A 137,248-nucleotide genomic window follows, 5' to 3' on the forward strand; every position below is an offset into this window, starting at 1 on the left:
AAGCCGGCAGGAGCACAGAAGAAGGTCACAGAGAGAAGGAAGCAGGAAAGATGTCCCAATAAAGTCGAGGGCTGAAGAGTGAATGGGGGTGGGGGTGGGGGTTGGGTCATTAAAGGCATTTACACATGCACAGTGCTTCAACTAGAGCCTGGCACCCCACCCCGCCCCAGGCGCTCAGTAACGTGGGCTGTTGAGTGGGATGGGAGAGGACTGTTGCAGGCAAAGCAAGAGTTTTATGCAAGGAGCTGAAAGTTTAGTGTGCCTGGAGCAAAATCTGCAAAGGAACTGTGGGCAGAGGAGCTGGAGCAGTCACTGGGGGGTGGACGAGGCACGCCAGGGCGGCAGCAGAGCACTGAGAAGGCAGGGTGCCCAGACAACTGCAGAAGGAGGAAGGCCCCTGAGAGAAGCTGCCGGCTGCTCTGCCCAGAGCTTCCATGCAGCCCCACTCAGGATACTGAAAAAATTGTCATCTTGGTGCCAGGAGGTGGAAGTAGATTACTTAGGGAGTGAGGTCAGTGGAAGGCTCCCCCAAGCACCCCACTGCTCAGGTCAAACACCCAGGACTCGTCAGCCAGTCCTGTTGCTCCATATATTAGGGTACTGCTAGCTGTGGTAATAGACTGACCCCCATATTTCAGTGGCTTAATGTAACAGAAGTTCAAAATGGGGTTTCTGAAGGGTGTGTGGCTTTGCAATGAGTCATTTAGGTACCCAGGCTCCTTTCACTTGCGGCAGTGTTGAAGGATGGGGTGTGGGTTGTATGGGCCAGGTCAGGAAGCGGCAGTCATTGCTTCTGCCCACATTCCATTGCTACAGCTTGGTCACATGGTCACTCCTAAGTACAAGGGAGGCTGGGAAATGTGGTCTAGCAGAGGCCCGGCTCCATCTCCGGGAAATATCTCAGATCCACCCAGCTATCTCCATCTCCAATGCGGTTCTCCTAGCCCAAGCCATCCTCAGCACTCATTAGATCACGACAGTTTCCTAACTGGCCTCCCACCTTTTCCACAAGAGAGCCAGATGTTCTTTTTTACAAAAAAGGAATCAAATCAATGTTGTTTTTTTTTTTTCTGCTTGCAACCTTTCCATGGTTTCCAATAGCACTGAAGAATAAAGCTCCTGGCCTGCAAGACACTGAGGTGTCCCTGCCTAACTCTCCATCTTCCTTCTACTTCCCCCACCCCAATTTTCTTGGCTCCAGCCACACGGGCTGTCTTGTTCCTGGCTGCCAAGCCAGGCTCGTTTCTGCTGAAAAGACTCGCACTTGCTGCCTGGAAGCTCTCTCCCCAATCACTCTTTGGAGAGGCCTTCCCTGTCTGCCCTCCTTAGCTGGCAGGACCCATCACACCCAAGAAACTATGTTTTCCTTCTTCATCACACTTGACATAAAGTCTCTTTTTGTTTGTTTGAACAGGTGTCACTGGCTCACCTTCTCTACACCAGAAGTCTTCTTTGCACCCATTGGTGCTTGGTAATGTTTGTTGGGAGACTGGCTCACAGAGTGAATGAATGACTTGCCCCAAGTCACAGGTCCAGTTAGTGGTGGAGACAGAAAGCAGACCTGGGCTTTGTGCTCTGCCCTCACCCCGCTGTCACTGCAGACACATTAGCCCCAGAGCGCCACCAGGTAAACAAAGGCAGATGTGTGGTAGGGGAAGGGTTTGTCAGGGAAGCAGCAGCTGGATAAACCCCCAACGAGCCCCTCCTGCCACCACTCTAAAACTGTTCCCCGCTGAGGCCCCGCCTCTGGGTCCCTGACAACCGCCGCAGCCCTCACGGTCCTTGCGCGTGGGTCCCGGTCGCTGGAGTGGGCGGAGCTGGCGGCCGCCGCGCGGGCTGCCGAGGGAGCGGGCGCTGGGCGCGCTGCACGGTCCCCGCGCTGGCCGTCGGGGCGCATGGACCCGGCTGGGGCCGCGGCGTCCCCCGCGGCCCGGAGCCCGCGAGAGGGGCCGGGGGCGCCGCCATGAGGAAGCAGAGCGTGCGCACGGCCGCGCTCATCCTGTGCATCCTGTCGTACCTGCTGGTGGGCGCCGCGGTCTTCGACGCGCTCGAGTCGGAGGAGGAGAGCGGCCGCAAGCGGCTGCTGGCCCAGAAGCGGAGCGAGTTCCGGAGGAAGTACGGCTTCTCGGCCGAGGACTACCGCGAGCTGGAGCGCCTGGCGCTGCAGGCCGAGCCGCACCGCGCCGGCCGCCAGTGGAAGTTCGCCGGCTCCTTCTACTTCGCCATCACGGTCATCACGACCATCGGTGAGCGGGCCCCGGGCGCCTCCCCACCGCGTCCGCTCCATCCGCCCGGCCCGGCCCGGGTGCCTCTGGGTTTGAATCCCACCTCTGCCCCTCCCTAGCCGAGTGACCTTGGACGAGTGTTTCAGCCCACCGAGCCTCCCTTGCATCTTCCTGTCGAATGGGGATCCCGGTCCATTCAGACAGGGCTGGGCGGAGACAGTAACTCGTTTCCCGAGAGGCTGGCAGGCAAGTGGCTGGAGCTGCTTCTTTGCCCAGCTGCATCACACTAGCTGTGTGACTTCAAACAAGTTGCTTAACGTTTCTGAGCTTCCGTTTTCTCCTCTGTGAAATAGGGGTGCTAATAGGCCCGATCTCAGGGCTGTGATGGGAACCCAGGAGATAATAGATGCAGAGGGTTTAGCACAGAGGCAGACACATAGAAAGCACTAAAAAAAAAAAGAAAAAAAAAGGATTTTTGCATTATTATAATTATTGTTCTATTGCTGTATGGAAGCTGGGACTTAATGTGTCTTAATGCTGTATGGCCAGTGCCTCAAGTATAGTAGATGCTGGGTAAATATTTGTTGAAGGAATGACTGATTACCACGAGCTTTGGACCTCACCCTCGGGGATCCAGAGCAATTCATCTGCAGCGTCTGGACCGCCAGCCGTTACCATGGCTACCGTCTGGCTGGTACCTATGGAGCCTAAGCCCTGGGAAGCAGGAAGCAGGAAGCAGGAGAAGCAGCTCTGCAGGCCTCTCAGCTGGGTGCCAGCCTCTCCCCAGGCCCCAGCTGCGAAGATCTAGGGGCCCCTTAGACTCAGACCACCACCCTTGAAGCCCGCGTCTTGGAGAAAGTTTCTCTTTCAGTGAACGTGAGCTGCGGGGTTAGCCTTGGAGTTAAAAGCACGATCCCGCAGTTACACAGACCTGAGTTCTGCTCTCACCTCTGCTGCCTCCTGCCTTCTCCTCTGATTGTTCCTCTCTGAGCCCTGGTTTCCCCAACTGCAAAATGCAATTGTTCCTACCCTACCGGGTGGTTGCCAGGTTTAAATGAGGTCAAGCATGTAAAATACCTGGCACAATGCCTGAGACTAAATAGGCACCATTATTAATATTGATTAGTAATAATGATAATTCATTATTTTCCAAATGTGAGTCCAACCCTTTTGCCCCCTCCTGCTTGCATCTAGCTTTATTTTCACAGACAGCCAATTCTGTGTGCCTAGGGCAAGAGGGAGAAGGAGCATTGGCATAGGGATGATTCCCAAATCCCAGGGAAAGGCATGGTCATGAATGGAATGTAATCTCCTTTCCACTCCCACTACATGGTGGGAGATTTGGGGAGAGTAGAACTTTTCAGAGGTATGCTGCCCCAAGAATGAGAGAGCTGGTTGCACAGAGAGCACAAATGGCTACCAGGTTTTCAAAAACAGACAGAACTTATGTGCAGTAAAGCCGGAGGTCCTGGAGTCATTCAGCCTGTAAGGGAACCCCCTTAGCAGGAAGCTCCATAGAGACAACCCCACTGGACTGTGTGCTCCAGAGAGCAGAGATGTGACTGTTTTTACTTTACCCCTACTATCAGAATCTGTCATGTGATGAGTACTCAGTATACACTCTACCTAATTTTGCAGAAGGATTTGCAGTTTGCTTCCTTGCTTCCCTCTCAACTCAGCCAGGACACCTTTGCTCTCTCCGGTTGAGTACCTTCCTGTCACTGTGCCAGTAGTGTGGGACCCATCCACCCCTTTTCCCTCCCACAACCCCACCCCCCAAATCTTTGGTGGCTTCCCAGCTAGGTTTGGCCTCCTCTCCTCTAGTATGCATCTGGGAGCTTGGGAAAGAGACTGAGTGAAAATAGGAGGAGTTTTGCATTTTCTGCCCACCCGGGGATACCAGACTTGCTGTGTGGTCCAGGCTGCGTAAACCAGTGTGGCAGCCAGCCAGGTGCCAGGACCCAGGTGCCCTGAGAGGCAATGGAGGATAGTGGTTAAAGCCCAGGCCCTGTGACCTTGGACAGCTTCCTCCCATTTGAACCTAATTTCCTCATGTGTAAAATAATAATAATTATTATCACATATAGTCACTGGGAGGGTTAAATAAAATAATCCATGCTTAGTTACCATTATTCATTTCAGTCTCTGCAAAACCTTGACATAGCCCCCAAAGAGCTGGAAACAGCACTTCCTGACCTCTCATTCCCAAAGAGGTTCCTCTCACACCCCACATCCCCTTCAGATTTAATTCAACAAACATTGGAGCCCATAGTCTGTGCCAGACTCCGTGCAAGGCACTCTTGCCCGGGGACACAGAGAAGTGACGAGCCTGGTCTCTGCCCTCGAGGAGCTTACAGTCTAGTGGTGGACAGAGCCCCCCAAATAATTGATAGAGGCAAACTGATAGGGCCATGCAATGGAAATGTGGAAGTGGAGCAATAAATCTTAAAAAAACTTTATTGTGAATACATTTTATATGCATACAGTAAACACTTCACAGGGTATGAAAGGGTATAGAGTGAAAAGAAAGTCTCCCTCTCAGGCTGCCCCCCACCAAAAAATTCCTCTCCTTGGATCAAATACAGTTACCAGTCTCTTGTGTATCCTTCTAGATACATTGTCTATATATTCCTTTAAAACATGCACACACACACAGTGTTATATATAGCATTACACATACTGTTTTGCCTCTGCCTCTTGCTTTTTGCACTTAATATATCTTGGAGATCTTTACATATCAGTCTCTAATGAGTTTTATCATCTTTTTCATGGCTGTATAGTAGGGTTTCTCCACACTTTGTGCTGACTGGATTACCCTCTATTGCAGGGGCTGGTCCTGGGCATTGTAGGATGTTTAGCAGCATTCCCAGCCCCTACCTCTCTAGATGCCAGTTGCAACCTCCCCAGCTGTGACAACCAAAAATGTCTCCACACCTTGCCACATGTCCCCTGGGGGATGAAATTGCCCCCAACTGAGACCCACTCCTGTGTAGTATTCCATTTTTGGATGTCTCCATCTAGCCCCACCAAATTCTATGCCCCGGTATTAACCCCTCCCCCAACCCCAGCACTTGCCAACCACGGATCTGTCTTCTGTCCCTATAGTTTCCAGAATGTCATATGAATGCAACCAGGCAGTGTGTTGAGTTGAGCGCCTTTCATTCCGAACAATGATTTGCGGTCCAGCCTTGCTGTGCACAACCACAGTTCCTTTCTATTGCTGAAAAGCATCCCACTGTTTATTCATTTCCCAGCTGAGGGACATTTAGGATGTTTAGAATTTGGGACGATTACTAATAGCCATGCAAGGTTGTAGAGCCGGCGTGGTTAGAACTAGGTTTTGGGAGTCTCTCGGGCTTTGGGGGCTGGAAGGCTGCCGGCGAGATTGTCATTAGCTGGAGCTGGGCGCTCACCCCCTCCTCTCCGCTCTCCCTGCACAGGGTACGGCCACGCCGCGCCGGGCACGGACTCGGGCAAGGTCTTCTGCATGTTCTATGCGCTCCTGGGCATCCCGCTGACGCTCGTCACCTTCCAGAGCCTGGGCGAGCGGCTGAACGCGCTGGTGCGGCGCCTCCTGCTGGCGGCCAAGCGCTGTCTGGGCCTGCGGCGGCCGCGCGTGTCCACGGAGAACATGGTCGTGGCCGGGCTGCTGGTGTGCACGGCCACCCTGGCCCTCGGGGCCGCCGCCTTCGCGCACTTCGAGGGTTGGACCTTCTTCCACGCCTACTACTATTGCTTCATCACCCTCACCACCATCGGCTTCGGCGACTTCGTGGCGCTGCAGAGCGACGAGGCGCTGCAAAGCAAGCCACCCTACGTGGCTTTCAGCTTCCTCTACATCCTGTTGGGGCTCACGGTCATCGGCGCCTTCCTCAACCTGGTAGTGCTGCGCTTCCTCGCGGCCAGCGCCGACGCGCCCCAGCGCGCTGCCCGCCGCGCCAGGCCGCTCCGCTTGGGGGCGCCGGAGAGCCGCGGCCGCGCCCCGCCCCGCCGCGCAGCCCGCCCCGGCTGCTCCACCTCCGTCTCCTACCGCATCCACCAGCTGGAGAGATGGGCCCGCGACAATCTGGGCTTCTCCCCTCCCTCCAGTCCTGCGGGCGTGGGCGACAGGGCAGGCAGGCTCCCAGCCCGGCGGAAGTCCATCTGAGAGCCCCACCCCGGCCAATGGGCGAGCCTGGAATGGAGGGTCTGGGTTCGGCTGCCAGTGCACTCTCCCCTGAGCGTGACGAGCTTGAGGGACTGTGGCCTCAGTGCAGTTTTCGGTTACCAGCCGTTTCTCATTCCCTTCTGTGGCTGCCCCCCTCCCCCTCTCCAAAAATATATTTAAGTGGCATCACAAGCACAAGCGAGACTCCAAAGTCACCCTGTAGGTGCAAATCCCAGTAGTCTGAATTGTTTTAGGAAAGCATGGCCACACCAGCCACCTAGAGGCCCTCCGCACACCCACACCACTGGCTGGCCCTCCAGAGTGGAAACAGATGGCTGCTGTGTGAAGAGGCTTGTTTTCCACGTTGTAGGGGAAGAGTCCTAGCAACGAGGCCAGATGCCCACACTGGGGGAAGTGTACAGAACACACAGGGACCGGAAGGGACAGTCTCCCGTCTGCCATGGACTGGTGGGCAAATCCTGCACTATGCCCGTGATCTCTCATTCTGTCTGGCATGTAGAGTGCAATCAATTGGCCAGTGTGTAAGCGAAGCAACACCCCTGCCCCCTCTTACAGCAGATGCTCTTTGTCCCCAGCCAGCCCTGCTACAGGATGAAGACAATCTTCTTGCCACCCACTTTGAGGTCTCTGGAGCTCAGCTGGATGCAGCCCGGGCAGTTGAATGAAACTTCTACTGGCAGCCGTGAGATCTGGGTAGCATCCCAGCCCTGCCCCTCACCAGCAGTGTGGCCCTGGAGAATCTCAGCCCCTCCCTGGCACTCAGTTCCCACACCTGTACAATGACTAGGGACTGCAGGTCCATCCAGAACTTACTCCCTCCTGTGCATCTCCAGCAGGGCTGTCTGGGGCATCCTGGCATTGCCGAGCACTCAGCTCCTTAAAACACCAACCGTCTTCGGCTTCCCAGGTAGAATTTTCTCAACACAAAGTAAGAGCAAGGCAGGTTGGAAAAGCCAAAAACTTTAATTTTCAACATGAGCTACATGGTCATGAACACAATGCAACGTGACCCACTCTAGCCCGGGGCCCCGGAAACCCACCCTCACCAAAGGCCCGGGCAGCTCCTGTTCCCAGAAAGGGAACGCAGAAAAGGTGGATGGATGGGGATCACTCCCCATGCTGCCTGTGAGCCCTGTTCCTGCCCTCCTGCTGCCCCCTCAGGAGGCAGTCAGAGTGCAAGGGCTCCAGATGTGATGCTGAGGCCCCGGGTTCAAGTCCCCACTCTGCCCTCACAGAAGCTGTGAATAAAATGGACACCCTTGGCCCACCTCAGGGGGTGTATGAGTCAGATGAGCTCATGGACATGGAAGCTTTCCATCCCCTCAGAGGTGCTGCTCTACAGACACGGGGCCCTCCCCAAGGACCTCGAGAGTCACTGCGGGAATTCTGGGAGTGGGGGGCTCAGTCCCCTGGGCCTGGCACAGTGCTGCTCTCAATAAATAAATGCAGGTGACCTTGCCTGACGCAACAGCTGTGCCTCCAAAGGGAGGGGGACCCAAGGCTGCTTCTGAACACTGAGCTGCGCCCCGGAGCTCCCTGGTTTACGGGACCGGATGGGGAGCCAGCTTGCAAAGTGCACAACCACCCCCTACGTTAGCCAGTTTACCTCCTGGTGCAGAAGAGCGAGCTCTGAAATGGGATGGAGGAGAACTGAGCTCTGGTCCTGCAAGCACCTTCCCCTCCAGAACCTCAGCTTCCATCTCTTTAAATGGGGGTGATAACACAGGCGCCCCACCTTGTGAAGGTCAAAGGGCACGCTCGAGGTAAAAAGCACTTTGAAAACACAAAGTTTGAAAAGCTCTACAGGAAGGCCAGGTGTTATTACATCCAAAGGTTTGGGTGTGGATTTCCTTAAGTTGGGGTGTACCACAGCTGCGCCCACTCCCTCACAGCCCAGGCAGGAAGTAGCACTTCTGCATTCTCTCTCCCATTGGTCCTGGAACCATGCTGCCCCCTCCATGGGCGTCCCCACCCAGCAGCAAGGGCTGGACCAGATCCCGCACACCCTCACGCAGCTGGGCCACATCCCCAGGTGAGCTGTCTCCATGGCAACGTTCTCCTCCAAACCCAGGCCTAGAACGTGAATTACTGGCTCTCACAGCAGGAACCAAGCAGGGCTGTGAGGCCCAGGGCTGTGCACAATAGATATTCCCAAGAAATGGTCTCCCAACCAGGAGAGAAGGAAGCCAGACAAAGCCCCCAGCGCTGCCTCCATCACTCATTTGCTAAGAGGTCTGGGGCAAGCCACTTCCTGTGTCTGGGCCTCAGTTTTCCTAACCTCTCAGATGGGCTACCATTTGCCCTCCCCATCTTTTGGGGAGGCTCCAAAGAGAGAATGGAGAAGGAAGTGCTGTGGGAAGTGGCAGCTCATGTTGCCTGGCTCCAGCTCAGCCTCTGCTGGGAGAGGGAGACCCAGGCTGAGGCGGGTACCACTGAACTCACAGGTGACCCCAGGGGCAGCTCTTCCCTCACGCCGGCCCTGGTCTGTAAAATGGGTCACTAAATGGTCCCAAAGGCCCTTTCCCTTTAGTATGAAAAGGGGATTCTGGAGAAGGAAAATGGAGATGGCACTTTTCCCAGTACCTGACGTGTGACCTCTGGCCAGAGACAGAAAGAATCACCCCCTGGAGACTCCAGCCCACCCCAAGGCCCTCAACCACCCTCCTCTCTGTTCTTGCCCCTCATGGTGGAATCTGAGCTGCTGGCAAAGGATCAGACAGCAGCAGAGACAGAAGGGGTCTGAAGGTTCCCCCAAAATAACGATGAAAATAGTCACCCCCTCCCCAAAGCCCCATCCCTGGTAAGGACAGACGGTGGTTTCCACGCCAAATGGTCAGAGCCCCTTTGAAGGGGGGCACGGTGCTCACAAAACAAGGATACAAATGAACAGGGCTCCAGCCCCCATCCCACCCCTCCAGGAGGTGAGCCGAGATTTCACAGAACAAACAAGAAAACCACTGGGGGGGCCCTCGCTGACCACCCCCAGGATGTTGTTATTGCTTTGGAGCTCACTCGCTCTCTGGCCCAGGCCAGAGGAGGGCCAAGCCTGTGCCCAGCCTCTCCCCCTCTGGTTGGGACAGCCAGGCTTTGGCCGCCTTTGAAAAGCTGCCCCTGAACAACCAGAGCAGGGAAGCTTGGAGAGGGAGGGTGCTCTCCTGGCTCAAAATATTCCCAATGGCGAGTAATAAATGAGCAGCAGAGAAATCACACTGGTTAAAAAAACATGGAGGAGGGGCCGGCTTGGCCTTAGAGGCGAGTCCACCCAGTGCCCTGCCCTCCCTGGGCTTCTCCGGCAGGTTCCCAGGACAGGACCTCCCATAACTGGTCTTCAGGCCTCAACCTGGGAAGGGCACACCCCAAGGCCCGGCCTCCCTGCATCCCAGACATCTGTGCTCCCTGCTTTACCCTCTGCACAGATCAAGGCCCCACAGCACCTCAGGCAGCCCTGAAGATTTGGATCCAGAGGCACCTCTATCTCCCTTTCCCACTGCAGCACAAGGCGGCTCCATGGTGGCGAGATAATGCGTCCAGAATGTTAAGGGACGCCCAGGCTCAGCCTGGCTGAGGGGGAGCGAGGGTTTCCAGGTGGCAGGAGCAGCCTGGACAATAGCCTGGAGTGGGACCTGGAGAAGAGCCAAGCACAGCCAAGCGTCCTCCAAGGACACCTACACCCTCTCATGGAGTCCAGGGCCCTCGCCCCCTATGCCCCCACTGAGGCCCAGCAACCCCCAGCAATGCTAAATAAACCCAGTCCCAAGGATAATAAATCAGAACATCTGAGTATAATGGCAGCCCCAGCTACAACCCTACAGGGGACAGGGGAGGGGTGGGGGGAGGCAGAGGGGCTGCCCCGGTCTGGGAGCAGGCCAGCAAGGAGACAGGGGCTCCTGGAATGTATTTTGTCTCCTCTCCACCCCCGACCTGGGACTTTGTAATGACTACGTATGAGCTAAGGTCAGGCCCCAGGGCTGGAAATGCTAACTACCCAGCTAGCCTGGACTACACCCTACACAGCAGGCACCGGGTAAGGAGGGGTAGTGGGCCGCTGGGGGCCTCCCAGGGGGGTGGCAGGAATGTGCTTCTATAAAGAGGGACCGGCCTACATCCTCTCCAGCATGCAAAAGGGCTCCTGCAGGCCCCAGGAAGGGCTGGGCCGGGAAGGCAGCGACCCAGGCCTGCTGGAGAAGGAATCCCCAATTCGTGCTTTCATACACCTCTCTCTCTCTCACGCCTACTACCATCTTTCCTTGAGCCAAGATAACTGAAGCAGTGGGTTCTGCCGTTGGTACAGGACGGTTTGTTAAAAAGACTAAAATAGGAGAGTTCTACCCCTCCCAGACCCTCTGACCTGAGGAGGCAGAAGAGTAGACAAGATGACCTTTGACCTCATCCAACAAGGTGCAATTCTTCTGTTTGGGAAACCCTCATCTTGGCACCACTAGTCCCAACCCCAGCTTTCTTCAACCTCCCCCTGTGACACAACATCCCCAAAATGCAGAGATGGTAAAGTAATCTGAGCTTGGGGTTCTAGAAAACCAGGGTCCCACAGTTCCTCCCCCACAACAGGTGACAAAGTTCTTTCCAGTCCACCAGCAGTTTAAACTGGCTTGCTGCAGCCCCATGGAGCAAGGCGCCCTGGGGGTCTGCAGTCCCTGCACCAGGCTCCAGACTTCCTTTCCTCCTTTCCTCTGATCCCTGCTGGACCCCGACTCCTACAGCCACCGGAAGAGGGGCAGGCAGGAGGGGATGGACAGATGGACTCAGACAGACTGCGGCAAAGCTCCTTCCACAGACATGCGGAGGGAGGCCTGAGCTCCTCTTCAAGTGGGGGGCTCTGGGCCCCCGGGAGCTGGCTCCGGATCCTTGCAAAGCTGCTCCGTCGGCTCTGGAGCAGGAGTAGCTGCCTGAACCCAGTGCCACAGGAAAGACACTTGCTGGTAATTGGCACCATGGAGATGGCCGGCTGGGTTCTGGACTTGGCTCCAGGCAGCAAGCTTCCAAGGAGGAGAAAAGGGGGGGAGAGGTTGGACAGTGTCTGAGACAGGAGAGTGATTCACTCTGCCACCTCCATTTTTCCTTTTTCCGAATTTCGGCCACATCCACCAGGTCAAGAACCAGCCAAGTCAAAAGCGCAGCCAATCCCACTGGGAGAGGGAAGTTCTCGGGGGTTAGGAGGCAAAGGGGTGAGGAGGGGCCCGAGGGGGGTAGGTCTCCCCTTTCTGCTTCCCCGCTGTGGGGGAGAACCCCGTCCTCCTCTGTCCAGTGTGCCCCTGGGCCTGGGGTCCCAGGTCAGAGCTGGGTGGTCTCCAGGCTGCCTTGGGTAGCCCCTCCCCATCCCTGGCACTAAGATCGCTCGCCGCAGGGCCCCACGGTGCTCTCGAGGGACAACTGGGATGCCTGCCGGAGCAGGGGGCCCGCAGCTGGGTCCACCATGGAGGAGGTGGGGAAGAGCTTGTACCAGCCCACGGCCAGAGTGGTCAAGTCCAGCTCCTCCAGCAGCACCCGGGCCACACCCATGAACTGCTTCCGCTCCATCCGCCCGTAGTTCCCCCACACGATCACCTGCAGGCAAGAGACAAAGCGGCTTGAATCCTGGAAATGCCACCCACACGCCACAAGCCAGAACCTGGGGTCGCCCCCACCCCCAATTCAGCTAGTCCTGTGGATGTGGGTTCTGTCTCCTTAGAATTGCTCAAGTCTGTCCATCTTTTCCTGTCTCTGGTGCCACCACTACTGCCTGCCTGGAAGACTGGCTTCCCTGCCTCCACTCCCGTCCTCTCCATTCTCTCCTCCACCCTGGCCCACTTTTGAATCCAGACCTCAAGGGCTGACTCTACATCCTAAGTCCCCTGACTGTTTGCCCCACAGCTCTCTGCTTTCAGACCCTGGGAAAGCCCTTTACATAAGACAAAGTTTTTTAAAAAGTGGCTGGTACAGTGCACAGTGCTAGCTTCCCTCCTTTTCCAAGACCCTTTTCTGCAGTGTCTTCCCCATTTCTCGGTCAGCACCCTGTCTTTGAGCTCCAGGTGGGCAGAATCTCTGACTGCAGGACCCTTGTCTGCTGTTCTAACTCCATTGCCCTCTAGGAGGGTGGGCTGGCTCACTCGCTCAGTAGAACCTGGTGGTTTAAAGCACAGTCTTTGGAGTCAGATGTACATACATTCAAATCCCAGCTCTGCCATTTACTGGCTGTGTGGCTTTGGGCAAGTCACCTATCCCCACTGAGCCTCAGTGTCCCTGTGTGTGAAAATGAAATCATCCCCACTTAACCAACTTCACAGATGAGGATCAAAGGACCTAAGAGATGTAAGAGCTCACTGTAGGCTGTGAACTGCTCAAGTGTTCAGGGTAAGAGAAAAACAACTTGAGCCAACAATGTTGTTTACTGTGTGCCAGGAACTGTTCTAAGGCTAAACAACTCTGTAGAGTAGGAAACATCATCTCTTTTTGCAGATGTGTAAACTGAGGCTCAGAGAAGTTAAATCACTTGCCCAACTGATCAGTCTTCAATATTCCGTAGGCGCTTCCAGGGCATGCTGGATCTCACCCGTGGTCTGTCCTGCTCTGACACGCGTCAGAGTGCTCAGTAGCAAGGAACCTGCCTTGGATTCCTCGTTCCCCACCCCCTCCACATCCCAGACGGGGACATGCACCGAGGCTTCCCCAAACATGCTCAGGCCAGAATGCATACAGCATTGCCCAGGGGCCATGGGTGGCCCCCAGGTGGCCTTCTGGTTGTTTTAAATTGTACTAGGATGTTGCTAGACTAGGGTTTTTAAATATCATTTTGATAGCGACACCCAGTAAGACTTTTACATCACCCAGCACTCACATGGAATATATAATTGAAGCAAATGCTTCATCAAATAATACCACGCATGGTAAATATTTCCTTTCTTATTCCATTCAATTTTTGTAAAAAATGCTTGTTGAGACCCACTAAATTGATTTCACAACTCACTAACGGATCTCAACTCACAGTCTGAAACACTCTGCTCCAGGCAGGACTTAGTTCTCCAGTTCGGCATGAGCCTCACCATCTCAGCTCCTTCGAACACCCTGGCCCTGCCCTCATTTGCTTTGCCTGCCTGGCTTAGAAGCAAGAAGTTGACGGACAAGACAGAGGTGCCCAAGAAGCAGCTCGGAGGGAGTGGGCGTGCGGCTCCTGCAGGCATTCCAACAGGCCCCCCGCCCACACTCCTGGTGGGCGGCATTTCTAGTTCCAGGCTGGAGTGACCACTAGGACCCTCCTAATGGCCAGGGAGCCAAACACCTCTCTGCGGCCCTCAAGAGCCCCCCAGTCTGTCATCACTGTTTTCCAGGCCAAGCCCTGGCTCCAGAGCTTGTTAGTAATAACAATTAACAATAACAATAAAATTAGTGGTGATGGTGATGGCAGCCATTTGTAGAACATTTACTACAGGCCAAACTTGCCACTGCTTTCCTTATGCAAAGCACACATTTCACCATCGCACTAACGTTACCAGGTCAGGACTTGTTATCATCCTGATTTTACAGATGAAGAAACAGGGTCAAAGCTACGCTATGAGTTGAGGAGCTCAGACCCACCCCAGTGCTCTACTTCCCCCAGGAGGGGCCCTGCAGGGACTTCCCCACCCCTGCCCCTCCAGTGCCCCTCACCTGCAGGACTTTGCCCTGGGGACTCTCGGGAAACAGCAGCACCTGGTTGTACAGCGGGTCCAGGGACTTGCGAGCAACTTTGGTCTTCTTTTTGGCAACGCAGATGCCGTTCTCTAGCAGGTAGGCCTTGATGTAGGCCGCTAGGGACAGAGGCCAGCGGGGGTGAGTTCTGGCTCTGGCCCCTCAGATGATGGCAAAGGGCACAGTAAGGAAAGGCCATCTGCCCACTGCGGAGGACCAAAGTGCCCCCTGGGGTCAGGGAGGTGGCAAAAGGGCAAGTGAGTGAGTGAGGGGTGGGGGAAAGCAGCTGGGTGGGGCCTACTCCACCTCCCCTGGGGTCCTGACCATCTTCCCCCAGCCCCTTGCTCACTCCTGCACTCACCTGTTTCCTCTCTTGGTCCCCAATTCGCTAGCTCCTTCCCTGGCTCACACATCCATTCATCTGCTGACCCCCCCACTCAACATGTTTGCTGGGCACTCTCTGCATGCCAAGTACCCGACTAGGCACTGGGGTGTAACCATAAGCAGGAGATGGCCCCTGCCCTCCAGGATCTCAGGCCAGTGGGGAAGACCAACAAGATCAACAGAAGATCTCACCTGGATCCCAGGACAGTTCCATGTAAGTCACTCGGGTTGGGACAGAGGGGACCCTCACAGTTGGGCCCAACTGTCTCTCTTCCAGACCCCAGACACCCCTCTGGATATTCCGGCCCAACCTCTACCCCAACTCGCAGAGGGGAGGGCAGTTCCCACACCTGGCAGTGTCTTTGAGCCTGGCTTGGCCGTCAGTCCCCGAGCCTGGATGATGTCCACTTCGAGCTGACCATTCCGCTCCTGCAGGCCAATCTCCACGTCCCCTGCAAGAAGCCCCAAGAGATGAGACTGGGGAAATGGCTTAGAAGCTCAATCCTGGACCCAGACCTCCTCTGCTTAGGGAAGACCCCCTCTTGCCCTGATTCCACCCAAAACAAGATCAGAACCAACCCACACACCAAGTGCTCAGGCCCTGCCAAGGTGTGGACTTGGCCCCAGGCAGGGCGCGCAGAGGCTGTAACCAAGGCAGAGGGGAGGGAGGCCTGCTGCCCTCTGGCCGCAGGCCTGCATATTTTGGCTGCTTCCACCTGGGTGGGAGGGGGAGGCGCTCCAAAAAGGGCTTCTGGTGGGAGCCCCCATCCATGTGGAACAGGCCTTGGGGCACTCACCCATTGGTGTGGTGGCCAGGGTCTGGCGGCCCACAAACTGCGCTGGCCCCATACTGCCCAGAAAGTCACTGAACTGGGCGTCAGATGCCAGGCAAACTCCTCCATAGTTGAGGCTGCAAGAAGAAAAGTAGACATAAAACAAACTTTTTCAGGGACCAGACTGGGAATTCTGATGGCTCAAGTGGTAGTCTCCAGAACGCCCCTCATCGCATGCTGATTTCTGTCCACATCCATCACCGAGCCTCAGCCAGACCAAGGTTCCATCTCTCTCTCCCTCCCTCCTTCTTACCACCCTGAAACCTCAGCTCCCACTCCAAAATTCCAGGGCTAAGCTATACATGAATGCTGAGTACCACCTTCCTGTACTCTCCTAACCTCTCCTTGCTAGGATTTAGGTTCCACCTCCATGAAATGGGCATGGTGGGTGGTTGTAAGAATTGGGGAGATGCGGTTTTCGAGTGTCTGGTTCATATGGCTTAGTGTTTTGATATCAAGCATGGTCTGGAGATCAGCAGCATCAGTATCACCTGGGAGCTAACTGAAACAGAATCTCACCACCCCTCAGCTGCTAATCCAGAACTCATATTTTAACGTGAGCCCTAGATTTCAGTTGCACATAAAAGTTTGAGATGCATGTTTGGAATCTGAGGTGTGCATTTGTTGCGACTGCTTGGCTGCCAATATCCACTTCCCTTCCTTTTGTAATGAGACCTTAAATTTCCTTTGGGAGGCCTTTCCCCAGTCCCTGGAGTGGAGGGACCCAGCTCCAGAGGCTGGGCAGGCAGTAGGCTGACCAGTCAGAGCTGTCCTTCCCCTTGGCCACAGTGACTGGCTCAGAGGGGGGTGAGTGGCCCAATTCAGACAAGAATCTGGCCTGGAAGCACTGTCTGAACTGTGGGGAGTGAGAAGTTCTCTTTTCCCAGCAGACTTGAACCTGAGATATGGGGCTGGAATTTCTGGAAGCCATGAACCTAGTTAGAGATCAAGTTGTGATGACATCATGTGAGCTCCTGGATCAAGCTCTACCTGAAACAAATGCATCTTTTTTTCAGTTCATAAATCAACAACAGTAACTAATATTACTATTTTGCTTAAGCCAGTTTCAGTTTTTTTTAACCTTCCCTTCACCTCTCCAAGCCCCACTTCCCCAACTCTAAAGTGGGGGTAATTATGTTCCCATCTCCTGGGTCTGCTGAGTATTAAATGAGATGAGGCACTTAGTACCATGCCTGATGTACTCCTACTGGGGTGAAGAGCAGAGCACTTGCAATCCATTTTTTCACCTGATCTCCACCACACCCCCAGGAGGCTGGTTTTCTACCGTTATCACCATATTCAGATGAGGAAACCGAGGTTCAGAGAGGTGTGTGACTTGCCTAAAGCCACAGCCCTCACAAGGGCGGAGCCAGTGCTTGAACACGATACTTCAAATGCCAGCTGCATGTGTCTTCCCACCTCCGCACGTTCCAGGATTTAACAGCTGACTTTGAGCACACGCTGCCTGGGTGCTGGGGGTGCTCCTCATGGGGGAACCTGCTGGGGCCCCGACCTGGAAGCAGGGGGACCCTCCAAGGGAGGGAGGGATTCTGGCTCCACCTCTGCCTGGGTGCCCCTCCCTGCTCCCTAACTACTCTGCTATTCCACCTCCTCCCAACCTCCTCAGAGAGAATTCAGTCATGGCCCTCTCTTCTGGGCTCCAGCTCTTCCCAGCCCTTCATGGTCTAGAAGCACCTTCTGGTGCCTGAACCAAATCTTTCTGACTGCCACGGAGCCTAACCACTAACTCACAACATCTCACTGTCAGCAAAGGACTCACCCATTTATTCAGCAAATAGCCACAGAAGGATGTTCTCTGATCTAGCCCTCCCTGTGGTCCAGATTAGAAAACTGAGACCCAGAGCAAGGAAAGAGACCCATCTGTGGTCCATCCGATGGCAGCGTTTACAGCTGCACCAGGCCTGATTCAAGTCACCCAAGAGTTTTTGTGCAACTCTATATACACAATTTCAAGCAGGCTGCTAGGGGAGACAAGAGAAGAACCTAAGCACAAAGAACTTACCATTTTACTGAACAAACATGTCGCACCCAAAGAAACAAGTAAAGACAATATGATGTGTATAGCCAGTCCCCCTACTGAGCCACTGCAGGTTGTGGGAGCCCAGGGGCAGACAGAAGAGAGGTCACTGATGGCTGCAGGGACCCAGAACGGGCCAGAAGGGAAAATTTATACTGGGGGCAAAGGATACACAGGGTCCAGGAGACAAGGGAAGGCAGGGGGCAACTATGGAGGGTGGGGCACGGCACAAGCAAATGCTTGGTGGAGAGAGCAGTGGCAGGGGGTAGAGGATGGAAAGGGTAGAAGTGAGGAGGACTGAAGAATCGAGGCTGTGCTGACTCATGGGGGTCGTGAAGGGCAGGACAAGAGTCTGGAATTGATGGTGCTGGTCGCTTTGGGGAAAGAGAGACTCTGGCTTCTGCCCTCCTTGGCGCGAGCTTTGATCCATTAAGCCCTCAGCTGTCTCTTACTCCTATACAGCAAGCCCTGCTCTTTATTTATGACAATGGTGGTGGTGGTGGTGATAGCAGCTTTCACCAAGGAGCCCACAGTGGGTGCCAAGTGCTTCCCCTGTGTCGTCCCATTGCATCCATCAGTAAATATGGAGGGCCTACTAGGCACCAGCACTCGCCTCAGCTCTGGGCCTGTCCTCATGATCTTACATTCTGGAGGAGCCAGAAGCAGGCATGGTTACACCCAGTTGAAGTATAAGGACACCAAGGCTCAGAGAGGTAAAGCTACTTGCTTAGAGTCACACAGTGAAAGGGTGGGAGAGGCAGGATTTTAACAAGGTCTCCCTGATCGTGGAAGACACCTTTTAGGTGGCTGCCCCAGCACACAATCACCTCCCCTTCTCTGGGAATGGGTTCCTGGAAGCCAGGTCTGTGTTTCTGAGTGTGGCAGACTGCTATGTGGCTGCCTTTCCTTCTGGGCAGACAGCCTTGGAACTGGGTATGGCCAACAGTATGTGGGCTGGAGTAATCTGGGCCACTTCCAACACTTCCAGGCCTTCCCATGAAAACCTCCTGCATGCCTCTTCTTCTCTCTTCCTGCTGGGTTGAAGGTTCTGAGGCCCAAGGGATGGCGAAGTCATAAGAAAAAGGGCCCCAAGACCAGAAACACCTGTAATGAAGTTTGCATGAGCAAGAAATTAACACACACACCCCTTTTTTTAACATCACTGAAATTAGAGGTTTGTTACAGGAATTGGTTTTACTTAACCAAACTAATACTGTGACCCTGTTCCCTGTCCAGAAATGATGGATCCAGAAATAGACACCAAAGCCAAGCTTGGCCAAAGACTCTCTTTGGGAAATAAAAAACAGAGAATCCCAGAGACTAAAAGTCATTAGCACCAAGCCATTTACATGGTCTGCCCTAGCAAAGAGTCCACACGTTCTACAACCACCCAGTTCTCCCCTCAACCATGTACGATACCTCAACATCCTTCCAACAGAGTCTGATTTTAAGTTATCAGCAGAATCAATGGCAGGATAACAATTTTAGCCTGAGCGCTTTCCATTTTCATGATATCCTATGACCCTCTGCCTCCCTTTCCCCCATTCAGGTACTAGCCAGGGTGTTCCATGTCTGCTGCAGGGATGATCCAGCAGGATGCAGAGATCAAGAGTCAGGTTCTTTGTTTCTGAGTTCCAAATGTAAGAAGAAACCGACTTAGAAGAATACTTGCAGGACCAGGCTTCCCTACCCACACACATGCAAAACATTACCCCCGGCCCCAGCCTGGGAGTGCAGAGGGAAGATGGCTGAGATGCTGGAGGATCCCGAGGAGGGGCCCCTGGGCGGAGCTGGCGGTGGCAGTGCTGAGGGATGACAGAAAACCCCAGATGGGATTGGGTGTCTGAAAACAGAGGGGACTTTGGGCCCACCCTTCTTATTGGGTGGAGCCCAGAAAAGGGCACAATGCCTTGTAGAAATGGCCTCTGGGGTGAGCCTGGGAGAGTCTCTGCATGTCCCTCTGAGCCTGTGTTCCCAGGATGCCCGCAAGAGGGGCAGATGCAAAGGAGCACTGTGGGCTGGACAAAGAGAATAGCTGGGGCCTGCATGAAAGAGGCTGTTCCAGAAGACACTGGTGAGATGGTTGATGACTGAGGACCACGTACACCCCCCCAATGTCTTTTTCTTTTTCTTTTTTTTTTTTTTGCATCAATTTTTTTAATTTTAATTACAGAAGTTGTGGGTTTACAGAACAACCATGCATAAAGTACAGGATTCCCATGTACCTCCCTGCCACCAACACTTGCACTGGTGTGGAAAATTTGTTACAATTGATGATAGCATTTTCTCGTAATTCTACTATTTTTTTAATAGTAGTTACATTTCTTACAATTGATGAGAGATTATTAAAGTAGTACTATTAACTATTGTACATAGTTACATAGGGTATTTTTTACCTATATTCCCAATCTATTACTTTTTCTTCTTGCATGTCTTTATTTTATTACTAATCTACCCATACACTGGATAAAGGGAATGTCAGCCACAGGTTTTTACAATCACATGGTCACAAGATAAAAGCTATATAGTTATATAATCATTATCAAAAATCAAGGCTACTGGATCACAATTTATCATTATCAGGTATTTCCTTCTGGCTATTCTAATACACTAGAGACTAAAAAGAAATATCTATATAATGAATCAGTAGTCATAATCATTTGTTAAATCCTAACTTTTCCTTTCTCATTTGATTATTCTCTCAATCCTGTCAGGGATATCTGGGCAATGACCATTTGAACTTCTTCATGCTGAACCCCCTAATGTCTTATGGCATAATAAATTTAACTAACGTTCAGCAAATCCTAGCCAGCCCTGACATTCAGCGGGCACACCAGGCACTAAGGTGGTTCACAGCATCCATTTGATTCATTCATTCAGCAAACTTCTACTGGCCACGTCCTAGGTCCCAACACCTGTTCTGGACACTTGGGATATGTCAGTGATCAAGACTGTCAATGATTCCTCTTGGAGCTTACATTCCAGTGGAAAGAGACACATGATAAACAATATCATAAATAAATAAACTATATAGTATGTGAGAAGGTGGTAAGTGCTACAGAAAAACGAAAAGGAATATTAGAGTAAGAGGATCAGGCATGGGGTGCAGGTTGCAATCTTCCATAGGTGACTGGTGCCTGAGCTCTAGACCTCTTATTAATACTTGAAAACGGTACCCTGGTACTGCTCTGAGCAGTTTGCATGGATGCTTTCCAACACAGTGTGATTCTTGGGAAAATCCTGAGCTGAGTGAGACTCAGTTTCCAACATACAGAGGAAAACAGGAACGTGGCCTAGAGATTAGTAACATTGAACATACAGTGTGATTTGTGCCAGGAGCATCCCAAGCACTCTGCATGTATTCATTCATTTTAGCCTCCCAACAACCCCATGAGGTGGTACTATTACTGGTCCCATTTTACAACTTACCTGGAGCTTAAGGAATTTGCCCAAGCCAAACAGCTAGGAGGTAGGATGTGACGCCCCCCAGCCCCACCTCTGCACACTGAGGCTGCTACTCCAACTCCTGCCACTTGGTCTCCGCCTAAATGCTTATTTTCTGGCACTGGAGCACATTCCACCTGTGTGCAGCGCAGGCCGGACGTGCCTGACGGTTAATGCTCCCAGAAGCAGCCCCCAACCAATGGCCAACTAGAAACCGTCCTCAGCGGGATCCCTTGGTGTGTGTCCACCATAGTCTCCCAGAGTTCCCTAGCAGGAATGAGCCCCAGTCATCCCCCCAGTGGCAACAGGCCAGTAACACAGCCCTGACTCGCTCCCTCCTGTGTCACCCCCACTCCTATGCTGGTGTCTCCTGGGATCCCCTTCCAAATCATCTACTTCCACTTGAACCCTGAGTCAGGGTCCGCTTCCAGTGGAACTCAAACGAAGACAGTGGCAGAGCAGTATTTGAACTCCAGCAGTCAGGCCTCCGAGTCTGTTATCTTAACAATTATGCAGCACCATTACAGAAAAAGTATGGGAGAAAGAAAGTAAGTGACATATACAATGTACACACACAATGCGTACCCACTATTCTCGGGAAGGTCCTGACTCCCTCTCGGCTGGTGACCCGGCCTTGCCTCCATGCCCCTGAGCCCTGTTCCCACTCCACCCTCCTGGCCCTCTGGGGGACCCGGCTCCACTGTGAACCAGAGCCTGGGCTTCCTGAGCCTGAGGAGCGGCGGTGCCACGGGATGTGCAGGCACCGAAAGAGCCCAGCCTCCCAGGCGCCAGTGAGCCTGAAATTGAAAGTTTCCTCCAACATCGTCATTGTCTGTTCCTCAGTTCCCGGTGGGATTGTGAGCAGACAATAGGGAACTGGCAGGCCTGGTAATTAGCAGTAATTGTTTATAATATCTGGGCGGCTGCCTGATTTCCCATCCCAGGGTGCCTCGCTGGCTGCCAAGGAACCAGGCTGACACCCCAGAAACCCTGCACGGGTTATCACATCCTCCAGAGCCAGTGCTGGAAGAAGGAAGAATAAAGGGGAAGCAGGTCTGCGCTGGTCAGGGGTCCAACCACACTGGAGACCCCACCCACCTTGGGGTGGTCCCTGGAGTAAGAGAAGAAGCACAGGACACCAAGTCAGACCTGGACCTGCTCCTTGCCGGCCAACAGCTTGCTGCATGACCTCCGGCAAGTTACTCATGTCTCTGCACTTCCAGCAATTTTCTTATCTGCAAACTGGAGATTACATCTACCTCATAGACAGGGCTCAGCGATTTAACTGGCCAGTGCCTGTGTTGTACCAGTTTTAAATGTTTCCAAAAATCTCTTGTGCTCAAAGGACCCATTAGGAGGGGGGTAAGAATGGGCATGCTTAATTACTAAATGCACATACTTGCTACTGCTTAGGTGCAGTGCTGGCAGTATGCCTCGTATGCAGTAGGTGCTCAATTAATGTCCACTGCTGCTCACCCTTCAGCTGGTCCCAGGCTGGGGAAAGGAGACAATATAGTGGCTAAGTCTGGACTTTGCCAAAATACCGACCCTGGATTCCAGTGCTATGCAACCTGGAGCAAATCTTTTAAGCTCTCTGAGCTGTGTCTCCTCAGGGACAAAATGGGAATAAATAATCAGCTTGTTGAGTTGCTGGGGAGAGAGTCAGTGAGAAAAACGCAGCCAAGGTGCATAGCATCTGCTGAATGAATGAAGGAATGAAATATACCGGCCTCCTGGTCCCTGCTGCTCTGCCTGAGAGATTCTCCTCTACCTCCTTTCGGCGTTTTCATGGCGTCTCTGATCCCAGACCTGTTGGGAAGCATGGCATCTGGATGCTGTGACTAAGCCCAGGCCATCTGGGGGCCTGGAGCAGCCTGTTTCTCCTGGGCTGTGTGCCATCAGGTGGAGGCAGAGGCCTGAAACAGGGTTACAACCCATGTTAGGCTGGCCTTTTATTTTGGGGTTAACAGTGAAATGAGATTTTCTGCATTTCAGATCCTGTTAGTTTTGTTTGTGGAGTGAAACCCATTTATCTTTAATTAACCTTTGAGCTAGGCTGGATCCCTGGAATTTCCATGTTCTCAATGGTTAAAGAAGAAATTGGGTTATTCAGGGGGTTAACTCCATTTTGTTTTCCAGATAGAACACCTTTCTCAACTGCATCCAGAAATTAAAAGGTTGCTCAGCCCTCATGGTGATATGGGTTATGTGGTTCTGAAAGGCTTTAGTAGTTTAGTAGTAGCCCATTTACCACCTCATACTCATGTCCATCCATCTATCCACCTTCCCGATGACTTGCTGAGCCTATAATACAGTTCTGCTGTGACAAAAAATATGCATTCCTAAAAATCACTGTGCCCTGCCAACTCCCACAATGAAAATCACAGAGCTTATGGGGAAAATGGAGTTAGGGGCACAACACTTAAAAACACTGTTAGTGACACATTTAAAAAAACACAAATACTACAATAAATATGGTAGGATACCTTGAGAAAGACCTGAAGTTTGCTGAGGCAGAGGGCATCAGAAGGGCCGCAGCCTGTGAGTTAGTGAAGTGGGAGGAGGGTGTCTGAGATGGGAGGAAAGCTGGAGCAACAGGTACGGGTGGGCGTGGCTCGTTACCCGCAACGACCCCAGGTGTGTGTGTTTTGTGACCTCCCGCACGGCTCACTTCAGCCACGAGCAGTTTTCCACCTCACCTTGTATTTCTCATTGATGAAATCGCACAAGAGTAAATGTGAAATTCACGTTTGCTCAAACTGTTCCCTAATATTTCAATCATTCAGGAACAAATTTGCGTTTTCAAAACAAGCCTTGTAGCAGAATTGACCGTATGCCGGAACACAGTGCACTGAGCAATCCTGATCACTGCTTCTCATGCATTCGAGACTTTTCCGAATCTGCTCTGCTCCTGGGCCTGACACCAAGGATGTCATTTCTTTTTTATTTACCAAAAACTTAACATGAGCCAGGCACTGAAAGTACTTAGTACCTTTTCAATACAAACTCATTTAATCCACCCGACCACTCCGTGAGAATTAGGTACTTACTATTAAAACCATTTTATGGAGAGGGAAATGGGGGGCACAAACATGTTAAGTGAACCAACCCAGATGACCCTGCTAGCAAGTGGCAGCGCTGGGATTTGAACCGCAGGAGCCTGGTGTCAGGGCTCACATTCTTAAACACCCTGCTGGGCTGTGTCTAGGGGCCTGAGGGAAACTTAGCCTTGCCCCGAGCACAGCATGGAGATACGCAACCCCAGCTTTGGGGTCAGGAGGGCCTGGATTTGAAGCCTGATTCTACCACTCACGAGTTGTGGAGGCCCATCCTTCACCTCTCAGAGTCTTGGCTTCCTTTTGGGTAAAACGGGAATAAACAACAATAGGATAACCCTCAATGGTCTTGTAAGTGTTTAATGAGATAAATTCTTAGAACAGAGTCTGGCACGGTCGGATGCTCAACAAATACTAGTGCTTATAAAATGAAACAAAACAAACCCTCTTGCCTCCTCGCCCACGGCCACAGCTGGTCCTGGTTTTGTCCATCAGGCCCAACGACTCTGCAGAGGTGGTGAAGGGGGCTCTGACCCCCACCCACCCTCCCGAGCCTTGGTGATTAGGGAAGCAGCCGTGACAGGAGGGCAGCCCTGAGCCTGGGGTGTGGTGCCTCTGCCATCAGCCCACACTCTGCTTTCCAGGGCTGTGGGCACAGTGACCCAGACACACAGGGAGCTGGATGCAGATGACCCAGACACCTCGGGTCAACGAAGAGCAGAGAGAAGGAGCAAGAGGGGCACTGGGAACCTGCTTTAAGACCTTTGGATTTACAGAGAAGATGCCAAGGTGCTGGATTCTGCGTGATGAAGAGACTGGGGGGTGGGGGTGGGGAGCACACGTGTCTCTATTGTTGCACATCTGCCAGTTGTTCATCAAAATCTGGAGCCCCAACTGTGAGTCAAGCCCATGCTGGGCAGACATTGAACTAGGTATTCAGTGGGACACACACACATAACAATTACGATGGAGAGTGGAGGGTGCTGAGGTAGGGGAAGCAGAGCAGTTGTGGAAGCTGCTGATACTGCTTGAAGAGGTGATGCTCAGGGCAGGTTCCCAGAGAAACTGGTTCCTGGAGGCCTGGCAGCACCATGCCACTCCGCTTGCCCTCCCCATGCCCAGGGCAGACATGGCTAACCAACCTCAATGCTCCTGCCAAGCCTGGACTTGGCTCCAGAATCCTTCTCAACACAACACTCCAGGGAGCCACTCTTAACTAACTGGAGTTGGCACAGGAGATAATGCTTATGTGCCAGTACTCAGCTGAGATCCGAAGAAGGAAGGAATCAGAGGGTGAAAAGGGTGTCAGGGCAGCACTGGGAGCCCCAGGTTGAGGGGGTAATGAATGCAAAGACCTGGAGGTGAACAGAAGAGGGGAGCATAAGAGGTTCAGCATGGTAGAGTGGAGACACATGGTTGGGGAGGTACTGTTCTTGTGGCCCCTTTTCAGGGGGCTTGAACTCTTGGTCCCCTGCCCTTCAGGTGAGTCCTGCCCTGGTGGGGGTGGGTGACCAGGGCTGGTTGCCAAACCCACAACTGTTTCCCTTCTTAGTGTATAGAACTAAGAGTAGTTCTATACACTTCTAAGTGTATAGAACTAGTTTTTGATCAGGCAGAAACCGGCTCGGAGAAAGAAAGTCCTTCCCAATCCCAGGGGACAAACCATGCTTGGTCCAACATGCTGAGGCCTGCAGAGTGGAAAGATGGAGAGCATCATCAAGCCACCAAACCAATCCTGGAAGTGCTCCCTCCAGAAGTCTGGATAAATGTAATCATTAACCAAGAGAAAGGGCAGAGTGGAATGGTTAAGGGCAGACTTTAAATGCTTGAATTTGAATCCCAGTGCCGCCAAGGACTAGCTACATGGCCTTGGGTGGGTTGCTTAACCTCTCTTTGCTTCCATTTCCTTGTCTGTAAAATGGGGATGGTAACAGTTGCACCATCATCAGGTACCTGTGAGAATGTATGTGAAAGCACCTAGCTGAGTGCCTGCCCACAGAAACTGTTCTGTAAGTGTCAGCTACGGTCACTACTACCATGAAGCCGGCACTTCTCCACCTGAAGGAGCACAGACCACCTGGTGATCTTGTTAAAATGCAGAATCTGAGTCAGTGGGTCTGGGTGGAGCCTGAGAGTCTGCATTTCTAACCAGCATCCAAGGGGATGCTGATGCCACTGGTCTGGGGACCATGTTTTGAATAGCAAGGACCAGAACCACCATTAGCTGGTTTTGTGTAACTTGGAGCCCAGGGCAGCCTCGCTGTTGCAGTGACCAAATCCATAGACACCCCTTCCCCACCCCTGATACCTGGTTGGAGACCCCCTCCACAGCATTCCCCAAGTTGCCTAGACCTTCCTTGGCAGCTCTCACCACACTGCCAATCGCCTGGGCAATGCACTCGAGTGGAAGCTCAAAAAGGGCAGCGTCTCCAAAGTGCCCAGCCCACCTGCCTGGCACATTGTGGGGGCTTAATCAACATTTGCTGAAATGGGAATCCAAGTGGGGGCACCCCTGGGCCCACTTGCAGGAAGGCATATGCCCAGTGATCCACCCCATGGTCAGACAGACCTGGCGGTGCCAGGGGCAGCCTTGCTGGGGTTGATCAAGCCAGCTGGCTCCCCGGACACCTCAGCTGGGCTGGCAGGAACTCAGGAGGAGGAGAGAGGGGGAGGACGGCCGCACCCCTTCCTGTTTCAGAGCCTGGCAGCTGGGCCCAACCATTTCCCAAAATACCTCCAGAACAAGGCGAGGCTGACCTCCTCCACCTGCTCCTTCCCCTGTCCCTTCCCCTCGCAGGTGCTGGGCGGGTGGCGGCCTCTGGCTGGGCTCCACCAAGTCTCAGCCCCAAACCCTCCCCTCTGCTGGATGAGGCACCCTCCAGCCCACCTGATCCTTCCCGCAGTTGTGCTCAGAACACCCACCCCCAAGCCTCTGAATAGGCATAATCATCACAGCCAACACTCAGTCAGTGCTCACTCTGTGCTAAGTACTTTGCAGACATGATAGTATTTGGATGGCTCACTCTATCCATTGAGATGCAAATGGCTGCAAGGAGCCAAATACCTAACTGAGGCTTAATCAACAACAAACATTAATCATAATAGCCAATAATGACAGTGCTTGCTCTGGCTAGACCCTGTTCTGAGTGCTTTGACATATACTAACTCATTTAATCCTCACGACAATCCTGTTAGTGGTTTGTTCTATTATCATCCCCTTTCTACAAATGAAGAAACTGGTTTCAGAGAGGTGCAGTAACTTCCCCAAAGTCACACAGCTTCTAAGAAGCAGAAATGAGGTACAAACTAGGGTTATGTGAACCTCTCTGTAGTGTCATTAAAGACCCTCCAGGACCTTAAAGCACTTACAGCCAAAGATATTAACAAGATCCACCTCTCAAGCACTTGCCTTTGGTAGGCGTCACCTCATCTCTCCCTCACCAATCCTCCTATGATGCTCCCTGCACAGATGTAAGACTTGGCCCAGTCATGTGACCCCTGAGCCTTCCTCTCCTCTTCTGTAAAATGGGAACAGGAGTTTGACTCCCATGCTGCCATCCCATAATCTGGTTCAACCTGCCTGGGAAGCCGGCAGGCGAGATGTTTGCCAGCCTCCCCGAAGCTTAGGGGGGTCAGTGGCAGAGTCAGGACCAGGACCCAAACTTCCTGAACCCCAGGTCAGGATTCTTCCCTGGCACTGTGCCCTGAGACCCCATCTCTCAGCAGGGACCCGCTGCCACCCAGACGCCGAGAGTATCTTCCTCCAGGTTTTCCTGCCTTTGCCATGTTTCTCAGGTTAAAGAAAACACCCATTTCCTTCCTTCTCTACCCCCTTCCGCCTGCCCGCTTCCTCTCCTCGCCCACCGGAGAGCCTCTCTAGGAGGTGGGCGGACAGCAGCATCTGCCAAGGCAAGGCCACTCAGAGGCCGGAGACACTCAGTTTAGGGGTCCTGGGGGGTGGGGAGGCTTCTGGCCAGCAGAAGCCCCTGCTGCGAGGAAGGGCAGAAATGGAAGGAGAGCAAAAAGGTGGGGCTGGAGTGGGAGTCTGCCCTCAGTCCAGCCCCTTGGCCAGCACTGTCCAATAGAACGCTCTGTTGTGAGGAAATATCCTATTTTCTGTGCTGCCCAATGTGACAGCCACTAGCCATACATCGCTATTGAGCACATGAAATGTGGCCAGTGTAACTGAGGAATGGAAGTTTTAATTTTATTTATTTTAATTAACTTCTATTTAAGTAGCCACATGTGGCTAGCGGCTACCGTACTGGACAGGACATCGCTTGACTTTTCCAAGCCTCCGCCTCCTCCAGAGCAGAAGACGGCCAGGGATGAAGCGAGGTGGTGCCGTGCAGCCAGCCCAGCTGGGTGTCAGGACACCTGGGTCCAGGCTTATTATCAGACTCTCTGACCCCAGGCAACCTCCCCAAGTGCCCCAGTTATCGGTACAAAGAGGGAGCTACTTTGGATGGAGGTTTCTTTTGCTAGGAAACCATGGATGAGTTTTAGAAGAATCTGGGAACTCCTTACAGTTATACAAGAAGAATGTGTTTGTGACACTGTGTTTGAGAATGAGCTTGTGTGAGCACTTTATAGAAGGCCCACCGTTTTCCCAAACTTTTCAAAAAGGTCAATAATTGCTCCGAGATGAGAACCGCAATCTAGATGAATTCTTCACCCAGGGAGATTTTTAAAAACGGAGCACTTAGGCTCCAGTCCCAGAGATTCTGACTCAGTCGCTCAGACATGGGGCCCTGCAATCCGTATTTTTTAACAAGTTCCCCGGTGATTCTGATGTGCAGCCAAGGGAAAGAAATACCAGCAAGGAGCTAGTCAGAGCTAATGTTTTATGATTTGATATATTTTATCAAGCAATAGTACATATTTTTAAAAAATCAACTGGGATTTAAGAAGATAAAAAAGTAAAGAGGAAAGAATGATGATGATAAAACCTCTTTCCTTTCCTGTGACCCTGGGCAAGCCCCTCCATCCCCTTCTTCATTTATTTACCGACACCGAAATAGAGCGCTTTTCATGTGCCAAACACTGCACTATGTGCTTTATAAATATTAATCCGTTTAATCCTCACAACACCCCATGAGGAAGGTTCTATTATCCCATTTTATAGATAAGGAAACCGAGGCATGGAGCTATGACCTGCCCAGGGTCACAGAGTTGGCAAGTGGTGGAGCCAGGCTTGAAATCCAGGTAGCTGGGCACTGAGCCTACCCCTCCCTCTCCCTCAGAGCTCTGCTGCTTCCCAAGGATGGGGTGCACCCAGGAGCCCCAAGCCAATGCCCCACCAGCTGAGGCCGACCCAGGGCTCCTGGAGGATACCACTCCATCCCTCCCACCCTGCACCCGAGAAGGTCGGGAGGGCCAGGGGGCAGGAGGGCAGGCACGGGCCCCACACTTACTTGCCCTCCGAGCCGTAGCTGTTCATGCTGTCCTCAATGGACTCGTGGCTGGCCTGGCGCAGCGTCCGGCTGGGCATCTCCACGGCCAGGCCCGTCTCCGTGCTCCTCTGGATGGCCCCCTTCAGTCTCCGGCTGTCCCCTGCTGGGCGGAGAGGCCAAGAGAGGTGGGGAGAGAGACAGGGTGGCAGGGGACACAGAGACCAGTCATCCAGTTAGTGTTTCAGTGGCTGGTGGCTGCCCAGCTTCGGCCCCCACTCCCAGCCCATCAGCCTCCTCATACCACCAGCCTCACCTGCACCTGCCCTCCCAGGGGCAGCCCGCCCCTCATGCCCACCAGACCCTATTCATTACCTGAGTTTTGTGAACTGATGAGCTCATCTCCATGTACTTCCATCTTTTCCCCTTGAGTTCATTTCTCCCCTGCAACCTTCTCCGATGCATCTCTCCTCCTCCTCAGTATTTACTGAGCACCTACTATATGTCATACTCTCTGCCAGGTACTTTACATGGATTTAGACAGTTTCCCAACCTCAAGAGGACTGGCATTTTGGGCAGGACAATTCTTTGTTGGGATCACAAGCTGTCCGGCAGCAGGACCTCCACTGCCGCCATTGTGGCAATCAAAAATGTCTCTAGACATTGACAAATGTCCCCTGGGGGCGGGGGCAAAAATCACTCCCGATTGAGGACTACGGACTTAGACCACTGGCTCTGAAACCAGACTGCCTGGGATCAAATCCTGGATCTCTCTTCTCACTGGCTGAGAAATTACTTAGCTTCTCTATGCCTCCGTATCCTCAGCTATAAAATGGGGCTAACGATAGGGTTCTTATGAGGATACCTGGCTGTTGTCCTTGCTATTCCCTCCCCGGAACGTCTCTTCCCCTGTCAGCAGCTCACTCCTTCATGTCCACTCTGGGATCAAATGCCATTCTACCAGAACCTTCCCTGACCACTCCCTCAAAGACAGCAGCCCCCCTCCCACCTCCTGTCACTCTCTGCCCTGACACCCTCCTTTGATTTCCTCCCTAACACCCAGCATGTTATATATTGTTGGTTTCTTTACTAGCTTCCTCCATGGAGAAGGTAAACTCATGAGGACACGGGACTTTGCATGGTTCCCTGTTGAAGCCCCATCACCCGGGACAGGGGCTGGCACATTTGCAGGTGCTCAATTACTAACTGCCAGATGGCTGGATGTCTGGACAAATGAGTCAATACATGGGAAACCCTGAAAACAGTCCCATTCCTCAAAACCACCCGTGAGGCGGAAGCTACTGTTCTCCCTTCAAGAGGCACAGAGAGGTTAAGTGACCAGCCTATGCCTACACAGCCAGTAAGGGGGGGAGCTGCGTTTTGAACCCGGGCAAGTCCCTTCACTCCATGTTCCACTGCCTAAGCTTGACATCTCCCACCCACCCTGTGGGCCTGTGGATTTGCTAGAGGCAGGGGATAGATCTTTGGTGGGATCTTTCCCATGTCCCCACAAAGTCTGGGATGAGCCAGTATATCTTAGGTGCTTCATTAGGGCTTGCTGGGTGACTCTCTGGGGAAAAGCAGCCCCACCCGAACCCCATCCTCCTGTTCCCTCGGGGTGGAGCTTGGCAGGAGACCAGGAGATGGAGTCTGTGTGGCAGGACACATGAGGCCTGAGCACTCCTGCTGGCCCTATCCTAGCCTCCTTCCTCCTCAATACAGCCAGCGTCTCCTTCCAGGCTTTAGAGTAACATGTGTGCACACAAATGCACACACACATGGAAATACAGGCACTGTGTGTGTGCTTCCCAGAGTGGACCCACATGCTTCTGTCTTCTACGTGTGTCTGTGTATTCAGATGTCCACACATACTCAGAAAAACACAGCATCACACGAACACACACACACGGGCAAAAGAACAGGCATACAAAGACAAAATGTGTGACTGCATGTTTGAGTGTCCACATTTGTGTGTTTCCACAGTTCTCTACACACATATCATTCTGCATGTTTGAGGCCACATGGTGCACGTTATCTCTGGGTATTCCTGACACATGTCCATAGGAAGCACACACCAGCCCTCGCGTGAAGGCACATGGAGAAACTGACACTGTTTCTTTGTGTGTGTCACAGTGGGTGTCTCTGATCATGTGGGGGAATGCGTGCACCCCTGTGTCTGGGTTCCAACTTGGTTCCACCATGTGTTCTTTCCCTGACTTGGCTCTGCAGCCTCTCTCCACTGCCACAGTGATTCTCTGAGTGTAGTAGGTACCGGGACCGAGATAGATTCAGAAACACACATGTGCATGCTCAGAAACAAACTTACGGGCAGAGAGACCCCTCCGTATGCACACAAACACAGTGTATTTTCACAGGGACAAGTACAAATGCACCCCCACTGCAGACAGACCCATGCCCGGGCACCCTGCAGACAGGCTGCAGACACCTGCCTGGGTTTTCACCTCCCTGCTGAGTTCTGTTCGGGAGCCCTAAGCTGGCTCCATCTCCACTCACCAGGGTCTGACACATTTCTCCTGGAAGAGGGAGGGCCACAGTATGACAAACAACTCAATCCCCACTGGGGCAGAGGAGGAGGGCTGGAGAGGAGTTCTGCACAGCCGTGTGCTGTTTACAGCTGGCAGAGCATTTCCCACCCAGCACCCAAAGGGGCCCCCTGACAGCCCTGGCTCACCACCCAGCCTGGGCACCAGGACGAGATGGCCCAGGACAGAGAGCCTGCTCTGCAGCTTCTAAATGCCTGAGCTCAGGCAATCGGACAGCACCTGCCTCATGGGGTTGCTGAGAGGTTAAATGATAGACTATTTACCACAGCACCCGGCACGTATAGGTGTTGAACAAAAGTAGCCACAGCCACCATGATGAGAGAATAACCTCCTGATGCTCCCCAAATTTGTCTTCGCCACTGTCTTGCTGATGCCATCACGGTTGCACCTTCCTACCGGCATGCCATTTTCCCCACCCTGCCAAGCCCCAGTCTGGGACCACAACTGTACCCAACCACAGCAGTGATGTCCACCATCTAACCTCGGCCACCGAACCCTTCCTTTGCACACCTCTTGCTGACTCAGTCATAGTCCCTAAAGTGACTATTCCAACCCATTCCCAAACCACCCTCCATAATTCCATCCATCTCAACAGATGACCTTTATCCCTGTTGGCTGAAAAGATATGTTCCCCTTTTCTCACTCTTTCTCACTTTCAAATTTCTCCATTCTCAGACCCTCCAGCCTGCCCTGGACCCTTCTCCTCCTCTCTGAAAGGAAGGGGGTGACCCTTCTCCTGGCCGAGGCTGATCTGTCATCTGTTCTCCCTATCCCACATCCTCCCACCCTCACCGTGACCTCCTTCTACCACTTCTCCTGTCTTGGTCTTGTATCTGCTCCCTCTCCGTCTTCTGGCTCTTTCTACTCTCCCCACAAGTCTGCTCAAGGCTTCACTTTTTCCACCACCCCTCTTTCACCAACAAACTTAAGAGAACAGTGTATTGCCACCATCTCACCAACCCTGAACTCTCTCATCCCTTGCAATTAACATTTCACTCCACCATTCCGTTCAGGTGGCTCACCAAAAAAGTCTCCAATGACTGCTCATGACCACAAACAGAGGTCTTATCTCAGCCCCTAATCCCAGAAGTACAGCGCTTTCATTTACTCAACAAACATTTACAGAGGGCCTTCTTATTAACTGGGAAGTCCTAATGAAGACATTAAACAAACTTCTAAGTGCTGGTCTCTACTAACTCCTTCACTGAAAAAAACACACATGTAGGGGAGACAGGAGAGAAATTTCTACCCCTTGCTTCTGATCCATCCAGGTCCAGAAACAGACCTTTGTTTGAACTGCTGTAGTAGACAGTGTTGATGCTCCACCCAGATCCCCCCAAATCCGTTTATCTACCATTTCTGTGAGCTCATCCTCACTTTAGAATGTTTTGCTTCCAACAGCCAGTACCTACCACTTTTTTTTTTAGGTCTTCCCTTGGGCTACTGGAGCCCGCTTTGCTTTGCCCCCACATAGGCAAAGTTAGAAATGCTCTGACCTTCAATCAAAGACTACAGGGAGCAGGAGAATGAACCCCCAGCTCCTTTGCCTCAGTCAGAAAACTCTTGAGGCATCACCCAGGCTCCCTCCGCAGGATTTGACTGAGAGCACATCTTGCTTGCTTCCTCTCCTTTTCTGTCCCGCTTCTCCCAGTCTTCTTTGGGAGCACTTCCTTCATATATCACCTGCACACAAATCTCATCTCAGGGTCTGCTTTGAAGAAATTCACCCTAAAACACCACCCTGGCTGGTACTCTAAGGAGGTCAAAGTTCACATTAGTAAAATCTTTGCACAGGCTGTTTCCAGCATTCCACTCCATCAAATGTGGTGATAAGGAGAGCTGCTGCGTAAAGAAGCAGGCATAGAAGAGGGCATGTTCTCCAAGGTCTTAGCTAAGGGGGGCAAGCAAGAGGCGGCATCATCCTTGGCAATCGTTTATAAATTTCCATTGTAGAGGCTTGGAGTCTGAGTCTGGTCCATTTTCAGTATCAATATGGATGCCCTCAAGGATAGCCACTGTGATGTACAATAAATTGAGTTTGGATGACCCATTTTTGACTATCCACTCATACTTCCTGCACCCAAAACTCACACTGTGAAGCTTGAGTTTTCTCAAGCAGGGTCCTAAGTTCCTCCTCTCCTAATATGTGCAGAGAATATGTATGGGGAGTGAGGAGGGGTATATGGACAACTTAAGTCCTGCCAGGAGGCAGCAACAACTCGGGGTACCAACCCCATCATGTGCTGAGCACCATGCCCAATGCTGGGGTAGAACGATAAGCAATAACAGCATGGTCCCTGCCATGGAACTCACAGTTCAGATGATCACTCTGATTAATCACAAGTTTGTTAAGTGTTTTGAAGAGGAAGTACAAAATGTAAAGATAGTACCCTTTGGGAGGCTATGCTGGTTTGGATGTGTTATGTCCCGCAAAATGCCATGTTCTTTGATGCAGTCTTGTGGGGGCAGATGTATTCATGTTGATTAGGTTTGGAATCCTTTGGTTGGCTTGTTTCCATGGAGTTGTGGCCCAACCCATTCAGTGTGGGTCTTGATTAGTTTACTGGAGCCATATAAAAGCTCAGACAGAAGGAGCTCAGATGCTTGCTGCAACTTAGAGAGACATTCTGAAGACAGCTGTTGAAAGCTGGCACTGACATTTTGGAGAATGCCATTTTGAGACGCAACCTGGGAGCAAGCAGATGCCAGCCACGTGCCTTCCCAGCTAACAGAGGTCTTCCAGATGCCAATGGCCTTTCTTCAGTGAAGGTACCCAATTTTTGTTGCCTTACCTTAGACACCTTATGGCCTTAAGACTTTGACTGTGTAACCAAATAAACCCCCTTTATAAAAGACAATCCGTTTCTGGTATTTTTACATTCTGACAGCATTAGCAAACTGGAACAGAGCCCAACAGGGAAAAGGGCTAACTTACCCTGCCAGCTACTTCATCCTCTGAACTAGTCACTTCAAACTCTCTTCAACGTCTATGATAGTGAATTCTGTTAGATCTCCTTGGCCTTTGTCCTCCCCTGCTGCAACCCATCACCACAATCAGGCCCTCACCATTCAGTCCTTGGATTCTCTCTTTCTAGACCTTCCCCCTGGGTGGTTTCATCCCCCTTCCACAACCTCAAGACAACCCTAAGCAAATGAATCCTACATCCTGGTCTGCAGCCCTGTACTCAGTCCGGAGTGAAACTTTCAGCCTCATTCTGCCCATTACACTTGAATGATGAGCAAGTGCCTTGCATTCAATCTGGCCCCAGTTACTCCAACCAGCTCCTTATGCTTTATGTGCTGGCACCCCAATCTTCCCAGCCACCCAGGTTCAGAACCCCCAAGACCTCACTGACATGCGTCTCCCTCATCAGATGCCATGTCTTACAGATAAAGTCCTTGCTCTTAATATCTCTAGTATCTGTCCTCTCTTCCATTTTCACAGCCAACCACCCTAATTACTTCAAGTCTAAACTATTTTAACAGCTTTTTAACTGATCTCTCTGCTTCCAACCCACCCAACAAGCCATTAACAGATTAGCTGTCTTAAATTACCACTTCAGACCAAGATATTACATTCCTATTCATTCATTCTACACAAAGAGTCACAAAAGTACACAGAGATAAGTATGAAGGGGTTCCCTGCAGTATTGTTTATGCCAATGAAATGCTGGAATTAACTGTCCTTCAATAGGAGACCAATTAACTAAATGATAGGTCCACACAATAAAATACTGTGCAACTGTTAAAAAGAATCATCTAGCTCTACATCTACAGTGACACAGAAAAACTGCCTCAACCTACTGTTACGTGAAAAAAGCATTTTGCAGAACAGTGTGTAAAACATACCATTTCTGTAAAGCTATAGATAGCTGTATACATATATATAGCTTTATTTTTATGCATATGCATAGAAAAATCTAGAACTGTTAATGCGGGAATAACTGTAAGGATAAAGATTGTTAGAGGAGGTGTGTGTGGCATCACTTGTTTCAACTTTTTAATCAAAGTGTAACATATATACAGAAAAGCGCACATCTTAAGTGTGTACAGCATTGTGAATTTCCACAAACTGAACACAGCCGTGTAACCAGCTCCCGTATGAAGACAGAACACGCCCAGGATCTCAGAAGCCTCACTGTACCCTCTTCCAGTCCCTATCCATCCTCACAAGGATAACCGTCATCCTGCTCTCTAGCACCAGATATTAGTTCTGCCTGTTTTTGAACTTTATAAATGGAATTGTACAGCATGCACTTTTTTTGCATGTCTTCTTCTGCTCAATATTATGTTGATTATATGAGATTCATCCCTTTTTTGTGTGTAGTTATAGACAGTTTATTATCACTGCTGTACAGTATTCCACTGTGTGAATATACCACAATTGACTTATCTATTGTACTGCTGGTGGCCATATGATTTTGCTTCCAGGGGCTATTAGGAACAATGCTGCTGTGATTACTTTAGTGCTTGGCGTTTGGTGTACATCTGCACCCATGTCTCTTGGGTATATTCCTAACAGTGGAATTGTAAGGTCATAGGGTGGGCATGGGTTGAACAGACACTGCCAAGTGATTTTCCAAAGTCATTGCACCAATTTACATTCCAACCCACAAACAGGGATTCAGGGGGGGATTTTATCTTTCTTTTGTATGCTTCTATTTGAAATTTTTGTAGTTATTGTATTAACTCTATAATGTACAGGAAGGCAAAATACAAATAAATTCACAAATAAATCACAGCTTCAACATGCTATGGTACTATTTAAAACCTCTGAATGGCTTCCCATTCCTTGTACCCTGGCATTCAAGACTCCATCATCTGATCCCCTCCCCTTCTTCCACTGGCCTCCCTCACTGTCTCCACACCTCAGCCTGGCCAGGCACCTCTCTGCTCCTTGTGCATCCTCAATGACTTCCTCATCCTAGTTTTCCTTTACCTTCCTCCCTTCCTTACCTCACCTATCAAAATTCGAACCATCCCCCAGAGTTCAGATTTAAAATAATAACACCTATACTGTATCAGGCATTGTATACCTCAGTTTCCTCATCTATGTTCCAAGGACACAAAAAGTTCTTAATGGCAGAGCTGGGATTCAAACCCGGGACTTTCTGATTCCAATACCCACGCTTTCAATGAACCACCAAATAAGTTCTACCACTGAATTCAAATGCCATCTCTTTCACAAAAACTTCCCTGATCAGACTCCCCAGTATATGAGTCAGTCTTCCTTGAGTCCCAAGGGGCACTTTATCTTCACTCCTATTAGAGTGTTTATTCCACTGCACCTGGAAACAGTTCTCGGTCTACCTGGTTGGCTGGGATTACGGTGTGAACTCACTCTTCACGCACTTCCTTTCAGCACGTAGGACAGCGCCTAACATTGCCCATGTTTCTAACGGTGTGTTTAATTGAATTGGCTTTAGGATGTGGTCCCTCAAAAATGCAAAGTCTCTGGTAAAGAAACACAGTTGTTTATGCCTAAACATGAATGTGTTTAAAGAACCTTCTCCCCAAAAGAGTATTCATAAGGAACAGGATAATAAAATGATGATAATCATAAATTATAATAGAAGCTACCATTTTTTTGGAATACTGATTCTGTACCATGCATATAACAAGCACTTTATAACCTTGAAAGTCAACTATTGTTATCCCAACTTCACAATGAGGAAATGGGTTCAGAGCAGGTCAGCAACTTGTCCAAGGCCACACCAGACAAGACAGAGCTAAGTTTTGAACTCAAATCTGTGTGAAAACAGATCCTCTGCTCTATACCGCTAGAGATCCCCAGGAACATGGTGATAAGAGGGTCAGGAAGGGGAGAATACAGTCATTCCCTACTTCCACATTTTATTGAAGATGGGTATTAGCAGTTTTGTTTTCCAGATGAGGAGCCCAAAGCTGAGAGACATTAAATGACTTGCTCCAGGTCCCAGGCTCTAGAACACCTAAAACACGTCACTGACCAGTGTCTAATCCCATCTCTGTGAGTGTCTCACTCTGGGTCCATATTGCAGCCTGTCAAGTTCCTTGGACACAAAAGCTCTGGGTGAGTGGGTTATATTAGACCAGGATGAGAGATACACCAAGGCTCCTGGCTCACTGCTTCCCTTCCCACAGCCACTGCCCTTCTTGTCCCTCTGAGATAAATACCCTGGAGGCTGCTGCCTCTTCTTCTCCCATGCCAACCTCTCTCTGGCCTGGCTATTCCCAATGACTTCAGCCTCACATGCCTCACTTGCCTAAGTCTTGAAAGCCTTCTGAAAATCAAGGGGTGAGCCAATCTGCAGGAATGCAGACCTCTACATCCTCAATGCTACCTCTAGCTGTGTCTCCAAGGACAGGCCCAAGGAACACAAATCCTGATTGCTGGTGTGAGGGCACTTACATTCCCCCTTTTCTCCCTGGATCTGTCAAAATCTGCTTTCCCTTAAAACCAGAGAAGATTCCACTTGGAGGGAACTTAGGGGTCATCCAGACCAATATTTTCACAGTGTACAGGAGCAGCTGAGGCCCAAAGAGGGGCATGAGTTGAAGACCAAGTTGATATCAGATTTCACGTCTCCTGGCCGCCAACCTCTCTGCTTCTTTACACAGTCAAGAGTCATTCACCAATATTTCTGGTGCATCTTCAAGAGACAGCAGAGCCTAGTGGTTAAAAAGCATAGATGCCCATGGCCCAAGTCCCTTTATTAGTTGTGAGATCTTGGGCAAGTTATTTAACCTCTTTGTGCTTCATTTTCCTCATGTTCAAAAAATGGGGAAATTAATGGTATCTACTTAGACAGGATTGTTGTGAGGATTAAATGAGCTAATATTTTAAAAAGTGCTTAGAACAGGGTCTGAAACATAGTAAGTGCTATTTAATAAGTGATATAAGTGTTTGCTAAGTAATCAAATAAAATGTGTCTCCAGATCTCCTTTTGGTGACTCAAATTCTGGCCTGCTCTCCATCACCAGGGTCACAGCCTTAGCGCACACTCTTACCTTCTCTTGCCTGGCCTAATACAATGATCAACCAACTCAGAGGCTCCCAAACACCTGCTCAGCAGCCAGTACCAATCTGGCAGTTTGGAATGTCTGTGGAACTTCGGTCAAACACAGATTCCTTAGCTCCCTCTCCTGGGGATTCTGGTTCGGTAGGTGTAGGGTAGGGTCAGGTCTGCAATTCTATAGTTGAAAAGTCTATAGCTGTAAGTGTATAGCATGATGAATATCACAAAGTGCACTCATCTATGAACCAGGACCCAGATTAAGAAACAGAACATTATCAACATCCCAGAAGCCCCTCATGCCCACTTTCAGTTACTTCTCCTCCAAGAGTAAGCTTGAGCCTGACTTCTAACAGCACAGATAGGTTTTGTCTACTTGTACTTTTATATACATAGGATCATCCAGTGTATATTCTTTAGTGTCTGGCTTCTTTCACTCAACATTATGTTTGTGAGGTTCATCCATGCTAACAGTTTCACTGCAGTTCATTCATCCTCATTGCTTTATTGCATTACATTGTGCAAATTTATCAAAATCATTTTCAACCATTCTATGGATATTTGGGTAGTATTCAGTTTGGAGATATTACAAATAGCTCTGCTAAAAACATTCTCAATCCATCTTTTGATGACTATTTGTACATATTTCTGTTGCACATGTACCTAGGAGTGAAACTGATGGGCCATCGGCCATGCATTGAAATGCTTTTGTAATGGGTTAAGCATGATGTGGACTGAGAAGGTTAACACATTAGATTATCCTTCAGCAGGAAGCAATGTTCTGAGGAAAGGGACTCAGGACTGGAATATTTGGGGGAGAATAGTATGAAGACTATTGATTTAATGACTATCTCATTCACTTTTATATTCCCCAAATTTGATACTCATTAAGTGAATGTGTAGAGCAGATACCACCCAGTACAGGAAAAGGAGTGAAAAAGGCCGGGGACACAGTAGGAATTCAAGTAATGCTGGATATTATTATCAGCTTCTTCAAGGGTCAGGCATCAACTGCTTACTGATACCACCGCTGATAAATTGTCATTTCACTGATACTAAGACAAATTTATTTCTCTATCTCAACATCTTTGAGATTAAGATGTGAATGACAACCCATTGCATGTCAGAGTTAAATGTTGAGCTGTTTTATCTCTCTTGGCGGTATGTATATAGAATAAAGTTGTGATTTGCAATTGAAGGCTTTTCATGCTGGTTACAGCAGTAGCCCAGCAGCTGGATGTCGGGGAACTGTCCGTGGTGCTGATCAGGGCACAACGGTTCTCCAGGTCTCCTTTTGGGCCTGCCTGGGGCAGAGGTGGCAGCTCACTGGGAGGGGTGATCTTGGAACACCAAGGCATCCCAATTTCACGTTTAAAAAAAAAAATAATCACAACTTCCCACCTGATTGCTGGCGCCCCATCCTCAAAGAACCATCCTTCCACGAAAAGACAGAAACTCCCACTTACTTCGCCAAACCACATACACCCTATGCCAGGTGCTTGGCATACATTACTTTATTAATCCTCACGGCCATCATTGAAGATAAGTATTATCTCGATTTTCAGAAGAGAAAGATGAAGCTCAGGGTTAAGTAACCTGCCCAAGATGGCAAAGCTGTTAAGTGGGAGTGTGACCTTGGCTCAACTGCAAACAAGAGTGTAATCTGCCCTTTAGATTGCTTTAAATCAGGAGGAAAGGAGATGAATTCCTCAGACATTTTCCCAAAGGAGGATCAGAAGGGGGGAGAGGGAGAGATCATGAAGATAAAGAGATGAAATGGGAGGGAACAAGTGAGACAAAGGGCACATAGAAAGGACATGAGAACACTAAAGAAGGAGAGTCTGAAGATTTTGAAATCAACCGGAAATATAAATGGGTGAGTTTCATAACTCTAAAGGGTTCTGACCCTGGAAGGAAATGTTATTTCCACTTATCCCATAAAAACAAACACATTTATTGAGCTCATTTCATATGTCATGCTGATCTTGGCCTTGGAATACAAAGAAGACACAGTCTTTCTTTTCAACAAGCTTAGAATAGTGAGTGGGGGGAGATAACAGATAAGTAATATCATTCATTCAACAAACTCCTACTAAGTGCCTACTCAGTGCCAGGGCCTATGCTGGAGACTTAGGATTCAGAGATGAATTAAACTCAGACCTTACAGAAACTCCTAGTCTACTGGAGGAGACACAAGTAAAGGGGCAATTATAATATAAGGAGTTATAATAACAATGTAGTACAGTTTAAAGGCAGAGATATATGCACAGGGTATTGTAAGAGCTGAGGGGGGTAATTAATACAGCATTGGGAGTAGAGGCAGGGTCTGGGTTGTAAGCAGAATTGTTTCAATACTCAATTTACACTTGATTGCAAGTAAATTATAACAAGATTTCACTGTAGAAAGCAACGCTACTTTCTGAAGGTTTACCTCCAAAAGCCATAGTCACAAATGGAAAACACATAGGGAAAAGGCAAAAGGGTGGAGACAAAATGTAAACCAAGGATGAAGACTGCTGGATGCACAGCAATGATCCTTGGGGGAGGGGGAGGCCCCATACTCAGCAGGGGTGTTCAAGGGAAAGTCATTGGCTCTGCTTCCAGCCAGGGTGGGAGGACTTGCTGGAGAAAGGCCATTTCAGCAATCGGTGGAAGGAAGACAATTTACAGTCCTCACAAGCGGCTCTTTCCCCAGGAAGCCATTCCCACCAGCACTCGGGACAGGCGGAGCAAGCTCTGGGAGAAACTGGGTTGTGGGAAAAAGGCAGAGTCCATGGCCCCCATGTGGCACTGGGAAGTTCCACGAATCACACAGCATTCAAGGTTTCCTGGATTTGCCCCAAACCTATACTACGAATCTGACGTCATGCACACACCAGGTGTTCCATCCAACTGAATTACTCATCGTTCACCAAACAGCCCACGTACTTCCGTCTTCTTAAGAGCACAGGCTCTGGAGCCAGAACAACTGAGTTTGGAATTTGAAGTGCCCCTCTGCCACTTTCTGAATGAACTAAAAAAAGTTACTGTAACTATCTGAGCCTGAGTTCCTCACAAAACAAGAATAACAGAATTCACTTCGCCTATTGTTATGAGGATTAAATGTGTCAGTCAGCTCTCACTAGATTATGCTGTGGTAACAAATGACCCCCAGATCTCACACACAAAGGTTTAGTTCTTGCTGATATCAAATATCCTTTGTGAGTTAGCAGTGACTCCACTCCACGTATTTTTTTGGAACCCAAGATGAAGGAGCAAACACAGTCTGGGACATGCTGCTCTCACAGCAGAGGATCAAGGACATAACATTTGTAGAGTGACTGTCGCAATAAGATAAAGATGCTTGGAAAATTATAGCCACTATTATTTAACAATACTCTGAGACAGATAAAAGTTCTATCTATCAGAAATTCTCAGAAAATGGAGGCTCTGAGAACCAAAGCTGTTTGCCCAAGGTGCCATAGCAAGTAAGTGGTAGAAAGGTAGAATTCAAAACAATTCCATCTCCCAAAGAGTTGTACACAAATGCTCACGGCAGCATTATTCTTAATAGCCAAAAGTGAAACACCCACATGTCCATCAACTGATGAACAGATAAGCAAATTTGTAGTATATCTATATATTGGAATATTATTCAATCACGAAAAGGAATGAAGCCCTGATACATGCTACAGCATGGATGAACTTTGAAAATATTATGCTGAGTGAAAGAGGCCAGTCCACACTTGGTGTAGCAAGACTGTAGAGCATTCTACTCACTCTCCTTTCAGATTTCACCTTTCTTGGTTGTGCAGGGAGCCCCTGAAGAAGCTGATAAAGCTATAGTCTCTCCCTAGAAAAACACCTGCCAGCACACACATAAATATGTTGCATTAAGTTATTAAATTTTGAGTTAAAAGCCCCTCTTCTGACGGTTGCTGCAAAGGAGAGGCTAGGCCTCCCTGTATTTGTGCCTAAGAGTCTCCTCCTGAATGCCTCTTTGTTGCTCAGATGTGGCCCTCTCTCTCTGGCTAAGCCAACTTGAAAGGTGAAATCACTGCCCTCCCCCCTACGTGGGATCAGACACCCAGGGAAGTGAATCTCCCTGGCAACGTGGAATATGACTCCCGGGGAGGAATGTAGACCCGGCATCGTGGGATGGAGAACATCTTCTTGACCAAAAGGGGGATGTGAAAGGAAATGCAATAAGCTTCAGTGGCAGAGAGATTCCAAAACGAGCCGAGAGATCACTCTGGTGGGCACTCTTACGCACACTTTAGACAACCTTTTTTAGGTTCTAAAGAATTGGGGTAGCTGGTGGTGGATACCTGAAACTATTAAACTACAACCCAGAACCCATGAATCTCGAAGACAGTTGTATAAAAATGTAGCTTATGAGGGGTGACAGTGGGATTGGGAATGCCATAAGGACCAAACTCCACTTTGTCTAGTTTATGGATGGATGTGTAGAAAAGTAGGGGAAGCAAACAAACAGACAAAGGTACCTAGTGTTCTTTTTTACTTCAATTGCTCTTTTTCACTCTAATTATTATTCTTGTTATTTTTGTGTGTGTGCTAATGAAGGTGTCAGGGATTGATTTAGGTGATGAATGTACAACTATGTAATGGTACTGTAAACAATCGAAAGTACAATTTGTTTTGTATGACTGCGTGGTATGTGAATATATCTTAATAAAATGATGATTAAAAAAAAAAAAAAAAAAAAAAAAAGCCCCTCTTCTGTACATACAAACTCAACTCTGGTGTAAAAGATGATGCAGGAGCGAGCAGAGAAAAAAAAATCCTTGGCAGAGTTAGGACTTGTGGGCTCTGGTCCCTGCTGCACTACTGACTTCCTGTGTGATATCAGCTAAGCTTCTGCCCCTCTCTGAGCTTCAGTGTCCCCACAATGAGGGCACTGGACTAGACTGGGGATGATAAATAGGTTTTCTATATTTTGCCAAATCTGGTAGCTGTCGCCTAAAATATCCTGTTAAGAATTCTGAGACTGTATCCAGAGTTGGCAGAAAAGGGTGCCTGATTGATTGGTGATGCCTGCCATGGTCCTGGGAAAGAGGGCCTTGACTGATTGGCAAAATGTGCCCAGGTCCAAGTTCTGGAGGGTGATGGGCTTCCTGCCAGAAATCTACCTACCCTGGGGGGCCCTCCTAGCTGTGACATTCCATAGCTCTTTTAGAATCATCCCCAACTGGGGAAAGGAGTCTGAGCTGTCTTCAAGGGGGCAGGAAGGGATAATTCAGCTGCTGGCTTCTCAAACCTGAAGCCCCCTTGGAGAAGAGATAGCAGATCCCTGCTCAGAGGCAGAGAAGGACAGCATGCCCTTGCACTCCCCTCCTTGGCTATTTTTAATTCCAAGGACAGAGGCTCGGGCTGGAGCTGAAATATAGAAGGGTTGCAGCGGGCCATCCAGCCTCCTGAGGGAGGGGAAGCCACCACCCTCCCATCATCCAAAGTTGTTCTATCACTGGCCAAGTGACAGTCAAGGGAAGCTGCCAAGGGAAAGGGAAAGTTCCTCACCTCCCGTGCAAATGCATCCAGGGCTCTGCCCTGCCCTTCCACAGGACCCCTCTGCTAGTTCCTCTCCTGCTAATGACCTGCATCTGTTCATTCATTCATTCATTCGCCCAGCCCACATACACATGCCAGGCCCCGTTCTAGTGCTGGGACATGGCACTGCCTGAGCAGGATAGATGGGGGCCTTGCCCCTGGAGCCCTTCCAGTCTAGGATGGAAGACAGGGATGGCAGCAAATTCCATAGTTACAGTCATGGAAGGACTTGGAAGGCACCCGCACTATGGTCACCCTGCATACCCGTGGGTTCCTCAAGAGCTGTGATGTCCTTTGAATGTCTCTATCTGTAGAACCCGTGACAGAATCTGGCACAAAGGAGGGTTCAGGGAATATTTCTGGATTGAAAATATACATGGAAGACAACTCCTGGAGTTTGAGGATCCTACAGAGCCCATCTTAGATTAAATGAGACATTCATTCATTCATTCACTCACTCACCACGTATGTTTTTGGGCACCTTCTAAATGCCAAGTGATGTTCTAGGCACCGGACGCAGAGCTGAGAACAAAATAAGGAGAAACAAACTGCCCTCCTGAGCTCCAATCTAGGAGAGGCAAAAGACACTAAACTAGACAAACATGTAAAAATATAGAGGATGTTAGAAGGTGATGAGTGGAGAGATGTGTGCTTCTCTTTTAAATAGAGTGGTCAGGGAGGGCCCCACTATGACATGTAGGTAAAGACGTGAAGGAGGTAAAAGAATAAGCTGTGTGGGTATCTGGGGGAAAAGCAAGAGCCCTGAGACAGGGTTATGTCTGGTGTGTTCAATGGGCAACAAGAAGGCAAGGGTGGCTGGAGCAGGCTGAACAAAGGGGAGCAGTATGAAATGAGGTGGGAGGTGATGTGGCAGGTAGGGGAAGGCACACTTGCAGGGAAGAGATGTGCAAAGCACCTTGCATCAAGCCTGGCAAACATTGGGGAAAGCAACGGTGATGATGATGACAAGGATGTCAAAAGCAGCTAGCATGCACTGGGCACTTACCATGTACAGGTGTTATTCTAAGCACTTTACATGGATTCATTTATCCGCTCAATAAGGGCACAGAATATATCTGATATTATCCCTATTTTACAGAATTAAAGTTCAAAGAGGCTTACACAGCTAGGAGGTAGGAGAGCTGGGACAGGAACGCAGGCAGAGGCCATTTGTCTTCCCCACGACCCCTGCCTTGTTCCAAATGCTTGTCAGTACCAGTTTCTCTCCATCCCAGAGTTCCTAAACCTTTGAACTCCTCTGAAAATGTACTGAAAGCTTTGTGCTCTCTCTCCAGGAAAAAAAAAAATACAGTTGAACAATGACCCAACAACTTGCACATAATTTCAAGGGGTTCAAAGTTATGAACTCTGGAAGGTAAGTATTTTTAAAACATTTATAGCAAAAGCAGGAATTGTCAGGGTTTTCCAGAGGGGCAGGAGAACATTGGCCTCTATAATACAGGCATAGCTTATTTCATTGCACTTCACTTTATTGCACTTTGCAGATACTGCATTTTTTAGAAATTGAAGGTTTGTAGCAACCCTGCATTAAGAAAGTCTATCGGTGCCATTTTTCCAATAGCCTGTGCTTTGTGTCTCTGTGTCCCATTTTAATTAAGGTATGTACATTGTTTTGTAAACATAAGGCTATTGCACCCTTAATAGACTATAGTATGGTACAAACATAACTTTTATATGTACTGGGAAACCAAAACATTTGTGTGACTTGCTTTATTGTGATATTTGCTTTATTGCAGCGGTCGGAAACTGAACCCACATCTCCGAGGCATGCCTGTATCAGCTAAAACTGCTTCTACAATTTGTCATGTGTCAACTGAGAGCCTGATGCTTGTAGAATCATTGTATCTCATTTAAACCTCATTTGACCCTGTGAGGTCAGTGTCATTCTTCCCCTTTTACAGATGAAGAAACTGAAGTGCAGAGAAGTTAAGTGACTTGTCCAAGATCACACAGCTGGTGTTTGGCTGCCAGATCTGGATGACCCCATGGCTTTGGCTCTTAGTCCATTCCACACAGCTTCTCTTCTGCTTTCTTCAGTTGCACTCTTTCATCTTCCCAGAGAGAGGGGATGAAACTTACTCTAGGTCTCACGACTCAGCATGTAAAGAACAGGCTCTGGGGTCTAGACCTGTGTTGCCTGATACAGTAGCTAGAAGCTACATGTGGCCACTTAAATAAAAATTAATTAAAATTAAATAAAATTAAGAATGCCATTCCTTAACCACACTAACCACATATCAAGGGCTAAATAGCCACATGTAGTTAGCAGCTTCTCTTTTGGACAGTGCAGCTTTGGAACATTTCCATTATCGCAGAAATTTCTACTGGACAGCACTAGTATAGAACTTGGCCTCCTGACTCCCAACTCAGGGTTTTTTCACTGCCAGAGGCTACTAGAAATTAAATGTGCCCTAATAAATGAAGAAAATGGAAGGGTAAACAGAAATAGAATAGCTGAGATTGTATAAGAAAGAAAGGCTTGTGGGGGCAAAACTTAAGTTGCTATCTTGTATAGGATAAAAGGCACCAGGGCCGTTGGTTTGGGACCCACCTCACCAGCAATGAACACACACCTAATGACAGGGACCTTCTTCTTGCTACAACATTTCTCTCACCTCCTTGCTCACGTCTGAGGTTTCTTCATCAGAGGACAGAGCCATTAGTCCAAGGGAGAGAGATCAAGCTGATTGGCTGATTCCCCAGGAAGAGAAAACTCAGTGGCCAAAACTCTTGCTTATTTTCCCAAGGATGGGGAGGAGGCTGGGAGCAGGGGGCATTCTGCAGCCAGCCAGGGCCAGGCTTGGGCCCACCAAATCTGGCGGCACCTGGACTTGGGGAAGCCACACTGTGGGCCCCAGGCAGTGATTCGGGGTGGAACAGTGGACAAAGTCCCGGCTACCTCTGCAGCTGCCAGAGCAGATCTGAGGCATCACCCCACACTCAGGCTGCAAACCCAGTGTGGGAAACCCTGGGAGAGCTGGCCCAATAGCCAGCACATGGCACTCCCTGAGGACTCTTTTTGCCTCCAAGATGCTCAAAGGTATCATAATTGGACCGAAACTGTCAGGAGAGAGAGAACTGTGGAGGCTAAGCCACTTAACCCTGCCAATAATAGTTTGTTCTTCCTTTCCCCTTCCTTTCTCCCTTCCATCCATCCTTCCTCCCCCCTTCTCTTCCTTCCTTCACATGTGGACTGTTGCAAAAACCTGCTAAAGATGGAGCAAAAGAAAAGTATATGATGGAAGACAGGTTAAGTTCCCTTTCCATCTCTTACCAGCTGAGTGAGCTTTGGAAACCCCTCCGCCTCTCTGAGCCCCACCTTCCTATCAGTGACTGTGGGTGATTTTACTACCCACCCACCAGCAGTCTAAGGATGAGATCATTACACCAATGACTGCCTACAGTAGGGCTGGGCTTCCATTAAGTACTCAACAAAAACCTCAAAAATGTTGAATTGACCTTGAACATGTTCTACATGATAGTAATAATAAATTATTATGAAGTGAGGGCCCTTCCCCTGTTCCAGGCCCATATCACACATCAGTCCTTCCACTGAGAGGTAAGCAGTATTATTATCTACATTTAATTCTGAGACAAAGAAAGGTTAATTCATTTGTTCAAGGACACTCAGCTAATAGGGTAGGACACAGACACAAAAAGAGTTAAGCCTCCAGGTCTGTTCTGAATTTAAAGCTTCCCAAATTAAAAGTATTTTGTAAGTGACAAAGGACTGTGCAATTGTTATCAGAATCTTCACTGTGAAGGTGACTCTGGGCACTTTGGGAAGAAGGATTTTCTGCAGTGGAGCTGTCTGTCCGGGGTAGGAGCTGTCCTGAGGGCATGAGCTCCCTTCCCTGTCACTAGAAGTGTCCGTGCCACTCCCACTCAGCAGGACACTGCAAAGGGGATTAACGCTTGATTGGTGACTGCACTAGCATAGCAAAACCCAAATGTGGATGAGCAGCAGAATCACCTGGGGAGCTTGTGAAGCAAAGGGGATTTTCAGGTTCCACCGAGATTCTCAAATGCATGGTTTGTGGATCCAGTTCCAGACAGCGAAAAGCACGTGCAGAGCAGACTGAGAAGCCCTGGCCTAGTGGGCTGCTGAGCAGCCTCCCCACCTGCATCCTAGATTCTAGAAGCCATGGGAGCCACCAAAGGGAGGCAGGACCTGCCCTCAAGAGGCACGCGATCTGCTTAAAAATAACGAAGCCTTGTTCTGTGCCAGGCACAGGGGCAACCATTTCACACCCTTGGTCCCATAGAGCCTCCTCCCCAGGCCACCGCCTCCTCTGGCTCCCTTTCTCCTCCTTCCGTTTTTCAGCCCCAGCATCCCCTCCTCCAGGATGCCTTCCAGCTCCCAGAGCAAGGCCCCTCCCTTTGGCCTCCAGAGCAGACAGGCTTCTCACCTGTCGCTGTCCATGCCTGCGTCTATACCCACGTCTACACCCCTGCCCAGGCCATGACAGGGCTGTTTACCCAGCTAGGGCCTGGCCTGGGGTAGATGCTCACCAAACATTTGTCAAGAGGGACTCGATCTGCCCCATGAGCAATGGGCAGAGGAGGCAGTGAGGGAAGTAACCGCTCAAGAAGGAAGTAATCCAGGTCACCAGGTTGGGAGAAGACAGAACCTACAAATTCTCCCTGCCACTGCTCAGAAGCGGCCTGGGCTGCTATTTATAGCTCACAAGCCTTCTGCTTCTTGCATTTAAATGCAGGACCAGACATGGAATAAAATCCTAGGGAGGTCTGTCAGTTTAAAAATTTATATATATTTCCTTTTCTTTTTTTTTTTTTTTAACAAGAACAGGAGCAGAAAGCAGAGATGAAAATGAACCACGGCTATCGGGGTGAGCTACCTGGTGCCATTCCTGGGCCTGCTTTGCCAAGGCTGTGGGCTACGGAGGAGTCATACACAGCTCGAGACCCGATCCTAGAAATCAGTGTCCCTGTGGAGACCAGCCTGGGAAGTTCCCTCTAAAGTGATTTTTAATGGTGGCTTCAGTTTATAAAAGAGTGTCACAGCATGACCCTGCCTTGTTTAAGGAGGCACATGTGTGCACGCGCACACACCAGTGGCAAGAAAATAACCCCAATGGCTAAATCATTCCACTTCCGGGTAACAGAACTAGGAGTTGATGCTCTTTTCCTTTCGTGTGCTTTCTCAGCATTTTCTCAATATTTTCACCATGGGTGCATACAGATTGAGGGTGGTACACTTAAGGAAACCAGCTCAGCCATTTGCTAGCTCTGGGACCCTGGGGGTGGTCACTTAATTTCACCATTTGTAAAATAGGAATAGCAACAGGACCTTCCTCAGGGGTCTGCACTGTAGACCGTACATGCCTGATGTCTTAGCTTGGTGCCTGGAACAATGTATGAGTTCAGGAGATGCCAACTAGTATAACTGCAGAAGTGTTGGCCTTCTGTTTGTCAACCATGAAAGCGCAACATTGTTTTAAAAAATTAAAATGATAAATGGTGACTCTCCCATTCCCGGGTGTTGGATGGAAGGAGCCCCATGAAGGGATGAGATCATGGGCTGGGAGGGGTCAGAGGTCTGAATCCCATATTGAGCTTGGCACAAAACACACCGAAAGACCCATCCTGCCTGTGCTAGTTTGCATGTACTATGTCCCCCCAAACGCCATTATCTTTGATGTAATCTTGTGTGGACAGACGTTATCAGTGTTGATTAGACTGTAATTCTTCGAGTGTTTCTGTGGAGATGCGCCCCACCCAACTGTGGGGGATGACTCTAATTGGATAATTTCCATGGTGTGTTGGCCCGCCCATTGGGTGGGCCTTGATCAGTGGAGCCATATAAATGAGCTGATGGGCAGAGGGAACTCAGTGCAGCTGTGAGTGACATTTTGAAGAGGAGCTACAGCCAAGAGGGACACTTTGAAGAAAGCACAGGAGCTGCAGATGAGAGACAGTTTGAAGATGGCCATTGAAAGCTGACCTTGCTCTGGAGAAGCTGAGAGGACAAATACCCCAAGCCCAACTAAGAGTGACATTTTTGAGGAACTGCAGCCTAGAGAGGAACATCCTGGGAGAAAACCATTTTGAAACCAGAACTTTGGAGCAGATGCCAGCCACATGCCTTCCCAGTTAACAGAGGTTTTCCAGACACCATTGGCCATCCTCCAGTGAAGGTACCCAATTTGGACACTTTATGGCCTTGAGACTGTAACTGTGTAACCAAATAAACCCCGTCTTATAAAAGCCAATCCATCTCTGGTGTTTTGCATTCCGGCAGCATTAGCAAACTAGAACACTGTCCCTTTCAATCTCAGTTTTCTGACTTTGAAAAGAGTTTTGGTGGTGGGGGTGGACATTAAGTCTCACCCACCTCAGCAGGGACTGAGGAGGCCTGAAGATAAGACACAGTGGACAAAGTCCCAGCTACCTCTGCAGCTGCCAGAACAGATCTGAGGCATCACCCCACACTCAGGTTGCAAACCCAGTGTGGGAAACCCTGGGTTCAGGAAGCACCCCCTCCACCACCCCCTGCTGGGCATGCTACAGTTGGGCCTCTCCCAACCCACCCAACCCTTGGTCCTGGTCCCACCTTTGCCCCTGCTTCCACTTCCTAATGCACCTACCTGCCCCCACTAGGCAGAAATAAACCACGGGAAGTTCCTCCCTGGCCATATAGTCCAGATGGCAAACAGCTTCTCACCCTTCAAGGCTGCTCAGTGGAGTCACCCAGTTATCCTCTCTGCGTGACTTTCTTCCCAGGCTGAGAGGGACCTCTGCCCTGGTTGACACGATCCATGCCTGCAGCACCAGCATGATGGAGCAGGGACGAGGAAATGCTTGTGGTTTGCAAACAGAATGCTTTCACGAGAGATAAAGGGCAGTGAAGCACCGTGGTGAGGCTAACACTCGAGTGCCAGGCAGGTCTGCATTCAAATCCTGGCTTCTTTTCTTACTACTGAAGGGCTCTGGGTGAAAGACTGACTGGTCCACTGGGCCTGAGCTCCCTCATCTGTAAGTAGGATATGGGTGCACCCACCTCACATTCAGACATTTCAATAGGATTATCCAAGAAAGGGCTCAGAAACAGAATAAACATCAGCTATGATGATGATGGTGATGACTGAAAGTGGAAAATGACTTAATGACCATCTTGGAACCCCAAAGTGTCAGAGTCTCCCTGCAGGCCTTGCCCTGGCTCCTCTCTGGTTCAGGGTCCTGTGAGCAATTGGACACATTGCTGCCTGCACAGTTGGCCAACTGAGGGACAGCATGGGGCTGAAATACAGCCTGTTTTCCACTTGCCAGCTGGACCTTTGGCTTGGCAATGAAGAAGGGGGAGCCTTTTTCTAATCCATCCTCCTAGAGCAGGCATCTTTTTTTTTATTCCACCACCTGGGCAGGAAGAGGGGGTGGAGGTAACTTTCTCTAATTTGTATAAAGGTGCCATATAAACCAGGCCTGTACAAGAGCCCGGGATGCAGGAACAACCCAAGGGGAAGGCACATCCCCGGCTGCTCTCACTCGCCATTCAAGGATGACTAAGGACCCCTAATATTTATGGGGCAAGAATACAAATGGAGGCCCTCATACTTATTCTAAATATTTAAAAAGCTATAAATCAGGCTATTAAATAAAATATGTTCTATCCTTCTGCTCTGACAAATATACCTTCTTAATGACCTTGAAGGCCAGGACAGGTTCAAATTTAGAATCCTCATAGTTCCATGGCCAAATGTGGCCCTCCGCCACAGCCTGCCCCTTCTCTTCACCCAGCCCCCCGCACATCGAGGGGAGCTGCTCTGCAAATCTGGGTTCTGTTCTCACCTCCACAAATAGCCACCTCTGGACCACCTGTCAGGACACCAGCAATGCACACGGACAGACCTGGGAAGCTGGCTCAGGGCCACCTGGGCAAGGAATTCCAGCATCCGACATACCAGAACCCAGCTGAGAAAGAGGGGTCAGACTCCAGGGGGCATAGCCCCTTTGCCCCACAGGTTCCTCAGCCCATAAGCAGGGGACTGGCCGGAGGGGGCCAGAGAGCAGCCCCATAGTGCTTGGGAGCCCAGATTGGGCCGTTCTGCCCAGGTCGAATGGCGGTGACGATGCACCACACGGATGGACCAGCGGCCAGGTCTACCATTAGCTAAACAGGTTATGAGAAACCTCAACAGAGACTGACGGGCTGGTTCTTTGGGAGGTGGTGGTCTAATTTTTCCCAAACCCTTTCAAAAATCTACAGATTCGCCAACTGCTTGGGGGTGAGGTGGGCATGAAGCTTCCTTCACCTTTTTCCCCCGGCAAGGCTCAGATTTAGGGGCTTCAGCCCTAGGACATCTGTAGACCCATCCTGCTCAAAGCCCTTTCTGGGGCTGGCCACATACAGACTCTACCACCCCTGATTCCTGCTCAGGGTTGGGGTTGCAGGTAACACTTCTAACCCAGCCTTTACCTAAAGAGTGCTTTTCCTTTATTTTTTTATTTTAATTTTTTTTTTTAAGATGTAGACATTCTTCACCTCTGGAGAGAAATTATGGGTTTCAAGAGTTCTTGACAAAGAGCTTCATTCCAGAAATGTAAAGCCAGCATTTAAAATTTGGTTCTTATTCACTGCTGGAAAGTATTAGAATGAAGATTACAAATTTAATAATGTAACACGGCAGGAATTGGCCCAGCCTCGTCTCTGGGAGAGTAATTTGTTCCTGCCTGCGAGCCGGCACTTCCCAGCCACCCAGCATCACCAGACCAGCCTGGTGACACACTCCTGACTTGTCCTCTTCTTATGCTTCAGCCTACGCAGCCAGGCCAGACGCCAGAAGATCATGAGAGCCCTGCTCGGAAGATTCAACATGCAAATGGTCAGGCCTGTGTGGGGAGAACTCAACACAACCAGAGAGAGTCACCCTTGGGCCCTTCAGTTCCATTCTTCCCTCCTGCAGCCATATGGGTCTTTGCAAACCCCAAATATAGGTCTATCACTTCCCTGCTAAAAACCCAATTGGGGCTCCACCCGTCCTTACGCTGAAGTCCAGGATCACTGAGGTGGCATTAAAGACCCAATATGGTCCCGTCCTGGTACCTCATCAACCTCTTCCTGAGCTTTCAAAAGACCATGCCCCTCTCCACCCCAGGACCTTTGCACAGCTGCTAATAATAACAAGAGCTAATGTTTCCAGAGGACTTACTATGTGCCAGGTACTGGGCTAGGGCCTTGACAGGACTGCTGCCATTAATTCTCATTCTCATCCCATAAGCACAGTCGAGTGGTCAGGCTCTGACTCTGGAGCCAGACAGCTGGGTTTGAATTCTGCCTCTGCCCTTTACTAGCTGTGCTGTCTTGGGCAAACGACTTAACCTCTCTGTGCCTCGGTTTGTCAATAAAGTGTTAGTGAGACATCCTCACCCACTCATTTACGTATCTTCTGTGGCTGCTTTGACAAAACAATTGCATAACATGACTAAGATGGCACAGTCCATAAAGCCTAAAATATTTACTGTTCACTGACCCCTGTTCTACTCTGTCTCTTAGAAGTCCCCAGCAAGACTAAACTCCAGTTGCCCTCATGGGTAACTTGCCTGATAACCCACTGTTTCCTGGCTTCTCTCCCTGGCTGACTTTCTCACTCCTCTCCTGGGGTTTCATGGACCATGAGGAATTGCTATCTGACTAATAAAAATAGCAGTTTCACATAGTTCATCCAAATTTTCGTACCCAAATCCTTGTTTCAGGGTCTGCTTCTGGGGAAAGCCAAACCGAGACAGCAGGGCAGGTGTCACGGTGCCCATTTCATGGATGAGCCCTAATTTGATACTGTTCCCTGCACCCAAAGGGCCTCTGGGGCAAAGGCAGAGACCGGCTCCGGCTTGGACACCCTGCCCCCAATCCCAGCATGCCATGTGCTTGATCTGTGCAATATATGCCAGGTGATAGCACATCTGCTGCTCAGAGCCATGGACTTGTTCATCCAATGACAAGACTGAGGCTCAACAAGGAGACTGGCCCAGGGTCACCGGCTGGCAAATGGGCAGAAACAGGGTCTTGAATCCAGGTTTTCTGATGACAAATCCAGGGTTCACTCTATTACAAATCAGCTACCCTTTAACCTTTCACCCTAGGCAGCCTGTTGGGGTCCCTGCCCACCTCTCCACTTCAGAGGACCAATCTTCCACGAGGGTCAGGTGAGCTCAAACAGGTAAAAATGCTTTGTCAGACACAAAGGGCTTTACGTTTGAAGATGCAAAGGAGATCAACATAGACACACTTGAAAGAAGCACCTGGAAAGAAGTCTGTTAGGAAGCATAAAATATACATATATATATATATATATATATTCCTGAAAAGAAATTAAATGCAGTACAGAATGCTAAAAAGACCACAAGCATTGGAGTAGGCCTGGATTTGAAGCTCACTCCTCACTAGCCGTGTGACTTGAGCCAAGTCAGGTCCATTTAACACTAGGCTCCTCCATCCTGCCTGCTGTGATGATTGTGCCCACCTAGCGGGACCATAGAGAGGGTGGCCTGAAGTAAGGAGTGGACAGGGCTAGGCACAGAGCCAGCACACCTGCTTGCCCCACCCTGTAGCCAGAGGTTCCCAGTAGGTGCCCTGCTCAAGCAGGACACCCATCTCACAGCTGCTATATTAGCTGCTACTGGCTTACAGTTGCTCCCTTCTCTGGAAAACTGGCCTTAGCTGATGGGAGCCACCTTGTCCCCAAAATCATGCTCCCCCCAACTTGGGGGACTGTCCACAGCCAATGAGTTACAGATCCGGGGGAACAAAAGGTCAGTTGATTCTGCAATGCCACTCACACTCCAGAGCTCTTCATGGAATCAGGCGGAGGCCAGGCCTCAGCTGAACTCCCATCTTTGGCTAGTTTCTTTCCCTGCCATATCCTGCGTCCCTCACACTCTAGTCATGGTTTTCACCTGAGAGCACTTGTCAGTCTATCACCTGCATAAGAATCCCTGTTTCAGGGTAAGGTTGTGGGAACAGGAGGGGAGGGTTCTCCCACCTTCTGTGTTTTCCTTTTGAAAAGCAGTGCGAGTCCAGAGAACAATATACCTGTTAAATTCTCCCTTGCTAGGAAGACCCACCTGATTCCTCTCATCTGGGGGGCCCTCTCCAGGGCCTCAGCATGCCCAGCAGAAGCTGGACCGAAGTGACAGCTTCCTGGGCCAGATGGCTAGGAGTGGTTTTAGCCCCGGCCGGAATGGGCCCCAGGAGCACCTGGTCAGTCTTGGTCTTGGGCCCAGCCAAATGAAAGATGTTTCTCAAGACATTTGCTGAGGAACTAATTAATTTCCATTACAGGCCCTAATTAGTGACACATCCTCCCACCCACTCCCAGGGTAATTCCAGGAGGTATTTGCCAGGGACACAAAGTGCTGGAAATGCAGGCTGCAGACCTGAAGGCTTGCGTGCAGGCAGGGCCAGAGTGGTCTCTTGGGGCACCTAAGGGGGAGAAAAGGCCCTGAGTTGATGTTTTAGTTTCCCGGCTGCTAAAACAAATGCCATATAATGGGCTGGCTTAACAATGGGAATGTAATGGCTCATGGTTTCAGAGGCTAGAGGCACGCTTCCGCCCAGGGTTGGTACCTTCTGGCTGGCCAATCTTTCGAGTTCCTTGGCTTTTCTGTCACATGGCAATGTACATGGGGACACCTTCTTTCTCTTCTGAGTTCCTTTGGCTTCCAGCTTCTGGCTGCTCCCCGTGGCTTCTCTGTTTTTCACTCAGTTTATAAAGGACTCCAGTAATCCAGATTAAAGATGATTCAGTAGGCCACACCTTAGCTGAAGTAACGTCTTGAAGTGATCTTATTTATAATGGATCCACACCCTTAGTAGAATGGGGCCCAAGACCCAGCACATGTTCAACTGGGGTACACAATTCAACTCAACCAAGTTGGGATTCCAGAAACATCAGTTCTATTCTTAGCTTTGCCACAGACTTGCTGTGAGGCTTTGGACCAATCAAGATCCTTCTTTGAGCCTCAACTGAGGTAAGTACAGTAGATGACCTCAGAGAGACTTCCAGCTTGAAGGTTCTAAAATAATAATAGCCAGCACTTTTTCTACACTTTTAATGTATGCCAGGCTCTCTACTAATCAACTTACAACTATTTACTCATTTAATCCTCAGGACACACCTTCAAGGCAGGAAGGGACCTGCCCATTTTACAGAAGATGAAACTGAGGCTCAGAGAGTTGAAGTAACTTGCTCAACGTCACAGAGCCAATAAACTGCAAAGCCGGGATTCAAACACAGGCCATCTGGCTGTAGAGTTTGTATCCTAACCACCATGTCACACTGCCCAGAACAATCTGACCTCTCTTAAACCCTTATGGTGCTTAATAAGAACTTGATAACTGGAAAAAAAAAAAAAAGAAAGTGGGAGCTTTAAAGACTGTGATGGAGGTTTGTGGGATAAGATGAGGTAGTCAAGGTGGGCGGGAGACCAACTTTTCCGTGGAAGCCCTTTGGTGCCATTCGGCTTTTTTAACGTATACCAGGGGATCAGAGGACAGGGGTCCCAGCACACTTCCCACTGGATATTTTGGTGCTTTTAAAATTTTGTACCAAACGCAGACATTACTTAATCCAAAAGCTACTTATTTTAAAAATTATTCAATGACCCATCATCCAAAGATCAGCTAGAGAGAAACCTTGGGAGGAGAGAAGGCTCTGGGGATTAAAACAAAAAAAGACCATAGAGAGGCTATAACAGAGAGGGGAGAATCCAAGGGTGGGGGCTGGACAAGTAACCTCCCCTTTCTGGGGGTGTTTTTGTATCTAAACCAAGCCTGCCAGCTCTGCAGATAGAGACACAGAGGCCCAAAAAGTCAAAGGAAATAGAATGGTATATGGGAACTCTGTATTTTATGCATGATATTTCTGTAAACCTACAACTCCTCTAATTAAAAAAAAAAAAAAAGAAAAGTCAAAGTGAAGTGGCGGAAGGAGAGCTCCTGAGATTCAGTGGCTGAACGGAATCCTCCTCCTTTGACCCCCACTGCAACCTCTCCACCTCCACGATGCACACAGTAGATACAGACTTCCAGCCTCGGGTGGATTCTCAACCCCAGGCCAGGGTGCCCCCCCATCTCACCCCTGCCTCCACCCCAGGGTATATATCGCATCATTTTCAGGAAGTCGACAATAACAGACAAGGCTACAGATTCCGGTTCTTAGATGCCCTCTGTGTATTCTACAAATATTACCTTTAATTTTCACAAGGTAGAAATTATTTACTCCATTTTACAAAGGATAAAGCTGAGGCCCAGGTAAGTTACCTATCATGGTCAAGACATGTGGTTTGTAAGTGGCAGAGGCTCAAGCGCAGGTTTCTGTGTCTCCAAAGTCCTGGCACTTTTGCTAGCAGGGGCTGCCCCTTTCTAAGAGTAGTTCCCATCTGTTTAAGGCAAGTCCCACCTGGAGGCTATTTCTAAATGCCTTTGTCTTCAGACTCTGAATTTTAGGGAGCTGGATGGAAATCTTATCAAATCATGAGGTTTGTCCCCCTGCCTCTAATCTGAGCTAGATCCCAACCTTCCCTAGAAAATTACCAGCAACTCCTTTCTAAATAAATTGATGTTTACCTGACAAAATGTTGGTAACATTTCCCAGCATTTTGCTCCTTTACATCAATGATTCCTTTGAATTTACATCTTCCCAGTAGAGGCTTGTCCTCGAATGAACTGTCTGGTTTTAACGCACAGCCTTGTCATTCCCCAGTGAGGAAAGGGACTGGGTTCTACTCCCTCTGGTACAAATGCTAGACCCGAACTCCGCAGAATCTCCTGGGCTATCTGAGTTCAATATCCCAAGAAATGCTATTATGGTCTGATGTGTTATTCATGTTGACTCATTTGTCATTTGTATGGATGACTTCCAAAAGGATTTGTGGGGTCCTACTTATAAACTCAGTGCAAAGCTGGGCAGGAGCTAAAGCTCATTTGGATCCAAGACCATATAATGGAAGCAAGAACGCCTGAAGGCTAAATCTGGGTTCTGAATTTGGTACCCAGTGTCCCAGCATCTAAGACATGGGCAGCCAGGAGACATCCCAAGGGTGAGAAGACCCCATTCATTTCTCTCCAGCTTTTTTCTCTAACCCAGTGGTTCTCAAGACAGAGTCCCTGGACAATCGGCAAAGGTATCACCTGGGAACTTGTTAGAACTGCAATTCTCGGGTCCCACCCCAGAAACTACTGAATGAGAAACTCTGGGGTAGGGCCCAGCAATCTGTTTTAACAAGCCCTCCAGGTGATTCTGACGTGCTTTCCAGTTTGAGAAGCACTGCTCTAATCCATTAAAACTGACAAGCACCTCCACAAGCAGCAGCAACTACCCAGACTGAGCACTTGCTATGTGGCCAGCTTTAAACACACACTATTTCATTAGTACTTGTAACTGGGGACCCGAGGAAACCTTAATTCCACATCTCCTCTGTGTCCAGCCCTGGGCTAGATGCATTTGTGCATCATATCACTTATCCCTTACAATTACCCTTTGAAGTACTTACTATCATTATGCCTCATTTTAAAGATGAGGAAATTGAACACCAGAGAGTTGAAGCCACTTGCTCAAGGCCACACGATTTAGAAGTGGCAGAGACAGGATGCAAATTCAGATTTGACTTCAGAGTCATGGCTTTTTTCTGCCCCACCATGGAAACTTCCCAGGGTGTCTCGTGGCTACGTCCACCTGAGAAGCTACAAAGTTAGTGAATGCAGTGAGGTCAGTGGGGCAGAAAGGGTGGGCAGAAAAAGTCTCGTCCAGCGCCACAGAACTTTCCAGCTACCAAAGGAAACCACGTTATACATTTAAAAATACAGCCATCTGTGTCTAAGGAATAAAAAATACAGGGATTCTAGGCCTCTCTCTGACTTTTTCCTCTCTGGGACTCTGTTTCCCCACCTCTTTATCATTCTCCAAGGCCTGGGGTGATCTGCCCCCTGCTCACTCTCTGATCTCATCTCCCCTCACCCACTCTCCCTAACCACAGTGGCCTGCATTCTACACCCACACTCACCTCTGGACCTCTGCAGAGAAGTTACTTCCCTCTGTCTGGAGCACTCCTCCCCTCACAGTCCCATTGTCACTCTTTGTCATTTAGGCCTCAAGTCATATGTCACCTCCTCAGAGAGCTTTGCCTGACTACCTTACCTGATATGCTACTTCCTCTCCCATCACCATTTTATCTTCATTCCACTTAGCACCATCTGTTTATTGTCTGTCTCCCCAACCCCAGAACAAAATTCCATGAGAATAGAAACTGTGTTTATTTTGTTCTCGGAGTACCAAGAAGGCAGTTTGCCAGTAAGTAGTTAATTAAATATTAGTTAATTAAATATTAGATGAAAAAAACTTGGACTCAGAGGTCAGAGCCCTGGATCCTTAAAATGTGACTTTGGCAAGCCACTTTACCTTTTGGGCTTCAGTTCCCCTGCTTGCCTAATGAGAGGATTGAACTAGCTGTTCTCCAAGGGTCCTTTCAAAACTGCCAGGCTTGAAAGCTAGGCCTGAAACCCGGCCACGTGGTCCATCCAGAGGAGGAAGCTGGCCAGGGCCCCTGCATCACCTGCCCTCTCCCACCCCATCTGTATCCCTCCCCAGCCACCCAGTCATCTCACTCCCCCATCTCAGAAACTGTTAATGAAGTGCGCACTGCTAAAAGCAGTTACAATTATGGGGGCTAAGAATAAGGCGCTGACATCAGCCTAGTCAGTTTCCGAGTGAATCAGAAGGGGAGGGGGAAGGAAAAAGAAAAGGGGAGGGGTGGCGGTGCTCTGGAGCTGTCAAGTGGAAATAGCACAGCGTTAAATATAATCCAGCACTGGCCTACATCGGTCTGGAGAGGCAGGTGACGGCTGGGCCCCCAGGGCCAGGGCAGACAACTGGATCCTTCAAGGAGGCCAGGCAGCCACAGCACCTGCCGACCATGATGGGATCACCAGGAACCAATGGCCAGGAAGAGACAGCACACTGTAGCGGGGTGGTGAACCCTGGTGGAGCACATCAGAATCTGAAAGGCCTCCCCACACCCCAGTCTTTGTCACTCACTGGTTTTGACAACACAAGCACAGTCCCTGGAGCTGACACAACCATTTCCCACCAGGGATCTCATTTCATGCTCAGAGGCAGATGGTGGTCTCTGGAGTCAAACACACCTAGGTTTGAATCCCAGACAAGGGAAAATGATTAAACCACTCCAAGCTGCCTGGCTTTCCTCATCTGCAAAGTAGGTGCATCTGCACCAGAAGCTGATTGGGTTGCTGTAGGATTCAGTGAGATCACAGAACACACTGTGCATGGAGCTCAGCACCTAGCAAGCCCCTCAATCATTTTATTTTTATAACCCTGAAAGAGGCTTGGACCAGCATATTTAACTCTTTGTTCCAGATGAGGACATGGAGGCCCAAGGAGATTAAGGGACTTGCCTTGAGGTGCCATAGTAGAGTCAAACCAAGCCCAGTTATCTTTACACTACACTAAGACAGGGGGGCTACGTGCAGCCTGGGGGGAAGGGGGTTTTAGTGGGGGGAGACACTGCACCCTTTGGAGTACATTCTCCAAAAGTAGTACCTTTCCAATCATTTTTAAAAGATACGCTGAAGTAAAGATTGTTAGGACCATAATGAAAAGATGTCAGGAGAGGCAAAGTAAAAGAAAGGCCATGAGACAGGGGAGAGGTCAGCCAGGGCTGGTGGCTTTCTCACACTCCAGCCCTCCTCCAATCTTCACCCAGCCCCTCAGGCCGCCTGCAGCAGGGTCTGGTTCAGCCTCTAGGATTAGGGTGGGTAGGACAGGGAGGCAGAGTATCGTCCTCAAAGGGAAACAAGGTAGATGGACTCCTCCTTCCTCCTTCTGCCTTCCCACCAAACAGGACCTCCGACAGCTGCAAACGCCAGGGAAGCCGGAGTCATCCGTTGGAGAACTTGGGGCTGGGGTGGAGCTGGGGGGAATGTAAGCTAAGAGTTCTTTAGAATACAGAGGCCAATGGTCTGTATAATGGGGGCATGGATAAGTCCCCAATAACCTGCTTTTTCTGAGATAATTCTTTTAGGGTAATGGAACAAAAATAAAGTGGTTTGGGTCCACACTCTCACCCTCACCTCCAAATCTTAAATCATAGGAATAATTGATTTAATTATTTTACCAAGCTTCAGTTATCCAAATCTAGAAGAGGACTACCCAGCTACCAACACACATAAAGGAGATCACAGCCCTTTGTCGAGGGTGGGGCGGGTTGTGGGGGTGTGGGGGTGGGAACAGGAGGTGGGCCACCCTGGGGGGTGAAGGAAGGGAATGGAGGCTTTAAAACCTCAACCCACACCCTCAAGGAGCCCTGATCCAGAAGGTCGTTCTAAGGCCTCCCCCTTTACCATACCACTCACCCACCCAGCCCCAGCCCCCCTCCAGGGCTGAAGGACTCCATTCCCACCGTCTCAGGGTAAAGGGGTGGAACAGCAGGACGTTTTATTTCCCAGAAAAAGCTCACGTCAAATTTCAAGGACAAAAGTTAGCACTTGGTATGGAAAAGAAAACTCTGCCAAATGGAGTGAAATGGGGGAGGGGGAGGAGAGGGAAAGAATTCCAGTGCGGTCATTCCAGGTGCTTGGGGGCGGGAACTGGAGCAGACTCTCCCTGCTAGGATCTGTCTGGCAGGATACGGGTATCTCCACCCCACAACCCCAGAGAAGTAACTCAGATAACCTCTCTGTTCCCTCTGTCCAATAACGTGGTGGGGGGCCCCATGGCAGGTTGTGGGTCCCATCCAACAGCCCCCCACATGCACACACTCCCAATTCGGCCTGAGCAGAAGGGGGCGGTGCCGTGAAGGGCTTTCCGGCCCAGAGATGTGTCCCGCCCTAGGAGAGGGACCCGTAGCCGGCCGGTGTTGCCATGGCAACTTCCTCCCTGCGCTCTCGCTCCAAGCTTCCTATGGGCAAATCGGGAGCTGGCTGCCCTAGCTTCTCCGCCCTTCTCCCGGGCGGGGGAGAACTGGATGCCCAAACCACTCGGTCAGGCTCAGGAACACCGTCCCCAATTCCAGATCCCGAGAAATCACCCCCTTTTGGCATCTGCTGCAAACTGGAGACACCTCTCCTCCCTAGCTGTGCTCCAAAGGCCAAGTGGCAGAGCTGGGACTATAGATGTGGTGCAAATGGATCTGTTAAGAAGAGCAGGCAAAGGGATAGCTGGAAAGCCCTCCACTGTCTTGTTCAGAAGGCACATCCAAGCCCCATCCAAGAAAGAGGACCCAGCTTCCAAGGAGGGCCCAACTCTGCCTTAAGGACTACAGCAATGTAATAAGAATGCCGATAAAAATTATAAATGCTAACATATTCTCTTTACAGCCAGGCTCAGAAACAACTCTTACTTGGTAATAAGATAATGGCTAACATGTAGAAAGAAGCTAACCTTATGCCAAGTGCCATGCACAGCACAGTCAACCCACTTTGCACAGTGCAAATAACACAGTAATTAAGAGCATAAAGCTTGGGTCAGATGGCTGAGTTCCTATTCTAACTCTCTCACTTGCCTGGCTGAGTGACCTTGAGCAAAGTACTTTACTTAGTCTGTGCCTCAGTTTTCTCATCTGAAAATGGGATGCCAATTTATAGGGTTGCTATGAGGAACAAATTAAGATAATATATTTAAAGGGCCTGGAAGGACATCTAGCACAAGGTAATCATCTTTAAAATGATGACCCTATGCAATCCATGCTGTTTTCTTCCTCATACAGATGAGAAAACCAAGGTCACATATCTATGTCCACCTCACCCTCCCCTCTCTCCAATTACCAACCAGACCCAGAAAGACTGTGGGACAAAGACCACAGACTCAAAAACGTCCCCGATTGCATGGCTCTCCAAAGCCCCAGTATGCTTACGGAAAGGGGCAAAAGCAGGGTAAGAAATGAGTTCAAGTGCACATTAAGTGGAATTCTGGGAGTCTGCAATGTATAGTATCCTGAGCTCCAAGGCAGCTAGAAAGGGGTGGGGGGAAGAGGCAGCTTCCTTTGCCAACATTAGGGTTCAGAGGCTCCCAAGCCCAAGGCCAGGAAGTGCTCTGGCTCAGTTAAGGCTAATGAAAAAGTCTCCCTCTCGCATGATTTCACAGAAAACCAGCTGAAGAGCGGACTGTGGCCCTGAAAATGGCTCTAGTTCCACCTGGTTGATGAAAAAAAAATGCATTTGACTAGTCAGAAGCAGCAACAGAGAGGACACTCCTAGAAGAGCTGGAGGCCCATCGGGGACATGCTTCAGCGATGGAGCCCCCAGGGATGGACGGACATTAATTGGGCATGGGGGAGAGAGGCAGGGCAAAGCCACTTCTAATGACCCTCCTCCAGAAGCAGTCTCCTATCCAGAATCCGAGATGCTGTTCAAACTGGATTTGGAAATTAGTTCAGCACAGTGCTGTTCTATAAGAAAAAATCCAAAAGGCTTTTTGGTTTGTTTGATTTTTTTTTCAGGAGAAAATTAATGACTTTGAGAAGAGCAAGAGAAATTAAGCACCAAGACAGTGTCCCCGACTTCCAATTCTCACCAGACACTCATTATTCTTCCGGAAATGAAACTTGACTTTCTCCCTCCCCCTCCCAAACTCGAAACATCCCTCAAGAGAAGCAGAAACAGTGAGCATGAGTTGCCCAAATCAAATTCTTGGCTGCTAGCAGGTCCCCGAGGCCTCCTCACCTGGGAACTATCTTCTACATAGCAGGATTTGGCTTTTTTTTTTAAAAAAAAAAAAATCCTTTTTCAGAGGGAGGGCTACTGGTTTACTGGAAAGCGAACTAGAAACCTGATTTTAGTCTCAGCCTCAGCCCTGTGCCTGTCCTACTGGGTGACCTTGGGTTACACACACACACACACACACACACACACACACCAGGATTCAGTCACTCATACACATTAAATAGACACACATATACACACATGTACACACAAACACACACACCAGGATCTCAGTTTTCTATCCATTCTGGGGCAAAAAGGAGCTAGACAAGATAATTTCTAGGTCCCTTCCAAGTGAAACACTTAAGCATTTGAAGATACCCACCAGAAAGACATCAGATGGGCCTTTAAAAATATCTCCAATATTACATGAAGTTATCTGTCCTGACTTAAGTGAAACCAGAGCAACTCACCTGCAGCCTGCATAAAAACCAAGGTATCTGACCCATGCCACAGACCATGCCTTTAGAGGAAAACTGAATCATCCCTGCTTCCAAAGCTCCTACAATCCATGTGGCCTCTCGAGACTGAAGTGGCCTGTTGAACTTCAGGAGAGTCCTTGGCCATCCACTGAGGGGTGGGAGCCAGCACCCAGGCTGGTGGGGCTTCCTGCCCCATTTCCCTCTCTGCAGCTTCTCCCTTCCCTAGACCCTCAGCAGCCTAATTTCCTCTTTGGAATTATACTCCACTGTGTTAGCGAGCCACCCCACTCTTCTTTACCTTGCCTCATCTATACTAATACAACCTCCCTCAGCTACATCAAGGGGGGAAGGTAAGCCTCTGAGCATCAGTTACTTTTTCTGTAAAATGGGTGCTCAAGACTGGCTCTACAGCCACCATCCTTCCCCATCACCAGCTCCAGGTCAACAACAAGACCGCCCTGAGTGGGGTCTGCCTCACATACCTCCAACCTGCCCGGGCAGGAAGAAGCAAGCATCCATCACTCACAGTTCCATCCCCTGATTTTTACCTGGATAGCCAGGTTGACCAGACAGGGAACCCTGCAGACAAGGAGTCTTAACTCGGGTCCAGTAACTCCCTAACGCTGCAGGCAAATTTTGTGGATGGTGCATTTTTTTGGAGAGGTAGTCCATATTTTCACCATATTCTCAAAAGTGTCCATGAAACTACCTTGCCACCCCGCCCCCCCAACACTCACACCTCTCTCATTTTGACCCCTCATTGAACTCAAATACTCTAACATTTTCAGCTTACAAAACACTTCTAACTCCACGGTCACACCATACAGACACTTGGATCGGAGGCACTTTCATCCCCATTTTACAGATAAGGAAATGGAGGCTCAGGGTGGGTATGATTTGCCCAAGGTCACAACTAATAAGTAAAGAATCAAGACTGAAGCCTGATTCTGACTCCAAATCTGTCACTCTTTAGGGAACCCCAAGTCCTCCAGTCACCCCACCTGTTGGTGGATTCCTGTTCCACCCCAGAGCCAGATCTGGAGTCTTAGGTTCCCTGTGCCTGGTCCCAGAGCCCCAAAGAGTAGGTTTGGCTTCCCCAACCCTTGGGCTCCAGCTGGGGTTGCCGGCAGACCTGGGAGCTGGAGGTGTCAGGGTTCAGCTCAACCAGAAGAGCTACTCCAAGGACAAAAGCACCTGGGCAGGGGTACACCTCAGAGGGTGAGCAGGTGCAGAGTTGGTGCCGCCCTACACTGCCCTCTGGGAGTGGGCTGGGAGGGGCGGAAAGGCCAGGCTCATCCGGCTAGCTCCCACAGTCTGCCCCAGTCTGATAGGAACCCGGAGCCCAGAGCCACAACCTTAGGGGAAGGGAAAGACGGACAAATGGGGGGCGCACAAGACCTTGGGCGCGGGGGAAATCTTGGGCAAGGAGCCTCTAGATGCAGCCAAGACAAAAGATGGAGAGATAAGGGCTGCGTGCCATCCCCAATGGCGGGGGGCGCGTCCGGGCCCGAGAGGTGGGGCGGCCAAAGCCCTGGGGGTTGAGGAGTGAGCACATACAGGAGACTCAGGGAGGGTGGCAGGTTGGATCCAGGGACAAGGCAGGGGCATTCAGTAGGCGCAGGTGAGTAGGAAGAGCTGGATCTAGGCGACCCAAGGGCCCACCTGCGGGAGAGGGGGAAGGCAGGGTCCCTGATGGGGGGGAGGGCTAGAAAAGGACGCATCCTACAGACCTTGGGGTCCCGTAGGTGAGGAAGGAGACCCCGGGGGCGCATCTCCGAACGGCGATGGGGATGAGGAGAGGGTAGCCACCTCTAAGGGCGCGCCGGCTCGGGGTGGGGGCCTCCGGATCTGGATCCCGGGACACCCCCCGGAAGGTCGGGGGCGACTGCGCGCTTACCCGCGTCCTCGTCGTCGAAGGAGTTCATGCACGGGAAGTAGATGGCGAGCGCCTCGAAGGAGGCGGACAGGCTGAGGCGGCTCTGAGAGCGTTCCATGCCGGCGCCGGCGCCGGGCGCCTCGGCCGCGGCCGCGGCGGCGGGCGGCTTGGGCAGCTTGGCCGCCCCATTCTTGACGCGGAGTACGGCGCGCGGCGTGGTGGCGGCAGCCGGGGGCCGGGGCCGGGGCCGGAGCTCCGCGGCGAGGCTGGCGGGCGCGGCGGGGCCGAGCTCGGCGGGCGGGCCGGGAGCTGGCTGCGCGCGGAACCCGAGGCGCGCTGTGCTCCCGGCTCCGGCGGCTGTGGCAGCGGCGGCGGCGGCGGCGCAGCGCTCTCTGGCCCGCGGCGCCCCCCGCCGGCCGCGCTGGGCGGGCTCCAAGCCGCGCGCCGCAGCCAATCGGCGCCGCCCGGGGGAGGGGGCGCCGCCCGCGCCCTCCCGGCTCCCGAGCCCCGAGTGCGGGTCCCCCTCCTGGCGGCCCCCAGCCCCGGCAGGAGTGCGCGCGGGTATGGAGCGTCGGGGACGCTGTTTACATCCCCGTGCTCTGGCGGTACCCCCCTACACACACACTCCCATCCACTCTGTCCCCAATCCCCACCCTCAGCCCTCAGACTCGCCCCAGATACAGGCGAGACAGGCCTCACCCAGGGACACAGACACGCTCAGAAGGGACACTCTCGGAGCGACCGGCACAGACCCCCTCAGCGCTCAGCCTCCACCCAGGAGACCCTCAGGCTCACACACGATCCCACAGAGAAGCTCAAACAGGCACCCATACTTACACATTCACTCTGCAGAGTACGCCGCAGACACCCTCAGACTCCCACGGAGACCCTCAGACCCACTCAGACCCAGAGACACCCTCACGTAGGCGCGACACTAGGACAGGTACACCCACAGCTTCACTCATAGAGACACTTGGACAAACAAATCCACACACACACAGACTCACACAGAGACATCAGGTAGATACACCCGCTGATACCCTCAGCCTCTCACCCAGAGACCCTCAGATCCTTCATAAACCCAAAGGGAAGTGCAGAGGGGCACATGCACCCGCACACCCACAGTTACTCACAGACACTCTGCAAGACACACCATGGACACTCTAGGATTCACACATAGAGACACCCAGACACTCGGATGAACACACTGTTCGGCTCTCATCCAGGTGCACAGGGACCCTCAGAGTCACCCCTGGCACTGGTTGACACACCCGGACACTCAGACTCACTGGTGCACAAGCACCCTGACAGATACACCGCAGGCACCCTCAGACTCATACACAGACACTCAGACAGGCACAGACAGTCACTCAGAATCACTTGCAGACAGTCACACTCAGGTAATCACTTGCAGACAGTCACACTCAGGTAATCCAGATACCCTCAGTGCTCAGGCTGAAATAGTCACCCTCAAACCTGATCCAGAGAGACACTTAGACACACTTCAGTGGACACACACCCTCTCAGACCTCGACACAGCCATACAGACTGACTCACCAGTCAAGCATGGACACTCAGATACACTCCCACAGGCTCACACCCTCCCACAGAGGCTCCACAGATACACACCCAGTGACCCCAGGCCTCAGACTCACACACAGGCTCAGACATGCAGAACCCTGGGATGAGAGACACAGTCGAAACCCACACTCCACTCCCTGGCCTCGACCCACGGCCTGAGTGTCCCCACCCAATCGGACCCCATAGGCCTCCCTTCCCAGCTGCTCCCACACCCTTTAAGAAGCAGCCTGGTGAGATGCAAAGAACTTAGGCCTCAGAAAGGGGCAGCCCAGACTTTTGATCCCGGCAAAGCCCTTTACCTCGCCAACCTGTTTCTTCATCTGTACAATGGGAACGGGAAGCTTCCATTTTGGATGATTGTGAGGATTAATAATATATATTAGTTTTCTATTGCTGCCTGACAAATTACCACAAATTAAGTGGCTTAAAAACAACACCCATTTATTAGTGTACAATTCTGTAGATTGGAAGTCTGGGGTGGGTTCTCTTCATACGGTCTCACAGGATATCAGCCACCCTGAGCTCTCATCTGGAGAAGAATCTGTTCCAAGCTCATTCAGATGGTCGGCAGAATTCAATTCCTTACAGTCATAGGACTGAGGTCCCTGTTTCCTTGCTGGCTGTCAGCTAGGAGTCTCGCTCAGCTCCTAGAAGCCACTCTTCAGTCCTTGCACGTGCCCCTCTCCATCTCCAAAGCCAGCATCAGGATGGTGAATCCTTCTTACTCTGAATCTTTCTGACTTCTCCTTCTGCTCTCTAGCCTGAGAAAACTTTCTGCTTTTAAAGGGCTCGTGTTGGATTAGGACCGCTCAGGAGATCTCCTATTTGGTATATAATGTAACATAATCATGGGAGTGATATCTCATCACATGCACAGGGTCTACCCACACTCAAAGGGGAGTGGATTACACAAGCGTGCAGATCCTTGACTCCATTCTTAGAACTCTATTGCGATATGTCAAACTCCTAGCACAGAGCCAGGCACAGGGAGGTGCTCCTGACCCCCATTCCCGGGAACTACCATTCGGAGTGGTAGAGAGTGCTCCCCCCACCCACCCACTCACCCACCCACACACAGTCTTCCCCATCTTGGTAAACAGCAGCTCCACTTTTTCCAGTTGTTCAGGCCATAAATTATGGAGTCATCCTTGACTCCTCCCTTTGTCTCATGCCCCATATTCAATCCACCAGCAATTCCTATTGATTTTGCACCCAGATGTATCCAGAATCTGACCACTTCTCCCATCTCCACCATGACCACCTTGAACCAAGCCACCCTCATCTCCCATCTCTCTCCCCGTCGCCTCCTCGCTGGTCTCTGTGTTTCTACCCTTGACTCCTACAGCTCATTTCCTCCCAGCAGTCAGAGGGAGGAACCTGAGTCAGAGCTTATCACTCCTCTGCGCAAAACCCTCCAATGGCTCCCATCTCACTCAAGGTCAAAGTCAAAGTCCTACAAAACCCTAACATTTTTGATCCTGCTACCTCTCCAACCGCATCTCCTACCACAACCCCCCTGCCTCACTCAGCTCCAGACCCACTGCCCTGAACTTGGAGTCCGTGCTGCCCAAAACACTCTTCCCTCCAGAGAGCCACATGGCTCACTCCCCAGGTCCCTGCTCAAATGCCACTTTCCTGTAAAATCTTCCTCACCACCCTTTATAGAATAGCAAAAATCCCACTCCAAAATGCCAATCCTCCTTCCACTGCTTAATTTTTCTCTTTAGCTTTTATCATCATCTGACATCCAACATCTTTCTTTTTTTTTTTTTTCATTTGTTTGTTTATTGGGTATTTTCCCTCTCCAGAGTTGAGAATGGCACCTGGCAAAAAGTAGGGTCTCAGTAAATGCTGTTGATTGAATGAATAAACCCTCACAATACCCACATGAAGGAGGTAAACTTACAGCCCTGTCCCCCCAACCCCATTTTACAGATGCAGAAGCTGAGGCTTACAGAGGAGAAGTAATGGATCTAAAGTTGCCCCGAGTGGGGAATGGGATGAGTCTGGGGTCACCTAACTGCAGAGTCTGTGCTCTTTCCACCGCTCTGCTCAGAAAAGACAGGCCAGAGGGAGAGCAGCACCTCAAAAGCCTTAAGGGTGGGGCAAAGGGCAATGGGAAGGTCAGGGAAGGTTCGCCTGGAGCCCGGGAAAGCATCTCAGGGACCCGCATACTCCCAGGAATCAGGCCTGGCTGTTGTTGAAAGCAGCTCGGTGTAGTGGTTAGTGTGCAGAGCCTGGAGCCAGCCTTTGAAGGTTCAAATTGTAGCCTTGCCATTTATTGGCTGGGTAACTGTGATGATTTAAAACGTGTGTGCACATGAATCTACCTTATTCTTTTTAATGACTGTAGAATTCTCCTGTATGGATGTACCATAGTTTATTGGATGGGCATTTAGCTTGTTTCCAATCTCTTGCTATTACAAACAATGCTGCAACAAACATTTTCATATATACTATCTTTGTGCATATGTGCAACTATATCCATAGAATAAATTCCTAGAAGTGGAAATGCTGAGTTAAACAGTGAATTGCTGAGTTAAATGATGAATTGCTAAGTTAACTAATTGTGGCTTTAAATATCTTGATAGATGTTAACACATTAATCTCCAAAGAATTCACATCAATTAATATACACTCCCACCGACAATGTGTGACTGTGTCTATTTCTCCCACTCTCTTGCCATACAGTTTATTTTCTTCTTTGGATGGAAAATTATGGCTCACTGTTGTTTGAACTGACATTTCCCTATTTGTGAGAGATGCTGAATATCTTTTGGCTGTTTATATGTCATTTGCATTTTTTCCTGTGAACTGTCTATTTGCATCTTTTCTCCATTTCCTAAAGGAGTGTTGGCCTTTTCATATTGTTTTGTAAGAGCTCTTTATGAATTAAGAAAAGTCACCTTTTTTTAAAAAAAAAGGCTTTAGAACAACATCCTGTAGTTTTATGTTTTTCTACCTGATAGGGATAATTATCTCATTATTCTTTCCTGCTTCCCCCACACCCACATTTTCCTGAATATTTTATATGCTTATTTTTTTCCTTATGTACTGTAAAATAAGCTTGTCTAGTTCCAAAGCTTCTTTTCCAACATTTTTTTTCATTATTCCTAAGACTCCTTTACATCCATTATCCTGTTGAGACTTAGGAACACTGCATGGGGTCGGTGGGTTTATTTTCCAAGTGAGGAAACTGGACTCAAATGGGATGTGGCTGAGTATTGCATAAGGTCCATGCAGTATTATCCCAGGGCCAGAATCTGCTCCGCCCTTGAGGCCCAGGACTTCTCCTCTGCTTTGTGGGCAGTGTGTGTGTGTGTGTGTGTGTGTGTGTGTGTGTGTGCGCACTCGCAAGTGAAGGGTGATTCTAGCAGAGCAGCAGCCCTTGTTGCACGGGCTGCTACAGGTGGAGCCTTGCTTTGGAGCAGCCATGGAAGCCTCATTCTTCCTGTCCCTGTCCCTGTCTATCTCTCTCTCTCTTGTTTCTGCCTCTGCCTCTTTCTTTCTTTGTCAGTTTGTGTGTCTCATTTACTGTGTCCCTGTGTCTCTTTTCTGGTCTTCGACTCTTTCCATCCTTGTTTGCTTTCTCTGTTGGTTTCTTGTCCAAAGTGGGGAACAATAAGGGCAAAATCACACACTCTACACAATCCTATTTTTTCTAAACCGTACGTCCTCTCCCCAGACACTAAGGGATGCTAAGGGAAGATACTGTCCATGGAGAAGGGAAGAGGGTGAGTTCCTGCCCCCTTTGCTTCCCATTGCCCCGCACGCTTGCATCCTGCCCTAGAACACATTGGGTGCTTTCCCAGAGGGAGAACAGAGACTAAAATGATGGGAAGAAGGCAATGGGAGGAGTGGATTGAGCCCTGCCCTGGTGACTGACCCTGGCCAAAAATTTGATTTCTGTTTTACGATGAGCATTTATTATTTTGTACTAAAACAATTTTAAGTATGTTTTTCTTCTAAGATGGAGTTAGTATCAATGATTAGTGAATAAAGATATAAATGTGTTACTTGGACCAGAGTTACATGCTAATTTCCTAATTATCTGTGACTTCAGCAGCATGGATCATGTTCCATATAGTAACAGGCAGGTGACAGGCTGAAAGCAGGTGGAACCAACCCCCATGGGACCACCCTCAGGGCGAGGCATGCTGTGCAACCCAGGCTCCAGGGAGTAGAGAAATAGGCTAGGGTGCCCAAAATAGCTACCTGCCATTTCCTAAGCCATCACCTCCTCTCCCGAGCCAAGGGATGCCTTGGCTGGGTGGAGAAAGTGGGCTCATCCTTCCAGGACCCAGCACCTTTTCCTACTGCCCCCACCCCCACTAGCCAGCCCTGACATTCCAAACCTGTCCCCTCGATGATACAAAGACCAAGAAGGAGACCTGCTCGGCCACAAAGTTTGTGGTGTGACCCCGGAGAAGCCATTCTCTCCCTCTGGGCCTCAGCTTTCCCACATGAAAAGGGGGGATGGGTTTGGATGACCACAACAGACCCCCTCAACGCTGACATCTTATTGGTCTTACTTGGTTTGGGAGTTCCTCCCCCTTCTGTGACTGAATCCCTTGGGTGAGATAGTCGTGGTTTTGAATCTGAGCTCTGAAAGTCACTAGCTCTGTAACACTGGGCAAGTCGCTTTGCCTCTCTGAGCCTTAGTTTACTCATCTGTAAAACAGGGAAAATAATAATGTATCTCACAGGGTAGTTGAGAGATAAATGATGTAAAACCTTAGAACTGTGTCTGGCACATGGTAGTAACTCAATAAATATCAGCCATCCTCAATTTTCATCATCACCATCCAGCATCTTACTTGGACCTGTCCCCTTCAGAAGTAGCCCCAGTTAAGGACATTTCCTTCCCTGCACTAGCAGATATCCTGCCCCAGGGGGACCATATGCTCAGACCTGGGGATCAGTCAACATAAAGCCTAATCCTGGTTACTGAATTCATCTGGAGTTGTGGGATAACGTGTGGCCCCAGTCCAAAACATCCTGGTGGACTGGAAGGATATTTCGATAGGGGCCTCTTGAAACTCATTTGGGTCTCAATTGAAATATCTTTTCCAAGTGTGATGCCTTCCCTCCAGGTACCGTGAAAAGCCTTTAAGAAGAGGGCAGGGATGCATAGAGAGCTTTTGGTGCCAAATACATTATGCTACATGGGTGGGTTCTGATTTCACCCTGCTGGAGAAGAAGCTGTCTATTCCTCCAGCCTCTCTCCATCTCCACCCCTACAAACTCATCCTAACCTGGTACAGTTAAGTGGGCTCTCTCTCCAGGTGTGTCATGGGCCTTCATTAACCACAACTTTCGGGTCACCTTGGGTCTCAGTTTCCCCGCCTTTACAAAAGGGACAGTTTCCATCCCATCCATGACTCACTTCCTCCTTGCAGCAATTAGCACTGATTAAAGAAGTGCATGAGGAATCGTGGGAGTGAGAGTCCACTCTCTTGGGACCAGAATAATATTGGCTTCGCAGAAGGAGCTGGGAGGTATTCCCTCCCCTTTCATTTTCCAAAAGAGTTTACGTAGAATTAGTATTATTTATTTTTTAAATAGTTGATAAAATTCAGCAGCATAGCCTTTCTGACCTAGTATTTTCTTTGTGACAATTTTTTAATTACAAGTTCAATTTATTTAATAGATATAGGGCTATTCAGGCATTCTATTTCTTTTTGTGTCCATTTTGGTAATTTGTGTCTTTCGAGGTATTAGTCCATTTCATCTATGTTGTTAAATTCATTGGCATGAAATTGTTCATAATGTTCCCTTATCCTTTTAATGTCCATAGGATCTGTAATGGTGTCTCCTTTTACATTCCCAATATTGTTCATTTGTGGCTTCTCTCTTTTTACCTGATCCATTATTGATCTTTTCAAGGAACCAGCTTTTGGTTTCATTGTTTTTTGTTCTATCATCTGTTCCTTTTTTATTGGCACCCATTCACTTGAGCTTGAGGGCAGCAGAGCTTTGTCCATGAGACTTTGGAGGCTGCGGATCTGCCCTCAAAACAAGAAAGGGAAGCCAGGCCTTGAAATCCCAGATGTTTTAGTCCAAGGAGCAATGGATAGATGTGTCATTCCAAGCATGAGGGAGCAGTCTATGGAGGATTGGGGTTGAAGTGAATTTCCAACTTAAAGTTTTTTTTTTTTAATGAATGAAAAGGTTTAACATACTTACTGTAAAAAAATTTAAGCAGGAGAACCTAAGATGGTGGCTCGGTGAGACAGGGCAAAAAGACACCTCCGTGAAAAATACTAGATAAAAACCAGAAAGTGACCCAGAACACCAGTCCCAGTGATGCACCAGCCAGACAAGGTCTGCTGAATCCACGGGGACTGTGCATTTTGTGAAACCGGGAGTCTGCATTCTGAAATGAGTGAGTGAGTCGGCTGCAAGTCCCTCGGCCACGCTGCGATGTGGGGAAACAGTGGGTTGGCATTTGGAGATGGACTAGTTCTTCAAAAAAAAAAAAAAAGCCCGGGAGCAGCTGCAGATACAACCTGGAGAGCCACGCAGTGAAGCACAGAGGGAGCAGGCTGGGCTAACGCCTCGGTGTCTGGCGTGGAGGATACCCCTTCCCACACCCGCTACTGGTTGTCTTGAGGCCAGGGGAGCAAACAAGAGCCAAAAGGAGAAAAAACCACACTACTTGGAGCTGTCTTCCTGGCGGGAGGGGGACACTCCTGCCCGGGGCCAGGCCCACAGCCCAGAGCCATGCCAGGAAACCCAGTGTGATGGGGAGTCTTTCCTGCAGCACTGTGCACGTGCTACAATATCAGCCGGGAACAGTGGCCTTTAGCACACCCACAGCTGACTGTCCTGGAGCTGGGAGGGCGGAGCTGTGTGAAAAGGGGAAAGTTAACGCGTCCCATTCAACCATCTTTGAAGTGGGCTGGGAACACCCCCGCACAGCCCGGTGTCCCAGGTCTTCCCTGGAGGCCGGCACACACTTGCAACGTGGTACAGCCCGCCCTCAGCAGAGGTCCTGGAAGAGCACAGCAGGGAAAGGGAGCCCACTTGGAAATCCCAGGGAACCTACGCCAATACCAAGGACTTGTGGATCAGTGGCAGAGATGGTCTGTGGCAAGACTAAAATGAGGGCTTAGACTCTTGCAACAGCCTTGAATCTCTGGGAACACCTGGGAAGTTTGATTATTAAAGCTGCTCCCCCCCCCAACTGCTCAGGCACATGTCCCTCATCAGGGCAGACAGCACCAACACACCCAAATTTAGTGCACCAGTTGAACCCCATGGGAATTGGATCCCCACGCACCACAGGGACAATGTTGGGGAGAACTGACTTGAGGGGAATAAGTGACTCATGGACACCATCTGCTGGTTAGTTAAAGTGTACGCCACCAAGCTGCAGTTCTGACAAATTACAGATCAAGTAAAGCAAATGCCAAGAGGCCAAAAACAATAGAAAATCTTAAAGCATATGATAAAACCAGACGATATGGAGAGCCCAAACCCAAACACCCAAATCAAAAGATCAAAAGACACACAGTACTTGGCAGAATTAATCAAGGAACTACAGACAGGCAACAAGAGCATGGCACAGGATATAAAGGACATGAAGAAGAGCATGGCACAGTATATAAAGGACATAAAGAAGACCCTAGAAGAGCATAAAGAAGAAATTGCAAGAGTAAATAAAAAAATAGAAGATCTTATGGAAATTAAAGAAATTGTAGGCCAATTTAAAAAAGACTCTGGATACTCATAATACAAGATTAGAGGAAGTTGAACAACAACTCAGCCTCCTCAAGGACCACAGAACAGAAAATGAAAGAACAAAAGAAAGAATGGGGAAAAAATTGAAATAGATTTCAGGGATATGATAGATAAAATAAAACGTCCAAATTTAAGACTCGTTGGTGTCCCAGAAGGGGAAGAGAAGGGTAAAGATCTAGGAAGAGCATTCAAAGAAATCGTTGGGGGATATCTTCCCAAACCTTCTACACAATATAAATACACAAAGCATAAATGCCCAGAGAACTCCAAATAGAATAAATCCAAATAAACCCACTCCAAGACATCTTCTGATCAGACTGTCAAACACTGAAGAGAAAGAGCAAGTTCTGAAAGCAACAAGAGAAAAGCAATTCACCACATACAAAGGAAACAACATAAGACTAAGTTGTGACTACTCAGCGGCCACCATGGAGGTGAGAAGGCAGTGGCATGACATATTTAAAATTCTGAGAGAGAAAAATTTCCAACCAAGAATACTTTATCCAGAAAAACTCTCCTTCAAATTTGAGGGAGAGCTTAAATTTTTCACAGACAAACAAATGCTGAGAGATAATAAAAGACCTGCCCTACTCCAGATACTAAAGGAGCCCTACCGACAGAGAAACAAAGAAAGGAGAGAGAGAGAGAGAGAATTGTAATGGACATATATAGAATATTACATCCCAGGTCACCGGGACACACATTCTTCTCTAGTGATCACGGACCTCTCTCCAGAATGGACCATATGCTGGGACATAAAAACAAGCCTCAATAAATTTAAAAAAATGAATTTGTTCAAAGCACATTCTCTGACCACAATGGAATACAAATAGAAGTCAATAACCATCAGAGACTTGGGGAATTCACAAACACCTGGAGGGTAAAAATGAGGGGGAGATGAAAACATTCCCAGATAATCAAAAGCTGAGGGACTTCAGCACCAATTATCAGTCCTATAAGAAATGCTAAAGGGAGTTGAGTGGGCTGGAAGGAAGGGACACTAAACAATTGACTGAAACTACATGAAGAAATAAAGATTTCCAGTAAAGATCACATGGTAAATATAAATACCAATACTACTGCATTTTTGATTTTTAACTCCACTATTTACTTCCTACAGGATCTAAAATACATAAACTGTAATGATAAATCAGTGGTTTTGGACTCTATGTAAAATATGTAATTTTTGACAGGAACTACATACAGGTGGGGGGATGATGGAGTATAGGAACACAGTTTATGTGTCATGTTGAAGTTAAGTTGGTATCAAAGAAAAACAAGATTGTTATAGATTTAAGAAGTTAAATTTAAGCCCCACGGTAAACACAAAGAAAGTATCAGAGAATATGACCATAGATATGAAAAGTAGAGTAGGGATTCCAAGAAGTGGGGGAAGGGGCAATGGGGAGTTAAGAAATGAGTGTAGGGTCTCTGTTTGGGTTGAAGGGAAACTTCCAGAAATGGATGGTGGGAAGGTGATAGCATTGCAACATTCTAAATGTGATTAACCCCCCTAATGGAGTGCTGGGGGAGGGGGTGGAATGGGAAGATTTAGGTTGTATATATGTTCCCACAATTGAAAAAAAAAGACAGTCTAAATGTATGGCAATTAAATGCCAAGGATGATCCTGGATGGGATCTGAGGATGGAGGAGAGGAGGCTCAACAGGGCACATATGGGACATAAGAAAAAAAAAAAAAGGAAATATAGAATGTAAGCTTTGTATCAAGGTTGAATTTCTTGAACTTCTTAGCTATGTTTAATGGGATTGCATAAAAGAATGTTCTTGTCCATGGGAAAGGTATACGTGAATTATAATGTTTGTTCAAAGATATGTGCAGCTTGCTCTCATATGTTCAGAGGACAGAGCAATAGATAATGGATGATAGACAGGGAGGGAAGGAGGGAGGGAGAGAGGGAGGGAAAGAAAGAAATGGTGTGACAGGATGTTAAAGGTGGTGGATCAGGGTATCGGGGGAGGGGGGTCAGGGTATGCTGGAGTTCTACATATGGGGTTTGTACTGTTTTTGCAACTATTCCTGTAAGTTTGAATTTATTTCAAAATAAAATTTATTAAATAAAAAAAAAGTTTAAGCACTACAGAGTAATATCAAAATCAAACAAATGCCCTGAAATTACTAACTTATGACTACAGTTGTGGAAACAATATCCAGATTAAGATGTAGAATATTTGAAGCACCACAGAAACCACCTTCTCAGTCAATACCCGTAGTCCCAGAGGTAATTTATTCTGGCTTCTGTCATCATAGACTTGTTTTCTGTGTCCATGAAGTTCATGTTAATGGAATCATATATTATGTAATTTGATGTCTAGCTTCTTTTGTAGACCATTATGTGTGTGAGATCCATCCATATTGTTACATATAATTCGAATTCGTTCTTTTTTATTGCTGTGTACTATTCCATTGTTTGAGTACATACCACAAGTTATTTATCCATTCTACTACTGATAAATATTTGGGCTTCAAGTTCATGGCTATTATATATAAATCTGCTGTGAACATTTTGTACATAGTGTTTTGGTGACTATATGCACTCATCTCTCTTGGATATATATCTAGAAGTCAAATTGCTTGATTTTATAGTGGAGCTGTCTGTTTAGCTTTAGTGGGTACTTTTAAACAGTTTCTAAAGTAGTTTTCCACTTCACAACCTGTATTAGTTAGGGTTCTCTAGGGAAACAGAATCAATGAGAGATATCTATAAATATAAGATTCATAAAAGTGTCTCACATAACTGTGGGTATGCACAAGTCCAAATTCCATAGGGCAGGCAGCAAACTGGTAACTCCAATGAAGATGTTCAATGAACTCCTCAGGAAAGGAACTGGCAACTTCGACAAACGTGTTCAATGAACTCCTCACGAAACAAACTGGCAACTTCGACAAACTCCTCAGGGAACACTTTGCTGGTCAGCTGAAGAAGAAGTAAACATCTCTATCTGTCTGCCTTAAAAATCTTCAACTGATTGGATTAAATCCAGCTGACTGCATTCTCTCATTGTGGAAGACACGCCCTTCATTGATGTAATCAGTCACAGATGCAGCCAATTGACTGATGATTTAATAAACCAGCCTGTTGGTTTATTAACCAGCCACAAATGTCCTCACAGCAATGGTTAGGCCAGTGCTTGATTGACCACACAGCTGGGTACCATCTTCTGGCCAAGTTGACCCATGAACCTAACCATCACACACCCCAATCAGCAATGTTTGAGAGTTCCAATTGCTCCACATAGTCACCAACACTTCATATTGTTAATCTTTTAAAGTTTTAATTATTCTGGTGGATGTGTAGAAGTTTCTGATTGTGGTTTTAATTAGCAGTTCCTTAATGACTAATGATGTTGTGAACATTTTCTTATATTTATTCTCCATCTTGATACACTCTTTTGTGAACTTTCTGTTCAAATCTTTTGCCCATTTTTAATTGTGTTATCGTTGTGGCATTGTTGGAGTACTTTTTTTTTTTTTACAAAGGAAATATCTTCTTCCAGGCTTAACTTTTCAATCATTTGTTTGTGTCATTTGATGAATAAACCATCTGTTCCAGTTTGCTAATGCTGCTGTTATGCAAAATGCTAGAAATGGATCAGCTTTTATAAAGGGGGCTTATTTGACTGCAAAGTTACATTCTTAAGGCCATAAAGCGTCCAAGGTAAGTCATCAACAATCAGGTACCTTTGCTGGAGGATGGCCAATGGCGTCTGGAAAACCTCTGTTAGCTGGGAAGGCATGTGGCTGGTGTCTGCTCCAGGGTTCTGGTTTCAAAATGGTTTTCTCCCAGGATGTTCCTCTCTAGTCCTCAGCTCCTCCAAAATGTCACTCTCAGTTGCTCTCCAAAATGCCACTCACAGCTGCACTGAGTTCCTTCTGTTTATCAGCTTTTTATATGGCTCCAGTGATTTAATTCAGACCCACCCTGAATGGGTGAGGTAACACCTCCATAGAAATTATCCAATCAGAGATCTTGCTCACAGTTGATTGAGTTATGTCTCCATGGAAACACACAAAGAATTACAATCTAATCAACATTAATACGTCTGCCCACACAAGATTGCATCAGAGATAATGGTGTTTTGGGGTACATAATACATACTAGCATACCTTCTTAATTTTAATTATGTCCAATTATCAATCTTTTCTTTTACACTTAGTACTATTTATGCCATTTTAGAAATATTTTCCAAATGTTTACCTCTGGAACTATTATGCCTCTGTTTAGTTCTAGAAAATGTATTATGCATTGTTTTAGTTTTTTTTTTTTTTTTTTTTTTTTTTGTCAAGTGATGTCTTTATTTAACTCTTAGGTTTGCTAGCATGGGCTTTGGTTTAAAGGAAATACATTGTAAGTAAAAATATCACTACATGGATATATATTTATATGATTAAATATCAGACATATACATCATAATGTGTTTTAAAAAGACAATCATAAATATAATCTTATTCAAACTAAAGTATTGTTGCAATAGTTGTTCTATATTAGTGAGTTCTACTATGACTATTTAACAATACTAAAAATGAACAGTTTTAAGATTTGTATTACTAACCCTCTCCTTGATATCTGATAAATGTTTTTTTTGTTTGTTTGTTTTTGTTTGTTTGCTTTTTTATCTTCGTTTTATTGAGATATATTCACATACCACGCAGTCATACAAAACAAATCGTACATTCGATTGTTCACAGTACCATTACATAGTTGTACATTCATCACCTAAATCAATCCCTGACACCTTCATTAGCACACACACAAAAATAACAAGAATAATAATTAAAGTGAAAAAGAGCAATTGAAGTAAAAAAGAACACTGGGTACCTTTGTCTCTTTGTTTGTTTGTTTCCTTCCCCTATTTTTCTACTCATCCATCCATAAACTAAACAAAGTGGAGTGTGGTCCTTATGGCTTTCCCAATCCCATTGTCACCCCTCATAAGCTACATTTGTATACAATTGTCTTCGAGATTCATGGGTTCTGGGTTGTAGTTTGATAGTTTCAGGTATCCACCACCAGCTACTCCAATTCTTTAGAACCTAAAAAGGGTTGTCTAAATTGTGCGTAAGAGTGCCCACCAGAATGACCTCTCGGCTCCTTTTGGAATCTCTCTGCCACTGAAGCTTATTTCATTTCCTTTCACATCCCCCTTTTGGTCAAGAAGATGTTCTCCGTCCCACGATGCCAGGTCTCTGGAACTATTATGCCTCTGTTTAGTTCTAGAAAATGTATTATGTATTGTTTTAGTTTTCATATTTACATCTATGAAGCATTTCAAATTATTTTAGTGTATAGTGAGAAGTAAGAGTTGAGGCTTGTTTTTTTCACATAAATATCTAATAAATCCTACACCATTTATTGAAAAGACCATCCTTTCCCTATAGTGGTCTCTTTGTCATCAGTGAGGTGATTTTATGCATGTCTTTTAGGCTGAGATGACTAACATTTTGAAGGACTTCTTTCCAGACCTCTCTCCCCATGGAGAAAAATTCATTCACTTTTAAATAAATGGGAGAAGGCTTGGTTACCTTTAAAAATTATTCATTATATCATGGAGATATTTAGTATCAATAATATGATACTAATGCTGCTGTTATGCAAAATACCAGAAACGGACTGGCTTTTATAAAGGGGGTTTATTTGGCTACAAATTTACAGTTCTAAGGCCCTAAAAGTGTCCAAACTGAGGCATCAACAAGAGGATACCATTACTGAAGAACGGCCAATGGTGTCCAAAACACCTCTGTCAGCTGGGAAGGCATGTGGCTGGTGTCTGCTGTTCCTTTGCTCCCAGTTGCATTTCAAAATGGCATTCCAAAATGTCTCTGGGTCTCTGTTGGCTTCTCCAGGGCAAACTCTGGGATTCTCAGCTTAGCATCTCTGAGCATCCTTCTGTCTGCATCTCTAAGCATCTCGAAGCGTCAGTAAGCGTCTGAGTCTGTGTCGGCTCTTACCTTCGTTCTTAAATACTCCACTCAACTAATCAAGACCCAGCCTGAGTGGGCAGGACCACACCTCCATGGAAATAGTCTAATCACAAGTTTCATCCACAGTTGGATGAGTCACATCTACATGGAAACACTCAATCAAAAGTTTCCACCCTAATCAAAAGACTAATAAATCTGTCCCCACAAGATTGCATTAAAGAACATGACTTTTGGGGGGGACATAATATGTCCAAACTGGCACACTGTCCATCATATGAGACATGAGTGAAATTTGCAGGGTCAAGGAACTGCCTGGGAAGTTCACCTAACTCTCAAAACACAGACACAGAAAGAGAAAAACATCACTGTTTCCACTGTTGGAAACACTTACTGCAACCAGGAGGGAAGCTAAATGAGGACAAAGCTGAAACATTGGATGGCAGAGTAGGTAAAAAGAACCCAGATCCTTAATGATGTCATTGAGCCATTGAATTAACCAACTCTGGAGCTGCCCTAATTAAAAGCTTAGTGTAATTGTTAGCATAGACATTTTCTTTATTGGTCATTACTTTTTTGGGGGAGACAGGGTGGGGTAGTGGTTACCAAAAGCATCCTAATGGATACACTTGACTATATTTCCTGCGACCTTCCCCGGCATCCTTTCAACAAAATCCTCCCCTTGCTTTCTTTTTTTTTTTTTAATTAAATTCAGTTTTATTAAGATATATTCACATACCATACAATCATCCATGGTGTACAATCAACTGTTCACAGTACCATCATATAGTTACGCATTCATCATCACAATCTATTTTTGAACATTTTCCTTACACCAGAAAGAATCAGAACAAGAATAAAAAATAAAAGTAAAAAAGAACACCCAAATCATTCTCCCATCCCACCCTATTTTTCATTTAGTTTTTTGTCCCCATTTTTCTACTCATCCATCCATACACATACACATCCATAAAGGGAGTGCAATCCACAAGGCTTTCACAATCACACCGTCACCCCTTGTAAGCTACATTGTCATACAATCATCTTCAAGAATCAAGACTACTGGGTTGGAGTTTGATGGCTTCAGGTATTTACTTCTAGCTATTTCAATACATTAAAACCTAAAAAGTGTTATCTATATAGTGCATAAAAATGTCCACCAGAGTGACCTCCCGACTCTGTTTGAAACAACTCAGACACTGAAACTTTACTTTGTTTAATTTCGCATTCCCCTTTTGGTCAAGATGTTCTCAATCCCATGATGCTGGGTCCAGATTCGTCCCCGGGAGTCATATCCTGCATTGCCAGGGAGATTTACACCCCTGAGAGTCAGGTCTCATGTAGAGGGGAGGGCAGCAAGTTCACCTGCCAAAGTGACTTAGCTAGAGAGAGAGAGGGCCACATCTGAGCAACAAAGAGGCATTTGGGGGGAGACTCTTAGGCACAATTACAAGCAGGTTTAGCCTCTCCTTTGCAGTAATGAGCTTCATAAGGGCAAGTCCCATGACAGAGGGCTCGGCACATCAAACCGCCAGTCCTCAATGTTTGTGAGAACATCAGCAACAATCCAGGTGAGGATGTCCAACACTTCCACATTTTACCCCAGCTCCTCGGCGGGGGGCTGCATATATATTTTTATTCTCCACCCAAATTACTTTGGGATGTGTCGCTATTTCACTGTAACCTATATAAACCTACCATATCTCACTTCCTATTCAAAGTTCCATGTAACTGTGGTGTTTGAACAAACTGACTGTAGAAGTTATACTGTTTAGAAAATATAGATCCTGCGCCAAATGAACATCTCTTCCCTTGGTCTCACATGGAAGTTGAAGTTTTAACACACAGTCAGTTTCAACCTTTACCCTTTGGCCCAATTTGCCCTAGTCTTAACAAGATCTGCTTCATTCATATTTCTAATTGAAGTCTGGGGTCTTTTTCAGCTTTTTTTTTTTTAACAGTTGCTGTATTCACTAATACTGACGTTCATATCTGCCGAGCTCTAGCTCTGAGTGTCATGTGTCAAACAGATACCCAATGTTCCAGAGACCAATCAGGTTATACACAAAGGGATCAACATCTCAGAGTTTGGAGATAGCCATTACAATTCAGGAAAAGATTTGACTGCTGTAAGAGCTTACAATCTAGGGACCATTACAATAATCGTTCTCCTGATAGGCTGTGCTCTAAGATTCAATTCTGAGTTTACACATTGTAGTTAGTCCATATTGGTGAGGCATTATAGTATTTGCCTTTGTTTCTGGCGTACTTCACTCAACATGCTGTCTACAGAATCCATTCACCTCGTTGTGTGTCTCACAACTTCACTCCTTCTCCTAGTTGCTCAATATTCCATTGTATGCACAAACCACAGTTGACCATTGTGTTCCTCAGTCAATGTATCCTTAGGCCACCTCCACCCATCGCAAATCATGAACGCTGCCTCCATAAACACCAGTGTGCAAATGTCCATTCATGTCTCTGCTCTCAGATCTTCCAAGTACATGCCCCATAATGAGGTTGTAGGACCTTATGGCCCCCACATACTTAGCTTCTTGAGGAACCACCACAGTGACCCCCAGAAAGGCTACACCATTCTGCCTCATCAACGATAAATAGGTACATCCCTCTTTCCATGTTTTCTCCAGCACTTTTACCCCTATTTATATTTTTTTCTATCATTTTATAGAGAGATATTCACATGCCACACATTTATCCACAGTGTACAGTCAGTTGTTTGTGGTATCATCATAAAGTTGTACATCTATCACCACAATCAGCACTTGAATATAATGATTGCTACAAAAAAAGTTTTTTTGTTTTTTTGGGTTTTTTTTTTTTAGCAAATAAAAAAGATAATAGAAAGAAAAATAAAATGTCATAAATACATTATAATTGTAAGAACAGAAAACACCACCACTTCCAAGAATCCTATATCCCTCCCTTATATCCCCCTCATACACATTTAGCTTTGGTATATTGCCTTTGTTACATTTAATGGAAGCATATTACAGTGTTACTGTTGACCATAGACTCCAGTGTGCTTTGATTATGTTTTTTCCCAAATACCATCCATTTTTCAATACTCTGCATGGTTAACATTCATTTGTTCTCCCACATGTAAAAACATTGTTATATTTGTACATTTAGTAACAGTCATTGGCCACTCCAGTTTTTGCCAAGTTATACAGTCCCAGTTTTTATCATGTCTTTACCTCTGGTGTCATACATTCCCCTATCCCACCTCTTTCAGCTTTACTCACAGACATCTTTGTTCAGTGTACTTATAATATTGTGTTACCATCACACAGTATTATGCTATCTATTTCTGAGTCTATACAATCAATCCTTCTGAACATTCTGTAGTCCTTCAGCATCAAATGCCCAATCTCTACCCTCTTTCTGTCTCCTGGTAGCCTGTGTTTTCAGCTGTTAACTCTCAAAGTTTGCTTCTTAATGTTAATCCATATTAGTGAGACCATACAGTATTTGTCCTTTTGTTTCTGGCTAACTTCACTCAACATAATATCCTCAAGGTTCATTTGCATTATTATATGTTCCATGTCTTTGTTCTGTCTCATAGCTGCATAATATTCCATCAGGTGTATATACCACTTTTGTTTATCCACTCATCCACTGATGGACATTTGGGCTGTTTCCATCTCTTGGCAATCATGAATAATGCTGCAATAAAAATCAATTTACAAATGTCTGTTTGTGTCTTAACTTTCAGTTCCTCTGAGTATATACCTAGAAATGGAATAGCTGGGTCAAATGGCAAATCTATACTTAGCTTCCTGAAGAACCTCCACACTGTCTTCCAGAGTGGTTCCCATTCTACATTCCCATTTTTGCTTTGTTTCTTAAAGCCAAATAACCCAAGTTTCAGCCAGAGTATTTCCAAGCTATTCTCAAGTGCAGATTTTAATGGCAGGTGTCTTTGTTTCCGATTCAGGGAAAAAAGGGGCAGGCAGGAAGAAGGAATGTGGGTGCCAGAGCAAAATAGATGGTGGAGGAGTGAGGTAATGATAGCATCCCCCTGGTCTTGTACCTTTAAGCCAGGTTGGCTCACTCATGCACCAGAGAGTCCTTGGCTAGCAATTATTCATTGAGCACCCCCCCCCCTTTTTTTTGCCAGGCATTGTTTTCAAGGTCCTAGCATGCGCACAAAACAATGGTCAAGACAAAAATCCCTGTCCTCATGGAGCTGATATTTTAGTGGGGAGAGACAGATAATAAAGAAATAAATAAAATACATAGTGAATTAGATAGAGGCAAGTGCTGTGGAAAAAATGTAGGCAGAGAAGAGGGGTTGGGAGTATCCAATATTATGCAGGATGCTCAGTAAAGACCCAAAGGAATGATTCATGCATATATCTGGAGAAAGAGGAAACAGCAAGGGCAAAAGGCCTGTGTGGGAGAAGGGGGTGTATTGGAGAAATGGCAAGGGGCCAGGGAGGTGGGTGTGGATGACTGAAGGGGAAGGTAGCAAGACATGAAGTCAGAGAGGCAATGGCAGAGAAGAGAGGGAAGATGGCATAGGCCTTCTGGATTTGTGCAATATTGATATGCCTCAAAGGTATTGTTTTGTAACTGTTCCTTAAATTGACTTAATTTTTGTTTCAATATTATTTATTTGAGATGAAATTTTTGTATCTTTATCATAAATGAAAAACCGTTATTGCTTGCCATAAATAGAAGGTAACCAAATAAATAAAATACAATAAAATTGAAACAATATTAAATTATAGAGAGATACTATAGGCTGTAGAAGACTTGAGTTGAATTCAGCTGTCTCTTTGATACAAGGTTGATTGAAAATCTTAGGTGTTAAGACATAGTGGCACCAAATGAAGACTTTTTCCATGATGCTCTTCAGTGTTACACTACCTAAAATCATCTCATGCCCCACTGGGTAGGGGGACAAACTGTACTGGTTTTCCTGGGACTGAGGGGTTTCTGACCATTTGGATGACTCATTTATGGACCCCTTTTGGCTTGAGGCTATAGCTCAGCTTCCTGCATCTGACCTGCAAGGAACCCAGTCCCATCTCAATCTTCCTGCCAGCTGAGGCTGACCCTGAGTGAGGTTCCACGTGGTGCGCAGAGCTCACTATCCATTTGTTACAGGAACTTCACTCCCAGCCTAATAAACAGGAAAGTGATGAAAAAAATCAAGGCCTGGAGATTTTGGAGTCCAGGTTGCTGGGGTTGTGAAGCCTGGCAAGCTGCCTGCGGGAGGGAGGGTTCCAGCCCCTGGGCTGAGGTCAGGGGCAAGACTTGCACCTTTACCTGCTCACTCCTGGCCACCTATGAGACTGCAGAGTCCCTGTAAATCCCCTGTTGTCTTGGCCTTTCTTATCGCCCTCTCTGCTTCGGACCTTCATGCCCATCTCCTGGTGACCTGTCCTGGATGGTTTTGTGCCTGGTTCTTCCCTCTTGGCCCAGTTCCTTCCCATGGACAAATCTCCTGTACAGTCTACCCAGTTTTCAAATCAAAATTGATTAATTTCATTACAAAGTAATTCTTGCTCATTTTAGGAAATTTAGGGAAAAATTTTAAAATAAGCGCAAACAAAAAAATGATACTTACCTTAATCGTGCCATCTGATGTGTTTTCTTCCATTTTTTCTTCGACTATATATCATAGATGTGCATTTTTAATGGAATCGTAATGTCAGTAGTTTCATAACTGCTGCTTTGGTTTTTTTCCTGCTTTCTGCCATAAACATCTTTTCAAAACAATAAACAGACCTCTATGCACCTGGTATGGGTTGAATTGTGTTCCCCAAAAAGACATGTTCAAGTCCTAACCCTTGGTCCTGGAAATGTGACCTTATTTGGAAATAGAGTCTTTGAAGATGTTATTGGTTAAGATGAGGCCAAACTGACCGCTGTCTTTATAGGAGGTGGAGAATTGACTCAGACAGAGACCCAGAGGGGAGACCACGCAATGACGGCGGCAAAGAGGGAAGCCCAGGGACTGCCAGCAAACCACTGGGAGCCGGGAAGACGCGAGGCAGGCTTCTCCCTGCAGGTTCCAGCCTTCTAACTCCCACCACCGTGAGACAATAAAGTTGTCTGGTTGTAAGTCACCCAGTTTGTGGTACTTTGTTATGCAGTCCTAGCAAACTTGGACAGTCTCTATCTTAAATTACTGTATGACATTCCTTATTATTTAGCTAACTCCTCTTGTTGAACATTTAGGTTGTTTCCCATTTTTTGCTCTCATGTTCAAAGTTTAAAGGAACACTCTTATACTTAAATTGCTGAACACATCCTTGATGACTAGAAGTGGAACTGCTGGGTCAAAAGGATGCATGTTTTCAAGGCCTTTACTAAGTATTGACAAATCTCCCGTAACAGCATTTTACCAATCTTCACTTTGTCTGGGAGCATATGACATTATTCCCCATCTCCATGTTGTAAAAATTTCTCTTTTCTTTGTGATTTTCTTATCTGCCATCAGTAATACCATCATTTCATGTCTCCCATGCCCCACTACCAACAGGCAGCCACTCTGATGTATTAAATATGTGAGTTTACAAGCCACCTTCAAAACCTTTATTTGCAAATACGTGTATCCACAAATTATATATAATGTTGCTTTATAGGTGTATGTTAGTGTTATTGTGCTATATATCTTGTTCTGTTGCCCCTTTTTGCTCAATTAGCATTGTTTTTGAAATCTATCTGTATTAATTTATATAGTTCTAATTTATTCCTTCTAACTACTGTTTAATAATTGTCTTCATTTTTAAATTCATTTTCAGACGATGTAACTTATTGCCATCACTTGGATATTTTAAACAATAGCAAACATCTTCATATCTATATCTTTATCTTTACTAGGGTTTCTATCCAGAAGTGGGATTGCTGAGAATGGGGTAAACAGTGCCTTTCAAACTTTTTTGACTGTGCTCCCTAATGAGAAACATGTTTTATATCACAATCTGGTAAGGTCCCCTCCACACGCACAAGTATAACAAAAATTTCATGAAATAACATTTACCTTACATGAGAAAAGCCCCTTCTGATGTTATTTTATTTTATTTTGACTTCATTCTTTTAATGTTAATCACAACTCACTAAACTGATTCTACAACATAGTAACGGATCATCACCCACAATTTGAAAAACAATGGATCAAAACATATTTGGTTTCATAATATACTTTGGAATTACTCTTCAAACTGGATACACTAATTTACTCAACCACTAGCAAGGCATTTTGTTTTCATTTTGTTTTCATTGTCTCACATCGTAGCCAGCACTTAATATTATCTTGTTTTTACTATCCAATGAGTGTAAAACAGTATGTAGTTTTAATTTTCTTTCTCTAACTTTTCTTTACTAAAAAGCGTACCATCTCTTCATATGTTTATTCACTGAGTTTCTCAGTGAGCGAATTTCCCTAATATTCTATTGGGTTGCCAGACTTTTTCTTGCTGATTTACTGGTGAATTCTTTACATAATCTAGATTTTAATCTTTTGTTGATTGTATGTGTTGCAAATACCTTTTCCCAATCTGTCAGTCATTTTTTTAAAACTTTGTCTGCAGTATCCTTTATTGAAACAGGAATCTACCAATCATTTTCTTTACGGTTTGGGATTTTTGTATCTTACTTAAGAAATCCTTCCCTAATCCAATATCATATCTGCCTGTAAATTTTTATAGCTCCTTAAATCACTTGAAATTTGTTTTTATATGGTATGCGAGAGCCACTTTTCGCAACACCATTTAAATAATCCATCCTTTTCCACTGATTTCTGTTGCCACCTCTCTCACATACTAAATATTCATATACATGGATTTGTTTCTGGCATCTTCTCTTCTGTCTCATTGATCTACTTATTCTTTTATTAATAGCACACTTACAGAAAAATTAAATGACCTCACAATATAATAATATCTGGAAGAGCAAGATCTCTCCCTTTGCTCTTATTTTTGAGAATACTTGTCTTAGCTACTCATGGAGCCTTATCATTCCATGCAAATTTTAGAATTTGTTTACCTAATACCTCACCCCAAAATATTTAATTAGAATTACATGAATTGACAGCATTACAATGCTATAGGTTACCATCCACAAACAGTAATTTTCTCCATTTCTCCAGGTCTTCCTTGGTTTCCTTTAGTAGGCTTTCTTTGGCATGCTCGTTTAAGTGAATTTCCAGATAATTCATTTCCTTTCCTTCCCTTCTCTTTTTAAAAAAATCTTCTCCTATTTAACAGCTAGAAATGGTACTTCTTGCAGGAAACCAGGTTTTCTATACACTTCTCCCCATGACCCTGCCTCCTGGGTCACCTGTTTGGCAAGAGATGATTCCAGAGATCTCAGAGACCCAAGGACCAGGAAGAACCAGTGAGACACTAGAGAGATGAGCATTTTTCCAGAGATTCAATTTATAGAATGGGCTAAAGCATTCCTGGGAATCTAAAACAACTTTAGAAGTGAAATGAGATGAAGAAAATTATATTGACACGAAGTCCCCTCAAGGTCTTTACTATACATGTTTTAAGGCATGCTTTGGATATTTGGTTGGAACAAGTGGGATTGGGAAATGTTAAATTGCCTTCTTAGGTGGATGGTCTGCTTAATTGCAGGGCCCTAATTTTATTAAGCCGGTTATGCAGGTTTGGGCCAGAGGTGAATTGCTTGTAATTGGTGATTCTAAGTGCTGCCACAAGGGGTCCTCTTCTCAGTTCTTCCCTCTTGCCTCATCCAGCCTCTCTTCTAAACAAACGTGGAGCACATAATTAAGGGAAAAAGAGACACTGAATTACTAGTTTGCTCTGGGAACCTACACATCTCAGACTGCCAAGTGTTGGGAAAAAGGGATAGATAGCAAGGAAGGGGGGCTGGCAAGAATAAAGCTGAAGCCCCAAACTACAGGAACCAGGAAGTCAGTAGACCCCCACTGTGGGAACTTGGGAACAGTGGCCTATGTGGGATGAACAGGAGTTCCTGAGTCGGGCAGCAGTCCAGTTATCCAGATACCAGTGCTAATTGCTAAATGCATGATCCAACAGAAAAAAATGGCAAAGGACCTGAACAGGCAAATTTCCAAATGAAGAAAAACAAATGGCTTCTATGAAAAAAAGAATATGCTCGGCCTCACTAGAAAGCCAAGCAATAGGGACTGCTTTTTTACTATCTGATTTGCAAAGGTTTTTATTTTTCTTTCTTCTTCTTTTTTTCCTCTCTTTTTCTTTTTTCCAAAGGATGACAGTGTTGGGAGCATGGTGAAAGGGCATATTCAGGCACAGCTGGTAGTTCTGTGATTGGCACAGCTTTTCTGGAGGGCAATTTGGCAGACTGTATCAAAACTCCTAAAGACACACACACTCTTTTGATCCAGCAATTCTACTTCTAGGAATTTTTCCTAAGGAAATAATTAGAAGTGAACACAAAGATGAATAATAGCAGCTTAACATTTACTGGGTATTCACTCTGTGCCAGGCAACATGTGAAGTGCCTCACTCTAAACTCATTTAGTCCTTTCAGCATATAAGGAGATGAGTATTCTCCTGTCCATTTCAGGTGGGGAAACTGAGGCTCAAAGAGATGGTGTAAGTGTCCTAAGTTCACACAGCTTGTAGGTGACCAGATGGGACTCAAACCCTAATTTTGTTAACTTCAAAACCCATGCTCTGAACCACTTGCTTCTACCATCCTCTGAAAAACAGTGTGAAAAAAGATGCTCTATACAGCACTGTTTATAATAGCAAATATTCATGAATATCCTAAACATGCACCAATTGAAGAATACATAAATAAATCATGTAAAATCATATGATAAAATATTATGTAGCTACTAAAAATCAATTTTGAAAGAAAAATGACATGGGGAAATATCCACGATCTATCAAGTAAAAAATGATGTAGAATAGTTATGTCCCATTTTAATTTTAATTTTAATTTAAAAATTCATACATGCCATTTACATGAAGTTCAAAAATAGCAAAGGCCAATCTATGGTGATAAAGCTTGGAGGAAGGTCAGCAATTAGGAAGCCTGCTGGGATGCTAAAAAATGTTCTGTATCGTGATCCAGGTTATGGTCACATCAGTGTATAACTATGTAAAAATTAATCCAGTTGTACACTTAAGATTTATGTGCTTTATGTAAATTTAAGTATTATAAATTATTTCGTAAACATTATAGTTCACTAAAACAGAAAAATGCATAAATGCATAGAAAAAGTCCTGAAGGAAAAGAACAGAAAAATGTTAGCAGTGATTATTACTGCTCAGTATAACTCTGGTTTTATTTTTTATACATTTATGTATTTTCCTTTTTTTTTTAACAATGAGCATGTATTACCTTTATAAATAGAAAAAAAAAAATAGCGAGGGGTTAATTATTAGGGAAAAAAATAATAAAAGAGCAGGCACACGACAGCAGGGCTATAGTCCAGACCCGGAACCTCGGCTGTGGGCAGAGCAGTTCGAGAGACCGCAGTCCCGGGCGCCCGCCTGAGGCTGGCTTTGCAGACGGAAGGCCACGGCTCCACGGACAACGAGCAAAGCCTTTCGTGGAGCCTTGCAGGGAAGAGCTGGCAGCGATGCCCTTAAGACCAATTCCTCCCACTTTAAACTCCCACTAGGCGGCGCTGCGCTGAGCCGGCCTGGTCACAGCGACAGCTCACTGTTCCGCTACCAGTCGGATGCCTTGTTGCTCACGGGCGATGACATCAGGTCTCCAGCGCTGTCAGTCAGAAGGCTCTTCTGGCAGCCGGAAGCCTTCTCTGCCTCTTCTCTCTTTTAAAGGAACAGCTTCTGTCTGGGGAACAGGGAGCCAGTTTTGGGCCACCTTGACTTTTTCCTTCTCTTTAGAGAGAGATTCCAGGGCATGGAGAAATGATAGTTTGAAGGCAGGTTTACTGGGGGTGCTTTCTATGATCTCAGCTTTAGCACACTGCCGACAGTGAAATCCTGCCAACCAAGAAATGGAGCAAAATAAAGAATTTAGATATAAAGAAACCGTGGTTTATTAGTGTACTGGTAAATATTAGATCTGTTTAAATATAAAAAAAAAAACCAACACAACTGTAGGAATTAGCAGCTCTTCCCTTTTTCCTTACAAAGAAATGCCAGTTCTATTGGGTCCATCAAATGTGCCTGGTAAAACACACACACACACACACACACACAGACATTTCCTAGCCACAATTACAACTAAGGGTAGCATCTAATACAGTTATTTTAACCAATGAGACATAGACTAGGAGATTGTGGAAAGCTTTCCTTTTCTGATATAATTCCTTTCTTCTCCTTCTTGCCTGAAACAAGAGTGTGATGGCTAGAGCTGCAGCAGCTGTTTTGCAATCATGAAGAAAAGCCCAGGAGAACTGCAGAGAACCCAGCCCTGACATCCTTAAGGCACTAAATCAGGGACAACAACCACCTAAGTCTTCACTACTTGTTTATTTTTGCTATTGTCTACTCAGGTTTGCTGTAGCTCATGACTGAAAGTAATCTTTAACTGATTCACCTGAAAATGTAAAAACAATAATATAATTAATAAAAAGCAGGAAGTTTGGGGAGGAGAGAGGAAAGAGTATAGTGTAGTGGGACCAGTGTTTCACTGTAGGTAATCACCATTTAAATGGAAATTTATGATTAAAAAAATATTGTCTGCAGCCTCTTTTGATGTTTTCCAAAGGGAAATTTGAGGAGCTAATACCTCTTTTGGTGGAGAAATAGTTGTCTAAAATTCAGAATTTCTTTTACTTTTACTTTTATTTTTTAATTCTGTGAAGTTCAAGTAAAATAAATCAGATACCTCTCAAAACTTAAGAAAAGTATTCTAGTATGAAACAGTTTTTGTACAATTATTTCTGATTATGTATCTGTATACACGTAGTAAAATATGTGTGGAATGATATCCACCTAATTTGAATTATGCTAATTTCAGGATTTTGTTTGGTTTTTGTTTTTAAACTTATAATTTTGAAATGATTGCAGATTTACAGAAGAGTTGGAAAGATTGTACAGAGAGATCCTATTTTCCTCTAATGTTAACATCTTATATAACTGCAGTACATTTATCAAAATTGAGAAATTAGCATAGGAATAAGTCTATTAACTACACTACAGACTTCATTTCAATTTCTTCCATTTTCCCACTGATGTCCTTTATTGGTTCCAGTTTCCAGTCCAGGATGCCATGTTACATTGAGGCGTCATGTCTGCTTAGTCCCCTCATCCCTGTGACAGTTTCTTGGTCTTTTCTTGTCTTTCATAATCTAGGCACTTTTGAAGAGCAGTGGTCAGATATTTTGTAGAACATCTCTTAATTTGGGTTTGTCTGGTGTTTTCTCATGATTAGACTGAGGTTATGAATTTTGGAAAAGAGTGGGTTACGTAATATCACCATAACTTATCACCAGTGATGTTGACTTTGATCACTTGACTTTTTAACTTTTTTCTTTGTACTTTTCCTTACTGCTTTAATTCTTTATAATGAGCATGTGTCATGTTTATAAAAGCAATAAAGTCCTTCAAGAAAGAAAAGAAGGAGGGAAGGAGAGAGAGAGGGAGGGAAAGTGGGGGAGGAAGGAAAACAGAGAGAAGGAAGGAAATTCCCCTTGTTTCCATGTGGGGAATGGGTTGGAGAGGACAAGACAGGAAGCAGGAAGTGCTGTCAGGAGTCCAGGGCAGTCACCTAGGAGGAGCAGGCTGAAGCTTAGCTAGGGAAGGATTGGTAAAGTTGAAGACAAAGTGACAGAATTTAGAGGTATTTAGGAGATAAATCTGACAAGATTTGAACATGAGGGAGATGTGAACAAGAAGGAGAAGAATAGTGAAGGGAGGTTCCCAGGTTGCTGGTTTGGATGTGTGGATGGTGCCATTCCTCAAGAAACCTTGGAGGTGGAGAAGGTTGGACCCACACAGACCTTGCAGTGCCTATGGGGCATCCAAATAGAGGAATCCACCAGACAGTTGATAACAATCTAGGTCAGCAGAGGATCAGGGTTGGTGGTTGAGAGCACAAGGAAGAAACCCAGGATCAGGAAGGTAACCCTGGCCAAGCCTGGCAGTAGGGCAGGGATGGGGTGGGGTGGGGAGGAGCCTTCCCTTTTCTTGAGATGTGATTTTGCCCAGCCAAGTGACTTCTCTGGGCTTTAGTTTCTTGCTCTATAAAAGACAGTTGTTTGAAAGGTGAAATCACTGCCCTCCCCCCTACGTGGGACCAGACACCCAGGGGAGTGAATCTCCCTGGCAACGTGGAATATGACTCCCGGAGAGGAATGTAGACCCGGCATCGTGGGATGGAGAACATCTTCTTGACCAAAAGGGGGATGTGAAAGGAAATGAAATAAGCTTCAGTGGCAGAGAGATTCCAAAACGAGCCGAGAGATCACTCTGGTGGGCACTCTTACGCACACTTTAGACAACCTTTTTTAGGTTCTAAAGAATTGGGGTAGCTGGTGGTGGATACCTGAAACTATTAAACTACAACCCAGAACCCATGAATCTCGAAGACAGTTGTATAAAAATGTAGCTTATGAGGGGTGACAATGGGATTGGGAATGCCATAAGGACCAAACTCCACTTTATCTAGTTTATGGATGGATGTGTAGAAAAGTAGGGGAAGGAAACAAACAGACAAAGGTACCCAGTGTTCTTTTTTACTTCAATTGCTCTTTTTCACTCTAATTATTATTCTTGTTATTTTTGTGTGTGTGCTAATGAAGGTGTCAGGGATTGATTTAGGTGATGAATGTACAACTATGTAATGGTACTGTAAACAATCGAAAGTACAATTTGTTTTGTATGACTGCGTGGTATGTGAATATATCTCAATAAAATGATGATAAAAAAAAAAAAAAAGACAGTTGTGAGGGCAAGATGGCAGCATAGAGAGGAGTGGAATTTAGTCAGTCGCCTGAAACAACTAATAAACAGCCAGGAACAACTAGTAAATAATCTGGAATAACTGCTGGGGGACAGCCGTGACTGTCCACACTCCGTACACCAACCTGGATTGGGAGGAATGCCTGAGATTGCAACACAGAATCTGTAAGTAAAAGCTGCAGAACCATGCTGAGAGCCCCTCCCCCCATGGCAGGCTTTGCTGCAAAATCTCTCTGTGGTAGAAACTAGCAGCACTCTCCAAGCAAGCAAATATAGCTCAGCTGAGCTCCAGCTGGGGTTTTAATTAACAAGCGTGGACCGCTCGATACAAGCTATGAATCCCCAACAAGCAGACAGAGGCTTTTGGTGATGATTGACCTTGGAGAGCTGGAGGGTGGCCGTGACTGGCCCTGAAGGGGCTTTCTGTCCCTTTTTTGGCTCAGTAGAGAAAGCCTCAGCCATTTTCAGTTCCCAGTACTCTGACCCAGACAAGGGTGGAGATAGCACATACAGAGAGACTATTCAATGTTGAGGACCTCTCCCTAGGGGGTTTATCTTCCCTAAGAGGAAAGAGGTGGGGCCCAGATCTACTACCCGCCTTCCATTCAGAACCGGACCCCAGAGCCTGGGGGAAAACAGCCATGGGCCACACCTCCTTACACCAATCTGGAGTGACAGGCTGACAGGCGCCACCTGCTTGGCAGAAAAGCACAGTGCTTGAGGCCTCACAGGATGCAACAATCTTCTAAGACACCCTCAGGGAAACTGGGTACTATTCCCTCCTTCCAATACCTGAGCCCATTCTGGTCTGGGAAGACCCAATTAGTGTAACCAAGGAAACCAGATGCCTAGACAACAGAAAACTACAACCTACACTAAGAAAAATGAAGCTATGGCCCAAAGGAACAAACTGATACTTCAACTGAGATGCAAGAATTTAAACAACAAATACTAAATCAATTCAAAAAGTTCAGGGAAGATATGGCAAAAGAGACGAAACATATAATGAAACTACTGGGCATACATAAAGTAGAAAGCAAAAGTTCATAAAAACAACTGGCAGAATCTATGGAAATGAAAGGCACAACAGAGGAGATGAAAGACACAATGGAGACATACAACAGCAGATCTCAAGAGACAGAAGAAAACCCTCAGGAACTGGAGAACAAGACAGCTGAAAGCCTAAACACAAAAGAACAGATATAAAAAAGAATGGAAAAATATGAGCAACATCTCAGGGAACTGAATGACAACATGAAACACAAGTATACATGTCATGGGTGTCCCAGAAGGAGAAGAGAAGGGAAAAGGGGCAGAAGTAATAATAGAGGAAATAATCAATAAAAATTTCCCATCTCATGAAAGTCATAAAATTATGGACCCAAGAAGTGCAGCATACCCCAAACAGAATAGATCTGAATAGGCCTATGCCAAGATACTTAATAATCAGATTCTCAAACATCAAAGACAAAGAGACAAGCCTGAAAGCAGCAAGAGAAAAGCGATCCATCACATACAGAGGAAGCTTGATAAGACTCTGTGCGGATTTCTCAACAGAAACCATGGAGGCAGGAAGGAAGTGGGGTGATATATTTAAGATACTGAAAGAGAAAAACCACCAACCAAGAATCCTATAGCCGGCAAAACTGTCCTTCAAATATGAAGGAGAGCTTAAAATATTCTCTCATAAACAGACAATGACAGAAATTGTGAACAAGACACCTGCTCTATAGGAAACACTAAAGGAAGCACTGCAGACAGAAAAGAAAAGAGAGGAGTGAGAGGTTTGGAAAACAATTTGGGGAGATAGTAGTACAGCAATATAAGTACACTGAACAAAGATGACTGTGAGTATGGTTGAAAGAGGAAGATTAGGACCATGTGGAACACCAGAATGAGAGATGAAAGATAAAGACTGGGACTGTATAACTCAGTGAAACCTAGGGTGCTCAACGATTGTAATAAAAACTACAAATATGTTTTTACATGAGATAGAACAAATGAATGTCAACATTGCAAGGTGTTAAAAATAGGGTGGGATTGGGGGGAGAATACAATCAATGCAAACTAGAGACTATAATTAACAAAACATTGTATTATGCTTCCTTTAATATAACAAAGGCAATATATCAAAGCTAAATGCATATGGAGGAGGGACATGGGGGAAGGCTATGGGACTCCTGGCATTGATGATGCTGTCTGACTATTCTACTTTAGTTTAATGCTATCTTTCCCTTTTGTTGCTTTCTAGCTGTCATGTTTTCTTACCTCTCTCTTTCTTTTTTCTTCTTCTTTTGTCCCTTTACCTTCTTTGACTTTTCCTCCTTCTTTGTGAAAGAAATGGAGATGTCCTTATATAGATGGTGGCGATGGTGGTGAATACATAAATACATGACTATACAGGGAATCAGTGATTGTTTACTAAGGACAGAATGTATGGTGTGTGAACAAAACCATCTTAAAAAAATGGGTTGATGAAGAAAGCTTGAGGGCTCTATATTGAGTGGAATAAGACAGACACATAAGGACAAATATTTCAGGGTCTCATTGATATGAACTAATTATAATATGTAAACTCATAGACATGAAATATAAGTTACCAGGATATAGAACAAGGCTAAAGAATGGGGAGCGGTTGCTTATTATGAGCAGAATGTTCAACTAGGTTGAACTTGGATGTTTAGAAATAGAGGTGATGGTAGTACATGATGAGAATAACTAACAGTGCTGAAAGGTGAGTGAATGTGGTGGAAAGAGTAAGCTCAGAGTCACGTATGTCACGAGAAGGAAAGTTGAAGGTTAAAAGATGGGAATGTATAAAACAGTGACTCCTGTGGTGGACAATGTCCATGATCAACTGTACAAATATTAGAAATCTCTCTCATGAACTAGAACAAATGTATGACACTATAACTAGAAGAGAGATATATAGGAAAAAATATATATACCTACTGCCAACTATATACTACAGTTAGTAGTATTTTAACATTCTTTCATCAACAGTAACAAATGTACTATACCAAAACTATGAATCGATAATGGCGGGAGGGTGGGTAGGAGTATGGGAAGATTTGAGTTTCCTTTTTTTTTTGTCTTTATTTCTTTTATGGAGAAATGAAAATGTTCTAAAAATTGAAAAAAATTAATTGTGGTGATGGATGCACAGCTGTATGATGGTACCATGGGCAATTGATTGCACACTTTCGATCTTTGGATAATTGTATGGTTTGTGAACAATCTCAATAAAAAAAATAAAATAAAATAATTTTTAAAAAGATACAGTTGAGATGTTTCACTTTAATGAAACAATCTATTAAAGATTTTCAAAGAGATATGCTAAATCAAATAAAAAACCAATTAACAAGTTCAGGGAATATATAACAAAAGAGATGAAGGCTATAAAGAAAACACTGGGTGAACATAAGATAGAAATTGAAAGTTTGAAAAAACAGCTGGTGGAAGCTGTGGAAATGAAAGGCACAACACAAGAGTAGAAGAACATAATGGAGACATACAACAGCAGATCTCAAGAGGCAGAAGAAAACACTTGGGAACTTGAGAGCAAAACACCTGAAATCCTACACACAAAAGAACAGATAGGGAAAAGAATGGAAAAATATGAGCAATGTCTCAGGGAACTGAATGACAACATGAAACACAAGTATACGTGTCATGGGTGTCCCAGAAGAAGAGAAGGGAAAAGGGGCAGAAGCAATAATAGAGGAAATAATCAATGAAAAATTCCCATCTCTTATGAAAGTCATAAAATCACAGATCCAAGAAGTGCAGCATACCCCAAACAGAATAGATCTGAATAGACTATGCCAAGACACTTAATAATCAGATTATCAAAGACAAAGAGAATCCTGAAAGCAGCAAGAGAAAAGCAGCCCATCACATACAAAGGAAGCTTTTGATAAGACTATGTGCGGATTTCTCAACAGAAACCATGGAGGCAAGAAGGAAGTGGGGTGATATATTTAAGATACTGAAAGAGAAAAACCACCAACCAAGAATCCTATATCCGGCAAAACTATCCTTTAAATATGAGAGAGAGTTTAAAATATACTCTGACAAACAGACAATGAGAAAATTTGTGAACAAGATACCTGCTCTACAGGAAATACTAAAGGGAGCACTACAGACAGAAAGGAAAAGACAAGAGTGAGAGGTTTGGAATACAATTTTGGATGATGGTAGCACAGCAATGTAAGTACGCTGAACAAAGATGACTGTGAGTATGGTTGAAAGAGGAAGGTTAGGAGCATGTGGGACACCAGAAGGAAAGAGGAAAGATAAAGACTGGGACTGTATAACACAGTGAAACCTAGAGTGCTCAACAGCTGTGATAAAATGTACAAATATGTTTTTACATGAGGGAGAACAAATGAATATCAACCTTGCAAGGTGTTAAAAATAGGGTGGTATTCTATTTATTAACAGAAATTTTGTATTATGCGTCCTTTAATGTAACAAAGGCAATATACCAAAGCTAAATGCCTATAAGAGGGGGTCATAAGTAAGAGGTATGGGACTCTTGGCATTGGTGATATTGTCTGACTTTTTTATTCTATTTTAGTTTAATTCTATCTTTCCTTTCATTAATTTTTTTTTTTTTTTTTTTTTTTTTTTAAATCATCATTTTATTGAGATATATTCACATACCACGCAGTCATACAAAACAAATTGTACTTTCGATTGTTTACAGTACCATTACATAGTTGTACATTCATCACCTAAATCAATCCCTGACACCTTCATTAGCACACACACAAAAATAACAAGAATAATAATTAGAGTGAAAAAGAGCAATTGAAGTAAAAAAGAACACTGGGTACCTTTGTCTGTTTGTTTCCTTCCCCTACTTTTCTACACATCCATCCATAAACTAGACAAAGTGGTGTTTGGTCCTTATGGCTTTCCCAATCCCATTGTCACCCCTTATAAGCTACATTTTTATACAACTGTCTTCGAGATTCATGGGTTCTGGGTTGTAGTTTGATAGTTTCAGGTATCCACCACCAGCTACCCCAATTCTTTAGAACCTAAAAAGGGTTGTCTAAAGTGTGCATAAGAGTGCCCACCAGAGTGACCTCTCGGCTCCTTTTGGAATCTCTCTGCCACTGAAGCTTATTTCATTTCCTTTCACATCCCCCTTTTGGTCAAGAAGATGTTCTCTGTCCCACGGTGCCAGGTCTACATTCCTCCCTGGGAGTCATATTCCACGTTGCCAGGGAGATTCACTTCCCTGGGTGTCTGATCCCACGTAGGGGGGAGGGCAGTGATTTCACCTTTCAAGTTGGCTTAGCCAGAGAGAGAGGGCCACATCTGAGCAACAAAGAGGCATTCAGGAGGAGACTCTTAGGCACAAATACAGGGAGGCCTAGCCTCTCCTTTGCAGCAACCGTCTTCCCAAGGGTAAAACTTATGGTAGAGGGCTCAACCCATCAAACCACCAGTCCCCTATGTCTGTGGTCATGTTAGCAACCATGGAGGTGGGGTAGGCGAATACCCCTGCATTCTCCACAGGCTCCTCAAGGGGGCACTACATCTTTTTTTTTTTTTTTTCCCCCTTGTTTGTCTTTTTTCTTTTTTTTTTTTTTTTTTTTTTTTTTTAACTTTCCCTTCTTTTTTAAATCAACTGTATGAAAAAAAAAAGTTAAAAAGAAAACAAACATACAATAAAAGAACATTTCAAAGAGACCATAACAAGGGAGTAAGAAAAAGACAACTAACCTAAGATAACTGCTTAACTTCCAACATGTTCCTACTTTACCCCAAGAAAGTTACATAATATAGCAACATTTCAGTGAACTTGTTCCTACTACAACCATCAGAAATTAACAGACCATAGTCATTTCTGGGCATCCCCAGAACGTTAAATAGCTTATCTGTTCTTCCTGGATTATTGTTCCCCCTTCCTTAATTGCTCTCTACTGCTAGTTCCCCTACATTCTACATTATAAACCATTTGTTTTACATTTTTCAAAGTTCACATTAGTGGTAGCATATAATATTTCTCTTTTTGTGCCTGGCTTATTTCGCTCAGCATTATGTCTTCAAGGTTCATCCATGTTGTCATATGTTTCACCAGATCGTTCCTTCTTACTGCCGCGTAGTATTCCATCGTGTGTATATACCACATTTTATTTATCCACTCATCTGTTGAAGGACATTTGGGTTGTTTCCATCTCTTGGCAATTGTGAATAATGCTGCTATGAACATTGGCGTGCAGATATCTGTTCGTGTCACTGCTTTCCGATCTTCCGGGTATATACCGAGGAGTGCAATCGCTGGATCGAATGGTAGCTCTATATCTAGTTTTCTAAGGAACTGCCAGACTGACTTCCAGAGTGGCTGAACCATTATACAGTCCCACCAACAATGAATAAGAGTTCCAATTTCTCCACATCCCCTCCAGCATTTGTAGTTTCCTGTTTGTTTAATGGCAGCCATTCTAACCGGTGTTAGATGGTATCTCATTGTGGTCTTAATTTCCATCTCTCTAATAGCTAGTGAAGCTGAACATTTTTTCATGTGTTTCTTGGTCATTTGTATTTCCTCTTCAGAGAACTGTCTTTTCATATCTTTTGCCCATTTTATAATTGGGCTGTCTGTGCTATTGTCATTCAGTTGTAGGATTTCTTTGTATATGCAAGATATCAGTCTTTTGTCAGATACATGGTTTCCAAAAATTTTTTCCCATTGAGTTGGCTGCCTCTTTACCTTTTTGAGAAATTCCTTTGAGGTGCAGAAACTTCTAAGCTTGAGGAGTTCCCATTTATCTATTTTCTCTTTTGTTGCTTGTGCTTTGGGTGTAAAGTCTAGGAAGTGGCCGCCTAATACAAGGTCTTGAAGATGTTTTCCTACATTATCTTCTAGGAGTTTTATGGTACTTTCTTTTATATTGAGATCTTTGGTCCATTTTGAGTTAATTTTTGTGTAGGGGGTGAGGTAGGGGTCCTCTTTCATTCTTTTGGATATGGATATCCAACTCTCCCAGCCCCATTTGTTGAAAAGACCATTATGGCTCAGTTCGGTGACTTTGGGGGCCTTATCAAAGATCAGTCGGCCATAGATCTGAGGGTCTATCTCTGAATTCTCAATTCGATTCCATTGATCTATATGTCTATCTTTGTGCCAGTACCATGCTGTCTTGGCAACTGTGGCTTTATAATAAGCTTCAAAGTCAGGGAGTGTAAGTCCTCCCACTTCGTTTTTCTTTTTTAGAGTGTCTTTAGCAATTCGAGGCATCTTCCCTTTCCAAATAAATTTGATAACTAGCTTTTCCAAGTCTGCAAAGTAGGTTGTTGGAATTTTGATTGGGATTGCATTGAATCTGTAGATGAGTTTGGGTAGAATTGACATCTTAATGACATTTAGCCTTCCTATCCATGAACATGGAATATTTTTCCATCTTTTAAGGTCCCCTTCTATTTCTTTTAGTAGAGTTATGTAGTTTTCTTTGTATAGGTCTTTTACATCTTTGGTTAAGTTGATTCCTAGGTACTTGATTTTTTTAGTTGCTATTGAAAATGGTATCTTTTTCTTGAGTGTCTCTTCAGTTTGTTCATTTCTAGCATATAGAAACATTACTGACTTATGTGCATTAATCTTGTATCCCGCTACTTTGCTAAATTTGTTTATTAGCTCTAGTAGGTGTATCGTTGATTTCTCAGGGTTTTCTAGATATAAGATCATATCATCTGCAAACAATGACAGTTTTACTTCTTCTTTTCCAATTTGGATGCCTTTTATTTCTTTGTCTTGCCGGATTGCCCTGGCTAGCACTTCCAGCACAATGTTGAATAACAGTGGTGACAGCGGGCATCCTTGTCTTGTTCCTGATCTTAGAGGGAAGGCTTTCAGTCTCTCACCATTGAGTACTATGCTGGCTGTGGGTTTTTCATATATGCTCTTTATCATGTTGAGGAAGTTTCCTTCAATTCCTACCTTTTGAAGTGTTTTTATCAAAAAGGGATGTTGGATTTTGTCAAATGCTTTTTCAGCATCTATTGAGATGATCAATTGATTTTTCCCTTTCGAGTTTTTAATGTGTTGTAATACATTGATTGTTTTTCTGATGTTGAACCATCCTTGCATGCCTGGAATGAACCCCACTTGGTCATGGTGTATGATTTTTTTAATGTGTCTTTGGATTCGATTTGCAAGTATTTTGTTGAGGATTTTTGCATCTATATTCATTAGGGAGATTGGCCGGTAGTTTTCCTTTTTTGTAGCATCTTTGCCTGGTTTTGGTATTAGATTGATGTTAGCTTCATAAAATGAGTTAGGTAGTGTTCCATTTTTTTCAATGTTTTGAAAGAGTTTGAGTAAGATTGGTGTCATTTCTTTCTGGAAAGTTTGGTAGAATTCCCCTGTGAAGCCATCTGGCCCTGGGCATTTATTTGTGGGAAGATTTTTGATGACTGATTGGATCTCTTTGCTTGTGATGGGTTGGTTGAGGTCTTCTATTTCTTCTCTGGTCAGTCTAGGTTGTTCATATGTTTCCAGGAAATTGTCCATTTCTTCTACATTATCCAGTTTGTTGCCATACAGTTGTTCATAATATCCTCTTATAATTTTTTTAATTTCTTCAGGATCTGCAGTTATGTCACCTTTTTCATTCATTATTTTGTTTATATGGGTCTTCTCTCTTTTTGATTTTGTCAGTCTAGCTAGGGGCTTGTCAATCTTGTTGATCTTCTCAAAGAACCAACTTTTGGTGATATTTATCCTTTCTATTGTTTTTTTGTTCTCTATGTCATTTATTTCTGCTTTAATCCTTGTTATTTCTTTTCTTCTACTTGGTTTAGGATTGGTTTGCTGTTCATTTTCTAGCTTCTTCAGTTGATCCATTAGTTCTTTGATTTTGGCTCTTTCTTCCTTTTTAATATATGCGTTTAGTGCTATAAATTTCCCCCTTAGCACTGCTTTTGCTGCATCCCATAGGTTTTGGTATGTTGTGTTCTCATTTTCATTCGTCTCTATATATTTAGCAATTTCTCTTGCTATTTCTTCTTTAACCCACTGATTGTTTAGGAGTGTGTTGTTTAACCTCCAGGTATTTGTGAATTTTCTAAGTCTCTGATGGTTATTGACTTCTAATTGTATTCCATTGTGGTCAGAGAATGTGCTTTGAATAATTTCAATCTTTTTAAATTTATTGAGGCTTGTTTTATGTCCCAGCATATGATCTATTCTGGAGAAAGTTCCGTGAGCACTAGAAAAGTATGTGTATCCTGGTGATTTGGGATGTAATGTCCTGTAGATGTCTGTTAAATCTAATTCATTTATCAGATTGTTTAGGTTTTCAATTTCCTTATTGGTCTTCTGTCTGGTTGATCTATCTATAGGAGAGAGTGATGTGTTGAAGTCTCCCACAATTATTGTGGAAACATCAATTGCTTCCTTTAGTTTTGCCAATGTTTCTCTCATGTATTTTGTGGCACCTTGATTGGGTGCATAGACATTTACGATTGTTATTTCTTCTTGCTGAATTGCCCCTTTTATTAGTATGTAGTGGCCTTCTTTGTCTCTCAAAACATCCCTGCATTTGAAGTCTATTTTATCTGAGATTAATATTGCTACACCTGCTTTCTTTTGGCTGTAGCTTGCATGAAATATTTTTTTCCATCCTTTCACTTTCAATTTCTTTGTGTCCCTGTGTCTAAGATGAGTCTCTTGTATGCAACATATTGATGGTTCATTTTTTTTGATCCATTCTGCGAATCTATATCTTTTAATTGGGGAGTTTAATCCATTTACATTCAACGTTAAAACCGTGAAGGCATTTCTTGAATCGGCCATCTTATCCTTTGGGTTATGTTTGCCATATTTTTTCCCTCTCTCTATTAATATCCTTTATTGTACCCATACCGAATCTCTTTAGTACTGAACCTTTCTCCAAGTCTCTCTGTCCTGTCTTTGTTTCTCTGTCTGTAGGGCTCCCTTTAGTATCTCCAGTAGGGCAGGTCTCTTGTTAGCAAATTCTCTCAGCATTTCTTTGTCTGTGAAAAATTTAAGCTCTCCCTCAAATTTGAAGGAGAGCTTTGCTGGATAAAGTATTCTTGGCTGGAAATTCCTCTCTCTCAGAATTTTAAATATATCGTGCCATTGCCTTCTCGCCTCCATGGTGGCTGCTGAGTAGTCACTACTTAGTCTTATGCTGTTTCCTTTGTATGTGGTGAATTGCTTTTCTCTTGCTGCTTTCAGAACTTGCTCCTTCTCTTCTATGTTTGACAGTGTGATCAGTATATGTCTCGGAGTGGGTTTTTTTGGATTTATTCTATTTGGAGTTCGCTGAGCATTTATGATTTGTGTATTTATGTTGTTTAGAAGATTTGGGAAGTTTTCCCCAACAATTTCTTTGAATACTCTTCCTAGACCTTTACCCTTTTCTTCCCCTTCTGGGACACCAATGAGTCTTATATTCGGACGCTTCATATTATCTATCATATCCCTGAGGTCCATTTCGAGTTTTTCAATTTTTTTCCCCATTCTTTCTTTTATGCTTTCATTTTCCATTCTGTCATCTTCCAGGTCACTGATTCGTTGTTCAACTTCCTCTAGTCTTGTACTATGAGTGTCCAGAATCTTTTTAATTTGGTCAACAGTTTCTTTAATTTCCATAAGATCATCCATTTTTTTATTTAGTCTTGCAATGTCTTCTTTATGCTCTTCTAGGGTCTTCTTGATTTCCTTCATATCCCGTACTAGGGTCTCATTGTTCATCTTTAGTTCTTTGAGTAGCTGCTCTAGGTGTGTCTCTTCTGGTCTTTTGATTTGGGTGCTTGGGCTTGGGTTATCCATATCGTCTGGTTTTTTCATATGCTTTATAATTTTCTGTTGTTTTTGGCCTCGTGGCATTTGCTGTCCTTGATAGGGTTCTTTTAGGGTTTGTAGACCAGTTGAAGTCCTTATCTCTAATTTATCAGATCTACAGCTTCGTGGAGTACACTTTCTCTAACTAACCAGCAGGTGGCGTCCACGAGCCACCTGTTCTCCACAAGCCAGATCTCCCCTGCTTAGCCTTTTTGGTGAGTGGGGGAGTGAGTCTTGTGGGGCCCAATTGGTGTCCCAAGCTTGCGTGTGTAGTTGGTGTTGCCTGCCCTGTATGTGGGGCGTGTTTCTGGGCAGTCGGGGAGGGGGGGGTGGCCCTAACAATCAAATCTCCCTGATGATCCTAGAGTTTTAAAGCTACTGCAATAGTCTAATCCTTCAGTTCAGTCCTGCCACAGTTTGTCTCTGCCACTGACCCACAAGTCTTTGGTATTGGCGTATGGCTCCTGAGACTTGCAAGTGGGCCCCTCTTCCAGGCTGTGCACCCCGGGTCCTCTGTTGAGGGATGACTGTGCTATGTCACAGGTGAGTGCCGTCCCCCCAGGGCAGTTCTGGGCTGCTGGGCTGTGTTGGGAGGCTCCCAGTCTGCTCAAATGATGGCTGAATGGGGCTCTGTTAATTCACACTGCTCCCCCTTCCCAGCTCTGGGACATTCAGCTGAGGTTGCAGGGAAGGCTAATGTCCACGCCCAGTTTTGTGGTGTGTGCCTGTTATTTGAAGCACTTCCGTCACACTGGGTTGTCTGGGGCAGCTCTGGGCTATGGGGCTGGCGATGGGCAGGAGTGTTTCCTGTCCACCAGGATGGTGGCTGTGAGCGGACACCCCCCTTTTCTTGGGAAGTTGTGTTGTTTAGTGAATTTTCTCAGCCACTGGATTATTGCCTTTTGTCTCAGAGCTCTCTTATTTCTGCTCTTGACTTGACGTGCCCAAATTTCAATTCTTTGAAGCTTTCTGTATTGAGCTTCTTAGAGTAATTGTTTTAGAAAAAGCAAAAAGGATTTTAGAAAAAAAAAAAACGGCCCTCCTCAGAGATCTAATGGGTTATTGAAATGCTAATAGACAAAGCAACCAGGGCCATTAAGGAAAGGTGCCCTGGGCAGAGAGATCAGCCTTGCTTCGGGATTTGCATATGCGCCTCAAGGCCTGATCTCCGCCCTTCCCCTTTCTGTGTTCACCAGAACTCCAAAAATCCTCTGCTTTTACTTTGGAGCTTCTCGTGTTGTTTTCCTTCTATGCCCGTCTCCTCTCTGCTGGGCTGGCTGCTCTCAGAGTCTCTGGTGTCTGGCCTCAGTCTATCTATGGTTGGAGTCTGAATCAGTAGAATGAGTTTCCGATGAGAGCAGCCACTGCAATTCTCCCTTCTCCTTCCTGGAGCTGACAGCCCCTCCTCCCCCGGGACTGAGCCTGGCAGGGAGGGGCGCGGGTCCCCTGGCCGCAAAAACTTACAGATTTCGCTGATCTCAGCAGTTCCACGTTTTCATGAGTGTTGTATGAAGTATGCCCAAAGACAGATTGCTCTGTGGTGTCCAGTCCACGCAGTTCCTGGCTTTTTACCTACTTTCCTGGAGGAGTAACTAAAACATACAGCTCACCAGTCTGCCATCTTGCCCCGCCTCCCCTTTCATTACTTTTTAGCTGTCATTTTTTCTTTCTTTCTTTTTCTTTTGTCTCTCTACCTTCTTGACTCTTGCTTCTTTGTGGAAGAAATGGAGATGTCCTTGTATTGATAATGGTGATGGTGGTGAATACATAAATATATAACTATACAGGGAACTGTTGATTGTTTACTTAGGACAGAAAGTATGGTGGGTGAACAAAACTGTCCTAAAAAAAATGGATTAATGAAGAAACCTTAAGGGCACTATATTGAATGTATAAGTCAGACACCTAAGGACAAATATTTCATGGTCTCACTGATACAAATTAATTATAATATGTATACACATAGACATGAAATATAAGTTATCAGGATATAAAAATGAGACTAAAGAATGGGAAACGATTGCTTATTATGAGCAGAATGTTCAACTAGGTTGAACCTAAGTGTTTGGAAGTGGACAGAGGTGATGGTAGCATGTCATTGTGAGAATAACTAACAGTTGCTGAATGGTGTGTGAATGTGGTGGAAAGGGGAAGCTCAGAGTCACATATGTCACCAGAAGGAAAGTTGGAGTTAAAAGTTGGGAATGTAGAAAACAGTGAATCTTGTGGTGGATGATGTCTGTGATTAATTGTACAAATATTAGAAATCTCGTTCATGAGCTAGAACAAACATATGACACTATAACTAGAAGCTAATAATAGAGGGGCATATAGGGAAAAAAACATACCTGTTGCTAACTATGTACTACAGTTAACAGTTTCTTTACATTCTTTCATCAACAGTAACAAATGAACTATACCAATACTAAAAGTCAATAATGGAGGGGGTTGGTTAGGGGTAGGAGAGGAACTGAGTTTTCTTTTCTGTCTTTATTTCTTTTCTGGAGTAATGAAAATGCTCTAAAAATTGGGAAAAAATTAACTGTGGTGATGGGTGCACAGCTGTATGATGGTACCATGGGCAATTGATTGTACACTTTGGATCTTTGGATAGTTGTATGGTATGTGAACAATCTCAATAAAATAAAAAAAAAAATTCCTCAGGGGAAGATGGAGGAATAAGGAGTTGCAGGACTCACTTCTCTCCCCCAAACAGCTAATGGACAGGCAGAAACTGTCCGAAACAACTGTTCCAGGGCTCCAGAGACCAGGGGAGCACGGCACAGCATCCAGAGAAGAGACGACTAAGTGACCGAGACTGAGGTGAAAATCTGCCACTAACTTGTGTGGCCGAGGCTCCTGCTGCCCATCCCCCTGCCCTCGAGCCAAGCAGTTTCCGGCGGGTGTGATCCCTGCCTGGTGGGCTGCTGGACGGGGAGGGCTGCAGAAGGCCTTTTCCTCAAGAGCAGAGGGAAACACAGCCCGGGACTGGGCAGGCTATTAGCCAGCAAATTTAGACCGCTCAGTCCTGCCGCTTTAGCCCATCCTGGACAGGCAATGTCCGCACAACTGTTTCCACCCGAGTCAGGCAAGGAATTGAAAAAAAAGAGGGTTAATATACTGAATTTTTCTGGGGAAAAAAAAAAACTCATAGGATTTCTTACATACCTCAAAACAAAACCGAAATGAAAACTGAATCTTGAAATACTTCATAAAACAAAGAGCTCCACAAATGTGTGGGTTAAATTTTTTACTTGAAGGAGAGAATTGATGTCCAAGGCTTGGCTGGAAGAGGGAAGAGATAAGTATAGCTACGGCATCAATGTTTAATTAGTCTGGAGGCTAGCCAGGGTGGCAGGGAAAGATGGAGATGACTTTGGGATGCATGTAACCATTAGCAGAGCAGAGAAGTCAGGCCTCATCCAGAAATTTTTAACATAATATATTTCCCTTTAACCTATAGCACTGGGCGGGGTGGGGCAGCCATCCTACTAACCTAGCTAGAAATAGCCTAGCAGAAGAGAGCTGATTCTGCTGGAAGGGCACTGAATGTGAGAACTAACATTGACTAAGCTCTATCTACATGCCACGTTGTCTTGGTTTGTCTGAACTGCTACCACAAATACCACACAATGGGTTGGCTTAAAAACCAAGTATTTATTGGCTCACAATTTCAAAAGCCAAAAGTCCAACGTCAAGATGACAGCAAGGCTTGCTTTCTCCCCAAAGCCTGGTAGTGTTCTGATACTGGCTGCCAGGATCCTTGGAGTTCCTTGGCTTACCCATCACATGGAATGTCCTCTCCTTTTTTCTCCTCTTCTGGTTTTCCACTGACTTCCAGCTTCTCGCTCTTTACCAGGCCTCTGGGAATCAGATAAAGACTCACCCTTATTCAGTTGGTCCACACCTTAACTAAAGCGAACATCTTCAAGAAGTCCTTTTTACAATGGGTTCACACCCACAGGAATGTGGATTAAAATTAAGAACATGTCTAAATTGGGGTACATAACTCACTCTACTACACAGCTGCTTCACTTCATTCATTTAATCTTCACAACTCTGTTAGCTGGGGTGTATAATTATGTCTATTTTATAGGCGGGGAAATTGAGACTCAGAGAAGTGAGGTGACTTTCCCAAAGCCACGCTGCCAGTTACCCATCAAATATCTATCTGGCAATGTCCTGGGTAGCTCCACTCATGGAGAAAGATGATGAGTTTTGGCAACTATCCCCTAAGCATAAGGTTTTGCATGTTTTTCACAGTCTCTGTGTCTCCTTATTGATCAGAGTCACTTGGCATGGGTCTTTGGGTTCAAGATCCCACTGTCTTCTAGATGACTTGGACAATGACCCATCAGACCGAGGGCTTGGGTAGCGAGGACAGCACTCCCTAGACTTTCCTTGGGAGGATGCCAGGATGCAGAGAGAAAGCAAAGAAAGGCATGGAGAGGAGATACGGAGACAGAGAACTGCTTGGGCTTGGATTCAGACAGTCCCAAGGCCAGCCCCTCTTTTGTCTCTCCTAAGCATGGATTTGAGCCAGTGGAGAAGTCCTTTTTACTGAACCTAGTCCAAGTGTGGTTTCTGCAACTTGAATCTAAAGTATCCTGATGAGCATATTCTACTTACTCTAGTTTCTGCCCCCTGATGATGTCACTGTACATGCCACTTTTGCCTGTCTGGCCCCCAAATCTTTATGAACGGTTGTGAATGCAGGCTTTGAAATCAGAAGGGTAGAATCCCAGCTCCTCTAATGATATGGCCTTGGGCAAGGATTTTACCTCCTTGAGCTTGTTAATCTGATAAATGGGGATGACAATATTACTGCATGGGGTGTTAAAAGAATTACACAAGATAACTCATGCAAAGCGCTTAACACAGCACAAACTGTAGCTTAGCATTCGATAAATGGTAATGATGATTATTCAACTCTCCTAGCCAACTGGAGACAATTTATTAATTTCCCAATTCTAACTTAGTGAGGTATCTGCTGGTCTATGCCTTTTTTTTTTCTTAACAGTTGTTCCAGTTTGCTAATGCTGTCAGAATGCAAAATACCAGAAATGGATCAGCTTTTATAAAGGGGGTTTATTTGGTTACAAAGTTACAGTCTTAAGGCCATAAAGTGTCCAAGCTAAGGCATCAACAACAGGTACCGTCAATGGAGAAAGGCCGCTGGCATCCAGAAGACCTCTGTTAGCTGGGAAGGCACATAGCTGGCGTCTGCTTGCTCCTAGGTTGCATTTCAAAATGGTGTTCTCCAAAATGTTGGGGCATTTTATCCTCTCTTAGCTGCAGCTTCTCTTCATAATGTCACTCTTAGTAACTCTCCAAAATGTCACTCACAGCTGCTCTGCATCTGGGCCTGTGTGGCTCTTTTTAAAGTACTCCAGTGATCCAATGAGGACCCACCCTGAATGGGTGGGGCAGCACCTCCATAGAAATAATCCAATGAAAGTTCTCGCCCACTGTTGATTGAGTTGTGTCTCCATGGAAACACTGAACCAATAGGTTCCAACCTAATCAACACTAATACGTCTGCCCCCACAAGATTGCCTCAAAGAACATGGCATTTTGGGGGACATAATACATCCAAACTGGCACGCAAGATTACCTAATGCACATGCCACTTGCCATCTATGAACAAGTCTCCCAAGGGGTAGGAATCTACCTCAACCCTTTAAGTTGTAGCCAAAGGGTTGGAATTGTGTGGGCTGTGCCCAGTGGTGTTAGTAAATACTTAACAACTAGCTCTCTGAAACAAAACCAGCAAAACTGTTGGCTAACTTCTGTGGTGTGACTATTCTCATCGTGGCAGATATCAGGCTATCAATGAGATGTCACTGAATGTGGAGTTGGGAAGAATGTGCACAGTTGCCCTCCCCAGCTGCAACTGACCAGCTCTGACACACCACCGCCGATTCAGGGTAAGTGTCTCCAAGAAGTGGATGTGGTCAGGAAAAGCATTCAGAGACGTGTCCTCTAGAGCAGTGATTAAAGTGGTGGTAGTATGTATTGGATGGGGTTCTCTTGAAACAGAGTCTGAGATGGGATTTTTTCCCCTGATTTGAGGGACTTAGGTGAAATTTGTAGGAGGATGAGGGGAGCAGACTAGGACAGGAGAGAAAGCTAGGCAAAGTTGTGTGTTCAGCTGCATCTGAGCCTCAGCCCGAGCCCACAGGGAGCTCTGGAGCATGAGTTACATCTCAGAGCTGTCCCACCTTGAGGCAAGGGAACAGGGCATTTGTACTTCCCCGGGTGCAAGCTGCCTTCCGGGGGGGCAGGGGGTGGAACTTCCCAGGCATTCCGTAGCAAGGAATCTTCATTGACTGAGGGGAATTCTCAGGAGAAAAGGGAATCTGTGACTGTGAGCCTCCAACCCTCACAGCTGGGATGGGGGTACCAGCCTGGTATGGGGCATCTGGGTGGGGCCCCATCATCATTTAGTAGGTAGTGATGACAGTGCTGGTGGTAATGTCCATGATGCAAATGATGGAGATGAAGATGCTAGAAGTGGTAAAGGTGGTTGTGGTGGTGCTGATGGCAACATTGGGCTTGGTGGGCTTGGTGGTGGTGGTGATGGAACTGGTGTTGGTATTGGTAACAGTAGTGGCAAAATGGTGGGGTGATGGCAATTGGTGGCATGGTAGTGGTGGTGCTTGCAAGGGTGATGATGCATATGACAAAGGTGCTGGTTATTGGAGGGACCAAAGATTGTGTATCCCCCAAATCTCAATTCCTTCAAGGTCTGTCTCTCTTTTATGTTTTGTATTTCTACACTGGCCCTGGGGAGTCAAAATGCATTCATTCCCGTGTGTGTATTTTTAAACAATGCACACAGTCCCCAAGGCTGTAATTTATTCTATTTGTTACCACTTGTCATGGTTCACTGTGAAATGTAGGGGCGTGATAACTGCAGACTTCTTAACAAGTCAAACCTATGAGCAATGAGCAGGTTTGACATACCAACATGATGCCAGAGAGCCCCAAAGATGGCTGGAATGGCTCCACCCTGCACTCAGTGTGGGGCTGTTTTCAGCGAAAGAGCCATGCCAGCAAGTATGAGAGCAGAGGACTGTGTGTGTGAATCAGTGGGTCAGCGTGCTGGTGGTGTGCATGTCATGTGGAGCCTGCAGAGCATGTGTCTTTGTGTCTATCTCGCTGTCTGACCCTCTCCTTCTCCTTCTCTCTCCCCTGGAGTGAGGTAGTGAAGTAGGAGGGGCACTTACTTTACACTCCAAGCAGATTTTCAAACAAAACAGTTCTCTACCCAAGAAGTAGTCTGGGGCAAATGTAAGGCTGGTACAAACATTCAGTGAATATTCATTTCATTGAGAATTCATTCAGTGAGAATCAACTACATGCCATGCACTAGTCTGGGCTCTGGGAATGTGGCAGTGGGGGAGTGTACTGGTTTGCATATATTATGTCCCCCAGGAAAAACCATATTCTTTAATGCATTCTTGTAGGGGCAGACATAGTAGTGTTAAGTTGGAACTTTGGATTAGGTTGTGCTCATGGAAATGTGACCCACCCAACTGGAGGTGATAACTCTGATTGGATAATTTCCATGGAGGCGTGGCCCCACCCATTCAGCGTAGGCCTTGATTGGTTCACTGGAGCACTAGAAAAGTTCAGACAGAAGGAGCTCACAGCTAGCTGTAGCTAGCTCACAGCTCACAGCTGCAGACCATGGTCTGCAGTCACCACGGCCAACACGGCCGTTGGAAGCTGATGCAGACATTTTGGAGAATGCCATTTTGAAATGCAACCTGGGAACAAACAGACGCCAACCATGTGCCTTCCCAGTTAACAGAGGTTTTCTGGATGCCAATAACCTTTCTCCAGTAAAGGTATCCTTTGTTCATGGATACTTCATGGCCTTAAGACTGTAACTGTGTAACCAAATAAACACCCTTTATAAAAGCCAATCCATTTCTGGTGTTTTGTGTTCCTGCAGCATTAGCAAACCGGAACAGAGGGAAAAAGACAAAAATCCCTGCCCTCATGGAGCTTACATTCTAATGCATTAAAAAAAAAATTATCTTCATCAGACACAGATGGGAAACTGAGACTTAAAGAGATTAATTGACTTGACCAAGGACACAGTCAAGGGCAGAGCTAAGATTTTAACTAAGACCTTGAAACTCATGCCCTCAATCGACTCCATACTCTCTGTGGTGGATATTTCTATTTTCACCACCAACACCCTCTCCCCATTCCTCTGGCACCAGTGCTGGGGTTGCTTCGGGGAAACCATTCTCCCATTGAAAACAGTCTAGTCAGACTGTCGGTCAAGGTATCCTGCCCTTCTTCATCCATGGAGTGGGCTTGTGGCCTCAGCTATGTCATGAGGGTTTCTCTGTTGAAACTTGGCATATGGGCCATCGGCACCTGAGCCAGAATCTCTTGCCATTGCAAAGACTTCCAGGTATAAAGGCTACAGGCCATCAGGTAATTGCTGCTGAGAGGATGGAGGCTGTCAGTCCAGCTCAGCTCCAGGTCTTTGAGGATAAGTTGTCCTGAGATGACCAAGAGACTTTGTCCTCTCTCACCATGTGAGATCATGGACAAGGCTTTAATTATCCCAGTCTCGGGCTCCTTACCTATAAGACGGCAATAAATACCTGCCTCAGTTATTGCTATGGAAGATAACCACAATGTATTGTTTAGGAAAAATAATAAAGGTAATAATAATAAAATAAGGTAATAATAATAAATGTGTAGTTTGATCCTGTTTGTTAAAAATTATATATACCTATATAATGTTATACCTACATTTATCTTATATAAGATTATGTGCATGCCTGTGTATATTTACATGTTTCCCAAGGAGGTAGTAATATTTGGAGTGATTTTTGCTGTCCTCTTTGTACTTCTCTAAACTGTTTATGAAGTGCATGTATTATTTTTACAATAGAAAGCTGGACTTTAGGGTCAAGAGGAGTAATTGAGCATATGCATTCATCTCTCCTCCCTCCAAATATCCTGCTGAAATGACAAAAGAGGCATTGCAAAACACTAATGAAAGCTATTAAAATGATAATAATGCCTACCTCTTGAATTATGAGGTTTACAATATGGGCACAGTAAGTGCTTACTGATTATTGTCTCTATTCCCAGTCCACTTATAGCTCTAAGGAGAACTTAATACAGCAGTTCGTCACCCTTCTTGGGCCACATACCTCTTTGTAGTCTGGTGAAGCCTATGAACCCCTTTCAGTTTAATATTTTTAAATGAATAAAATTCTATACATAGAATTACTAAGGAAATCATTTTTACTGAAATGTAGTTATCAAACTATTTTAAAAAACAATCCCACCATACAGTAACATATGGACTTCATAACAAGATTCAGCAGTATGTCTAAAAACTGCCATAATTTCAAAGTTGAGATGAGCATAAAGGATATTTTGAGATAAATGCAACAACAGGAAAATATCTCTGATTTCTACTGGTGGTAAAGTCGCAGGAACTGCTACACCACTATGATTTGTTGCTTATGTTCATAATTGAAGGAAATGCTAAATTTAAGTTGATGTTAGTAAAAATAAAGATGATTTTTCTCATCCAAGTTTATGGATTTAATAAAATATGTTTTCCTATAAGTCATTGCCCAAGGCTGTTTATCTGTTTGTTTTGGTCTCTTTCTTAGTACAGGCTTTTCTCAAATGCATGGTGATCCTTGGCTATCTGCTTGTATCAGAGGGTGGGACTTATACTAAAGCTTATTGTGGGTTGTGTGCCTGTGACGGGGGCTCGTTAAGCATGAGCTTTGGCATGACTATTCGTTAAGCAGCCCCTGGTGCCAGCCTCTTTCTGTCTTTCCTCCTGAGCTGGTCCAATTCTCCAGAGAATGCTCTCCAAGTTTCTTTTAGAAGAGTAAAATCTTCTCTGTATGCATTTGGAATTTAAAGAAGCCTGAAGAGAGGAGGCTGGGCAGGACATTTCAACCTTCCATCTGTCAGCTTCCGCTTACCTCTTCTGCTTTCAGTGCTGCGCCCCTATCTTCCACTTGTTTGATGCCTCCCAAGCAAGATGTCCTTTCTGTTAGTCTCTGGAGCTGTGCTACCCAATATGATAGCCACAGACCACATGGAGGCTATTTAAATCTAGATTAATTAAAATTAAAGAAAGCTAAAATTTCAGTTCCTTAATCACACTCATCACATTTCAGGTGCTTAATAACCACATGTAGCTAGTGGCTGGTACAGAGCATTGCAGAAAGTTCTATTGGATAGCCCTGCTCTGGGGCAGGGCTTGGCAAACTTTTTCTGTAAAAGGGTCAGACAGTAAGTATTTTTGGCTTTGTAGGCTATATAGTCTCTGTTGCATCTACTCACCTATGCCATCTGTTTCAGTTTGCTAAAGCTGCCAGAATGCAATATACCAGAAATGGGTTGGCTTTTTCAGTGGGGTTTTATCAGGTTACAAATTTAGCATTCTAAGGCCATGAAAATGTCCCAGTTAAGGCATTAACAGGACGATACCTTCTCTGAAGAAAGGCCAACGGCATCTGGGGTTCCTCTGCCACGTGGGAAGGTACATGGTGACATCTGCTGGTTGTTCTCTCCCGGTTTCTGGTTTTAATGGCTGTCTCCAAATGTCTTGGCATTTCTTTCTCAGCTTGTCTGGATCCTTCTTGCTTTTCCTGGGGCATTTTCTTTCTCTCTTCACTTCTCTCTCTCTCTCTCTCCGCGAGTGCTCTTAAAGAACTCCAGTAAAGGATAAAGACCCACTTTGAATGGGCTGGGTCACATCTCCGTAGAAACAACCTAATCAAAAGGTCCCACCCAACAAGAGGTCTGCTCCCACAAAAATGGATTAAAATAACATAATCTTTTCTGGGGTACATACCAGCTCCAAACCAGCACACTGCCATAGTGCGAAAGCAGACATAGGCACTATGTGGAACACCTACAAAAACACATAGTTGTTTTCCAGTAAAACTTTATTTATGAACAACTGAAATATGAATTTCATATACATGCATCACAGAAATCATTCTTGTAGAAGAAAGTCTGAGTACAGCCTGTGTCACCTTACCCTATCCCATAAATAAACCCTGTGCTCAGGGTTGGATGTGGTAGCCGAGGTCTAGGAAGGACTAGTTAATTGTGCCTGACCCCTTATCACCAGTGCCTGGAGATAAGACACATCCCTTAGCAGATAATGGCCTGCTGGCACATTCCTTCCCCATTTGCCCTGAGCCCATGTAAGCATTCACTGGAGCCTGCTTGGCTAGGTATGTGCATTTTATGGCCAAACCCACTGCTATATCTGTTCCTGGTGGGGTGGAAATGGGGTCCCTCTCCTACAGCACACGAGAGAGGGGTATGTGTAGGCATCTCCCTGCCAAGGGCTGCAGAGAGAAACCCACTGGCCATGGGGGACCTATGCCCACCCGTGAAGCTGACCTGGCTTTGTCTCATCTCTATGTGGGTAAACACCGTTCATCCAGTGCCTGTGGGCACCATGTTGTTAGGAGACCCTGACCCCTGTGTACTGGAGTGGGTTGGCATCCCTTTGCTGTCCTCCAGGTGGTAGGTCTCCTCCCCTGGAGGTGGTAACTGGTGTCATTGCCTCCAACTATTCTTTGGATATTTTCCCAACCATTTAAAAGTATAAAAACTATTCTGAGCTTGCAGGCTGTACAAAAACAGGAGGCAGAATGGATTTGATCTGTGGACTGTAGTTTGCTGACCCCTATCCTACTGCATTGCCTCTTCAAAAAAAAAAAAAAATCTCTGTTCTGTTACATTAGTAGGTTCAGAGAGGCGGCAGAGGCTAAGGGGTGCAGACTTTCTTTTCCTAGAAATCTGACCATCTTTCAGGACCTGTCCCCACCATGCACTTTAGGATCCCAGTGCACAGAGCCTCATCTCCCTTGGTCATTGCCCTTCACCTCTGCCCAGTACAAAGCCTGACATATAACAGGCTCTCAGTCAATAGAGTTGAAAGAGCAAATGCTCACCATGCAACCGTCTTTGCATAATTTGACTTTTCACTTAGATCTGTCTTCGGGAAAAAAAAAAGTGTGCTGGTCATGCAGATGAGACTATTCTGATCTGCTTAACAATTACATATTTCTTGTTATCAATGAATACATTGACTTTCTGGATTTCCATACTAGTCCCATAAGCTTGGTAAATATAATTCCACCTTTGAGAGAAGAGGTCAGTTCCTAAGCCTGTGTAGAATCAAACAAGTCATGGGTACAGAAGTGTAAGTCAGTGATTGAATTTGATAAGGGGACTGTAAAGAGAGGGGAAGCAATCTGAAGGACATAAGTACTGGAGAATCTTAAATGCTGGACTGAAATTGCCCTCCCAGCAAGACAAGGAAGGGAAGGTTATAGAATGCTTACATTACTGTGACTGTAAGAGGACAATATGCCAAGGGCACTGTTAGAAATGGGCTGGGCGGGTCAAAAGCTACAAGTTAGGTTAGAACTATACATGCCCCCGATGAGTCCCTAGCTTTGGGGGTCACTAACTGGGAGGGGCGCAAGGGACCCTTCTGAGGTGCTGGAAATGCTCTATATCTTGACGGGGAGGTGGTTCCACAAGCACATACGTGAGTACAATTTTATCCAGCTGTGCACATAAAATTTGGCACTTCACTACATGTAAGTTCTTCCTTAATTTAAAACAACAGTAAGAAATAAAAAATAAAATGCTTTCCTGGTTATTATGGTTACTGATTCTTTCCCCATGTTTAATAATATCTAATGAGAAGAAGCTTGACTTTCTGAGATATGTAACTGTTGAACTACAAAGCTTATAAATATAGCCTTTAAAACATAAGACTTGTTACTATTTAACTAGTTAAGTTATAAAACATGTTTGTTAAAGGAAATTTTATTTGGCCACTTAAGTTGTAAAAAGCAGAGATTGCCTAGTCTTGTGTGGTTGATGCTTCTCCTGTAAAGAATGTGTGAATTTGTCAACAGCAGAGAGCATTTGTGAATACAGGCAGCTGTTACCTTACAGTGGTTGGTATGATATAGATTAAAGTTGTCTCTGCTAAATCTGATCCAATCACAACTACAAGCCTTGTTCCTCCCACATCTGCAAGACTGAGAGCCAGAGATGCTGGAACTGAGTAAATGTACAGTCTTAAGGTGTCTTGGGAGACAAACATACAGCCTCCCAGGACATACCCCTCCACCTTGTTGAGCTTCTACACCTGCCACCTGCCACTCAGTAGTGATCATGTACTACTTCTTTAACAAGAACAGCTATATATGATCCTTTTTTTTAACCAAGTAAACAGTGCTTACTATCACTGTTCTTATTCTTTTACAAGAAATATTCATTTATTTAATCCCCTAAAATATGTACTGTTATTGCCATCATCCCATTTTTATATATGCAGGAATTTAGGCACAGAGAGGTCAAGAAGCTAGATCAAGGTAAGCTTGCAAGTGGAAGAGCTGGGATTTGAACCCAGGCAGTTAGCCCTAGTACTTGTGCTCTCAACCACTGTGCGATGCTGCCTCTGAGTCAGGGAGGGTATGTTTCTTGAGTTGGGAAGAAAAGTCCTTTACGTCCCCTTTCTCCTCTATCACTCCCCTTCCTCCACCCATCCTAGTCTTTATTCCAATTTTAAGGAGGAGAAATTATGCAGTTTTGATCTGAATTGGTCAGATTTTGCATTATAAGTGGCCTTTTTTCTCCCTGGTATAGTTTAAGAAAGAGTTAAAAGGTCTGCAGCAGTGGTTTCAAACTTCCGGATTTTCCAGGCCTATAAATATTTTCAAAAGTATTGGGCAAAGACTTCCATTCCAGACACAATAGAGTAATTACTCCCCCTTTAAACTAGAAAAAAAATGGATAAAATTATACTAAACAATGGTTTTCAGATACTGGACAAAAGACAGTGGAGGATTATGACCCTTGAGAGCAGGGAAACAAGGAGATGAGCCTAATGGTTGCCCCTCACCACCTGGAGCAGTTTCCAGAGGGCAGCTCAGATAAAAGGAACCTGGACAGGGCCCAGAAGGGTCAAGATGGCCAGAATATTCAGGACAGAGTAGCAGAGAGGAGGGAGCTGTACAGAGAGGGAACTGTGGAGATCCTCGGAGCAGTCCCCTCAGGTTTTTGCCTGATCTGCACATCTGTGGAAAAAAACTATCCAAACCAGAGAAAAAACTGCTGGAAATCAGTAGGCTGAAGAATTTCTGGAGCTCATAAATGGTCAGAAGCAGACTGTGGTTCCAAAATGGAAAGACTTGTTAATGCATCATGCATCAGGTAGAGTTCTCATAAGGGATAAAATTAGCCCTAGACTAAAGGCTTATTTGGACCTGCCCTAATAAAGCTTAAAAGCAGGCCTCAAATGGACTCACACCATCCCAAATAACTTTATTGTGTCCCAAAACAAAGTTCAACACTATTTAAAGGAATATAACAAATTCAAACATCCAACAACATAAAATGGACAATGTCCAGGATATAATAAAAAGTTACCAGGCACACAAAAAGCAGGAACATAAGATCCACAACAGGAGAAAAACAGTCAATAAAAATAGAACCAAAAATGACAGAAATGATGGAATTAGAGAAGAACATTAAAGCAGCTATTATAAATATGTTCCATATGTTCAAAATGTGGAGGAAACCACAAAATGGTGAGAACAGAAATGGATGATATAAAAAAGAACCACATGGGATTTCTAGAGATGAAAAATATAATATCCAAAATGAAAAATACACTAGAGGGAATTAATAGCAGATTTGACACTGCCAAATTAAAGATCAGTGAACTTGAGAGCATATCAATAGAAGCTATCCAAAATGAATCCCAAAGAGAAAAAAGAAAGAAAAAAATGAACAATGAATAAATGACCTCTGGGACAACATCTAGTAGTCTGACTTATGTGTAATAGGGGTTCCAAAAGGAAAGGAGAATGAGTGAGGGAGCCAGAAAAATATTTGAAGAAATAATAGCTGAAAATTTTCTAATATAATATACCCACAGATCCAAGAATTTCAATGAAGCCCAAGCAGAAAAAAACATAAAGATAACTGCAACAAGGCACAATTGATAAAAGTTATTGAAAACCAGTGATAAAAAAGAAAGTCTTTAAAGTGTCGGGAATTTTGAGAGGTGATGGAAATATTCTATGTTTTGATAGAGGTGGTGGCACAAGTGTATGCAGATATAAAAACTCATAGAACTGTTCACTAAAAAGGATGACTTTCACTTCATGTAAATGGCAATACAAGAATTTTGACCAAAGAAATATATTGGATAATGAAAGGAGGAGGGAGGAGGAGTAGGGAGAAGAGAAGGAATAGGGATGAGGAAGGAGGGAGTGGAATGAAGAAGGCCCAAGGATGTCAAAAGAAAAAAAGGGCCATCTACTAGCACAATAATTTCATTAAAAACAAGGACTACTTGGGAACAGAAAAGATGGTGAAATAAAGAAAAAAGAATCAGAAATGTTGCATTTTTACTCTCCCAAGCATTAACTAATGAGCAATTTAGCTCCCACCAATTACAGCTAAAATTTTTTATTTCTGGCCTGCTAGGCAGCTTGGAATGAATGTTAGGTGATATTTGTTCAGTGCTTACTATGTGCCAGCACTTTATTTGCTTGCATCTTTTAATCCTCTTAACAACACCATGAGGTAGATATTTATACTGCCCCCATTTCACAGATGAGAAAACTGAGACTTAGAGTGAATCAGTAAATTGGACTAAAGTCCCACAGTGAGAAAAGGGCAGAGCCACCACTTAACCACCCTCTTGACTCAAGTGTTTCCTGGAGAAGGTGATTGGCGATGTTAATGTCAATGTAAGATCCCTACCGAGTTGCTTGTAAGTTGTAAGTTGGCATATTATACCAAAGAGTGTTTGGAAAAAATGTTCCTCTCCTACTTAAGTGACTTTCTACCTTCCAGACTGCCCCATGTCAGATCCTATGATGACAGATTATCTGGTTAATTGATTATATTACTCGTTTTTATGCCATAAATCTACCAGAGGAAGATAAATTTGTGAAAGTGATTTGGGGGCACCATGAGCTATGCAGATTCAACAAATATGTGCTAAGCAACTACAATCTGCTACACATTTTTGGTTATATTTTTACTCCTAACAGTTGAGGAAATTGGGGATAAAGAGGATAAATCACTTGTATGATTCTATTTACATAAAGTTTCAAAAACAGGCAGAACCAGTTGACTTAGTACAGAAGAATGGCTAACCTTTGGGGAAAGGAGATGGGTAGTGATTTGGGGGGACAAAAGGGGAACAGCTGGGTTCTGGTAATAATAATGTATTTCTTGACCTGGATGGTAGCTACCTGAGTGCGTTCACTTTGAGATAATTCATCAATTTGTAAACTTACGGTTTACATACTTTCCTCTGGGTTTTTTATACTTATATAAAATGTTTATTAAAAACACCCAAATATATTTTATTTCTAAAATGAAAATTTTAATACATGACTGAAAATTAAAGTTGAAGAAATCCCTCTCCCCCAACATAGAACAAAAAACAGAGATGGAAAAGACAAAGAGAGAGAAAATATGAGAAAAAAGTTGATACTGCGTCAGCTGCAGTAAACTTAAAGATCCTAAAAGTTTTCCTGGATTTAAAAAATATTCATTAGTGAGGGAAAAATAATCAGATAGTATCAGATATCAGAAAGCCAGAAGACAATAGTGCACAATCTTTAAAATTGTGAAAGAGAATTTTAATCTAGAATTTTATTCCCAAACATAAGCAAGTGTGAAGGCAAAAGAAAGACATTTTCAGATATGCCAGGCAGAGAAAGTTTGCCTCTTTTGTAATCTGTTTATTTAATGTATGGACAAAACATTAAAATCTTGGTTGTAGTTGCAGGACAGAATATACTGTTAACTGCATCAGTCAGGATATACTTGGAGATGCTGCAGTAACAAATAAGTCTCAAACTCTCAGAGGCTTAAGACAACAAAGATGTCTGTATCATGTTATGGGCCGACTGTGCATCGGTGGGCACTCAGGCTGGTGGAGGGTCTACCATAGGAATGTTGCCAGATTTGGCAGCAGGGGGTAGAAAATGTGTGCGTGAGGGGTCACATCAGCCATTAAATGGTCCAGTTCAGAAGTAACACAGGTCACTTTCCCCTACCACCTACTGGTCATGATTAGTCACAGGGGTCCACCCACCTAGGGAAGGAAACATAATTGTCCCACATGTCCAAAAGGAGAGGAAAACATATACCAGTGAACTGTGAAGTCTCATTTTAAAAATGGCCATTTGAAAATAAAGGCAAGACTGGCAAAAAGTGGAAGCAGAAACAGGAAATACAGAGACAAAAAGTAGAACTTCTCATAGCTTCATCTTAGAAAGTGGGGTGTCAGGATGTTCATGAGCTAAAAGAAGAAAATAGTGATTATGCTTACTGCTTATGAGGAGCAATGAGAGGACTACAAATAATTATATAAATACCAAATGGGGGGGCAGAGAATGGAAGTAGACTTTACAGTGGATAATCAATAAATACTGCCTAGCTGTTTACATTATTTATTCATATTTAAGGAGATAATCACTGGAAAATCAGAAGCTAAAATGGTTAATAGAGGTCTCCTTGAGGGCGTGGGACTGGAGGTGAGAGTCTTGTTTTTCATCATAAACTCTTCTGTGGTGTTTAAGATTTTATCATGTTCATGAACTTTGGTGAAAATTGAAAAAAAAATTTTTTTTTCAAATAATATAGTCCTTGAGATCAGACCCACAGGCTTTTCCACTTTGGCGTTCCCTGACTTCGGCTTCCTTTCTTTTATAAAGTGGGGGTGATGTCTACTTCTTGGGCTCCTGCAAGGATTAAATGAAACACTGTGTGTCAACGCCCATAGCCCCGGACGGCTCAATGGAAGACACCGCGTCCTCATAGATGATGCTTTTGCAGGATAAACGAGGGCCCTGGATCCTGATGGGGAAGCAGACACCTCAGGTTCTCGGAGACCATCCAACCAGCCACTGGTGCCACACAGTGAGTCAGTCGCAGGACCAGGACCCAAACCAGAACCAGGCTCCGGACTCCCCACCCAGGGCACTGCCAGCCAGTCCCTGCACCTGATGAGTCATCAAGTGCATTTGGCCGTGGATATAGAGGAAAGAGCGATTTGGGAGGCAGTGAAACATTTCCTCCTGTGTAAATTGTTCCTTGGTGTGCCAGCAAGCCCAAGGTGTTCTGACAAAGGTCAGAAGTATTTATTCTCTTTAATACACTAGTGGTTCAGTGAGACATGGATGAGGGTGAGCCATAGCCAGGAAAGGAGAAAGAGGAGGAGGAGTGTTGCCAACTCTGATGTCTAAAAGGACTCCTTTTACAGTTGTATAAAAATGTAGCTTATGAGGGGTGACAATGGGATTGGGAAAGCCATAAGGACCACACTCCACTTTGTCTAGTTTATGGATGGATGAGTAGAAAAATAGGGGAAGGAAACAAACAGACAAAGGTACCCAGTGTTCTTTTTTACTTCAATTGCTCTTTTTCACTCTAATTATTATTCTTGTTATTTTTGTGTGTGTGCTAATGAAGGTGTCAGGGATTGATTTGGGTGATGAATGTACCACTATGTAATGGTACTGTAAACAATCGAAAGTACGATTTGCTTTGTATGACTGTGTGGTATGTGAATATATCTCAATAAAATGAAGATTAAAAAAAAAAACAACAAAAAAAAAACACACAGTCAATATTATCCTTTATTCTTTAGTCTGATTTACCTTAGTCCTAACCAAGTCCATTTCATTCATATTTCTAATTGAAGTCTGATCTCTTTTTCAGCTTCTTCAACAGTTGCTCTATGCGGTAATGCTGACATTCATAGCTGCCTAAGTCTGGCTCTGAGTCTCAGGTGTCACACAGATACCTGAAGTTCCAGGGACCAATTAGGTTATATACAAACAGCACAGCATCTCATAATTTAGAAATAACCATTACAACTCATGAACAGATGTGACTGCTGTAAGAGCTTACAATCTAGGGACCTTTACAATAAGTCTTCCCCTGATAGCCCATGCTCTCAGATTCAATTCTCAGAGTTTGCACATTATAGTTAGTCCATATTAGTGAGGCATTATAGTGATTGTCTTTTTGTTTCTGGCTCAATATACTGTCCTCAAGATCCATTCACCTCGTTGCATACCTCCTAACTTCCTTCCTTCTTGCTGCCACTCGATATTCCATTGTATGTGTACACCACAGTTCACCATTCCATATATCAGTTGATATACCCTTAGGCCACCTCTATCCATTGAAAGTTGTGAATACTGACATCATAAACTCCACTGTGCAAATGTCAAAAAAAAAAAAAAAAAAGGACTCCTTTTTATTAAGGAAAGGATTGTTTTGGGGGTATAGAAACACCTTCTGGTTTTCTCCCCCAAACAGCAGAAATAACAAAAAGGAATCATTGAGCAGACAGATGACAAGGTCAAGTCCACCCTCCATCTGTGCCACCTCCCAGCCTTGTCCCCTGCTCCCCATCCCCTCCTGAAACCCGAGCTTTGCCAAACCACTGAGCTCCTGACCAACAAACTCCTCCATGCTGTTCCCTTCCGCCGTTCCCTCTGCCTGGAATGCCCAAACCCAGTTTCTTGGCTTGCCTCAGTCCTCTTCGAGGACTCAGATCAGGTGTCATCTCCTCCTCAAAGACCCCTCCAGCCCTCTTCTGTGCACCCGTCACACCACATCCTTCTGTTTTGCACTTATCAAGCTGTGTCAAAATTGCCATCTGCCCATCTGTCTCTCCCAAAGGACCGGAGGTCATAAACTGGACCCTCCATCTCAGATCTAGCATTCAGACATGCTTTGTTTGGCCTGCTCCTTTTGGGCCCACATAATGTCTAAAGATTTTTTGCATTCATTGCCAAATGTTAAAAATCAAGAAATTTCGCATAAAAATCCAGATTTCTGGCTTCTCTTGACATTTTGAAAAACTCCAACATGGGTCCTCTTTTCCACCCTCAGGGCAGCAGACATGACTTCTCCATTTCAGCACAGTCCCCACCACACCCTATTGTCTCCCTGACATGGAAACACATGTCATTTCTCTTGCAGTATTATTTTTATTTTCTAACAGCAGATTAAAGAAAAAAGTTAAATACTTCTTTTACCCACATCCCTTCCTCACACTTTGCCCACTTCCCTTATTTATGTTACCTGCCTGACCCTGTAGGCACCTGAGCTTTCCGCCTTTGCACTCAGCTGGGAGTGTCTTGAAAACAGACATGTTGCTTTGTTTATCTATGTGGCCCCAGCAGCCAGAACAGAGTAGGTCACTGTAAATGCTTGTTGGAAGAATGAAAGTAACACTTTCTATTAGAAGAGAACCTCTTTATAAATTTTTTCATCCCTTTAGTCATCCATTCAACGAACATTTACTGAGTGCATCTGCGTGCTCTTTTCTCTTCCTTGGTTTTCCCTTTATCTTTGGTGTCCTAGATCCTCTTGTAACCACCAAAAAATAAAAAAATAAATAAAAAAACACTCCCTAAATCAATATTTCCCGTATCTCTTACAAAACCTCACTCATAGCAGTTACAGAAGAGAGAAGCATAAAGAACCATTGATTGGTAGAGTTAGTGTTAATGCTATAACAAGTAATCATTTATTGAGACTTTCCACATCCAGGAACTTTGTATGAATTTCTCTGACATAAGCTGATTACAAGATCCCTGTGAGGTATCGTTAGCTCTCATATTAGTCAGGACTGTCAGCTGCAAATAGAAACACCACCACCTAAAACGGCTTAAACCAAAAAGTTCATGTAACTGAAAAATCAGAGCTAGAATTCATTAAACCCTTAATATGTGGCAGACACGGTTCTGAGAATTTTATGTATATTAATTCCTTGACTCCTCTAAAAAATACTTCTTTTAATCAGGACATTATGTTGCTTCTGGAAGTTTTTTCAGCTTCAGGAACAGTTGGATCTAGGCCTAAAGTGATATCAGGTTGCTCCACAATTTCTTTCAACTCTACTTTTCTGTGTGTTGGCTTCACTCTTAGTCACACTCTCCCTTCAGATGGGTTAGATGGCCACCAGTTACATGGCTTGCGTTCCCACCAGCTCAATAACCTTAGCAGAGGAAAAGAGTTTCTCTTTCCCAGTGGTTCCAGGTAAAGTCCTGGACCTTATCATTATTGGCTCAAATTGGGTTATGGACATATTTTGGAACCAATCACTGTGGCCAGGGAGGGCAGTGAAATAAACTGATTGGCTAGGCTTAGGTCATGTGTCTACCCCTGCAGCTAGGGTTGACTTCACCCAAATCAAGTGGATTAAAGTTGGGAGAGGGCTGGTTTCCCAAAGGGAGATCAGGAACAAATGACACTGTCCAGGCAAGAAACAAAAGCTGTCCACTACATCCCTGCTTTTAAAGAGGATGAAACTGAGGCTCAGAGAGGTTAAGTAATTTGTTTAGAGTCACACAGCTCTAATGGAGAAGTTAGAATTTGAATACTAATGGCTCAGCTTTTGTGTTTGATTTTCCCATTTGGCTTGCAATAGCTTTCTTGGTTTTGTTTTCTCTGTTTTTCTGATTTAAATGTTCATTATTTTTAAAAGTTAAAACAATAATATAAAGTTATAAGGAAGAAAGTAAAATCTCTTGAAATCTCACCATGTGCTGACCACTGTTAACATTTTGGTGGGCATCTTTCATGCATTTCTTTATGCATTTATGGAACAGAAGTGACATTTTACATAAATCAGAACAAATAGCACATATCCTGTTAATCATGGGCACCCTTTTTTAATGTGATTTTTTTTCTTACCTACCCCTTTCCCCACTCTTTTCCCATCCTCCATTCATCGTCCTAACTTCCTCCACACACTCTAGCTCTAGATAATCTATGTTTACAACTGGTGTGTGTATTTGTAGACTTTTCACCAAGCCAATAAAAACATATACAAATATACATCTATATAGAAATTCCTGCTGTTAAACATTAAGATATTAATGTTAAAGATCAATGAATCACGAATGTTGGCATTTTAGGCACCAGAAAGTGGTTGTCATGAGAGAGAGAGATTTCACCCATGGAGGGAGCCCTTCTTGGCATCCCTAAAATTGAGCCGCTGAGGTGACCTTCAGGTAAGCTCGTTTCTTCAGGTGGAAGGTGGGCAGTCTCTGGCTCCACCACAGGAATAAACCTAGGTGGGCCCTGGTCTCCTGTTTCCAGAATACTTGCCGATCTATCAGCAAAGCTGAAGGACCCGCAAAGTCACTTCTGTCCGGGGCTCCTAAATCCAGGAGCTAAACTTTTCCGGACCCCCGCCCCAGCCCATCAATGCCTTCTCTCTCTTCCCTACATGGATTTTCTCCTTTCTCATCTCCACCGTTTTACCCACTCCAGGGACTAACCGGCCTGCCCTCTGATCAGCAGCCCTCGGGAGGGACTGCGGATGGTCTCTGGAGATGCTGCTTGACTGCTGCTGCAGAGGAATCGTTTCCTTCCTGACTCAGTTTCACTCCAGTTGAGTTTCTTCAGCTTCATTAAAGCAGCTTCCTTCAGAGCATGAGATGGCACCAACCCAGAACCCGAAAAAAAAATGAGTGGCTGGAACTTGCCTTATTCATCTCGCAAAATTCAGCTGTCCAGCAAGGGCTTGGAGTTGTACTTATTTTCATTTTATGTTTCTTAGTTGCCATCACGTTTTGGAAGGGATTTAAAGCTGCTTTTTGCCCAGAGTGTGTTCAGTAAGCATTTCTGGGGGAGGGATAAAATAATAAATGATGGGCTAGTCAGCGCTAGGTAAATGGTTGAAGAAGGAGAATCAAATAAGAGAATGCAAGTGAAAACGATATGTAATCAGTGAATGGTGGAAATTGTTACTGAGCTGGGGAGAGCAGCTGCCTTATCCACTGGCGCCATCTGCTGGAAGTGCCTCAGTACAGCAGGTCCGTGTGAGGGCACTGCACAGGGCTTCTGGACATGGGCGCCAGGAGCTGAATGAAAAAGGAATAAACTTCGGCAAAACCTCTCCTCCTCTGCCCTAGATCTCTCGGCTACTCCACCAGGACTATTATTTTTAATATAATACTATTACCTGTATGTTAGCACGTTTTTTTTTTTTTTTTTTTTTTTTTTTACATTTCTTTTTTTTTTTTTAATCATCATTTTATTGAGATACATTCACATACCACGCAGTCATACAAAACAAATTGTACTTTCGATTGTTTACAGTACCATTACATAGTTGTACATTCATCACCTAAATCAATCCCTGACACCTTCATTAGCACACACACAAAAATAACAAGAATAATAATTAGAGTGAAAAAGAGCAATTGAAGTAAAAAAGAACACTAGGTACCTTTGTCTGTTTGTTTGCTTCCCCTACTTTTCTACACATCGATCCATAAACTAGACAAAGTGGAGTTTGGTCCTTATGGCATTCCCAATCCCACTGTCACCCCTCATAAGCTACATTTTTATACAACTGTCTTCGAGATTCATGGGTTCTGGGTTAGCACGTGTTTTAAGCACCTAATATGTGCCTGACACTGTGCTAAATGCTCTACATGCATTATCTTTCATCAACCTCATAATAACCCTAAGAGGAAGGTATTATTATCACTGCATCTTTATAGATGAAAAATATGAGTCTCATAGGGGCTTATAGTGGACTTATAATGCCCAAGGTCACATGACTAGTCAGTGTTCAGGACAAGATTCGAACCTGACCCCACCTGACTTCTGAGTCTGTTATGTGTTGGATTCCCGAGGAATCGGCTTCCCAGACAGAGATTTGCATGCAGGAAGTTTATTATAGAGTACCGTCAGGATCACATCCATGGAAGACAAACGTTGAACTACAAAGCAGTCTCAACAGATACCTTAGCTGATGTGAAATATGGGGCTGGGATGGCCCTTCAGAATTTTTCAAACTGGAATAAGGAAGCTGGACCTTGGGGTTCCCAAGACATCCAGTCATTGGTTGCTGACTGTCCCAGAAAGGGGATGTGGCCTTGGGCCAGTTTACTTTCCTCAGCCACGGGTGAGTCTCCAAGAAGGACTCAGCTGGGAGCTCTCGGCAGTCAATGTTCCCAAGAGGTGGGAGAACGGGAGCCTCAGTCCGGGAGTGGGGGCTCTGGGCGGCATGCTGCGGTGTCCACTATGGGGCCCTGCACCTGTCCCACGTGTATGGCTGCTCTACCAGGGCAATGGCTGGTAGGTTGGCAACATCGGTGCCGTGGGTGGGCAGAGGGGGGATTTAAAGACGGAAAATGGTTCTTCCCACCATCCACTCAAAGAGCCTGTGATCCAGCCCATGCCTGTCTTCCAGCTGAACATCCAATGCTTTTTGGCCAATTCATTCAGAAATAAAATATTTGGGGGCCAGGCTTTTTTCTTGGCATCTGTGGCAAAGGCCACCAAAAAGTCCCCTAATGTATGTCTCCTTTTCTTCTATAAAGCAACAAGAAACTCCAGGGTCCCCAAACCATCAGGAAACAGGGCTACAAAACTCGTGCAGCCCCTAAGAAGTAGAAACACTAAGGTCTTTCAGATATGACCATGAGGATACTGGTCAAAGAAGAAACTCACGGAGAGCAGAGCTAGGAGCCGTGGAAGACAGAGGGCTGGAACACTCCTTCTAGAGAGCAGGACCAACTCAACTGTCATGAAAGGAAGTCTGTCCAATTCCTGTCCAGTAGGACTTGATAGTGCACCTGCGAGTGCTTTGGGCTTCCCAGTCTCCTCTTATAGAGGCAGGAATCCCACACCCGTCTCCAGTTATTCTGTTCCTGTGCCACCATTATTTATTGGATGTGTTGGGGGCAGATAATTTATCTTTTTGTTCGTGGGTCACCAGGACCCACATCCTGATCTGACGGAAAGGACTTGTCTCCCTGTATCCTGGACGTTGGATGGTATTCAGAGGGCTGTATTTGTATGAGACGACTGGTGCATAAAGGCAGATTGTGACTGAAACAACTACTTGTCCACTTATATCCATTCTCTCCTGCTCCATAGTAAAGAAACCACCATTTTTACCTAGGCACCTGTTCCCCAGAATAAATGCTAAATTTTCCTGTCTCCCTTATAGCCAAATGTGGCCATGTAACTGAGTTCTGTCCAAAAGGATGTAAATCAGATAATCACATAGCAGTTTCTAGAATCTTCCTTAAAGGACAGCTGGGTTGCACCCTATCCCTCACCCTCCCTTTTTTTTTTTTTTTTTTTTTTCATTGTCTCTTCCTCCTTCCTGCTGGCTGGATTGCAGATGTGATGGCAGGAGCTGGAGCAGTCATTTTGGACCATGAGTTTGGAAATGGCTGCTACAAAAGAGTGAAGTAACAAGAATGAAGGAGCCTAAGTCCCAGAAGACTTTGGTGGCACACACCACCAAATCAACCCCAATTTGGCTATCTCCAACTTTTACAGGAGAGGGTAAATAAAACAACTTCTAATTTGTTCAGGTCACTGATGTTTAGCATTTCTGTTATTCACAGCCAAACCTAACCCTGACGCAGCATCCAGTTATTGACAATTCATAGTCCCTACATTTAATTGGAAGGAAAGAGACCTTCCAATGGCCAGGTGATGGTTCCCAGGTGTCTGGTTAAGCGAGCACTGGCCTAACCATTACTGCAAGGACATCTGTGGCTGGTTAATAAACAGGAAGGCTGGTTTATTAAATCATCAGTCAATTGGCTGCAGCTGTGACTGATTACGTCAATGAAGGGCATGTCTCCCACAATGAGAGAATGCAATCAGCTGGATTTAATCCAATCAGTTGAAGACTTTTAAGCAAGACAGGTAGACTCAATAACACTCTAAAAATTTGCTTTTGGAAGTGGTTCAGTATACTAAGAAAAAAAAATAGACTGGAGGTAGAAGACCCAAGTTGTAGTCCCAGATCTGTTGCTGATGAACACTGTGATCCTTGCCATGGTTCCCTCATCAGTAAAATGATGGGGTTGGAAGAGTAAGCAGAATCACCAAGAAACATCAGAAAATATGCTTACCTTCACTGGTGATAAGGGAAGTACAAATTAAAACAAAAAGATACAAAGTCATACCAATCAGATTGGTAAAATAAAAAAGTCTGATAATTCCAGGTGTTGATGTAGATATAGGGAAAAGAAGAATTTGCATACAATCCTGGTGGGAATATAACTTGGTATAACCAATGTAAGTTAACCATTAATAGTAAAGCTGAAAAACATGCATATCCTGTGATCCAGCAGATCTACTTCTAAATACATACCCTGTGGTGGATACCTGAAACTATCAAACTACAACCCAGAACCCATGAATCTCGAAGACAATTGTATAAAAATGTAGCTTATGAGGGGTGACTATGGGATTGGGAAAGCCATAAGGACCACACTCCACTTTGTCTAGTTTATGGATGGATGAGTAGAAAAATAGGGGAAGGAAACAAACAAACAAACAGACAAAGGTACCCAGTGTTCTTTTTTACTTCAATTGCTCTTTTTCACTTTAATTATTATTCTTGTTATTTTTGTGTGTGTGCTAATGAAGGTGTCAGGGATTGATTTAGGTGATGAATGTACAACTATGTAATGATACTGTGAACAATCGAATGTACAATTTGTTTTGTATGACTGCGTGGTATGTGAATATATCTCAATAAAATGATGATTAAAAAAAAAATAATAAAATAAATAAATAAATACATACCCTGGACACACTTGCTCATGTGCATCACACCTTCAGATCCTGCAGGATGTTCACTGCAGCACTGAGGAAACAACCACAACCTCAATGCATATTAAACAAAAGGCACAGATAAATAAGTTGTGGTATATGCAGGCAATGGAGTACCATCACAACAGTGAAAATGAACCAGATCTGTGCAAATGAACATGCTTATGCCTTGAGACCCTAATGCTGAATTTAAAAAGCAAAGTACACAATGATGCATAAGGTAAGATGGCATTCATATAAAATTAAAACCCACAAAGCAATCTATGCCTTGTTCATGGATATACATATTAAATATATTAAAATATGGTAGGAAAAAGAGATATAACCAATCCATGATGGTGGCTTCCCTGGGAAGTGAGGGAGAAGAAATGAACTAGGAAACATAAAAAAGGAATTTCAACTTTATTTACAATGTTTTATTTCTTTACTATTTAAACAAGTGAGAAGCAAAAATGACAAGAGGTTTGTTGCATTATTCTCTTACACCTTGTATTAGTTAGGGTTCTCTAGGGAAACAGAATCAACAAAAGATATCTATAAATAAAAGATTTATAAAATTGTCTCATGCAACTGTGGGGATGCACGAGCCCAAATTCCACAGGGCAGGCAGTAGACTGGCAACTCCAATGGAGATGTTTGATGAACTCCTCAGGAAACGAACTGGCAACTTAGATGAACTCCACAGGAAACACTTCGCTGGTTGGCTGAAGAAGTGAAGGTCCTCTACCTGTCTCACCTAAAAGTCTTCAACTGATTGGATTAAATCCAGCTGATTGCATTCTCTCATTGTGGGAGACATGCCCTTCATTGATGTAATCAGCCAGGGCTGCAGCCAATTGACTGATGATTTAATAAACCAGCCTTCCTGTTTATTAACCAGCCACAAATGTCCTTGCAATAATGGTTAGGCCAGTGCTCACTTGACCAGATACCTGGGAACCATCACCTGGCCAAGTTGACACATGAACCTAACCATCACACACCTTATGTTCATGTTTTAAACTTCTGTATATGTAAATTAAAATGAATTGGAATCAAACGATATCTAAGGTCTCATTCTACTCTAAATTTATATGTGCAAAACACATACGAAGCATGGTACAGTAAAAAGAATGAGGTTTAAATCCCAGATCAGTTTGGAGTCTTTCAGTTATAAGTATCAACAACACACACAATAACAGCAGCAGGAACAACAACTGTCTGAAGCATAAGGAAATTAATTGGCTCATGTGACTAAAGAGCCATGAGCAGCATCAGCAAGGGTTTGATCCAGGACCTAGTAGACATCACCAGGTCCATTTCTTGGCTCTTCTTCCTCTCCACTGGCTCCCCATATGGTTGCACAATGGTTGCAGCAGAACTCAGCTTTACATGCTCCTACTGCCAAGCCCAGAGACGAAGAGGGAAACTGTGTTCCTGCATGCTTAGCAGAAGTCCTCAAATTCCTTCTGCAGACTAGCTCAGATGTCCTGCCATAAGTGAGCCATCCCTGTGGCCAGGGGGATGGGATGCAGCGACTGATGGAAGCCAACTGAAACAGAACCCTGAGGCTGGGAATAGGCCTAATTCTGGCCCAACCACAGAGCTGAGATTTGGGGAGAAAGTTCCCCAAAGCGTGGGACACCTGATTTTGGTGATAACAAGATACAACATTGAAGGTGATAAAAGTGTTCCCTTTCTAATTCACTTTCATTTCTTCTGGTAACTGCAAGAAGACAGCCTTAGCTTAGTGCTATCTTTAACCCATCTCTGCTCCTTAATCTCTCTCTCTTTTTTTTAAAAAATTCAGTTTTATTGAAATATATTCACATACCATACAATCATCCATGGTATACAATCAACTGTTCACCGTACGATCATATAGTTATGCATTCATCACCACAATCTATTTCTGAACATTTTCCTTACATCAGAAAGAATCAGAATAAGAATAAAAAATAAAAGTAAAAAAAGAACACACAAACCATCCCCCCCATCCCACCCTATTTGTCATTTAGTTTTTGTCCCTGCTTTTCTACCCATCCATCCACACACTAGACAAAGGGAGTGTGATCCACAAGGCCTTCACAATCACACTGTCACCCCTTGTAATCTACATTATTATATAATCGTCTTCAGGAGTCCAGACTGCTGGGTTGGAGTTTGGTAGTTTCAGGTATTTACTTCTAGCTATTCCAATACATTAAAACCTAAGAGGTGTTATCTATATAGTACATAAGAACGTCCATCACAGTGACCTCTCGACTCCATTTGAAATCTCTCAGACACTGAAAGTATTCCATCTCATTTTGCATCCCCATTTTCGTCAAGAAGATATTCTCAATCCCATGATGCCAGGTCCAGATTCATCCCTGGGAGTCATTTCCTGCATTGCCAGGGAGATTAACACCCCTGGGAGTCGGGTCCCACGTAGCAGGGAGGGCAGTGAGTTCACCTGCCAAGGTGGCTCAGTTAGAGAGAGAGAGGGCCACATCTGAGCAACAAATAGGTACTCAGGAGGAGACTCTTAGGCACAATTATAAGCAAGTTTAGCCTCTCCTTTGCAGTAATGAGCCCCACAAGGGCAAGTCCCATGATAGAGGGTTCGGCACATCAAACTGCCAGTCTCGTTGTTTGTGACAACATCAACACCAGTCCAGGTGAGGAAGTCCAACACTTCTGAACCTTCCCCCAGCTCCTCCTCGGGGGAAGGGGGGGCTGTAAATATATTTTTTATTCTCTGCCCAAATTACTTTGGGATGTGTCACTGTTTCACTCTAACTTGTACCAACCCACTGTATCTCACTTCCTATTCAAAGCTCCATGCAATCGTGGTGTTTGAACAAAGCAACTGTAGGGTTATATTGTTTAGAAAATATAGATCCTGCACCAAATAGACAACTCTTCCCTTGGTCTTCCTTAATCTCTTTTAAACAGAGATGGGGCTTTAGGTTCAAAGTCTTTAGCAGACAGTAATGTTGAGCTTTAGTTTAATAACAGTATCTCGTGTCATTACATTTATTTTTAGAGTTACTTCCTATTATAGTAAGTGATCCTAATTTTCTACATAGTGGTAATGTAAAGTTTCCATTTCAAATAAATTTGAATTTTAAAAAAGAAAGTTGATTTAAAGGTAATATTAAGTGAATGATATTACAAATTATATGCAAATATGGCAAGGATTGTGCAGTACGTGGGCTAATGATAAAGTCTAGAAAACTGTAGCTTAGTTCTTATTTTACAGATGTGGAAGCCGGTATCTGGAGTGGGTGTAAAACCTGCCCAAAACCAAAGATTCAGCTAGTGGCAGGACTCAAATTCTCTTGACTCATACCGAACCCATTTCTACCACACTATGTTGACAAAAATTGTTTTTAATTCAGAAATTTTAGTCCATTTTTGAAAGGTATTTATTTTATTGCCACTTTAGGACAAAAACTGATCATAATCATAGCCCCATAAGACTCATTTCAGACTCCTGACCTCCTGAACTGTAAGAGAATAAATTTGAATTTTAAGACACTAAGTTGGTGGTAATTTGTTACAGCAGCAATAGAAAACTAACACAAGGATTAAATGAGTTAACACTAGCTGGTTTATTCAGAGATTTACTACAGGATAGAAGGTGGCTTATAGAATCTGAAGGGGGCCAAAAAACCAGCCCTGGAAGCCAACACCATCACAGTCACAGACTGTTCTAGAGGAAAACATCACCACTACCATCCACTTCTGGCACTGATATGATGATGTTACAAATGACTGACAGACTTTCTGCCCAGAAGAACAACACAACTTCACCACCATAGTTACCAGAAAATCTCCAAGCGTTGCTGATTCCTGACATGGTTCACTGTCCCAGTCATGTCTTCAGTGAGCCCATCTGCTAAAGGGTAAATCCTACACCTTGGCTGCAAGGGAGTCTGGGGATTGTAGTTTTGTTTTTTTAATCTGTATTGGAAAAAGTAGAGATACAAAACTCAGAAGGTAAGAGTCAACACTGCTGTGATTGTGAAAACCTTGTGGATCACACTCCCTTTATCCAGTGTATGGATGGATGAGTAGAAAAATGGAGACAAAAACTAAATGAAAAATAGGGTGGGATGGAGGGGGATGATTTTGGTGTTCTTTTTTTTTCTTTTATTTTTTATTCTTTTTGGTGTAAGGAAAATGCTCAAAAATGAATTGGGGTAATGAATGTACAACTATATGATGGTACTGTGAACAGTTGGTTGTACACCGTGGATGATTGTATGATATGTGACTGTATC

At 45.6% G+C, this 137,248-nt stretch overlaps 2 protein-coding genes across 3 annotated transcripts; one reads left to right on the forward strand and one right to left on the reverse strand.

Moving 5' to 3' along the window:
* Nucleotides 1-1,954: 1,954 nt before the first annotated feature.
* Nucleotides 1,955-6,512, forward strand: KCNK15 (potassium two pore domain channel subfamily K member 15). The gene is made up of 2 exons (XM_037812167.1): nucleotides 1,955-2,246; nucleotides 5,666-6,512. Exons 1-2 carry the CDS (start codon nucleotides 1,964-1,966, stop codon nucleotides 6,370-6,372), a joined length of 990 nt encoding a protein of 329 aa, XP_037668095.1. The 5' UTR covers nucleotides 1,955-1,963; the 3' UTR covers nucleotides 6,373-6,512.
* Nucleotides 6,513-7,344: 832 nt separating this feature from the next.
* On the reverse strand, nucleotides 7,345-66,512 carry RIMS4 (regulating synaptic membrane exocytosis 4). Of its 2 annotated transcripts, none has more exons than XM_037812165.1 (6): nucleotides 66,379-66,512; nucleotides 29,225-29,363; nucleotides 15,237-15,349; nucleotides 14,790-14,891; nucleotides 14,035-14,174; nucleotides 7,345-11,955 (listed from the first exon to the last, which is right to left on the reverse strand). In XM_037812165.1, the coding sequence occupies exons 1-6, from the start codon at nucleotides 66,473-66,475 to the stop codon at nucleotides 11,737-11,739; spliced, it is 810 nt and encodes a 269-aa protein (XP_037668093.1). In that variant the 5' UTR covers nucleotides 66,476-66,512; the 3' UTR covers nucleotides 7,345-11,736. The 2 variants fall into 2 exon arrangements, with proteins under 2 accessions (XP_037668093.1, XP_037668094.1); XM_037812166.1 differs by lacking the exon at nucleotides 66,379-66,512 and adding an exon at nucleotides 29,576-29,643.
* Nucleotides 66,513-137,248: the final 70,736 nt, after the last annotated feature.

Source organism: Choloepus didactylus, chromosome 19 (assembly GCF_015220235.1).
Source record: "Choloepus didactylus isolate mChoDid1 chromosome 19, mChoDid1.pri, whole genome shotgun sequence".
NCBI classification, from domain to species: Eukaryota; Metazoa; Chordata; class Mammalia; order Pilosa; family Megalonychidae; genus Choloepus; species Choloepus didactylus.

What these genes read in the sequence shown, in the direction of transcription:
- KCNK15 (XM_037812167.1), top strand. Translation starts at nt 1,964, where the DNA reads ATGAGGAAGCAGAGCGTGCGCACGGCCGCGCTCATCCTGTGCATCCTG. An exon ending in CACGGTCATCACGACCATCG is followed by an intron (nt 2,247 to 5,665) that starts GTGAGCGGGCCC and finishes CTCCCTGCACAG; the next exon opens with GGTACGGCCACGCCGCGCCG.
- RIMS4 (XM_037812165.1), bottom strand. Translation starts at nt 66,475, where the DNA reads ATGGAACGCTCTCAGAGCCGCCTCAGCCTGTCCGCCTCCTTCGAGGCG. An exon ending in CTTCGACGACGAGGACGCGG is followed by an intron (nt 29,364 to 66,378) that starts GTAAGCGCGCAG and finishes TCCGCCCAGCAG; the next exon opens with GGGACAGCCGGAGACTGAAG. An exon ending in CCTGGCCACCACACCAATGG is followed by an intron (nt 14,892 to 15,236) that starts GTGAGTGCCCCA and finishes GGCTTCTTGCAG; the next exon opens with GGGACGTGGAGATTGGCCTG.